General features: G+C 42.9%; 4 protein-coding genes and 2 long non-coding RNA genes across 7 annotated transcripts in view; 1 reads left to right on the top strand and 5 right to left on the bottom strand.

Moving 5' to 3' along the window:
• Positions 1 to 56,531, bottom strand: part of hmcn2 (hemicentin 2) — a 61,124-nt gene extending 4,593 nt beyond the window's left edge. Inside the window, exons 1-71 of the mRNA XM_036979721.1 lie at positions 55,877 to 56,531; positions 52,019 to 52,089; positions 51,516 to 51,674; positions 51,303 to 51,425; positions 47,056 to 47,227; positions 46,812 to 46,918; positions 46,572 to 46,692; positions 46,226 to 46,489; positions 45,982 to 46,126; positions 44,747 to 44,868; positions 44,220 to 44,492; positions 43,610 to 43,751; positions 43,148 to 43,275; positions 42,247 to 42,360; positions 41,978 to 42,136; positions 41,569 to 41,763; positions 40,448 to 40,543; positions 40,142 to 40,269; positions 39,903 to 40,047; positions 39,161 to 39,273; positions 38,413 to 38,572; positions 38,123 to 38,282; positions 36,108 to 36,235; positions 35,719 to 35,970; positions 32,566 to 32,649; positions 28,868 to 29,059; positions 28,626 to 28,756; positions 28,261 to 28,408; positions 27,136 to 27,262; positions 26,525 to 26,682; positions 26,059 to 26,337; positions 25,792 to 25,934; positions 25,530 to 25,680; positions 25,180 to 25,416; positions 24,935 to 25,048; positions 24,599 to 24,786; positions 24,314 to 24,410; positions 24,006 to 24,167; positions 23,626 to 23,739; positions 23,330 to 23,526; positions 23,094 to 23,175; positions 22,844 to 22,975; positions 22,557 to 22,700; positions 20,714 to 20,873; positions 16,994 to 17,118; positions 16,697 to 16,880; positions 16,453 to 16,550; positions 16,063 to 16,341; positions 15,765 to 15,955; positions 15,582 to 15,663; positions 15,336 to 15,472; positions 15,088 to 15,229; positions 14,849 to 14,993; positions 14,568 to 14,695; positions 14,222 to 14,378; positions 13,995 to 14,116; positions 13,740 to 13,904; positions 13,523 to 13,630; positions 13,244 to 13,378; positions 12,995 to 13,129; positions 12,568 to 12,837; positions 12,254 to 12,444; positions 11,961 to 12,174; positions 11,662 to 11,796; positions 11,365 to 11,555; positions 9,970 to 10,051; positions 9,630 to 9,800; positions 9,292 to 9,444; positions 8,969 to 9,106; positions 420 to 541; positions 75 to 315 (exon numbers count right to left, since the gene is read on the bottom strand). Of these exons, the coding sequence (XP_036835616.1) occupies positions 75 to 315; positions 420 to 541; positions 8,969 to 9,106; positions 9,292 to 9,444; positions 9,630 to 9,800; positions 9,970 to 10,051; positions 11,365 to 11,555; positions 11,662 to 11,796; positions 11,961 to 12,174; positions 12,254 to 12,444; positions 12,568 to 12,837; positions 12,995 to 13,129; positions 13,244 to 13,378; positions 13,523 to 13,630; positions 13,740 to 13,904; positions 13,995 to 14,116; positions 14,222 to 14,378; positions 14,568 to 14,695; positions 14,849 to 14,993; positions 15,088 to 15,229; positions 15,336 to 15,472; positions 15,582 to 15,663; positions 15,765 to 15,955; positions 16,063 to 16,341; positions 16,453 to 16,550; positions 16,697 to 16,880; positions 16,994 to 17,118; positions 20,714 to 20,873; positions 22,557 to 22,700; positions 22,844 to 22,975; positions 23,094 to 23,175; positions 23,330 to 23,526; positions 23,626 to 23,739; positions 24,006 to 24,167; positions 24,314 to 24,410; positions 24,599 to 24,786; positions 24,935 to 25,048; positions 25,180 to 25,416; positions 25,530 to 25,680; positions 25,792 to 25,934; positions 26,059 to 26,337; positions 26,525 to 26,682; positions 27,136 to 27,262; positions 28,261 to 28,408; positions 28,626 to 28,756; positions 28,868 to 29,059; positions 32,566 to 32,649; positions 35,719 to 35,970; positions 36,108 to 36,235; positions 38,123 to 38,282; positions 38,413 to 38,572; positions 39,161 to 39,273; positions 39,903 to 40,047; positions 40,142 to 40,269; positions 40,448 to 40,543; positions 41,569 to 41,763; positions 41,978 to 42,136; positions 42,247 to 42,360; positions 43,148 to 43,275; positions 43,610 to 43,751; positions 44,220 to 44,492; positions 44,747 to 44,868; positions 45,982 to 46,126; positions 46,226 to 46,489; positions 46,572 to 46,692; positions 46,812 to 46,918; positions 47,056 to 47,227; positions 51,303 to 51,425; positions 51,516 to 51,674; positions 52,019 to 52,089; positions 55,877 to 56,150 (11,032 nt within the window). The 5' untranslated portion in view covers positions 56,151 to 56,531. The remainder of the gene's footprint in view (positions 1 to 74; positions 316 to 419; positions 542 to 8,968; positions 9,107 to 9,291; positions 9,445 to 9,629; positions 9,801 to 9,969; positions 10,052 to 11,364; positions 11,556 to 11,661; positions 11,797 to 11,960; positions 12,175 to 12,253; positions 12,445 to 12,567; positions 12,838 to 12,994; positions 13,130 to 13,243; positions 13,379 to 13,522; positions 13,631 to 13,739; positions 13,905 to 13,994; positions 14,117 to 14,221; positions 14,379 to 14,567; positions 14,696 to 14,848; positions 14,994 to 15,087; positions 15,230 to 15,335; positions 15,473 to 15,581; positions 15,664 to 15,764; positions 15,956 to 16,062; positions 16,342 to 16,452; positions 16,551 to 16,696; positions 16,881 to 16,993; positions 17,119 to 20,713; positions 20,874 to 22,556; positions 22,701 to 22,843; positions 22,976 to 23,093; positions 23,176 to 23,329; positions 23,527 to 23,625; positions 23,740 to 24,005; positions 24,168 to 24,313; positions 24,411 to 24,598; positions 24,787 to 24,934; positions 25,049 to 25,179; positions 25,417 to 25,529; positions 25,681 to 25,791; positions 25,935 to 26,058; positions 26,338 to 26,524; positions 26,683 to 27,135; positions 27,263 to 28,260; positions 28,409 to 28,625; positions 28,757 to 28,867; positions 29,060 to 32,565; positions 32,650 to 35,718; positions 35,971 to 36,107; positions 36,236 to 38,122; positions 38,283 to 38,412; positions 38,573 to 39,160; positions 39,274 to 39,902; positions 40,048 to 40,141; positions 40,270 to 40,447; positions 40,544 to 41,568; positions 41,764 to 41,977; positions 42,137 to 42,246; positions 42,361 to 43,147; positions 43,276 to 43,609; positions 43,752 to 44,219; positions 44,493 to 44,746; positions 44,869 to 45,981; positions 46,127 to 46,225; positions 46,490 to 46,571; positions 46,693 to 46,811; positions 46,919 to 47,055; positions 47,228 to 51,302; positions 51,426 to 51,515; positions 51,675 to 52,018; positions 52,090 to 55,876) is intronic.
• Positions 56,532 to 60,810: 4,279 nt separating this feature from the next.
• On the bottom strand, positions 60,811 to 92,029 carry LOC110525598 (neuronal calcium sensor 1). Of its 2 annotated transcripts, none has more exons than XM_021605849.2 (9): positions 91,901 to 92,029; positions 89,058 to 90,309; positions 79,835 to 79,859; positions 69,846 to 69,984; positions 66,495 to 66,573; positions 65,961 to 66,049; positions 65,583 to 65,660; positions 64,030 to 64,143; positions 60,811 to 61,132 (listed from the first exon to the last, which is right to left on the bottom strand). In XM_021605849.2, the coding sequence occupies exons 2-8, from the start codon at positions 89,119 to 89,121 to the stop codon at positions 64,045 to 64,047; spliced, it is 573 nt and encodes a 190-aa protein (XP_021461524.1). In that variant the 5' UTR covers positions 89,122 to 90,309; positions 91,901 to 92,029; the 3' UTR covers positions 60,811 to 61,132; positions 64,030 to 64,044. The 2 variants fall into 2 exon arrangements, with proteins under 2 accessions (XP_021461524.1, XP_021461523.1); XM_021605848.2 differs by having other exon boundaries at positions 91,670 to 92,027.
• A 10,133-nt stretch (positions 92,030 to 102,162) lies between these two features.
• LOC110525597 lies at positions 102,163 to 104,356 on the top strand. Its single transcript, XR_002473781.2, has 3 exons — positions 102,163 to 102,367; positions 103,179 to 103,344; positions 103,460 to 104,356. It is a non-coding gene; the product is annotated as an uncharacterized LOC110525597 (long non-coding RNA).
• Positions 104,004 to 113,594, bottom strand: LOC110525595 (carnitine O-acetyltransferase). Its single transcript, XM_021605844.2, has 14 exons — positions 113,056 to 113,594; positions 111,839 to 112,117; positions 111,560 to 111,678; positions 110,364 to 110,417; positions 109,592 to 109,757; positions 109,270 to 109,444; positions 108,876 to 109,054; positions 108,659 to 108,759; positions 106,051 to 106,170; positions 105,835 to 105,957; positions 105,587 to 105,722; positions 105,426 to 105,488; positions 105,162 to 105,299; positions 104,004 to 104,957 (listed from the first exon to the last, which is right to left on the bottom strand). The coding sequence occupies exons 1-14, from the start codon at positions 113,080 to 113,082 to the stop codon at positions 104,742 to 104,744; spliced, it is 1,896 nt and encodes a 631-aa protein (XP_021461519.2). The 5' UTR covers positions 113,083 to 113,594; the 3' UTR covers positions 104,004 to 104,741.
• A 692-nt stretch (positions 113,595 to 114,286) lies between these two features.
• On the bottom strand, positions 114,287 to 115,879 carry LOC110525596 (immediate early response gene 5-like protein). The gene has a single exon (XM_021605846.2). The coding sequence runs from the start codon at positions 115,687 to 115,689 to the stop codon at positions 114,793 to 114,795; it is 897 nt and encodes a 298-aa protein (XP_021461521.1). The 5' UTR covers positions 115,690 to 115,879; the 3' UTR covers positions 114,287 to 114,792.
• Positions 115,880 to 118,687: 2,808 nt separating this feature from the next.
• LOC110525594 lies at positions 118,688 to 127,081 on the bottom strand. Its single transcript, XR_002473780.2, has 2 exons — positions 126,155 to 127,081; positions 118,688 to 119,861 (listed from the first exon to the last, which is right to left on the bottom strand). It is a non-coding gene; the product is annotated as an uncharacterized LOC110525594 (long non-coding RNA).
• Between the last annotated feature and the right edge of the window lie 17,098 nt (positions 127,082 to 144,179).

The raw sequence follows: 144,179 nt of genomic DNA, 5'->3' as shown, positions 1-144,179 counted from the left end.
GTGTTTGTCTGTCTTGTGTTTGTCTGTCTAGTGTTTGTCTGTCTTGTGTTTGTCTGTCTTGTGTTTGCACTGACCTGGTAGGAGTAGTGAGGCTGTCATCTGGAAGTCCAGGCTGAGAGTGAATATGCTGTAGATGCCACTCATCTGGGACACCTTAAGCAGCTGTAACAGGGGCCCCTGGCGCTCCTCTCGGCCCTCGTAGATGATGGAGTGGTTACAGCGCAGCACCATGGGACCGCCTGCTCTCTGATGGGCCTGGGACGACCACGAGTACAGCTGTCCTGGTCCCGTCTGCACGTATGACTCATCAAACTCCTCCAGGACACAAAGCAATCATCATATTAGAGATAGAGTGTCATGGTTAGTCACGGTCAGGGACTTGAGCTGGCTTTAGGATGAGAGTGTTAGTCATTACACACCTGCAGATTGAGATGGGAGGTTGATAATGTTGGAGGGACAAAGCCATTGATAACGATGTCCATTAGGAGAACCCCCTCTGAGTCCAGACCTCTGGCTACATGTGTTACCCGAAGGCTCTCTCCTGGTTACACACACACACAAACAGAACGTTCAGATACAGCATGGAATAATACAAAATAAAAAGAAACTTGTTTTGAACATGAACTTTCCACACCCAAAATATTAACTTCCCATTATTTACACCCACTTCCTGGAGCACTCACAGAAAAGACATGCCTCTTAGTCAAAGTCCAGAGTAGAAAATGCAGTCAAGCGTTTTGATACCATCAGAGTACACAGTATCCCGTAAAACAGAAATGTATATTAGCAATCACACCCTCTCCGCTCTCAGACTCATTTACCCAACTAAGAGAATATCATCAATATGACCAATGGGCAGAGCATTATCAATTATAGGGAGTACTATCAATTAATTTACCCAAAATATGTTATACCGTATTCGGTAATACTTTACTTGACACCCAGTGTCATAACACGTTACCACACGATCATAACTATGTCATGTGTCATAACAGCTGACATAACATGGCCATAACTGTCATGACCCATATATTTACATCTGTTGTGATATATATTGCATTATTTTATGGCTGGTTATGACACCTACATTAGTGTCAAAACCCACATTTATTCAAATGAGAATTTTCCCTGCCAAGAAGATAACTTTCATTTGAAAATCTCTCTTAAATCCTTTGTTTTGATGTAATGAATGCTTTACAGTCATGTTGTTTTCATCATATTTTAAATAACTTGCAGAAAATACACTTTATGTCATGAAGCATTATAACATCCTGTGTCACTTTACTTGGACTAAGAAAGTACACTTTGACACTGTCAGGAAGCATTATGACCATCATAATCATACAATCCAGATAGGCCTATCACGTACACGCCCTTATATCAGTCATCAGTCAAAAAGAGGGTGTCTTGTCCTGCTCCTGAAATCTGTTCCTGCATTCATCTCAGTCATCAGCAACAGAGCATTGGGGTAAGCTGCATGGCTGACATCAATGTGTGCACAATTACAATAATAGCAGGTAAAAATATTTATATAGAAGTTTTGACACTTATGTAGATGCCATAACATTGTATATAGACTTATTTTTCTACTGTATTATTGACTGTATGTTTGTTATGCTCCATGTGTAACTCTGTGTTGTTGTATGTGTCGAACTGCTTTGCTTTATCTTGGCCAGGTCGCAATTGTAAATGAGAACTTGTTCTCAACCTGCCTACCTGGTTAAATAAAGGTAAAAAAAAAACATTAAATAATGCAATTGTGTCACGTTATGACAAGTTTTGTCAGCTGTTATGACATGATTATGACCGTGTCATAATGTATTATGACGCTGGGTGTCAAGTAAAGCGTTACCTAGTATACCATATAGCCTATGTTTTATACAATTCCTTTTTGCAATACAACCCAATGAGAATGAAAGTAAAAAACAACATAAGGTTGCAAATAATTATATTTGTGATGAACTGGACAGTATTAAAGTGTTACTGAATATACGGTGTTTGGCTCCGTCCCACAGCACTTCATGCTTTTGGTTCAGCCTTTTCCACAGTGCTAAATGTTTCATTTACGTATGAAAGCGTAGAAAACAAATGTCAGCACACAAACCATACACATCCCAATGACAAAAATACAACCAAATTGTGCGTATGGGAAACGCGTGAGGGTGAACGACGAGAAAACATTTTTACCTTATAAACTTCTTCGGATCCAAACACTCTAATCCAAAATAAATGAAATACTAAATACTTCAAATTCATTCCCATACATGAAAGTCTGTCTTAGGAAATAAGGAGGATTCTTAGAGGGTTCAAAGGACGGAGGAAACCATTGCTTTACTAAGGCTTGTTTAACTGGGGCTACATGGAAAATATTTTAGCTGTTGTGAAGACGGTGTACTCTTATGCACATCGAATTTCCTCAGATCATTTCTGTGGAATACTAGACAGAGGCATACAGCATCACTTACAGACTTTTCACATAGGAATGGGAATGACTAACGCTGTAACACACTGTGACTTTGTTGTAGTAAATTAAGCACAGACCAAATACATACAAATATTGAAACATTGCTGTTTCCAGTCAATTTTATCTGTGGGAAACAGCTACTCTCTCTGTGTGCATTTCTCTTTGAAAAATCCTCCTCCACATCTACTACATTTGACCTGTAACTAGTATACACTCAGGCTCTTATAAGACACCCACTGTGAATTTGTCATCCTGTCTGCTTTTCACCTTGCTCTGACTTCCCGCTCCTGATTATTAGTCTATACTTCTACCCACTTGATAAACTTTAAGTGTGCCTTGTCCTACAAAATGGTCCACCCACACAGACAGTGTGGTGAAGAAGGCGCAACAGCGCCTCTTCAACCTCAGGAGGCTGAAGAAAATTAGGCTTAGCACCTAAAACCTTCAAACTTTTACAGATGCACAATTGAGAGTATCCTGTCGGGCTGTATCACCACTTGGTACGGCAACTGCACCGCCCACAACCGCAGGGCTCTTCAGAGGGTGGTGCGGTCTGCACAACGGATCACGGGGGGCTAACTACCTGCCGTCCATGACACCTACAGCGCCCGATGTCACAGGAAGGCCAAAAAGATCAAGGACAACAACCACCCAAGCCACTGCCTGTTCACCCTGCTACCATCCAGAAGGCGAGGTCAGTACAGGTGCATCAAAGCTGGGACCGAGACTGAAAAACAGCTTCTATCTCAAGGCCATCAGACTGTTAAACCGCCATCACTAGCACAGAGAGGTTACTGCCTACATACAGACTTGAAATCATTGGCCACTTTAATACATGGAACACTAGTCACTTTAATAATGTTTACATATCTTGCATTACTCATCTCATGTATATACTGTATTCTATATTATCTATTGCATCTTAGCCTATGCCGCTCTGACATTGCCAATCCATATTTTTATATAATCTTAATCCATTCCTTTACTTAGATCTGTGTGTATTAGGTATTTGTTGTGGAATTGTTAGATATTACTTGTTAGATATTGCTGCACTGTCGGAACTAGAAGCAAAAACATTTAGCTACACTCGTAATAACATCTGCTAAACATGTGTACGTGACCAATTACATTTGATTTGGACAAGCTTATAGCTTTTTACAAGCTTATCACCTTTTTGTACCATGAAAACCATTGATTCTTACAACTAATTCATGACTTTCGGATTACTCAGTGAGACTTATCTTCTGTACTGTCTGCCAATTGACTTGCTAGCTCGGATACACGTCTGTCTAACTGAACAGAGACTGGTAAGGACAGCCTTGTAATGGCATCAGGATAATTAAGGTACAATGAATGTAATACCTGTGAATTGCAATATGATGAGCTATTTGCAGCATTTACACAATGATTTAGCACTTTGTGTAGGCCACTATAGTCTGCCCTGCAAGCTCCACATTCTAGTCCAGTAAATAAATTATACAAATAATACTTTATGATATGGAAGGAGCTCCACCCAGATAATACATGACATATTTTACAATAAGCAATTTGTTAAAAAGTAAATTATACTGTATAGGTTCAGCTTGAATACTTTCCCCGTTGTTCTGTGTAACTCCAGCGATCAATTCTATTGATCGGATTAACGAGATTAATTAAGCACTTGCTATATACAATTTCATTTGTCTAAACTCACACAATCTATTCCATTGTACCACCAGAATGTCAAATAAGCAGGAAGAAGCAAAATCCCAGATGCCAGGGGGTCTTGTAGTCACAAAAAAAAGACAGTAGCTGTCATTACAATTTCACAGATCACAGAGAGATATGTACTGTATAAACTGAAATAAGAGCAAATCACAACATTGTTCAGTGGAAGCTGCTGTAACGGAGTAAATGGAATGGCATCAAACACATGGAAACCATCCCCTTTGTGTCCAGAGTCTGGGGCACTTCTCTCCAGCCTCCTGTGCTGTATGACCCAGGACTGCTCCACCGCTCTGTGCCGGGCCTCCTCCAGCACATGTTCCTTCTCCTCCTCTGTGACACCGTAGTGGATGTTGAAGTGAGTCCTGTTTTGCATCTGGATGTCAGCGAAGCTCCCACCACAGTCATCATCTGGGACAAGGTCATGTTGGCGCCGTTGTCCAGAACGCAACCCACTACGGTGTGGCCGACCACTCCTAGGTCCCCCTCCAGCAGGTCAGGCTTGATGAAGTAGTGAGTATCCAGAACACCCACCATGAAGTGCAGGCCTGACAGGTAGACTGCGTGGTTTAGGACTGCTGCCACACGAAGGCTGTCCTCGCTAGCAACCCCAATCTAGCAACCTCGCTAGGTCCCAGTCTTGTGTCTTGGTTTGAGTCCTAATCATTGCGTAGGTTTGCTCCATGCTCTCCATCTCCGGCTTGGGATAACCAGGGACAACATTGTGGAGCTGAAACCCAAACAGTTGCAACCAACCGCTAATATCTGTAGCGTAGCTGTTGTTGAAGGAGTAGAGGTTGAAAGGCTTGGGTTGATGCTGAGCTCCATCCACAGGTTATGGTTGGGAGTGGTCCACCTCCCAGCCACCACATCATACATAGTCCCTCCTCCCCAGGTGCAACAGATTGGTTAGCGGGTCATAGAGACCGCCCTGGAACCCGATGATCAGCTAAAAGGAGAGTTTGAGTCTTGGTAATTGTCTCTGTAAGTGGTGTAGAGCATCTCCTTGACAATGTGTCCTTGGCTACTGAAGATGGCCAGTGGCGTGCCAGAGTTATCACAGGCTACGTAGTATTCCTCCCCACTGCTTAGCTCTATGGCGATGAGGTGGTGTCCCTGCAGGTCAAAGTAGAGGGAAGTGATCTCAGAGCGGTGGAGTGGTTGAACATGTCGGTCACCCTGGTAGGTTTGGTCAGGCCAGCATAGAAGAACTGAAGCTGCGGGCCGTCACGGGTCGTGCCTAGGCCGTTATAGCGGTAGTGAACACTCCTCTCCGACACTGTCAGTTGGAGCTGTAATCAGACATGACATTGTCCCGCAGGCGAAGGAAGCCATCTTCATCCATTTCGTACTGAATATCTCAAAGTCTTGTCATGCGGTCTTGTAAGTCATAGCGCAACGGCATTAGTCTGGCACTGTTGCCATGAATCAGTCAATTACTGTTGCCGTTGAGGTCGTAACTATAAGCTGACTATTAGCATCATACTTGTATGAGTAGCGTGTGATGTTATCCACACCGGTCCTGATCAGCGGAGGCTGGTGGGATGAGCTATTGGAGGACGTGCTTATTGTAGTGGCTGAAATGGAATAAATGGAACAGAGTCAAACGTGGTTTCCATATGTTTGATACCGTTCCATTTAAACCATTACAATGAGCCCATCCTCCTATAGCTCCTCCCCCAAGCCTCCACTGATCCTGATCTCACAGATAATGATGAGACCCCTTTTGTCATACTGCACTAGACTTCAGGATCTCATACTGGACCTCCATCACTTGTCTGTTGGCATTAAATATCTTACTGTGCTTCATGATGTGAATCAGGTAAGTTCATGAAGTTCATGAAACTGAATTTCTCAAACTGTTCAATCCTTCCAGACACGTCAACATAATGGTAAAGGTCAATGGGAAGAGAAGTTTCATTGATCATGGCCTGCATGCTAGTGACCCGGTAGTTATTATTGCTGTAGTCAAATCTGCCAATCACCAGACCCTCCACACTAAACCTATAGATCTGTCTCCCAACCAGAGGACCTGTCCATCTGTAGAGGATGGTGCACATGAAGCCCTGGTTCATGAGGTTGTGGTCTTCACCCCCATCCTTACGACTTTTTCCACATTTTGCTAGGTTACAGCCTGAATTTAAAATGGATTCAATTGAGATTTTTGGGGGGTCACTGGCCTACACAAAATACCCCATAAGGTCAAAGAGAAATAATGTTTTTTTGTTTACAAATTAATGAAAAATGAAAAGCTGAATGTCTTGAATCAATAACTATTCAACCCCTTTGTTATGGCAAGGCTTAATAAGTTCAGAAGTACAACTTTCCTTAACAAGTCACATAATAAGTTGCATGGACTCACTCTGTGTGCAATAATAGTGTTTAACATTATTTTTGAATGATTACCTCATCTCTATACCCCACATATACAGATAATTGTAATGTCCCTCAATTGAGCGGTGCATTTCAAACACAGATTCAACGACAAAGACGAGGGTTTTCCAATGCCTCTCAAAGGGCACCTATTGTGGATGGGTAAAAATAAAATAAAAACAGACATTGAACATCCCTTTACGCATTGTGAAGTTATTCATTACACTCTGGATGGTGTATCAATGCACCCAGTCACTGCTGTAAAGATACAGGTGTCCTTCCTAACTCAGTTGCCGGAGAGGAAGGAAACCAGTTAAAACCAGTTACAGAGTTTAATAGCTGTGATAGGAGAAAACTGAGGATGGATCAACAACATTGTAGTTACTCCACAAGACTAACCTAATTGACAGAGTGAAAAGAAGGAAGCATGTACAGAATAAAAATATTCCAAAACATGCATCCTGTTTGCAACATGGCACTAAAGTAATACTGAAAAAAATGCGGCAAAGCAATTCACTTTTTATCCTTAACACAAAGTGTTATGTTTGAGGCAAATCCAATACGACACATTACTAATTACCACTCTCTATATGTTCAAGCATAGTGGTGACTGCATCATGTTATGGATATGCTTGTAATAGTTAAGGACTGGGGAGTTTTTCAGGATAAAAAATAAATGGAATGGAGCTAAGCAGAGGCAGAATCCTAGAGGAAAACCTGGTTCAGTCTCCTATCCACCAGACACTGGGAGATTAATTCACCTTTCAGCAGGACAATAGCCTAAAACACAAGATCAAATCTACACTGGAGTTGCTTACTATGAAGACAGTGAATGTTCCTGAGTGGCCGAGTTACAGTTTTGACTTAAATATACTTGAAAATCTATGGCAAGACCTGAAAATAGTTGTCCAGCAATGATCAACAACCAATTTGACTGAGCTTGAAGAATTTTTTAAAGAATAATGGGCAAATGTTGCACAATCCAGCTCTTAGAGACTTACTGCTGTAATCACTTCCAAAGGTGCTTCTACAAAGTATTGACTCGGGGGTGTGAATACTTATGGAAATGAGATATTTCTGTATTTCATTTTCAATAACTTTGCATGCATTTCTAAAAACATGTTGTCACTTTGTCATTATGGGGTATTGTGTGTAGATTGGTGAGAGAAAAAAGTAATTTAATCAATTTTGAATTCAGGCTGTAACAACTAAATGTGGAATAAGTCGAGGGGTATGAATACTTTCTGAAGGCACTATGTTTTTGTCAGAAGCTGCTGTTGTGTTTCACTGTTCTTGTGTATTATTGCGACAAATTTGGGGACAATAAAGGACTAGGAATCTGAATTCTCAAGTGAACAAAAATGAACTGCAGTCATGGAGAAATATGCCCTCTGCTGGTTCTCTTACAACGTACATACGTAGGATCTTAGTTAGACCACTTTATCATTTCAGGAAAATAATCCTGCAGCAAGAGGAAATGTGAATTATTTATTCATTAAATGGACATTTGTTTAGGTGTTGATACATTTTTTTGCTAGGGCAAATTAAATCGGACAAGTTTCTAAGCCCTGTCTAAGCTGGGGCGGGGGGGTTCCACTAAACTATATGGAATTGTTTTAAGATGGTCATACCAGGGATCATTTTGCTATTTGATTTGGTGTTTTAAGACACCTCGAAGTATCACAAAAAAATATATATTTTATTTTTTATTTGATGAAACATTATTTTTGGCCTTACTGCTATTTGGCCATAGAATTGCATTGAATAACAGATTCACTACATGAAACAGCGATATAAGAAAGATTAGGAAACATTTGTTATTTCTTTCTTACGTGTATTTAACCCCTTATTTTTGGCACTAAACGCTACAGACAGAAGATGGTAGATCGGCTGTATCGACTTCAGATGAGTCCCAAGACGCTCGTGAGAGTCTCATCTTTCCATAGAGGGGCCAAACAGACGCTACAGTCGATTTTGTGAGAAGACCGATCTTCGGGATGTCTCATGGGCTGACAGACACCGCTCTAGCTCTGTCACCACAGATGCTGAAGTGCGACATGGGCAGACGCAGTGGATTGAGACGCATCCAATATCTATCTTAAACTGACTGATTTTTATGGGGATTGTTTTTATTATGCTAATTCAATATCCAGGGGGGTACGGACATCGACCTTGGGGGGGTTAAAGTGGAAATTATAAATTTGAGAAGCCTGTTTAACCTTGCAATACACTACAAGTTTGTATTTCCTGCTATAAAGAACATTTCTTGCAACAACAGGGTGATCCAATTAAGATCTTACACTTGTACAGATTTAAAGGGAAAATTCACTTCAATAGAGACAAACACTGTTGTAGGACTACATTTAAAGTAGAGTAAAACAATTCAGGTTATTTTGCAGAATGTAACTGTATCTGTTCTTCACTGACCTGTGTCAAACTCCAGTTGGGACTCCTGTCTGAACAGGCCCTGGGTCAGTGAGTAGCCGTTCCTGGCTGCTCCAGTCTGCAGCACTGTGGTCCAGTAGATGGGAGCAAACACAGACACGAGCGCCCGCAGCAATGGACCTGCAAAACATCCGTAGTAAGACCACAGCTTATATGGAAACATCTCTAAGAGTATGATAGGTCAGGGTACAGACATGCTCAATGACAGTGACTGTGGGATATATACACAACGTCTTCACAACTTGATTAAGTTACTGACTTGATTGGTATTTCTAAACAGAATCCTCTCCCACTCCCATACTCACCCACACTAGGGGGGATGTTGTCCAGGTGGGCCTGCAGGGTGCTGGTTCCCTCCTCTAGGTCCTCTGTGATGTTAACCTCCAGGAACGACACCCCAAACTCCCTATCATTCACCATCCCTATCAGGCTGCCCCTGGCCTTACGAGGGGCCTCCCCTTCAGTCACCAAACATAGAGAAAGATGGAGGGGGGGAGAGAGAGAGAGAGAGAGAGAGAGAGCGAGAGAGAGAGAGGGGGGGGGGGGTTATGGTACTAATCTTTTTATTTACATTATATAAGTCCATTGTTAAATTCATCTGCATCTGTTTGGAGTGACAGGAGATCAGTTCAATCAGCCGTACCTGGACAGAGTCCAGTCTGACAACTTCTGGAGTCCAAACTGGGACCGTCGCATGATCGCCCCCCATTGACTGGCTCTGGATTGTTGCATAACCTGATTCGCTCCTGAACCCCTCGTCCACAGGTGGTGCTGCATGGGCCCCACTCCTCCCAATTAGAGTAACCTCCCTTAACTGTGGCAAGAGAGAGAGAGAGAGAGAGAGAGAGAGAGAGAGAGAGAGAGAATACATTTAGAGAATGAAATAAAAAATGTGTGTAATTTTAAGAATACTCCTTTTTCATATTTTCACAACAGTATTTGGATGTTGGTGTGACTGTGTTTATTGTCCACACATCACTTACTCTGTATTTTGAGAGAGACGGTTCTCTCCGCGACTCCAGCCTCACTCTCAGCCACACACTGGTACTCCCCTGCATCTCCTCTCTGACAACGACAGATAGATAGATGTTATGGCATAAACACATTTAACACAAGCACATTATTATTGTTCCTCTGAAATATGAGGATTGATATTGCTGGTGGGGACCCTCATCCTTACACTCTTCCAAATAACATCATAGAATGTAGTGACATTACCCCAGTGGTTCAGCTAAATGTGAGTGTGTAGTGTGTGTGTGTGAAGATTGTGAATGTGTGAGTGTGTAGGCTTCTACTAGAAGCTGTAATTGTCATATTCATATACAGGTACTAACAATAACCTGCATCAATTGGCCAATTATTAACTACGACATTTATAAATCAAGCTGATTATGTCTTAAAACATCTTTGTTTAATCCTCTGTATCAACTTTGTGTACGTCTAAGATAATAGAAAATAGGGGATCTTGACTTCCAAACTGATCATCATGACCTGTCAGCATTATATCCTTCAGTGAAGTAACAATCTGGTATGACGACCAAGGGATGAGTCTTTTAGGTCCTGCCCTGTTTCAAAGTTTCTAAAAGGGTGTGTTAGCTTACTGACTGGTCAGAAATATGTTTCCATATGCTGAAGTATGGTGTACTGTTGCTGCTGAATAAAGTCTTGCCGTCCTAAGAAGTCCCGTTTGAGTTTCTTTGAGTGCGTCAGTCAACTCTACGATAAACATTGTGTTCCACTGGCTGTTTTCATTTTTTTTCTGTTGAAAAAGACTGATGCATATTTCAGATTTGTTTATGGAACTTCTATCCCTCATTGACGCATTTAAAAGCTGACATTTTCTAAAAAGGAAAGTTTATGGTTTTTCCATTAGCTCGTTCGGCAATAACTCAGTATGACAACAGAGTATCACAGAGCTCTCTGTGAGAAGAACTATTTGTATTTGAGAGTGTCAGCTGCAGGGTGTACTATTCCAGCATTAGCTATAGAGGTAACAAAGTTAACAACGTTACAGCCGGCAGAACAGGGAGAGAGCCTGGGAACATCCATATCTGAGCTCCCTCCTTCCCTCTCTAGCTAATACTGTTAGCCTCTGACTGAACTCACGCCAATCTGATTACGGCCAGACTCGGACACTGCAGTTACTGTAGGTCACACAATGTTCCATGACCCAGGATTGCAGATGGAGTGCAGATTGACTGCAGTCAGTGGTCCATCCTCTCACTCTTAAGCTGACTTCAAAATTGTCCATCATTTCTTGTGTAAGCCTACTCTCTTTTTGTTTGTACAGACATTTTTTAACTCAAGATATGAACTCTCAAATTCAAACACTGGATAAAAATATTTCTGAGAGACAGATGGGACACGTGAGGTGTTACCGTGATGCTGTAGATGGCCAGGGAGCCATTATGGAGGGGTTGCAGGCGAAGGGAGCGGAGAAGGGGACTGCCGTCACGGAGCCAGCGGAGGACAGGACTGGGGTTTCCCTGGACAGGACAGTCCAGCATGGCTGTGCCACCCTGGGCCACAGTCTGAGAGATGTGGGCCTCTCCCTTCAAAACTGGAGGTTCTAAGGATACATGATACATCCCTTACATACAGTGTACCCCTATCAACAAATAGAACAACACAAATATAAACAGTCTAAACTCTGGTCATGTCTTGAAAGTGCTCACCTCTAATGCGGACAAATGAGAGTGCTCTAATGGTGCCCACACTGTTCTCTGCTAGGCACACATAGGTTCCCGCATCACTCATGGTCACATTCTCTATGACCAAGGAGCTTCTGCCTGCCTCATCCACACTGGAACCTGAGATAGATAGAGTTAGAGAGAGAAATAGATAGATAGATAGATAGATAGATATATAGATAGATAGATAGATATAGATCTAGAGAGAGAGACTATTGCAGCAATAAAGATCATTATATCGATCCTTAAATCAATCATAACAGAATATGTAGCCAGTGGAGTACCTGGATAGGGGCTGTTGTTAGCGGTCCAGGAGATGACAGGGGTAGGGGTGCCCTGGCCATGGCAAGACAAGCTTAGACTTTGGCCTTTGTTTAGGGTCACGTCACCAGGTAACTCCTTGAAGGCGGGCCTCATGTTGACGGACAGGCGGGTGTCCTGTCTCGCTGTGCCTGCTGTGTTGGTGGCCACACAGGTGAACACACCACCATCACCTGGCTACAAGGGACAAAAAGTTGATCAGAATCTTCACCTAAATCACCTTGATTATACACTGTAAAGTAGAAACGTCTCTGACCTCTGCCCTCTCAATGATCAGCTCTCCTGATCGCAGAACAGTAAATTTGCCAGGCAGGTTGGGCACGGTGTTATCGTCCTTCTCCCATGACACCCTGGGCTCTGGCAAACCCTGAGCCGCACACGGCAACAAGGCCTGGAAGCCCTGGACAACAGACAGCTCTGGCTGACCAGCAGGAATCATAGGCGGGACTAGAAGAGAGAGAAAGACTCAGTTTATTACTGGCAAATCAGTTACGCCATTCACTGTTAATCCTAATGTTAGGTTAAATTCCGGTTAAATCTGTCTCATGCCCTCAGTTCCTATCCACTCACTCATTATGACAAGCCTCATGTCATGGCTGGCCCTGCCAACAAGGTTTTTTGCAGAGCAGGTGTACATGCCAGCATCACTACGTTGTGAGGCCGCGATCCTCAGGGTGCCGTTGGCAAAGAGCTGTATGTGTGCCCCCTCTGTGACGGGCCTGCGTTCCCTGTGCCAGGACACCTCCGGCTGGGGTTGCCCATCTGCCACACACTCCAGGCTCACTGGCTGGCCCAGCACGGCCGTGTACTCCACACGAGGAACACTCAGTACTGGGGGAACTGGAGCAACACCATCACACATAGTTGAACCTTTCACTATTGAGATATGCATTATTTACATTTCTCTGAGGCCCACAAGCATTCAACTAATTACCAACAAGTGCCTCCATACCTTTCAGACAAAATGTCTATGCTCTGTAGAGGTGTAGTGTGTTACCTTGCAGCACGAGCCGTGTCCTTCCCATTGCTGTGCCAGCTTCATTCTGTGCCAGGCACTGGTAAGTGCCCGCATCACCCAGTGTGACCCGAGAGAACTTCAGAGCTCCATTTGAGAGGAGAGCCAGTCTGTGACCTGTAGAGCCATAGAAAGAAGACATCACTATTCAGAAGCAGCAGAGTATAACTGACCAATGTGTTATATAATGGCTTGATTTCTGATCAAGTGTTTAAAATTGGACATTCTCACCAGTTAATATGGGAACACCCTCTCGTTGCCAGGTGATGGAGGGTCGAGGGAAACCTTTCACCTCGCAGGGCAGAACCGTCCCATGATGCAACACTACTTGTACTTCCTCTGTCATGGGCCTGATCTCAGGGGGCTCTGAGTGGGAGAGGGCAAATCCCTTGTCGTTGTTTATCATATACAGACTAACCATTGTTAAATGGTAAAATGAAGACAGAGTTACAAAGCAAAAACATTAACCATTACTGTATAACCTTAACAACAATCCACCCGAGGACCCACCTTGCACTGTGAGAGTGATGTGTTTGTGGGCCACCCCTGCAGGGTTCCGGGCAGAGCAGGTGTACCTCCCTGCATGACTGGGGGTAGCAGCTGTAATCTCCAGCACCCCTGGATCCAAACAGTACAGTACCACCTCAATGAAGACCAAAGTACTAACATGACAGAATCACTGATGGCCATTGTACCATGTTACACTCTGAGCAGCAGTTGGACCTACCTGTGGGCAGGACCCGATAACTCCCTCCTCGGGAGCCCAGCTTGGCTCCACTCTTGGTCCAGCTGACACTGGGCTCTGGGCGGCCCTGGGCATGGCAAGGCAGCACCACAGGGGCCATTTTGATAGCAATGACTGTTGTGATGTCATCTTCAATGGTGGGGGGGGCTAAAGGGAAAGAGAGAAGAAATCTCAGTCTTTATCTTAGATTAAATGGCTCTCTACCAATGTTGGATTAGGACCTAAAAGCAACAATACCTTGTAGGATAACCTCAATGACACTGCGCTCCTCTCCAACCTCATTGGCTGCTGTGCATTCAAAGTATCCCTCATCCTGATTGGATGGAGAGAAAAGGACCAGAGATCCAGAGGAGAGTAACCTTGAAACAAAACAAAGTCACACACAATAATTCAAAATGAATCCTTTGTATGTATGTCCATTGTTTTATAATTCACAGGAGGACAGGCCATTCTGCTCCACGTACCTGTATGTGCCAGACTGCTGGTTGAGGTCTATGGGAGTCCCATTCCTCTTCCAAGTGACTTTAGGTGCAGGTATACCTGTGGCCTCACAGCTCAGCACGGCTCTCACCCCTGTGGTCACCGTCACGTTGAAGGGACCAGGGTTGATCGAGGGACCAACTACAGGGACCCAAGTCATAAAAAAAATACGTATGTATGGCATACAAACCAATCTGACTGTAAGGTGCTGACTGTAATGCAGTGGCTGAAAACCTGAATAAGAGTGTCTGATCCAAAATGTTCATGTAAAAAGGTAAATCTACGGTATTATGGTGTGATTCTGTTTTTCTTTGAGTTGTATTTATTTACCAAACACGCGTAAGTCCATCCCATGGTGATCTGATCCAGCCTGATTGGACACGGTGCAGTAGTAGCGTCCAGCATCACTCAGCTGAACAGCCTTTACACGCAGAGAGCCTTCAGACAGTGTGGTGTACCTGGGACACAGGACACACACAATCAGTCAGCTCCCCTGACAATCTACACATCCACAGTCATACAGAAGATGACATTCTGCTTTATGTGTAAAGACAGTATCCCAATAACCTCCATTAGCTAAGTCAGTGGAACAAAAAGTAAGAAGCCCTTACTTGTTGTCGTCAGGACCAATAGGGATGCCATCTTTCCTCCACAGGATTGTAGGTGAGGCCTCCCCCTCTACTTCACAGGGCAAGACTGCATCCTGACTGACATGTGCAGTGACCACAGAGCTGCTCTCTTTGATGACTGGTGGCACTGGGGGGAAAGAGACATGAAAATACACATTATATAATTGATTGAGGTTTATACTGCAGATTTATTCCATATCATCATCATGTTATCAACTCACTGAGGATCTCCACAGTGAAGAAGAGGTTGGTGCTTCCAGCCATGTTGGTGACCACACAGCTGTACTGGCCACTGTCCTGAGGCCTGACGTCCTGGATCTCCAGGTACTGACCCCCGGCCAGCCTCTGGATACGACCCCCCAGCTGGGACCAGGGGAGAAAGAGGGAGACAGAAAAAGAGAGAGTCAATAACGTTTTGTACTATATTGTGTGATTCCTGCCACCCTGTTTCCATGACGTCCAGTCGGACCTGTAATTTCACGTCGTCCTTGTACCACTCTATGTCTGGTGGAGGGTCACTGTCAGCCTGGCACTCCAGAGTCAGGTGTCCTTTGGCTGGGACTGACAACGTTCTGACATCATCAGAACCAAGAAGAGTTGGGGGAACTGGAGCAGGGAAACAAGCGTTGATGATTAGGATCAGGATTTGATTTATAAGTACCTTGCTATCTATTGGCAGGGTTGACAATATACGGCTAGGAAACACATGTATCACCTTGAACACGGACCCAGTGGTTACTTCCATCCTCGCCTGCTGGGCTGCTAGCCAGACAGGTGTATAGACCTGCATCCTCCACCTAACAACAGAGATGTCACTGGTATGATCTGGTGTTTACCATTATACAGCAGTGAGGTCTGAATGTCAACTAAATGCTGTGTCATTACGTTTATGACTTACTTGCACTTTGGTAATCCTGAGGAAGTGTCCGTCCTCCTCTACTATCTCACTATCTCCCTGTAGAGGGCGCCCATCCTTGAGCCAGCTAAGGGTAGGAGAGGGGACGCCCTCTGCAGTACACTCCAGCTCCAGAGCAGTGTTCACGGCCACCATCAACTCCTCTGGAGAGCTGATGGAGATCTTTGGAGGCTCTGTGCAAGAATAGAAAACATTCATATTGCTTCAGCAGAGCTTCAACTTTTCATCTGTGCGTAGGTGCTGTTTGGGTGAATGGAGAATGTTTGTTCTGCCTGCTCACCCAACACAGTGAGGTTGAAGCTCTTGGTGCTGCTGCCAGCCTGGTTGCTGGCCACACAGCTGTAGAGGCCTCTGTCAGAGAGCCCCACGTCAGGCAGCTGCAGCCGCGTCTCCTGGCCGTCAAGCAGCAGGTTGCGATGCAGGGACAGAGGCTGGCCGTCCTTTAGCCATTTCAAGGAGGGAGGGGGGACACCCTGCGCCTCACAGGTCAGCGTCACCAGGGACCCCCGCACCACTGTGACCGGCTTTACAGGCTCCACATGGTCCACACCTGGAGGAACTGAGACATAGACAGGCAGGCAGGCAGACAGACAGACATCCGTTTACAGGTATAGCACTTACAGCTCAGTGGTGTATTCATCAAAAGGAGGTGGGGAGTATAAGTTAGTACCTTGGACCTGTACATCAAAGTTAAGCTCAGCGAGGCCAGCGCGACTACGTGCCACACATGTATAGACCCCAGAGTCTGACAGCTGCACTGGAGAGATCCTACACACACAGAGGGCATACACATTCACTTTCACCTCACCTGAAACTCAGGCATACTTACAAAAACATTTCCTGTTTATTCCTTCATTAAGGACGTTTTGTGCGAGAGCTACCAAACTAGACATTTGCCATGTATAGAATCTTACCTGAGTACAGTGTCTGCGGAGAGGAGGCGGATACGTGGAGAGAGGAGCAGGGGGCGTCCATTCCTGAGCCAGCTGATCTGGGGTGGAGGGTTACCCGCTGCCTGGCACTCCAGGGTCACCACACTGTCCTGGGTGGTCTGCACCTCTCTGGGGGCACTGGTCTCACCCGAGATAGAGGGGGGCACTGTGCGGAATTACATCATCATTATTACCAAGAATCCAGATTGTTTCTAGGAAGCTCAGTACTAATTTAGTTAGGAAATATTTTCTTTAACACGTAGATAAAAGACAACTGACCCAGTACAAGGAGGGTAAAGATCTTGCTCTCCTGTCCAGCAGGGCTGACAGCCAGACAGGTGTAAGTCCCAGAGTCCTCAGGCCTCAGCCTTAGCAGGGTTAGAGTACTCCCATCAGGGGATATGCTGTAACACAGAACACACACACGTCAGTGATTACGAAGCAGGGCTGGACATTCAGGTAAATTTGCCAGTGTCACACAGGTCAAGTGCCAACTGAAGGCTACTGGCCCCTCCAAGAAATAAAAAATATATAAACCATTTTATTATCACATAAACCACATAGGTGAAGTGAAATGTGTTGTTTTTCAGGGTTGGCCATAGTAGTACAGAGCCCCTGAAACAAATTAGAATGATTAACCCTGCTCAAGGTCACATCGACAGATTTTTCACTTTGTCGCCTTGGGTATACGGTCTGCAACCTTTCGTTTACTGGCCCAACGCGCTAACCACAAGGATACCTACAGCCATATCAACATCTGACAGGAAAGCAAATGATGTAGCATTATTTCAATAGCAGGTGATTTTTCTCTTTCATTGGCGAGCTAAGCAAGTAGCCTATACAAGGTTAATACAGTCATTGGCAAGTCAAATTCAAGGTCTTTCAATTAGTTTTTTGAGCACTTAATTGTAATTTTCAAGAACCAACATTTTATATTTCACTGTTGTAATAGCCTACCACTAAGCCACTAAGCATAATGCATTTTTACATTCTAAAATATGTCAGAATAATGTGGGCATTGCCTGACTAAATAGACATCATGCTCCCGACACAAACTCACTAATTAAGTCTGTCCATGTGGTCACTAGTCAGTCTCGCCATTTGAGATGCTGAAGAGTTATTGAGGGGTTACTGTATCATGTTTAACTCTTAAGGATCTTTTTTTAAATGTTTGTCCAAAATAACATACCCAAATCTAACTGCCTGTAGCTCAGACCCTGAAGCAAGGATATGCATATTCTTGGTACCATTTGAAAGGAAACACTTTGAAGTTTGTGGAAATGTGAAAGGAATGTAGGAGAATATAACATATTAGATCTGGTAAAAGATAATACAAATAAAAAATAAAAACATTTTTTTTGTACCATTTGTATCATTTTGGCCACTAGATGGCAGCAGTGTATATGCAACATTTCAGACTGATCCAATGGACCATTGTATTTCTGTCTAAAATTTTGTATCAAGACTGCCCAAATGTGCCTAATTTGTTTATTAATAATTTTTCATGTTCAAAACTGTGCACTCTCCTCAAACAATAGCATGGTATTCTTTCACTCTAATAGCTACTGTAAATTGGACAGTGCAGTTAGATGAACTAGAATTTAAGCTTTCTGCCAATATCAGATATGTCTATGTCCTGGGAAATGTTCTTGTTACTTACAACCTCATGCTAATCGCATTAGCCTACGTTATCTCAACTGTCCCGCAGGGGACCCACCAATCCTGAAGAAGTTTTAAAAACTAGAAGGTGAACAAAAATCGGTTTCCATTTGAAATGAAACACTTTGCATGGAAAACAATCCAACATTCAATGTTGTCTTGCTCATAATAACTCCACAACACCCTTCCATTTAAACAGCGGGAAACATACGAACGTGTCTACATCTCTCATGAAAACTGATCAGAAATGAAATCACAGAATAATTATATTGGAGCAGTAGAACCTCTAAAGTACAAATAAAGAAAACCATTGAATGAGTAGGTGTGTCCAAACTTTTGACTGGTACTGTATGTTTTTTTTAAAGGCAGTAAATTATACTGAATGAACTGTTTCGCTGCCAGACAAGGCTCCGCTGATAGCCAAGTGTAGGTGTTTGGACTGCTGTTGGGACAGCTTTATGTAGGCCCTAACAGTTTGTGGGCACCGTTATAGTGCAATTATAGTGCAATTAATGTATTGTTTAGTGTTGTGTTGTGTAGTGACTTGCAGGCATGCATCTAAAATACTTTGTTGGAGCTTGCCCCACCAAGATTTACATGATAAAATCACCACTGGTGATAAATAATTTACATAAGGAACAGACAGCTAAGGGATTTCATCTGCTTGTTTGTCTTTAATCAGTTAAATAGCCTAGTTTAAAAATAGCCTTATTACAATATTTCCTTCACTGGCCCAAGCGGGGCACTGATGAGGATGCTCGACTGAGCTTTTTCAAAACCTCCCCGGGCCAGCAGGCAGCCCTGTATGTCGAACCCTGTTAAGAGAATAACACTGATACACATACAGTTGAAGTCGGATGTTTACATACACTTAGGTTGGAGTCAATAAAACTCGTTTTTGAACCACTCCTCAAATTTCTTGTAAACATACTATAGTTTCGGCAATTTTTCCAACAATTGTTTACAGATAGATTATTTCACTTCTAATTCACTGTATCACAATTCCAGCGGGTCAGAAGTTTACATACATTAAGTTGAATGTGCCTTTAAACAGCTTGGAAAATTCCAGAAAATTATGTCATGGCTTTAGAAGATTCTGATAGGCTAATTGACATCATTTGAGTCAATTGGAGGTGTACCTGTGGATGTATATTAAGCCCTACCTTCAAACTCAGTGCCTCTTTGCTTGACATTATGGGAAAATCAAAATAAATCAGCCAAGACCTCAGGAAAAAATTGTAGACCTCCACAAGTCTGGTTCATCCTTGGGAGAAATGTCCAATCTGTACAAAAAATAGTATGCACGTATAAACACCATGGGACCACGCAGCCGTCATACCACTCAGGAAGGAGACGCATTCTGTCTCCTAGAGTTGAACGTCCTTTGGTGTGAAGTGCAAATAAATCCCAGAACAACAGCAAAGGACCTTGTGAAGATGCTGGAGGAAACAGGTACAAAAGTATCTATATCCACAGTAACACGAGTCCTATGTCGACATAACCTGAAAGGCTGCTAAGCAAGGAAGAAGTCACTGCTCCAAAACCATCATAGAAAAGTCAGACTACGGTTTGCAACTGCACATGGGGACAAAGATCGTACTTTTTGGAGAAATGTCCTCTAGTATGATGAAACAAAAATAGAACGTTTTGGCCATAATGACCATCGTTATGTTTGGAGGAAAAAGGAGGACGCTTGCAAGCCGAAGAACACCATCCCAACCGTGAAGCACGGGGGTGGCAGCATCATGTTGTGAGGGTGCTTTGCTGCAGGAGGGAATGGTGCACTTCACAAAATAGATGGCATCATGAGGAGGTAAAAATATGTGGATAATTTGAATAAACATCTCAAGACAACAGTCAGGAAGTTAAAGCTTGGTGGCAAATGGGTCTTCCAAATGGACAATGACCCCAAGCATACTTCCAAAGTTGTGGCAAATGGCTTAAGGACAACAAAGTCAAGGTATTGGAGTGGCCATCACAAAGCCCTGACCTCAATCCCGTGGACAATTTGTGGGCAGAACTGAAAAAGCATGTGCGAGCAAGGAGGCCTACAAACCTGACTCAGTTACACCAGCTCTGTCAGGAGGAATGGGACAAAATTCACCCAACTTATTGTGGGAAGCTTGTGGAAGGGTACCCGAAACAATTGACCCAAGTTAAACAATTTAAAGGCAATGCTACCAAATACTAACTGAGTCTATGTAAACTTCTGACCCACTGGGAATGTGATGAAAGAAATAAAAGCTGAAATAAGTTATTCTCTCGCTAGAGGCTAAGGTGTATGTAAACTTCCGACTTCAACTGTACTTAGGCTGGCAATTGTAAGTGAAAGGGACTCACTCTATCTCTTGGGTGTCTGAGCCCTCCAGAGTCACTCCATTCTTCAGCCAGCTGAGGCGGGGTGTGGGTGTCCCTTTCACTTTGCACTCCAGAGTCAGCTCATCGCCCACTGGGGCACTCAGGTCAGATGGATGGCCAGAGTCCAGGATTGTGGGCGACACTGAAACAAAAGATCAGCACTATGACTCACAACACTGACATGCAAAAGGTCTTTGATTCTCCTCACAACATGTGATTGATTATCTTGGGTGTAATCTAATTTACAATGTGTAGGGACAATGGAGGTCAAACATTAAAAAAGTTATCCTTTTTAGATAAAACTACACTAAATATATTCTAATTTCACCAAATAATTTATTAAACCACAATGTCTTGCAATATAGCTTTAACAGCACTCTGTAGGGTAGCACCATGGTGTCACCAGAAAACAGCTAGCTTCCGCCCTCCTCTGGGTACATTGACTTCAATACAAAACCTAAGAGGATCATGGTTCTCACCCGCTTCCATAGACTTACACAGTAATTATGACAACTTCCTGAAGACATGCTCCAACCTATCAGAGCTCTTGCAGCATGAACTGACATGTTGTCCACCCAATCAAGGATCAGATAATGAATATTGTACTGAAAGCATAAGCTACAGCTAGCTAGCACTGCAGTGCATAAAATGTGGTGAGTAGTTGACTCAAAGAGAGAAAGACAATAGTTGAACAGTTTTGAACAAATTAAGTTCTTTTAAAATATGGAGGAGCGAGAGAGAGAGAGTGAGAGAGAGAGCTAGCTATATTTCCCCCCCAAAAATGTCACTTTCACTTTAATTTACTTAGGTAGCTAGTGCAGCTGTCACGACTTCCCTGTTCGGGCGGTGTTCGGCGGTCGACGTGGCCAGCTTTCTAGCCATCGCCGCTCCATTTTTCATGTATCCATTTGTTTTGTCTTGTTCCCTGCACACCTAGTTTTAATTTCCCAATCAATTAATATGTATTTATTCCTCTGTTCCCCATCATGTCTTGTGTAGGATTGTTTGTGTTACGTGTATTTTGATATTGTGGATATGGTTACACGCATTACTTTTTATCTATGTTCCGTGTTTTGGGCACATTTTATGTTATTTTGTGCTGTCAGTGTGACCGGAATAAAAAGTGCGCCTGTTCACTACACTCTACTCTCCTGCACCTGACTTCGCCTCCAATACACACTCCTAACAGCAGCTAGCTAGGTTAGCCTACTCAAACACCCGGCTCAAATAGAGAGGCATGCTATGTTAGCTAGTATGTCTATCCAACACTGGAACTCTTCCAAGTCAAGGTAAGCTTTGCGCGTAGATGCGAGAAGTAATACAACAAGTTGTTTTGTATCTGGCTATGAAAATGAACTGTTTGCGTGTGATCAGGGGTGTATTCAAACGGAAGCAAACGAAACACGGATAAACATACCTGAATTTGTCCAACAGGAACTCTAGTTTGCAACTGTTGGACTAATGATTACCCCCTAGATCAGCTAGATGCAGGCAAGAGTGTGCAGGCGATATTGAATGTGTTACTGTCTGTCAATGTGTCACTGTTTCCTTAAATCTTTCTTTCGACCTGTGTGCACTTACGTTGTAAACTTTCATTCATAGGCATTGTTATAGCGAACTCATGATGGGTATAGGGAAACTTTGAGTATCATGTAGTAGTCTAAATCTATCGATGTTACATTGAACTGGGTGAATGTAATATGAATGACAGTCATCTAATATGCTGTAATAGAAATAAAGCCATGCTTCTAAAAATAAAAAAAATCATCCTCCCTCATCTTGAACATCACCGACTGCCACTGTTGTGGGGGAGTCTGTAGCCTACCTTGCACTGTGAGAGCAAAGTCCTTCTGAGTCTGTCCCTCCCTGTTCTTGGCCACACAGGTGTAGGTTCCAGCGTGAGAGAGGGTCAGAGGACCCAACTCCAGCCTGTTGCCTCGTACCGACCACTGCCACTGCAGACTGCTCTCTGGGAAAGAAATAACCACACAGGTCAGGCTAAACCAGCAGCTGGAGGTCTCATTCATTCAAATGCATTAATACACGTGTCAAAATGTGATCTTGTCAAAACTGAATTTGTCACAGTTAATTTATAAAACTTCAGCTTCTTACCAATAGGGATGCCATCCTTCAGCCAGGTTATACTGGGTACTGGGACCCCTGTAGGCTCACACAGCAAGGTGACATGGGAGCCCAGGTTTTGAGTGAGGGACTCATGAAGAGGCCCATCCAGGACAGGGGGTACTAAGGAGGAGAACAGAATAGAAACAATGAGATTCATTATACTGTGACATCTGATATGCCAGTATTACCATATGTAAGAAACAGATCTAATGGAGGTTACATGGGAGGCAAGTCTCACCATGAACAGTCAAGCGGAAGGTCCTGTCCACTTGTCCAGCCACATTGGACACCTTGCAGATGTACATTCCACCATCAGCCACCTATGGACCATGAACCATAGTCAGCATGAAACAGAACAACAGTGTTTCACTTTGATGCTTAAAACAGGGTTAATCTCATGCCCTTAGTTATCAGTGCTAACTCGTCTAAAGCAGTTAGGACAGCACCAACTGAAGGTGATGACAGTGTGTTTACCTGCACTCCCATGATCTCCAGCTGATGCTGCTCCACTTTCAGTCCAGTCCTAGCTGCCAGCTGCAGCCCGTTCCTGTACCATGTGACCTCAGGCGTCGGAATGCCCCGAGCTTCACAACGCAGAGTGACAGATGACCCCACCTGAGGGGTCAGGACCTCTGACTCAGAGTCAAGGCGGGGCTTCAGCGTGGGCAGGACTGTAAACCCATAGGAATAAAATAGACAATATTTAAGTGCTAATTAAGATATTGTAGCAAGTGAAGTGTGACACTGATGAACGCAGCACAGTTTCTCACCATAGACACTGAGCAGGATGCTCTTCTGGTCCTGGCCTGCTGAGTTGGTGGCAGTGCACACGTACTGTCCCGCATCCTCTAGTCTGGCCCGGGGCAGCTGCAACATCTGACCTCCTACAGTACAGACAACAATACGTAGTTCAGAAGGCATAGTTTATGATCAGTGAATTAATCAGAATGACAGTACAGTAAACTAGATAGCAGGTATCAGAGGAAGTCAGCAGAGAACAGCAGAAAGACAGTGTACAGTAGACAAATCACAGATAAAATGCATTTTGAATTGCTATGCGTTTATTGTGTATGGTTGGCCGATTGAGTACACAATGAGTTATGGAATGTGTTATGGGCTCTGGGCAGTGTGTTGAGGAGCCAGCTCTGACCTGGCAGGATATGGATGCCCGTGCTGAACTGGAGGACCTGTCCATCTCTGGTCCATGTGATCTCTGGAGGAGGGTACGCCTGGACGTCACACATCATGGACACCATGTGACCCTTTATCACACTCACCTCCTCCTCCCTGCCAGCTACCATCCTTGGGGGAACTGGAGAGGAACAGGAATACATCAGCTCACACTCAGCTAACACGTAAACACATTCACAGGATATCTCTGTCCTTCCTGTGTGAATTGTAGAAATCAGCTTGATGTGGCATTTGAAGAGATGTCTGTACTTGTGGGCTCCATCTCACCTTGCACAGTCAGACTGAAGAGTTTTTCCACTGCTCCAACCTTGTTCTCAGCCACACAAAGGTAGCTGGCCATGTCTGACACCTGCACACTGAGGATCTGAAAGACAGAATAATTAATAACATAATATTATAGACCTGCCCCCTGAGACAGATGAAATAAGAGAGGGCTGTATATTTAATTAAATCAAATTAGTGACACCAGCGCAGGACGGGGGCCATTCTATTCCAAGGGAAGTCCTTATACTGTACTAAGCAGTGCAGTGCTTTGGTATACGGGATTCTGACCTGTAGTTGTCTCCCGTCCTCACTGATGCTGTGGTGTTGTCCGGAGGGCAGCGGTGTGCCGTCCCTCAGCCAGGAGATGGCTGGTTCTGGGTGACCCGTCACGTCACAGTGGAGAGCCACGGTACTGTTCACCACTGCTCCTATCTCCTCCATGAACTCATCCAACTGACCCGTTATCACTGGGGGGACTGGGAAAACAGGACGCCAAAAGAGAAAAACATTCAGAAATGGCACATCCATTTTGCAGGTTTAGGCATTAAGGCTTTTGACTGTACGAGGACCATGATTGAATAATAAGTTGACAGAATAACAGGGATAGTAACAAAGCGTGCCTACCCAGAACCTCCAGGTCAAAGTGCATGCGGTCCTCCCCTGCCTCGTTCACCGCCTGACACGTATATTTCCCAGCATCCTCCTGCTGGACCCGTGGAATCTGGAGTACCTGCCCACCTAAAGGACAACAACATAACAGAGCATCTTATTGGATCACAGTGGAGCTGATGCTGCAGTAGTGCCATACTGGTCGTTGTACCAGTTTGATATCGTAGAACTAGACCTAGAGGGCATGGTCCCCCTCTCACCTGGCAGCAGTACCACTCCGTCAGCGGTGGAGAGCTTGCGTCCCTCTCTGTACCAGCTGAGATGGGGCGGAGGGATGGCGTTACTCTCGCAGGACAGGCTGATGGGATGCCCCAGGACCACCTCCCTTCTCTCTGTCATCTCATCATCTCTAACCCCTCCCTCCTCCTCCTCCTCCTCCTCTCCTCCCAGACCCCAGGCTGCTGCGCCGTTACTCCCCCGATGGAAGATGGGAGGAACTGGAGAGAGAGAGAGAACAAATGTTCAGTTAGTTTCACAAGGGTGCAGTGAGATTAGGTTGCATAGTGTGAATTAACGGCAGACAGTTTAAATTCCATACGTGGACACTCACCCTGAATAGTGACGTGGAAGTCTCTCTTGTCCTCTCCTGCAGTGTTGGTGACCATGCAGGTGTATTGTCCCTCATGGGAGAGCATGGCATTGTCTATGTGAAGAAGGTGACCACTCTCACGGATACCAGTGTGGGAGTTCCTAGTCAACAACTAGAAACAGCAAAAATAAATCCAAAATGTTTCAAATAAGCAGAAATAGACATCTGTTGCGTTAAATGAACTTGTGTGAAATGCAGTAGCTAGACAGAAACACAAACCAACCTGTCCATCTTTGAACCACTGGGTCTTGGGTTCAGGGAAGCCTTTAGCCAGACAGGACAGGGTTAATGAGCCGTTGATCCGGACTTTCTCATCTCGGCTACCGAAACTCAGAGATGTAGAGTCCCCTTCAATCTGGGGTGGAACTGATCAAATCAAACAGGCAGTCAAATACCTCTCCGTTATTTACGTACATTGAATTGTAATGATGTTAGACTACTGTTCAGTACATAGACCAGAATCAACCCTCTCCTTGTCTGGTTACCTTACCCAGCACACTGAGTGAGTAGTGTTTAAGAGTGGTGCCTGCTGGGTTTGAGGCTCGGCAGGTGTAGAGACCGGCACTGTCGCCCTGTGCTGCCCCCAACCTCAGTGCCTGCCCACCCCGGGTGTAGGTGAGCTGGGCACTGGACACGATGGGCTGGTTGTCCTTCAGCCAGGTGATACTGGGCATGGGAGAACCTTCGACATCACAGGGCAGAACCGTGGGGAAACCCAACACCACAGACACCTCTGAGGTCTCACTGGGGCCCATGATGGTGGGGGGAGCTGGAAAAACAGGAGGAGAGAGGAGGAGCGTGAGAAGAGAGAAAGGTGACTTTCTCAAGGTATACTGTAGTATAGAAAGTGAATCTGCTTCAGCGATAAACATTGTAATTATTTCTGAGATGCAGAAGGAAGTTTGTGTTGTTGGTATGAGGTCATTGAGAAGGAAACATGAGAGAGGGAACAGTACCTTGCACAGTGAGTCTGAACTGGCGCATCTGTGTCCCAGCGCTGTTACTGGCCAGACACTGGTACAAGCCCTGGTCCCTCAGTCTGACTGCCTTCACCTTCATCACCTGGCCCTGCTCATGGAACTCCACATGGGGGTCCCCGTCCTTGGACAGCACCCTGGAGTAGGAGGGAGTGGGGTCAATACTCCAAAGCCTGACAGTGTATTGGCTAGGCTAATCCACACACAAAAAGTGATATCTGACACATGATGTATGTACAAATGTAGGATATTAATTTGAGCGACTTTGCTACAGCAGGAAAATAATCCTGCAGCAACAGGAAATGTGAATTATTATGTGGATTATAATTCATGGACATTTTTTGGGGGTCTGATACATTTTTCATTTGGACAAATCAAGTCTGAAATTTCAAAGTGGAAATTACAAACTTTAGAATCCTTTTTAAAACTAAAATACACTACAAGTTTGTATTTCCTGCCGTGCAGGAAAATTCTCAGCAACATAAGAGTAATCAAATTACGATCCTACATTTGTATATGAGTGTGAATAAACAATTTAATGTGATGGGTAGTAGCTATATGCACAAGTGTCAATGTCAAGAAAGACTCACTCTCCATCCCGGCTCCATTCAACTTTGGGGGCTGGGCGCCCACTGACCCGACACTGGAACTCTACCTCCTGTCCTGACACCACTGACAGGTCCTGTACCCTGGACATCCCCGAGATCACTGGTGGGGCTAACTCACACATACACACACACACACACACATACACACACACACACAGAGAGAAGTTAGGCCATGGTAGGATGCAATTCAAACTTAGACCTGGAATTGCTAAAATATACTTAAGAATAAAAAGTAAAAGTATAAATCATTTCAAATTAGTGACACCAGCGCAGGATGGGGACCATTTTCTTGTATTTTAAATTTACGGATAGCCAGAGGCACACTCCAACCCCCAGACATAATTTCCAAATGAAGCATGGGTATTTAGTGAGTCCGCTAGGCAATGGCGGATTTAGATATAGGCGACACGGGCAACTGCCCCGGGCAGCATCTTGCAGGGGGCGGTATGGTGACATTTGTACGATTGGTTTGCTATCGCTCATTTGCACATCACGTCATCATGTCACCGTGTGGGACTGTGGGTCAATTAACCTTGTCGGAGTGGGTGCCCTGATTCTAGTTTGTGAAGGTCTCCCACTCAGAAGTACAAGACGGGGAGGAAGGTGGGGTTAGCTTAACCTCAGGTCTCCCCACTGAAAGCCCGAGGTAGGGGGAGTGGGGGAATCTATCAAATAGCGCACCTCTAACTTTGTACAGTACTAATGCAATTAGTGGAGGGAGATTCGCCTAGGGAGCCATACAAGCTAGAACCGCTACTGCCGCCAGGTCAGAGGCAGTAGGGATGACCAGGGATGTTCTCTTGATAAGTGCGTGAATTTGACATTTTACAATTTTCCTATCCTGCTAAGCATTCAAAATGTAACGAGTACTTTTGGGTATCAGAGAAAATGTATGGAGTAAAAAGTACATTATTTTCTTTAGGAATGAGTGAAGTAAAAGTTTTCAAAAATATACATAGTGAAGTTGAGTACAGATATCCCAAAAAAATGACTTAAGTAGTACTTTAAAATATTTATTTTACACAACTGACTTTGCTTAAACTTTAAATGTAAAATCAATGGGAGAGGTAGGACACCAACTTGATTTTAAGCACTATGAAGGCTCACCTTGTACAACAATGTTGTAGTCCCTTCGGGCCTGCCCAGCTGTGTTACTAGCTATGCAGCTGAACTGGCCACCGTGCTCTGTCTGGACCCGATAGATTCTCAGAAGTCTCTTTCCATTCTGTAGATACACTCCAGGGGAGTCCACCACCTATACACAGCCAGACATACATTGTAAGTGCTTGTTACTGTAAGATCAATATTGGACTGTGATAAACTAAATGACCGCTTGGTGTCACTGTGTTGCTAGATACAAATAACATTGTTGTCATCGAAGTCAGTAGAAGTATGGTCACCTTTACAACCTATACGTTTAAAAAAAAACGTGTTTTTAAGAAGTGTATTTGAATGCCTGGTAGGTGACTCACATTCTGCCCGTCTTTAGTCCAGGTGATTGTGGGGGAGGGGATACCAATGACATCACAGCCCAGAGTGAGTGGCTGCTTCAGGGTGACTGTCAGGTTCAGGGGCTGTCCATCATCCTGGATCTCAGGGGGAACTAGAGGAGTACGAGAGACAGACATCATCTAGAAGTCCCTTTGTTAAGATATTTTATTGTTATCTGAACTCACATCAGTTTTGAATAAAGATGGAATTGATAAGATCTCACCATGCACTTTCAACCGGGTCTTCCGCTCCACAGAGCCTGCATCATTGCTGGCTACACATGTGAAGTCCCCACTGTGACTGGCAGATGCTGAACCAATCACAAGAGAGCCGTCCTGTGCCACAGAGAGCTCTGATTGGTCAGGGTGTATCTCAAGACCGTTCTTGAACCAGCGTACCTTGGGAGGGGGTGAGCCTGCGGGTGTAAAGATAGCAGAGAGGGTGGTGAGAGGATTCTTTATCGATTATAGCTGACAGAAACAAAAGTGCCTTCTGTCTGCGCCCCCACCTACAGGAAGGGCTGAATGGGAAAGTGTCCCAGACTGGAAAAAGCAGGCCCTACATTTACAGTGGGGCAAAAAAGTATTTAATCAGCCACCAATTGTGCAAGTTCTCCCACTTAAAAAGATGTGAGAAGCCTGTAATTTTCATCTTAGGTACACTTCAACTATGACAGACAAAATGAGAAGAAAAAAAATCCAGAAAATCACATTGTAGGATTTTTAATTAATTGATTTGTAAATCATGGTGGAAAATAAGTATTTGGTCACCTACAAACCAGCAAGATTTCTGGCTCTCACAGACCTGTAACTTCTTCTTTAAGAGGCTCCTCTGTCCTCCACTCGTTACCTGTATTAATGGCACCTGTTTGAACTTGTTATCAGTATAAAAGACATCTGTCCACAACCTCAAACAGTCACACTCCAAACTCCACTATGGCCAAGACCAAAGAGCTGTCAAAGGACACCAGAAACAAAATTGTAGACCTGCACCAGGCTGGGAAGACTGAATCTGCAATAGGTAAGCAGCTTGGTTTGAAGAAATCAACTGAGGGAGCAATTATTAGGAAATGGAAGACATACAAGACCACTGATAATCTTCCTCGATCTGGGGCTCCACGCAAGATCTCACCCCGTGGGGTCAAAACGATCACAAGATCGGTGAGCAAAAATCCCAGAACCACACGGGGGGACCTAGTGAATGACCTGCAGAGAGCTGGGACCAAAGTAACAAAGCCTACCATCAGTAACACACTACGCCACCAGGGACTCAAATCCTGCAGTGACAGACGTGTCCCCCTGCTTAAGCCAGTACATGTCCAGGCCCGTCTGAAGTTTGCTAGAGAGCATTTGGATGATCCAGAAGAAGATTGGGAGAATGTCATATGGTCAGATGAAACCAAAATATAACTTTTTGGTAAAAACTCAACTCGTCGTGTTTGGAGGACATAGAATGCTGAGTTGCATCCAAAGAACACCATACCTACTGTGAAGCATGGGGGTGGAAACATCATGCTTTGGGGCTGTTTTTCTGCAAAGGGACCAGGACAACTGATCCGTGTAAAGGAAAGAATGAATGGGGCCATGTATCGTGACATTTTGAGTGAAAACCTCCTTCCATCAGCAAGGGCACTGAAGATGAAATGTGGCTGGGTCTTTCAGCATGACAATGATCCCAAACACATCGCCTGGGCAACGAAGGAGTGGCTTCGTAAGAAGCATTTCAAGGTCCTGGAGTGGCCTAGCCAGTCTCCAGATCTCAAGCCCATAGAAAATCTTTGGAGGGAGTTGAAAGTCTGTGTTGCCCAGCAACAGCCCCAAAACATTACTGCTCTAGAGGAGATCTACATGGAGGAATGGGCCAAAATACCAGCAACAGTGTGTGAAAACCTTGTGAAGACTTACAGAAAACGTTTGACCTCTGTCATTACCAAAAAAGGGTATATAACAAAGTATTGAGATCAACTTTTGTTATTGACCAAATACTTATTTTCCACCATAATTTGCAAATAAATTCATAAAAAATCCTACAATATGATTTTCTGGATTTTCTTTTGTGTACCTATGATGAAAAATTACAGGCCTCTCTCATCTTTTTAAGTGGGAGAACTTGCACAATTGGTGGCTGACTAAATACTTTTTTGCCCCACAGTATCTGTTGGACAGCAGGACAGATAGAGACTGAGAGCCCTATCGGTGGGCTGGGATACTTCAAGGTTAGAAAGTAGCACATTAACGCCAAACACAATATGTTGGTAGATGCCTGATTTAAAGTGTTAGTGTCGTGATTTACTACCAGAATCATAGCTTGAGGACCCTGGACAGTAAGAATAGTGGTTGGGCCAGAAGTTCTAAGCCTTGATGTGATGTATAGGCACCTGAAACAGATGTGTTTGGAGCTTTACAATGGGGAAAAGGGCCGGGAGCAGTGGCAGGAGTCTGGGATGGAAATAGAGGTGGAGCACGGGACGGAACGGGGTTAGGAGGGCGCACCTGTACCCGATATACCCCAGTCTGAGGTCTCTCTTACATAAATAGGACTGGACATACATAGCTGTGCAGACATCCAGTCCAGCTTTTTGCATTAAGAGCAAAGAAGGAAGTAAATCCCTGTCCCATCTCTATTTACAGAACATATCCAAACACAAGAGAGAGAGAAGGCTGTACGGGAAACTAAACACATATTTCATCCCCCGTCCAAAAATACTGAGGGGACAGAGAGGAACCACAGAGAGGAACCACAGAGAGGAACCACAGAGAGGAACCAAAGGTAATGTTATCACCCGGTCCCACGCGGAGCACATGTTTACACTTTACAGCAATGACTCAAATGTATAATCTCATTGCTGGCAGGAAATACAGATGTTCTGTTTAGATTAAAATAATTAAAACCTGTTTCTTGTATTTATCTGCTTGAGTTCACTACGCTTCCTTCCATTATCTCTTTCATTTTCTTTTTTAAACAAGTACTTCCATTATTATGGGGCATTAAGTGTTCCTGTTGGTAAAACATAATATTTTCCTGATGGCAGAATCTCCTTTCATCTTGCCATCCAACATTCACACAGACAGACACATTTCTATGATACAATGGGGGATGAAAAAGCTATTGTCTCCTAGTTTCCTGAGCCAGACACCTAGAGCTTCCTGCCTGGAGCTGTGGCTGCCTGCGAGCTTCGCTGTGAGGGCCCTGTAACAATACTGGTAACAGTGTGGGCTCTACAGGGAGGGGCAGTGGACCCAGCTCCTCAGCAGAGGAGCACCACAAACATCTCTGTCCATTATCTGGCAGCAGCAGCCTGTAATTAGGATTCCTCTCCCAGCAGGTCCCCTCGCAGAGCGAAGAGGAAAGCAGATGTGGCCCGCTGAGGGAAAAGGCAGAATGATGTTCCAGCTGTTGATGTGTCCACATTAGCCTACTCCTCACCTTCTCAAACATGCCCCGTTACCATGGCACGGCTCCATACAAACAACACCTATTTAAGTGCCCTGTCAACAAGAAGCTCAATGGGCCCACGCATAAGAAATAATGCACATACACACACCCTTTCTCAAGATGCTAAGATGCTAAAATAGAGAAAGAAACAGTATACAAATTAATGAAAGCACACCATTAGGATAGCAGGGGTATTGAAACACGCAATTGTTTCCACAGACTAATGAAAGCCTCTGGAGATAGCAGAGCAATGCTTTGAAGGTACAGTAGCTAGATAAGTCCACACCTTTGTCCTACATTTCATATGGAGCCAAAACGGTTTCATCCAAACATACCTGGAAAAAGATTCTCTAGATCTGTTCACTTTGGTCAGCCTGTGTAAATTGTGTGTTTTGTCTGACACCAGACTTGCACTGTATGTTTCCTTCTAGCGTGTATCTGTTTCCCGTAAAACGGACATACAGTACATCATAAATCTTATCCTACCTTCAGCAGGGCAGGGAATGGTGACCTTGCTGTTAGACACTTTCTCCATGATGGCATCTCCAGCCTCTGCGAAGGACGGGGCCTCTGTGGAACCGATAAAGGACAGAGCATTATGACAACACAGGGAATAAGCTACACTGTATGACCAAAAGTATGTGGACACCTGCTCGTCAAACATCTCATTCCAAAATCATGGGCATTAATTTGGCGTTGGCCCCGCCTTTGCTGCTATAACAGCCTCCACTCTTCTGGGGAGGCTTTCCACTAGATGTTAGAACATTGCTGCAGGGACTTGTTTCCATTCACCCACAAGAGCATTAGTGAGGTTGGGCACTGATGTTGGGCGATTAGCACTGGCTCGCAGTCAGGGTTCAATTCATCCCAAAGGTGTTCAATGGGGTTGAGGTCAGGGCTCTGTGCAGGCCAGTCAAGTTCTTCCACACCAATCTCAACAAACCATTTCTGTTTGGACCTTTGTGCACAAGCGCATTCACTGGAACTAAGGGGCTTAGCCCAAACCATGAGAAACAGCCCCAGACCATTATTCCTCCTCCACCAGATTTGTCACTATGCATTTGGACAGGTAGCGTTCTCCTGGTATCCTCCAAACACAGATTTGTTGTCGGACTGCCAGATACTGAAGTATGATTCATCACTCCAGAAAACACATTTCCACTGCTCCAGAATCCAATAGCGGAGAGCTTTACACCACTCCAGCCAACGCTTGGCATTGCACATGGTGATCTTAGGCTTGTGTGCAGCTGCTCATCCATGAAAACCCAGAAGAACAGTTATTGTGCTGACGTTGCTTCCAGAGGCAGTTTGGAGCTCGCGCTTCAGCACTCGGCGGCACTACCCCTTCGCAGATGAGCCATTGTTGCTCCTAGCCATTTCCACTTCACAATAACAGCTCTAGCAGGGCAGAAATGTGAAAAACTGACTTATTGGAAAGGAAAGTCACCGAGTTCTTCAGTAAGGCCATTCCACTGCCAATGTTTGTCTATGGAGATTGCATGGCTGTGTGCTAGATTTTATACACCTGTCAGCAACAGGTGTGGCTGAAATAGCCGAATCCACTAATTTGAAGGGGTGTCCACATACTTTTGTATGTATAATGTAAAGGGTTTATTCAGCATCATGAGTTATATAAATCCAGGGCTACTCTAATCATAAGTGTAAAAGTTAGGTTGAAAATTTTACAAGATATGGTCTTCATTTTTGTTTGAAGGTTCTGGTAGAGGAGCATTAGGGTAAGACAGTGTGAGGGTTAATCCTAGGGGTAGGGTGAAGATGTGCTTCTGGCCTGTGACAATGTGAGTCATGTCTCCTATACCCCATACTCACTCGTTAACCTGCAGCTCTGGCTTCCTCTAATCCTTCCCTCAGCTAAAGCTGACCTCTAAGGTCAAAGTGCACCTCAATCAACCCCCTAACATTAACAGACTGATCCATGCACTGGTCAAATAGAATGGGGTTTATAGGGCTGCTTGCACTCTGACTATGGTGCTGTGTTTCCAGAGAAAGCACCTCTAAAGACTACTGTCCTTGTCTATTCTGGACACATTTTTCTCTCATGTAGTGCTGAGCGATTAGTGCTTTTTGAGATGGCTTCGGTTTTGGCCCCATTATTTTTTTAAATATCACAGTTTCACATTTAGATGTTTATTTTTTTTACATAAAGTAGTATGCATTACGTGGGTTGAATGCCGGAACAACACAGAACAAAACAATGAATAAAAGTCCCATGATGATAGTGACCGCTTACCACTTAGGCCTATTAACCACCAAATGTTCACATTACATGACTTTACTTTATTTCAATGATGTATGTTCCATTTGTTTTTATTTGATGACTTTATTATTTCATTCAAAGTCCTCATCTCTCTATAGAGCTGCTGCCTAAATCACCATTTTAGTAGTTCTTCAAATAAAATAAGTCCAATTATCCATCCCTTAGATCATGTATTTCCAGGTAGAAATACCTCGCAAGAAACTGCTCTCTATCTCTCTCGGTCGTGCATTCTACTGTCTCCTTTATGTAGCAGCCGTAAAAGAAACAGAGGTGACAAGTAGGTGCACAATGGATTATGGTCACTTGAATCATGTTTACATCATGTTTACACAATGTTTCATGTTTACATACTTGCTTTACTCATCTCATATGTATATACTGTATTCTATTCTGCTGTATTTTAGTCGTCCTAATATTGATATATTTCTTAATTCCATTATTTTACTTTTAGATTTGTGTATTGTTGCGAATTGTTAGATACTACTGCACTGTTGGAGTTAGGAACACAAGCATTTCGCTACACTCGCAATAACATCTCCTAAATATATTTAGGTGATCAATAACATCTGCTAAATATGTTTAGGTGACCAATAACATCTGATAAATATGTTTAGGTGACCAATAACATCTGATAAATATGTTTAGGTGACCAATAACATCTGCTAAATATGTTTAGGTGACCAATAACATCTGATAAATATGTTTAGGTGACCAATAACATCTGATAAATATGTTTAGGTGACCAATAACATCTGCTAAATATGTTTAGGTGACCAATAACATCTGATAAATATGTTTAGGTGATCAATAACATCTGCTAAATATGTTTAGGTGACCAATAACATCTGCTAAATATGTTTAGGTGACCAATAACATCTGCTAAATATGTTTAGGTGACCAATAACATCTGATAAATATGTTTAGGTGACCAATAACATTTGATTTGATTGTAGTTAATTACCACATTTTCTGCACTAAATTATCTAGAATATTGGCCTGTTGGAAACTACAACTCCCTACTACATCGCACAGTTCGGGCTTTATTTGATTTATCTCTAGAGAAACTGCAATGTGTGCACTGACCTCACAGAAGTTTTTTAAATGTTTTGTTTTTGTTTAAATGTTGGTTAATCGCTCAGCACCACTCTCATGTAAACCTGGAGGTATCTGCTCTACTTATAATATTACCGTTCTTGCTGTGTGAACTTCTTTTAACAAGTTAATGGTTTGGCTCAGTTAGTTTTCAGTGCTGATGGCAAGGGGTGTTATCAGCTGACAAAAGGATACATGGGTGTACAGTATTAGGAAAGAGAAAAGCTGCATCACATTGATCAATCAGATCCCTCAAGTTAGAGACCCACCTAGCACCTCCAGTTTGACCTCCATGGTGTCCTGTCCAGCAGTGTTCTTGGCCACACAGCTGTAGATGCCCTGGTCAGTGAGGCTGGCCCTGTGGATCTTGAGGGCTGCAGTGTCCTTGGCCCAGACAGGACTTCCGTCGTGGAACCAGCTGATCTCAGGGCTGGGCTCCCCCTGAACCACACATGGCAGAACCACTGTCTGGCCTATCAGAGCCTTCAGCAGGGATGGAGCTGCCTGGATCTTGGGTTTAGCTGGGAAACAAACAAACAAGGTTTGTTTCTCATGATATCTATCTGTCTGTTTAGCATTTTGGGTCTTAGATGCACGACAGCATCTTGAACCGTGAAGCGAAACAGGCTCTACAAAGTGACTATCCATAAGGAGGTACCTTGTATGTGTAAATTGTAGTTGATAGACACGTTGCCTGCTGGGTTTTTTGCTGAGCAAGTGTAAAGTTTACTATCAACCAGTCGGACATCAGTGATCTTCAGAGAGCCGGAAGGCAGCACGGTGAACCTGGACATGGAAAGAGGTCAGAGGTCAAGCTGGGATAACACTGTCAGGAGTCACACTGAATATGTGCAACCCTGTAGGTGTTTCTGTGAATATATGTGTGTATGTGTGTATACATGTGACCGTGCATGCCTGTGTAGTTCTGGCTGTTGTAATACCATTCATATTGCACAATAGTAACTAAACTTCTCAACTGAACTGAAATCCCCAGCAGAATGTCATAACTATTTGCTTTAGTACCTACCCAGCTGCAGAAATGCACAAATGTAAACAGTGCTCTGAGATTTATTTGTCATAAGTGTATCTGCTAAGCAACTCAAATGTAGTTTGCTTAAGTGAAAACGATCTAGAACCACAAAGACTCCTCTTCAACACTGCACATGTTGCCGTACCACTCTGCTCCCCTACTGCTTCAAACCCAACCTGTAGCATACATCATTGAAACAGAATGACTGGCTCAGCAATCAGTGTCTAAGTCACCTTAGCAGAGAGCAGGGAGCCGAGCACACATTGGAGACATGGACCCAACACACAGTCCCAACCATCTCCCCACATCACTCCCCACTGTGGTTTACACTCATCTGTGTACACAGGCTGACTGGGACAAATTGAGCTAGAGGGGTCTGAGTGCAGCTCCATAGCCTCCCTAACTGACACAGTGTGGGCTAGTGCTCCTCTCCTCTCCAGCTGTGCTAGCTCTCTCTGTATACAGCACTAGTGCTCCTCTCCTCTCCAGCTGTGCTAGCTCTCTCTGTATACAGCACTACTGCTCCTCTCCTCTCCAGCTGTGCTAGCTCTGTCTGTATACAGCACTACTGCTCCTCTCCTCTCCAGCTGTGCTAGCTCTCTCTGTATACAGCACTAGTGCTCCTCTCCTCTCCAGCTGTGCTAGCTCTCTCTGTATACAGCACTAGTGCTCCTCTCCTCTCCAGCTGTGCTAGCTCTCTCTGTATACAGCACTAGTGCTCCTCTCCTCTCCAGCTGTGCTAGCTCTCTCTGTATACAGCACTAGTGCTCCTCTCCTCTCCAGCTGTGCTAGCTCTCTCTGTATACAGCACTAGTGCTCCTCTCCTCTCCAGCTGTGCTAGCTCTCTCTGTATACAGCACTGGGGCTTGTGATGGAGGAGGTGGAAGAGAACAGGGCTACGGCAGCAGACACTCAGAACACCCACTGACTGAGTTATTCCAACAATCAGCTCCCCCTGCTCACACCGGCTGGGCCAGGGGATGGGGGTAAATAGACTCCCGGATGGAGAGAATGCATCTGTCCTCTCCTGTGGCTGAGGGCTAAGAGGGTTGTTGGTGGATGTGTGTTATTCTCATCAGACAGCCAGGGCTGGTAGAGAGTCAACATGCTCTTTTATGGCAAGAGATCCACAGGGGAGCCAAACGTCAAACAGGCTTTACTTCTGTCTCTTCTTCCATCAGTGTTCCTCCCTTCTTCCTGTCAGCACACCCCTCCTCTCCTCCCTCTCTCCTTCCTGGCCCCACATGAATCATCCTCATTCTACCACAACCATAGCTTTCAACACTGTTGCTCAGTTCCTCCAGGGACAGGTCATGGCCAGTAAGTCTCTAATTTGTGCCCTACAGACAGACACCACCAGACAGTGAAGTCTGTACCGAGCGACCACAGACCCAGGCATGAGAGAGTCATGTGTGGAACCAGATGTTATTCCTCAGAGAAGTTGTTATTCCTCAACCGTTAATGGCTGCTTTGGATAGCAGCCGGCTTCAATCAACATCCCTTGTAAAAGGAGTTGGTTAGTTAAGTCAGGGGTAAGGTAAATCACCTTGGTATGGTGAGAAACTTGCCCTTTATTGCCTATTTACCATTTTCACTGCTACACTCTTATGTGACCAGTACTGGGAGATGGGACTTCCTCTTACCAGGCAGTGACTGGAGGGATGGGCTGGCCATTCCTGCTCCATGTGACCAGGGGAGAGGGACTGCCCTGGACCTCACAGGGGAGGATGACCTCAGAGCCCACCTCGGCAGCCATCTTAACTGTGTTCTCCTGACTGCTCACACCTACGATCTTAGGCTTGGCTGGGGGAAAAGAAAACATGATATATTTTACACCGTACCGGTACCTCTATCAATGAAACACTTTGAAGAGAGGCCATTGACATTGCAGGCACTGGACAGCCTTTGCAGTAAGTACATTTGCAGCGCTTACTGTTGACACTAAGCTGGATCTCACGGCTGGCGTAGCCCACTGCACTGGTGGCTGTGCAGATGTATATGCCTGCATCCTCTGCAGTGGGGTTGAGGATGTGGAGGTAACCATCGTTGTCTGACTGGGCAGAGGACATGTCCCTGGGCAGGGGCTCCCTTCCCTGGGGGCAGAGTAGGCAGAATGAGGCCCAGGCCCAGATACACAATCTCACCTGCACTGGGACACATATCTAGGCCAAAGGTTCAAAACCCAACTTCACTTCTGATGCCTGCTATAATTACAGAGCCGAGCTCCCTTCCCAAATTAAACTAAATAGATGCTCTCTCTCTCTCTCTCTCTCTCTCTCTCTCTCTCTCTCTCTCTCTCTCTCACTCACACACACACACACTTCCATTTTGAACACAATATGGCTTTTGCAGACTCACTTTCATCTGACAAGAATATATATTTAGTTCGCTCTAGTGCACTAATCTGAGAATGTATGGAACAAGGCTATGAAAAAACGTTCCTTAACACAGGCAGCCGTATAATATATAAACAAGTGTTACATTAGTTTAAAGGTTATTAACATGATGTTAGTTGCCATTCATTTTAAGACAGATGGGCTGTGATTATAATCCCCTCTAGATTCCCTTGTGCTAAATTACACGATTTGTCACGGGCCATTTGTCATATGTGTTTCGAGAGATGGAGCCAAAACCATCATTAGAGAAAGAATAGCTTCCGAGCAGAAAGCATAACATCCTACCTTGGACCAGACAATAGTTGGCTTGGGAACTCCACTGGACTCACATGACAGGGTGATGACCACACCCTCATTGGCTATGTAGTGGTATGGACCCGCGCTGATCTCTGGGGGCACTGGAAAAGTAGGTCACAAGTACAGCTGTCGACTGAGCATGGACAACCATGGAGGCAGAATTATCACTGGATTTAGCTCACAGCATCAGCCTTCAAGGCATTTCTTCATTACAACTTGTTGATGAACCCTAATCTGTGTGTGTGTCTGTCATTATTGTCTATGGACAAAGTGACTGTTCATCAATGTATGCAGTCTTAACTATAACACTGCAGGGTGCTCAAGTTACTCAGAGGTTGTTTTCCCATACTAATTGTCAGCAGGTTCTTAAGATCATTAAATGACCCCATGACTATAGCAGGTGGGCATTTATTGGGATGACTCATGTACTGAGGCAGCTATGCAGAGTGGTCACTAGCTGGCACAGCCACAAAGTCGTGCATTCTGATTTTAAACCTAACCCTAACCCTAACCTTAACCAAACTGCTAACCCTAATGCTTAACCCTAACCTTAAATTAAGACCAAAAATCTACTTATTGTTTTCATGCATTTTTACGATGCAGACAATTTTGACCTTGCAGCTAGCTCATCTAGTTCCTCAGTTCCCCTCAATAAACGTCAACCTGCATGACACTAGAGAATCTGCTATAGCCCTGTATTGACCATACTGTAAATCGTTTATCCTCTCACCATGGACTTCCAGGCTGACAGATATGTTGACTGACCCCGCTATGTTCACCGCAGTGCAAACATACGTCCCAGCATCCTCTGGGAGTGCCCTCTCTATGTACAGGCTGCCATCACTCCTCAGGAATGTCCTGCCACTCAGCCGCAGCTAGGGAACAGCAATGGATTAAAAAAGACAATGATAAACACACATTGCAAGAGGTAGTAAGATTGTAAGATTATTTGGGACAGGTCATCCTCACTTCATTTCCATTGTGGGTCCAGTGTCTCTCTGGCAGGGGTATTCCATCCAATAGCATGCAGGGAATGCTCAGAGACTGACCAATCCCAGTGGTGATGACTGGTGCACCATGTGCCAAAAAAGGGGGCTCTGTTGGACAAAGCAGGGGGGATATCGTTACATGAGCAGACAGACAGAGATACAAAGCAGCAGTAGAAAAAAATAATGTAGGATCAAACTGAAACTATTATGGGGAGAGGAAGCAATGGATACTAGTGTTATCTATCAGCAGAGAAAGGTAAGACTGAACACAAACACTAGCTCATACCCAGTCCACTGACACTGACTCTGGCCTCAGTCCTGATGGTTCCAAACTGGTTCTTGGCCTCACAGACATACACGCCTTCATCATCCAACCAGACACCTGTGGACCAACGTATAGCAGGGGGAGAATACTGTTATCATGACCAAATATATATACGGATTGCACTCTATAGGATGGAAATATATCTCCATGCAAACCTCAGTATGAGAAAGGTAACATGTGGAAGTAATGTATTTAGAGTTGACAAGTGCATGCTAACAAGACATAGTTTTCATCAACTTTGTTTCAACCGTCTACTGGCATTATCTTGGATTAATTATAATGTCATTAGGGTTAATTGAAAACGGATGAATACAATGAGGTGCAAAGTAGTACAGCTGCCCATACAACATGTCTTACACAGTATATTCGACTTAGAACACATGATGACAGATGGAAACATGATTAAATTGCCAGTGTCTACATGGCTGATGTCAACCCATGTGAAGAGTCAACAGTGAAAGTGGTGTGGTTCATGCATGTACAATATTTAGCCTACATGCAGAATCTGACACATTAATTAATATGGATGGAAGTCCACTTCACCATGCAAATACTACTGTTTCTCCCTCGCCAATAAAAAATAACCCAGCCTATAAATATTGAGGATCTATGCTGTGGATATATCAATCTCTCTCTCTCTCTCTCTCTCTCTCTCCACCCCCCTCCGCCCCTCCCTCACTGGCCAAGGCTAAAGTCATGGTCCAAACGATATTATATCCACATCATACAGTTCCAACTCAACTCAACCCTGATTTAACATGGAAATCTCTGTCAGATCTCTAAGGCCCTCAAAGTGCTTGAGTTTGCTTCACTGCAGGAGAAAGGGGAGACGCTCTATTTATTCAGCAGTGCCAGCTGTATCCTGTTACGCTCACTCTCTTAAGAAAACGTTTACTGAATCTGATCTGAGGGGCTCCACCTCTTCAATATTTATGAACCCAAAGAACGTCAGCCGTGCCAGTCACACACTTGGCGCCAATGGAGGTTCTGGTCTCTTTGGAGCCTGCTGCTTTGGTATGGAATGCAATAGCGGGATAGTGAAATATTGTAAAGAATAGTGGGAAAGGGACATAAAGACTCACTCTGGATCAGGAGATGCCCTTTTTCTAGTTGCACATGGCTGCCGCTGCTGTCTACGTTAGTGAGAATCGGTCTCCCATCATCTCGACGCCAGGTAACCTTGGGCAATGGGAAACCATGGGCGACACAGGGCAGGGTGACATTCTCCCCCACATCTGCCATCATGTCAACGGGGGTTTCTGAGAACAGGGGGGCCGCTGTGGGAGAAAGAGTGGGGAGATCAGCGTGAAGCTCTCCATACACAAATAGTGTAAAAAAAAGTGTAATACAGACTGTTTATGTATTTTAAGTAGAGTAGTTATACGTCCTTTTTAAATATGTCCTTTTTATATACTATTTATATAAAGGGTGAAATGCCTTGCCATTATTACTGGTTATCTGAAAGTAGCATTAATTCAGTAAGGCCCTCACCTCCAACCTCCAGAATAACGGTAGCAGAGGAGGTTCCAGCCGGGTTTCTGGCCACACAGCTGTACTCCCCGGCATCCTTCTCCTGCACCCCTCGGATCTGCAGCGTCCCACGATGCACGTCCTGTTCAGCAAAAGGAACTGAGCCTACTTGCAGATCACCTGAGAAAAAACAAGAAAATTACACACAGACACAGTGACTTATTAATGAATTCAAATATCAACCTAACAGTTATCACATCACAACGAATCACTCAGTGATCAGTATTTACCTTTGGACCATTTGACCAGAGGAGGGGGGACACCTGTTGCTTGGCATGCCAGAGTGGCATCACCTCCAACTGCTACCATCACAACCTGTTTCACCACCCAGATACTGGGTTCCTCTGTCGGGAGGGAAACCAAGATAGAGTTTAAATAATAAACATGACCCAAACATGTGAATTATCTACCAAATCGGCAGACATGTTCACAATGCGATACCTGATCAGAATAGCAAAGTAATGTGAAATTAATTTTGTAAATTTACTTGGCAGCGGCCCAGGCAGGAGGTAAAAATAGAAGTATCGCTGTCTGACATTTCACACGCCTTGTACGTCAGTGGAGACGTGACAGAGGCAGATGCTACAGTAGTCAAGAGAGAGAGACAGCTGAACGGATAAGACGATGCATCCAGCCCGAGCCGGCATGATGGTGTCTTGACAGACCGGTGTTGTTCAAAATGACACTCCCAGACAAAAGTGACTATAATACAAGCACACCCCAGGGAAAAGCTGCCATGGTCCATCAGTGCTGTGCCCTCTGTCAAGCACTCACTGACAGCAAGGCTAAAAATACATCCTGACGACTGTCAACCCTGCCCACACAGGGAAGTTTCAACCCACTGAGCAAGACAGAAGGAAATATGCCACTGTCAATCTGAGCTCTACTCACAGCTAGACAACATAGCCCAAACACCATGGATCAGAGAGAAATTCATTCAAACAGCACTCAACAAAGTTTTCTAACACATAAACCATACAATAGTGACCCTACTCTGAAAATGTATGCCCGGGGAAACAGTGGAAGATAATCTTGAGTTGAACTAGTCTAGAGAGAACCTGTCATAGCCTTTATAGAGCTGTCTCGCTTGACCTACGGTAGGACTAGGGCTGTAACGACATCTCTACCTACCTGCATAATTGAGAGACACAGTCTGTTTAGCAGTTCCAGCCTCATTGGTTGCAAGGCATGTGTAGTTCCCAGCATCCTCAGGGAGGGCATCTCTGATTGTAAGGCCACCATGTTTGGATATAGCCATCCTGTATCATGTAAGACAGACATCAGTCACGGGAATTAATGTTTGTTGATTTAGACCATCACAAATGCAGATGTCTCAGTGAAATTCATCACTAGCTGTCCTAGGAACTGTTTGGATTGCTTAAGGCATTTCTCTTTTGAAAATGTATTTATTGGCAGCCATATGTAAATGTACAAAAAATCTGGAATAATATAGTTTTGTGGTTAGATGTAACTATAAAATGAAGCAAACAAGATGTGACATTTGTATATTCATAGTAGGCATTTAAAAAGGAATCCAACAAGTCTCTGCAGCTGCTGTGGTGTAGGTGTTGAGTGGGCTGAGAGTTGCTTTACCTTGGCTGATTAGTGAGGAAGATGTTTCCATGACTCCAGAAGAGCTGCGGAGTGGGGGAGCCGGACACTGTGCAGATGAAGTGGACCTCAGACCCCCTGGAGAAGGCTTGGCTCTGGGGGCTGACTACCACAGAAGGGGCCTCTACAGAGATAGAGAAGATCCATAGTAAAGGGCTGATGACTCAAGTCCCAGTAATGGCTTTATGATAAGTAATTTATTACAGGCAGGGGTGATCATGGCTAAACTGTGGTGAACCTCTGCTAGTCTGGGGGCAGATCAGGATTAACAGGGAGGGCCTGACGTCATGATCCCAGCAGATCACAGTCAGAGACATGTTTCAAATTTGTTTGGAGGTTTTCAAACGCATTTTCAAGCATCTGATGCCATGCCCATGATAGACCCTGCAATTTTCAACTTGCATCAATTGGGCTGATTTGAAACATGTTCTGACTGGGAGCGTTTCTGGAGAAGTGGATAAGTCCTTCTACTAAGGCAGTAATGAAAAGCAGATGCCAGAGGCCTGGAGGAGGTATGGAGGAGGCCCTGGTGTGTTTAGTGTTTAAGCAGATAACCGGTACGGTGCGGTTGGGGTGCGGTGAGCTACAGTACCTGGGACGAGCAGCCACACTGTGACTCGGCTGTCTCCATGGGCGTTGGTGGCCACACACTGGTACTGGCCGGCGTCCTGGGGCCGCAACCCACTGATCTCCAGGAAGGAGTTGGGCAAGACCCTTACCCTCCCGGAGCGGGTCAGGATATTGAGTCCTGCCCGCTGCCAGGTCAGGTTGTGGCGCATGGAGCCCTCCACCTGGCAGGCCAGCACAGCCACGGCCCCCACAGTAGAGCTCACGTTCACTGGGGCCTTCAGCACCGGAGGAGGCTCTGTCTCATGAGAAACACAGTCAACACAGTCAACACAGTGAGACAAACAACACACTATCAGCAGGGACTAAAAAGTACAGACATAGTTTACTGTCAATGTAAACATTTGGAATGACATGTTTTATATCAGTGGACTTTATATCAGCAATATATAAATAAGATAAGTATTTTGAAATGCTATTCATATATTTGAAGTGGTATGTGTGTGTGTGTGTGTGTGTGTGTGTGTGTGTGTGTGTGTTCTGCTGACATACCTCTCACAGTCAGCTGTGTGAGGGCTCGTCCCAGTCCCGCACTGCTCTGAGCGATGCACTCGTACGGACCCTCATCCTCACCTGAGGCATGCGGAATTTCCCATGATGCTTTGCCAGAGAACCTGAGACATATGAACAGTTAGCTGGCAGGTGAATGATGATGGGAACAGGATACTGTCTTACAGCACTGACAAATTAGCCTCTCTGGCACAGAGACACAGTGAATTCCTCTCGCCAGAGGTCGGCATTATTTAATGTACACTACCATTCAAAGGTTTGGGGTCACTTAGAAATGTCCTTGTTTTTGAAAGAAAAGCACATTTTTTATCCATTAAAATAACATCAAATTGATCAGAAATACATTGTAGACATTGTTAATGTTGTAAATGACTATTGTAGATGGAAATGGCATATTTTTTATGGAATATCTACATTGGTGTACAGGCCCAATATCAGCAACCATCACTCCTGTGTTCCAATGGCACGTTATGTTAGGTAATCCAAGTTAATAATTTTAAACCGCTAATTTATCATTAGAAAACCCTTTTGCAATTATGTTAGCACAGCTGGAAACTGTTTTTCCGATTAAAGAAGCAATAAAACTGGCCTTCTTTAGACTAGTTGAGTATCTGGAGCATCAGTATTTGTGGGTTCGATTACAGGCTCAAAATGGCCTGAAACAAAGACCTTTCTTCTGAAACTCGTCAGTCTATTCTTGTTCTGAGAAGTGAAGGCTATTCCATGCGAGAAATTGCCAAGAAACTGAAGATCTCGTACAACGCTGTGTACTACTCCCTTCACAGAACAGCACAAACTGGCTCTAACCAGAATAGAAAGAGGAGTGGGAGGCCCGGGTGCACAACTGAGCAAGCGGACAAGTACATTAGAGTGTCTAGTTTGAGAAACAGACAAGTCCTCAACTGGCAGCTTCATTAAATAGTACCTGCAAAACATCAGTCTCAACGTCAACAGTGAAGAGGCGACTCAGGGATACTAGCCTTCTAGGCAGAGTTCCTCTGTCCAGTGTCTGTGTTCTTTTGGCCACCTTAATCTTTTCTTTTTATTGGCCAGTCTGAGATAAGGCTTTTTCTTTGCAACTCTGCCTAGAAGGCCAGCATCCGGGAGTCACCTCTTCACTGTTGACGTTGAGACTGGTGTTTTGCGGGTACTATTTAATGAAGCTGCCAAGTCTAGTGTCTTAGTGTGTTCAACGAACAGAAGAGACAGATACTCACTGGAACAACTTATCCTCTCCAAGAGACACTCCACTCCGGGTGAACCTCAGCCTATAGGGAACATCGCTCTCTACCGAACAGCCAATCATAGCGGGCTGCATATAAAAGCTGTTCACCACAAGGGGCATGCTCACCGCTGGGGGATCTGTTTCAAGACAAAAAGGAGAGGAGGGAAGAGGTCACACACCGGACTAGGGCTGTCTGTGAGACAGTAGGGTGGAGACTGAGGAGAAGGGTCTCTTACCTGGGATGATGTTTGTGTAGGAGACACTGGACAACCTCTGGAAGCGGTAACCTTCCACATCCTTCCCTGTCACCTTGAGGAAGAAACTTTGGGAAGGAGTGCGAAATTCTGGGACACTCCAGAGTCCTCGGCTGCCCCTGTCAGAGGGCAGAGGCACAGGGAGGGTGCGTAGGGAGCGTCCTGACCCTGACACTAACTCCATATGACTCAGCTGACCTGGTGGCTTCAGTCCTGTACACTTCAGTAACACATGGGCTGGAACTCCTATAAAAGGGGAGGAAAGCCAAATGTTATTCAATGCAATCACATATACATACAAAGATGTAAAAGTACATGTACACATTACCTTTGATGGGTCTCTCCCTGGTATAGTTGAACTCAGACACTGGTATACTGGAGAACCCAGCCCGGAAGTCCAGATTGCTGACCCCTGTAACTCTCAAAGTGTGGCGGCCACCACAGCCCACCTGGTCATAGAAAGGGGTCATTCAGTTGTTGTTTTGTACATCAGAGGTGACTAAATCAGTTATCTCATTCTCAATACAGGAAGATCACAACCCTGTCAGGAGGTGCTACGGTACAGTACCTTCAGAGTCCAGGATCCAGGTCGGGGGAACTTCAGGTTGACAACACGGGCTGAGTTTGGGATATTCAGTAGCTCTGTGAGGCCCTGCTCCACTCCAACAATGCGACCTAAGCAATTGAAACACATAACAATGTAATTTCAAAATGTGAAATAGCATTTGATGTTCAGCTAAATGGATATATATTATTATTCTCAAGTAGTGACAATCTTTTCAGTGAGAATACATAATGAAAGCATAATGTACCAAGGGGATCCCTGAGCTCGATCTGAGGGGCTGGCCCACTAAGTGACACAGTGAACTCCTTCAGGCTGGGGTCAAAGGGCACCTCCCACTGGTTCTCCTGAGCACTGTCATGGTTGGAGGAGAGCAGGTGGACCTTCAGGCCCTGTACTGTCTCTTCCACCCACTTCAAGACCTGGCAGGAAAGAAGACATCATCTCAGCAAGACAACAGCACACCTCACACCCCACACAGCTAGAGGACAAACTAGACAGGGGTGGTCTGGAACCTGTCACACTAGACTAGACTATATAGACATTCTGGCAAAGACCTCTACTGGAAACCAAATCAGAGTGAAAGGACAGGAAGGATGTGCATGTGACCTCATGACCCATCTCTGATTCTGAAACTGTCTGCTTCAACACTGCAAGCTGGTCTTTGTCTTTAATAATTATTCAGCTGAGACACAGCGGATGAGGACCATTCTTCCATCGCCAAAGTATGTCTCAAAGGGATCTTCCATAAACAAAAGGAAAGTGAAACAGCTCAACTGTCAAAAAGATAACATACAGTTTTCTGCACTCTTAAGCATGAATTCCCCAGAGGAGTTTATCTCACAGTGGAAGGCAGCACACTGTCCTGCAAACCACCTTTAATGAATCATGGGATTGGTTCTCCTGTCCTGGCTTTACAAGAGCCTAGGAGAGATCTATTCCAGATTATAAACAGGTCCAACTGTGCAGGATAAATGCAGACTATCAATGGATCAACTGTTTTACTCTGTATTATCTGAAAAATTGGGTGGGCTTTAAATAGCAGATGTGGCCTGAGAGGACTGGTCTTGTCTGGAGTTGATGGGATTGTGGCGGCTTCACTGAAATGAGGCTCATTATCTTGTTCTCAGAGGAAAGTTGACCCAATGCCTGGCTTCTGCTGAGACTGAAATAACCCTGGGTGGCTTGATTGCATTCAATTCCAGTAGTAAACATCACTGAGTATACTTTTCCCCCATGACTATTACAGTAGAATATTTGAACGGTAGAATTTTTATCTTTGAGTTTTCAACCCTGTAGGTGAAATCATGCTGGTGGTTATGAATCAGAAGAAAAACAACCTGTGTCCTTTCTCCTTTACAGGAAAAAGAAGAGCATAACCCGCTGTGTAACTGTGTCTTATTCATTTCACTGGCTGGACCATCCTTTTTTCCATCTTTCAAGTGCTTTACAAGCAACTGTGGTCTTGTATTTGATTTGACCCCATAATCGTGAGGGCAGACATTATGGTTGCATTGTGTCTATAATAAAACAAACTGAAAATGGCCCCTCTGAAAAAAGGGGCTTATTCAACACATCTTCATATATTTAGGAATAATGAAGATTGGAGTGAGCAAAGCCTTTGATAATTTAATTAGCAGGCCTCCCCTCTCTGTGTACCGGCCCACTGGCTCCTCTCAGCAGCTGGTTCCTCTCAGAGTTTACAACTGGAAACAGCTGTAAGGTCTGCCACATGTGCAGCCGTCCCCAGTGGAGCAGGAAACTGCTGTAGAGTGAGCTACATCTTCCACAAACCGGTGTCTATTTCATCTCCAGCACCCAGGGAGGACACAGAGCAGACATTCATCTCCCCACAGCCTTAGACAAAGGGACATGGAGACACCGAGACATTCATCTCCCCACAGCCTTAGACAAAGGGACATGGAGACTGTCTGGTCTGACCAAGGTGTGTCTCAAGGAACATGCTGTGTTCTGATGCTGCTGCTACAGCCACTCCCTGCCTGAGCCATGGGGAATCCAGAGAATCTACGGGTTTTTGAAACCTCATCCGCTGTGTCTCAGCTGAACTGGCACATGCCGGGATGTCAGGAAGAAGCATGCACTGTTCTTTACTTCCTCCAGCTTGGTGGTTGTCTACAGGGATTCCTCTTCCTCATGCCCCTTTGAACCCCTCCAGTAGACCGCCTGACTGATGGTTTCTCTCATCGTGGTTGGGGAACCTACAGACTACAGCCCTCCTTGCAGACAGGGGTCACCAAGCTCCTGCTCTGAGGTTAAGACGCCACCACCATCGCGGTGAGAGAAGAGACGGGGTGCCAGGAACCAGGCTATTAGGCCAGATCAGTTCCAGATGGATCTCCGTTCTCCTATTGGACGGGAATGTCAAAACACCTGCCTTGCCTTTCCCCCAGACAACAGACAAGAGTCTACCACATCTGTCTTCCTGTCTCTGGCCTAGACCACAGAGAATGGCTTTGTTCACTAACCTCAGGAACACGACAGAGGATACAGGTTAACTGGATTTCATTTATATTTTCACAAACACTCCTGTCGCTTTAACTCACTACTGGGCCCACCTGAAATCATTTGGCCAATGTTATCAGTGGTTATTTTATGGAAGGAAGTCCAGCTATTTCAGAGAGGAGTGCATGTGGATCACAGGAGGATGGTGGCACCTTAATTGGGGAGGATGGGCTCGTGGTAATGGCGGGAGTGGAATAGGTGGAATGGTATGAAATGCATCAAACACATGGGAGCCATGTTATGGATGCCATTCCATTAGCTCCGTTCCAGCCGTTATTATGAGCCGTCCTCCCCTCAGCAGTCTCCACAGGTGTGGATTTGAAACACAAGAGACACGAACATGCATTGGCCAGGATACTGCCATGGTGATCATAAACAGTCTACAGTATATTATAGATGGGAGGGCAATAACTCATGAGCTCATGGCCTGTCCTGTCTCTTTCTCACCCTTATTGAGTCTAAGCTGAGGCAACAGAACAGACATCCACAATATGCATGGATTCGTGCATGGATGAAACCTCCCAGAGCCCAGAACGATTTCTCTTGGCCAGGTTCTCAGTCCTCTTTACATCCTTCACACACTGAGAACTGAGGATAGCCTCTGTGATCATTAGGACCATTAGTGTTAGTGTTCTTGTTCTACCCGAGCTCGGGATTGTTGGGCTATTTGCTCCAGTGATAACAACAAGTTAAGTCTTAAGAGTTGAAGGAGTGTCACACACAAGGTTTCACAATGAGCTGTTGTGTGTGGACTTGGAGCCAGCTCCAGTGGGCAGCTGTGTTGGAAAGGGAAGCCATGACAGATCATATCCTGGGATTAGACAGTAAAATAAGCAGTCTGTTTTCTCTCCACCTCTCCCCCCGGGACCACAAAACACTATGTATATTTGATTTGGCAACAGTTTATTAAACTCATATTAAGGGGGAAGATGTTAGTTAGACGTGAGGTATTCGTGCGGTTTCTAAGGATTAAAGGATTTACATTCATTTAGTAATAACATGCCACCTAGGAGTTACAATCCCACTGGTTGTAAATGCAACTGAAATACGGTAGTAGTTCTCCATGTGGCTCCATACTAAATGAGCAGAGAGAATAGCATGACATTTTAATAATGGGTCACATTAAAACATAAAGGCACTCCTGCCACTATCTACACTCGGGCCCAGGTTGAGAGGACTGGTTTCTATTGGGGGGGGGGGGGGGGGGACAAGATAGCTCCTCACTATTAACCATCATAACGCAGCACAGCACTGTCCTGCAATGTGGACATGACATTCAGACACTCCTCAATGAACTGTGGAGGCTAGGAAGTGTTCATAGAACCAAATCCCACAAACATACACACATGCAACATACATACTTGTATACATAAAGACCTGCATGAGTTGAAAGAAAGCAGACACACATAAAAACACACATTGAGAACTGGGTTCAGGGGTTCAGTGGGCCACCTCCCCCAGTGAACAGTCATACTTGGCTCCAGTGTAGAGCTGCCCTCTCCTCAGCCCAGCCATCTCATGTGATGATATTCAGGATACCAGTGTCTCTCCCAAAGGAAACCGGCTTCTTTTATGTTTGATTGGGAGTTATTGAGCCTCGTTGAATTTGGCTTCCAATATTTGGGGTTCAGTTACATGATAAGATAAAGGAATCACTCACCCCTACTATGTAGTTCCTGGTGAGTTTAATATTAACTTCGAAAATATTTGATGTGTGTCTATGAACTATACAATGATTACATGTTCGGGTGATATGGGATTCATATCGCTAGTCTTTCAACTGCTTTCACATATCAAATATTCTCCATAAACCATTTGTTCACTTGAACCCACCTGCATTTTATTTAACCCATGTCCTGAAGAGACAATAAACCTTTGCTTCTTACAGAAAAATCACACTATGGTTGACCATTGACTCAGCACACCCTCGTCAGTATGCTTGAAAATAATATCAATTTGTTTGATGACTCTCACCTCATTGACTTGCTGCTTGTTCAGATGAAAGATCTGTCCAGAGCTGGTGGCAGCGATCTCCTCATAGGCTCTGTACCCAGGCTGAGAGCGGTCTCCGCAGTCCCCAGTCAAAACAAACACAACCTGGGTGCACACAGAGGACAGCAGTGGAAGGTTATTATTACTGAATTTATACTGAGATTATTGTAATCATACATTGCAATCAATCATTACCTGTGACTGTCGGAGCTGCACCAGTTGCAGCACGTCCCTTTTGAGGTGGTAGTCCTTGGCCCTGGCGTCAGTGAACACGTAGATAAAGGAGCCTGGTAGAGACACCTCCAGGGCCTTCTTTATGGCTCCTACACTCATCTCTGGACAGTCTCCACCTCCCTGAGAGAAGACAACACACAGACCATTGATCCAACGCCATCACTGAGGGCCTCAATAGGAACAAGCAATACATCACTATGCATAGACCTGTGCTATGCTGTGTAGCCTAACCATAGTCTTATTGAGGTTAGAAAACAATAGTATACTGTATTGACTATAGAGTCTATGGGCTTTATATTCTAAATAGTCTGCATTTCTATTGTACAGATCCTGCATAGCCTACCTCTTTCCTGGTCTACAGATTGATATCAAGCATGTACAGCCTATCCTATGGAGTCTGTCAGATGTTCTGGCAGAGGTGGTATAGCTCTAACGTTGTAACAGGCTTTGGTTATGGTACACACCTGGACAAACAGCTCCTGCAGATCCTGCTGGAACTTCTTTGGGTCAGTGGTGATGGACACAGGGCCAATGTCTAGGAGAACACATCATGTGGACGCTATTAACATTATACATGACGAATGGCTGGATAATCAAAGGACAATCAATAAAGGACGAATATGTAAGATAAAACGATAGGTCAGTTGCACTGGATAATTCTAGGGTTCTGGATGATAGTCCATGGTTAAATGGTAGTCCATGCTGCTCCCTCAAAAATATTGCTTGCAATACCCTAATTCATTAGTGGTGGACAATTAAGTATCACATACATGCTAGATGATATAATAATATAGCATGTCTGTGGGGGTATTGTGCCATCTCTGGGTCAAAAAGCCCATGATGACTGAGTAATCATTAGTTGTGTTTAGTGCTGAAGTTAAAGCGCCAGTGCAGTCAAACAGCAAACCACCTTGCATCCCACTGCTGGCTTGCCACTGAAGCTAAGCAGGGTTGGTCCTGAATGGGAGACCAGTGTTGGAGTGTTGGAGGGCCAGTAGGAGGCACTATTTCCTCTTGTCATTTAAAAAAAAAAGATTCCAATGCCCCAGGGAAGTGATTGGAGACATTGTCCTGTGTAGGGTGTTAACCCCGGTGTCCTGGCTAAATGATTGTGGACTACAGCAAAAGGAGGACTGAGCATGCCCCCATTCTATAGGGGCTGTAGTGAGAAGGTTGAGAGATTCAAGTTCCTTGGTGTCCACATCAACAACAAACTATTATGGTCCAAACACACCAAGACAGTCGTGAAGGGGGCATGACAAAGCCTATTCCCCCTAAGATGATTGTCATGGGTCCTCAGATCCTCAAAAAGTTCTACAGCTGCACCATCAAGAGCATCCTGACTGTTTGCATCACTGCCTGGTATGGCAACTGCTCGGCCTCTGACCGCAAGGCACTACAGAGGGTCGTGAGTACAGCCCTATACATCACTGGGGCCAAGCTTCCTGCCATCCAGGACCTCTACACCAGGCGGTGTCAGAGGAAGTCCCTAAACATTGTTAAAGACTCCAGCCACGCCAGTCATAGACTGTTCTCTCAGCTGCCGCACGGCAAGCAGTACCGGAGTGCTAAGTCTAGGTCCAAAATACTTCTTAACAGCTTCTACCCGAAAGCCATAAGACTCCTGAACAGCTAATGGCTACCCAGACAATTTGCATTGCCTCCCCCCCTCTCTCTTTTACGCTGCTGCTACTCTCTGTTTATTATCTATGCATAGTCACTTTAACTCTACCTACATGTACATATTACCTCAATTACATAGACTAACCAGTGACCCCGCACATTGACTCTGTACCGGTACCCTCTGTATATAGGCTCGCTATTGTTATTTTACTGCTGCTCTTTAATTATTTGTTACTTTTATTTTAAATGTTTTACTATTTTTTACTTAACACTTATTTTTCTTAAAACTGCATTGTTGATTAAGGGCTTGTAAGTAAGCATTTCACTGTAAGGTTTTACACCTGTTGGTTTTGAAATTCACAATCTGGCCCTCAAACCATCATGGCCACCTAATCATCCCAAGCTTTCAATTGGCCCATTCCTCTCCTCTGTAACTATTCCTCAGGTGGTTGGTGTAGATGAGCACGTGTTCTCAATCAACTTACCTGGAAAAATAAGGGATAAATGAAAGTCAAAAAGGTTGAAATAATACTTTTTTTTAAACCATTTGAATTTAAAACAATCACAGTAATGATTTGATTTTGGGATAACAAATGCCTGCATTGGACCTCTTCCCTCTCATACTGCAGTGTATCCCAGCATGACAAATAACAGCCTGCTAAGATCTGACACTTATTTGGACTCCTTCAAGGGATGATTGATGTAGCAGTAAACATTACCCGACAAACAGAGAATATATTGTTTGTGATAGAGAATAGCTTAGCATAAAGAACAGTATTTCACTCAAGTGTAAGGGATGGGCCCGGTAGGTTGGGGTGGGGCCAACGTATGTGTGTTTTTGTGTGTGTGTTTGTGTGTGTACGTGTGGCGGGTGTGCTTCAAGCTTTGCCATCAAATTGCAAGCCTTGCTTACTAAATATAACTATTACAATAGACATTGATCATTTGTGGGCATGTCAGACTGTCAGTCTGCCTGGTGATTATTTCTTGATCGCTCTCTCTCGCTCTCCCACCGTCTTTTTCTTGTCAGGCTTTTTAAATATTTGTCCCCACTTCACTCATAAAAGCCCATAAAACATGGATACTGTCACGCCTCTTTGTCAATCACCCAGTTTCTTTGCAATCTCAGGAGTTTTACAAGGTCCCCAAAGACAGAATGTGTGGAGTTAGTGTAGCTAGCCGAGCACAACATCCCCCTCCCAACTTCCAGCTCTTAGACCCAGGCTTGGTTACTGGGGCTGGTAGGCTTTCCGGAGGGGTGGATGGGGGGTGATTGGGGTAATTACACACAAGCAGGCAGCATATGCTTCTCATCAGGGCTCAAACACCCTCCCCCCAATAGGGCACTCTCTATTTTCAAACTCCAGCTTTCCCATAGAGGGAGATTGGAAGAGGGACGCTTGGGGAAGAAGCTTACCTGTTGCCATCCCCTTTAGCCCAGTTATCCTGTTCCTCTGCGTGAGTCATGTTAAGCACACTAACTGTAGCCTCAAATGTAGCTGGGTTGTTCCACCAAGTCGGGCCTTTTGAGATGTGTAACTTAAAGATTTTCTGTTGTTGTTGATATCACCTCATTTTAACATTCTGTCATAAGGAGCACATGTTCAACGTAATACAACACCTGCTTTACCATCTCAAGAGGTTTATAAAAGTGCCAAATAAAGTGACAGGGTTGACCATAACAGGGTTGACTTTAATCAGCCATAAATCCCCTTGTGACAGGGGAAATGGAAGCTTGTTGGGTGCAACAGAGAGGGGCAATTGAATGCAAGCTTCACAACAAACAAAAAAAAATTGTTAAAATACTTCTAGGTTGTCTATCTATGGGTAACAGGGTTGAAGTGTTACAGTATGCTAGACTCACTCGGTTTTCCACCAGAAAATGGGCAAAAACAGTAGAGCCAGCCAGCTCGCTTGCTTTTATATTATGATTTGACTATTAGATAGATGTTCAATGCTTCTTATATTTATATATTTTAAAAGGAATAGTTTCAACATATTAAAACAAGAGTTCAGTTCACATAACAGGGTTGACCTTAAAATGAGAGACAGGTTGTTTTTTGTTAAAATGTATCACTACTCACATGAAATAAATACTAATTTCCAGAAATGACTTTGCCAAAGCAACAAAATAACTAGGACAATGATGGCGAAAACTTGGTTAAGTTCATTAAAATCTTCCTGGAATTTTGGCACATTGGCAAGTCTTTATTCATATACAAATCTGATTCATTTAATTCTCCATGTGGTCTATATTAAAGGGCACTTCATTGAATACAACAGGCTTTTAAAATGTTATTCAACATTGGTGCACAACTTCTAATTAAAATATCAAAGGGATGTAAAAGGTACTCATTTCGTGGAAAGACCCAATTAGTGTCTTATTTTTCGAATTTGTTTATCTTGAAACAGAGCCATAAACATCTGTAATTTGTAGTTTGCTTCCAGTTAAAAACCTCAGATTAGCCAATGGATAATAATTTGCATAATATAAATCAGATAAGGTTATACTGTATAGGCTACAGTTGATTTGGCTAGTAAATATTATGAGTGAATGCAGGAGACTGAAATCAATTGTTCATGTCAATTGTTTAATGTAAATAATGTAGGCCTATTGTCATTTAAAAAAAATGCTAAATCTCTTACTCTTGTAAGAAATAATTAAGAGTTCTGCAACTTTTCATCTTTTATTGTTTTACCTGGATCATGAAACGGGACGAGGACAAAGTTTTTGATGGGTCTGGTCCTCCGGTTGAGGGTCTTTTCCAGGATCCGAGAAGCGCCCTCTATCACCTGTTTGAGGTCGTCGTACATTGAGCCGGTAACGTCGAACACAAAGGCCAGGGTTGAAGCGCTGTCACTGTCCATGGAATCAAAGTCCTTCTGGACCCCCTCAACTCGCAGGTCAGCCAGTACTTTGGACCCGCAAATAAAGAGCGCCAAGACAAGGCACTTCAACATAATACCGGTCATTATCAATTCACTGCATCTGTTTTTGTTTTCAGAAATGTAACAAACCAGTTAAAACACAAAATTTTGGGCGAATAAAAAAAATCACCTATAGAAATACAGTTATTGCCAAAAACAACTCAAATCCAAAAATCATTGGAAATGTTGCCTCAATTGAAATGCACACCGATCTAGAGTAGATGATGTAGCACGTTATTTCCTCCGAGTTACATCCATGTACAAACGTTTGGAGGGACTGGAACGAGCTTCTCCCCTGGAGAAATGGAACGCTGAGCGCTCAGAACGGGGGCGGAGATGGGTGTTAAACGGGTCCTGAGTAGGAACAAGCAGATTTTTTTTGTGTGTGTAACTTGACCCGGCTATGACTTCCAGCCCCAACCCCATATCCTACATTCTCCTGGCTGGGTACACTTTATCTAGCAGCATTGGATCCGGCCAACCTAGTCTGGTGCAAAGCAATTGTGCACAACTTTTACAGTGGATAATATTTGTGGTCATGACTGAAGAGCATTGTCCAAATGGCTTGGGTTTTATAAATAGCAGCGTTTATATTCAGCTGGCATCTAATTTTGTACATGCTACTCTCTGGTAGTAGCCTGTCATAACAGTATACTATCCCTCTGGTGCATGAATGGAATCAGTGGCCTGACAAGATACAGAGAAATACTGTACCAGATGTGTTTTCAGAGGAAAGGTTTAGGAAGCCAAACGTCTCTTTCTCTTCAGATTACACATTCTGATAAGAGCGGATACTTACTTCGATTGCATCACATGCTGAAGCATTCGCTCTCAGTGATCTATTGTCTGTATTTTTTTCATTCGATTTATTTGAGCCCAAATAAATATGTAACTGTCACGCCATGCAAGCCGTGAGACCGAGGTAGCATATCCGTACATTTGGCGAGGAGATAAGGCAACCTACATGAGGAAGGAAAGGGGATGTCTAGATTGTGGACAATTCAGAGACCCAAAAAATAACCATTGGTGTCTGACAGGAAATAACAGGAAATCGACAGAGATTTAGAGTCACACTTCTGTGACTAAAGGAATTATCATTTCAGTCTCCTATTCCACATTTCTTCTTACACAAGAAAAGCATATAAAAGATAAACAATACCTTTTATAGGATGCTGCTGCAAAACAAGAACTTAAAGCTGCTTGCTACAATGATAGACATGTTCTCTTTCTGAACCAACCAGGTCATAATTCAGACAAACAGCTCATTTGGAAAGTATTCAGACCCCTTGACTTTTTCCACATTTTGTTATGTTACAGCCAAATTCTAAAATGTCTTTTCCCTCCTCATCAATCTACACACAGTAACCCATCATGACGAAGCAAAAAACGTTTTTTAGACATTTTTGCAAATGGATTACAAATAAAAAATTGAAATATCACATTTACATAAGTATTCAGACCCTTTACTCAGTACTTTGTTGAAGCACCTTCGGCAGCGATTACAGCCTTGAGTCTTCTTGGGTAGACTTGTATTTGGGGAGTTTCTCCCATTCTTCTTTGCAGATCCTCTCAAGCTCTGACAGGTTGGATGGGGAGCGCCACTGCTCAGCTATTTTCAGGTCTCTCCAGAGATGTTTGATCAGGTTCAAGTCTGGGCTCTGGCTGGGCCACTCAAGGACAATCAGAGACTTTTCCCGATGCCACTCCTGCGTTGTCTTGGCTGTGTGCTTAGGGTCAATGTCCTGTTGAAAGGTGAACCTTCGACCCAGTCTACGATTCTGAGCGATCTGGAGCAGGTTTTCATCAAGGATCTCTCTGTACATTGCTCCATTCATATTTCCCTCGATCCTGACTAGTCACCCAGTCCCTGCCGCTGAAAAACATCCCCAGCATGATGCTACCACCACCATGCTTCATTGTAGGGATGGTGCCAGGTTTCCTCCAAACGTGAAACTTGGAATTCAGGCCAGAGTTCACTCTTGGTTTCAGCAGCCCAGATTATCTTGTTTCTCATGGTCTGAGAGTTCTTTAGGTGCCTTTTGGCAATCTCCAAGCTGGCTATCATGTGCCTTTTACTGAGGAGTGGCTTCCACTCTACCATAAAGCCCTGATTGGTGGAGTACTGCAGAGATGGTTGTCCTTCTGGAAGGTTCTTCCATCTCCACAGAGGAACTCTGGTGCTCTGTCAGAGTGACCATCGGTTTCTTGGTCACCTCCCTGACCAAGGCCCTTCTTCCCCGATTGCTCAGTTTGGCCGGGCGGACAGCTCTAGGAAGAATCTTGGTGGTTCGAAACTTCTTCCATTTAAGAATGATAGAGGCCACTGTGTTCTTGGGGACCTTCAATGGGGACCTTCCCCAGATCTGGGCCTTGACACAATCCTGTCTTGGAGCTTTACAGACAATTCCTTCTACCTCATGGCTTGGTTTTTGCTGACATGCACTGTCATCTGTGGGACCTTATATAGACAGGTGTGTGCCTTTCCAAATCATGTCCAATCAATTGAATTTACCACAGGTGGACTCCAATCAAGTTGTAGAAACATCTTAAGGATGATCAATGAAAACAGAATGCACCTCAGCTTAATTTTGAGTCTCATAGCAAAAGGTCTGAATACTTATGTCTGTTTTACATTTTTTATACATTTGCTAAGGTTTCTGAAAACCTGTTTTCGCTTTGTCATTATGGGGCGTTGTGTGTAAGTTGATGATCATTTTTTTTATTGAATACATGTTAGAATAAGGCTGTAATGTAACAACATTTGGAAAACATGAAGAGGTCTGAATACTTTCCGAATGCACTGTATGAGCATGGCACGCTTTCGTCCTCCTTTTGCACCACGTAGTAACTCCAATTCTAATGGCTCGAAGATCTCCTGCACTCAACCAGATGGATAAGAATGAACAGACAGTGTTTAACTTGCTGAGAACCTGCCTAGCCTGTACCCAGCCACTATAAACCCAATCACTATGACTTTCACCCACACAGTGATGGCACATCAAGAACATCACTACTTCTTAATGGACTATTTGAAGTGAGGCAGTCTGCTGTAGGAATACTTAAAGTTAGGGCATAAAAGCTTACACTGTGAGCCTATGATGTTAGACTAGAGTATGGGTTTGAAATGGAAAGCACTCTTTACTCATATCTATGAACTGTCATACAGCTCTGTTTAATGAACAAGTTAGTCTTTGTTTCACCAAGTGAGACCACCAGGCTATGATGGATAAATCCCTAATTAATGATAACAGGGTCATTTATGTTTCAATTGTACAAAAGCCAGAATCTCCATTAAAAAAATGCTTCAACCACTTTTTGTCTGAGTTCTGTTCCTGTATCCCATTTCGAATAAAGGGTATTTGAGGGAACCGAGCCATGATTTAGGAAACAAATTCAATTACACAAATGTAAAGGCAGCCACTTTTAAAATGATTTTTATTCTGTGCTCTGTGTTCTTAAATGTAAATGACAGCATAGGGGGAAATTATCTTTCTCACTTGAGTAAGGCTAAATCAATGAAGCTGACAAATACCTAATGTTCAGACTGAAATAACCGAGACTGGAGGGGAAAAAGCTTCATCGCATGCTGGGATCTGTGATTTCTGTTGAACACACAGGACAGACACAAAGACGACAGGCTCAAACACACAGCCCGCAAACAGCTTTACAACGAGAATGTATGCCTGTTTGTTCTCAATAGCCGAAGCCTTGTGTATACACAAGGTGGAGTAAGATGCGCTCAAAGGAAATAATGAGCCTCAATTGGGGTATGTCAACTGTGAAGAATTACACTGTGTTGCTTGGTCATGCCATTCAAGAAGTGGCTTTAAACATTACAGTGCCTTGATGGTAGTGCTGATGGGAAAGGGAACAGACATCTAACACAATAGGAGGCACATACCACAAACATAATAAATGAATCTTTACAAAAGCCACTCCCTGCCCACTTTCCCCTCAAATAAAAATATAAAAGAAAGGAAGCAGTTTGTTTTTGAAGGAGGATGAAAAAAAGGCATTCCATTTAAAAAAAAGTCTTAGGCTTCATTTCATGTGAATAACCAGCACTCCAACAAATGCAGCAAAGCAACAACTATTAAATGTTACACACCTATTTACACTGAGTGCACAAAACATTAGGAACACCCGCTCTTTCCATGACATAGACTGACCAGGTGAATTCAGGTAAAAGCTATGACCCCTTATTGATGTCACTTGTTAAATCCATTTCAATCAGTGTAGATGAAGGGGAGGAGATAGGTTAAAGAAGGATTTTAAAGCCTTGAGACAATTGAGACATTCATTCTAATTGCCTTTGAACAGGATATGGTAGTAGGTGCCAGACACACCAGTTTGAGTGTGTCAAGAACTGCAACACTGCTGGGTTTTTCACACTCAATAGAACTGAGGCTGTTCTGGGGGCAAAAGGGGGTGCAACGCAATATTAGGAAAGTGTTCCTCATGTTTTGTACACTCAGTGTATACTATATCATATGTACATGGATTTATAAACAAGTTGATCTCTCTCCACACTCTCAAATCAGTGCCTGTTGATGTCTCCCGCTGTAGTCTTTCAGGTAGCCATGTCACACCACTATGGCTCTGTTGAGCGCCGTTCACAGTTCACACACACCTCAAGGGGTATCCTCCAGTGTAGACCACAGGGAAAAACAACCTTTAGACTCTCTCTAAAGCTGGTCTTCAGTGCTGTCCATCCCTTGTTTGAGTTCTTGAATGAAGTCCACAGACATATACCATCAACAAATTCCTTCCTCGCATGTTACGTTCAGTGTCTCTTACCCTCTTGCCCTTGTTTTATTTTACATGTTGTAATATCAGAGGGCTCCGAGTTGTTTTCAATGCTTAGTGGAGATGAATATGTGCAATTGAGGACAGTATTACACAAGTCTGTGCCCGCCTCCTCACCCTCCCACGTCTCCTTCTGGATGGTGCATGGAGGGATGTTGATGTTTGTAGATGCTTCTTCTCATAGCAGGTGTGATGGCACTGTGTTAGATTCACTTGGGAATCTGTAATAATAATCACCATTGAGTTCAATGTGGCAATGAAATCAGACATGGAAACAAACAGTGCAAGATCCTATTGACAATAAGGGACCCTGAACTCTATAAGAAGTAAATGCAAGGCTACTTTAAACCCAAGCGGCCCCATGTATCTGTCTATATTGAGCTCAAAAACTCTGTCACATGTTGAGCCGAACATCAGCTACAATTGGCAATAATGGGCAGTTGAATACATTAGACAGAGGGAGGAGACCAGCTAACTGTCCTCTCTGCAACTGTAGTCTGACAATGGTTGCTCTGCATTGTTTTTAGACCATGCGAGTCTCTGCCCACTGTAATATAATGTCATCCTCAACAGATCAATTGACCACACAATTCATAGTTTCTCTAATTATAGCAACAACAACAAAAATGAGATTGTATGATATGTAGAACCATGTGACATTGCCATCACTGGGATGCTGCATGATTAAGATAAAGAGATGAAGATCACTTTATTGGTCAATTACACACAAGGTCCAACCAAACTGTTACTTCAGCTTTTAACCCGACCCCTCCGAAAGACACATACATACATACATACATACATACATGTACAGGTTTTTACATATACATACATACATACATGTACAGGTTTTTACATATACATACATACATGTACAGGTTTTTACACATACATACATATACAGGTTTTTACACATACATATACAGGTTTTTACATATACATACATACATATACAGGTTTTTACACATACATGTACAGATTTTACACATACATGTACAGGTTTTTACATATACATACATACATATACAGGTTTTTACACATACATGTACAGATTTTACACATACATATACAGGTTTTTACACATACATATACAGGTTTTTACACATACATGTACAGGTTTTTACACATACATATACAGGTTTTTACACATACATATACAGGTTTTTACACATACATATACAGGTTTTTACACATACATGTACAGGTTTTTACACATACATGTACAGGTTTTTACACATACATGTACAGGTTTTTACACATACATATACAGGTTTTTACACATACATATACAGGTTTTTACACATACATGTACAGGTTTTTACACATACATGTACAGGTTTTTACACATACATATACAGGTTTTTACACATACATATACAGGTTTTTACACATACATATACAGGTTTTTACACATACATGCAGTTGAAGTCGGAAGTTTACATACAATTAAGTTGGAGTCATAAAACTTATTTTTCAACCACTCCACAAATTTCTTGTTAACAAACTATAGTTCTGGCAAATCGGTTAGGACATCTACCGTGTGCAAGACACAATAAATTTTCCCAACAATTGTTAACAGACTAATTTATAATTCACTGTATCACAATTCCAGTTAGTCAGACGTTTACATACACTAATTTGACTGTGCCTTTAAACAGCTTGGAAAATTCCAGAAAATGATGTCATGGCTTTAGAAGCTTCTGATAGGCTAATTGACATCATTTGAGTCAATTGGAGGTGTACCTGTGTATGTGTTTCAAGGCCTACCTTCAAACTCAGTGCATCTTTGCTTGAAATCATGGAAAATCAAAGGAAATCAGCAAAGAACTCTGATTTTTTTTTGAGACCTCCACAAGTCTGGTTCATCCTTGGGAGAAATTTCCATACGCCTGAAGGTACCACGCTCATCTGCACAAACAATAGTACGCAAGTATAAACACCAAGGGACCACGCAGCCGTCATACCGCTCAGGGAGGAGACTCGTTCTGTCTCCCAGAGTTGAGCGTATTTTGGTGCAAAACGGACCAAAATCCTATATATATCCACAGTAAAAAGACTCCTATATCGACATAACCTGAAAAGCTGCTCAGCAAGGAAGAAGACCCTTCTCCAAAACCGCCATAAAAAAGCCAGATTACGGTTTGCAACTGCACAAGGGGACAAAGATCATACTTTGGAGAAATGTCTTCTGGTCTGATGAAACAAAAATAGAACTGTTTGGCCATAATGACCATAGTTATGTTTGGAGGGAAAAGGGGGTGGCTTGCAAGCCGAAGAACACCATCCCAACCATGAAGCATGGGGATGGCAGCATCATGTTGTGTGGGTGCTTTGCTGCAGGGGGGACTGGTGCACTTCACAAAATATATGGCATCATGAGGCAGGAAGAGTATGTGGCTATATTGAAGCAACATCTCAAGACATCAGTCAGGAAGTTAAAGCTTGGTGGCAAATAGGTCTTCCAAATGGACAATGGCCCCAGGCATACTTCCAAAGTTGTGGCAAAATGGCTTAAGGAAAACAAAGTCATGGAGTGGCCATAACAAAGCCCTGACCTCAATCCTATGGAAAATTTGATGGCAGAACTGAAAAAGCATGTGCGAGCAAGGAGGCCAACAAACCTGACTCAGTTACACCAGCTCTGTCAGGAGGAATGGGACAAAATTCACCCAACTTATTGTGGGAAGCTTGTGGAAGGTAACCCAAACGTTTGACCCAAGTTAAACAATTTAAAGGCAATGCTACCAAATACTAACTGAGTGTATGCAAACTTCTGACCCACTGGGAATGTGATGAGAGAAATAAAAGCTGAAATAAATCTTTCTCTCTACTATTATTCTGACATTTCTCATTCTTAAAATAAAGTGGTGATCCTAACTGACCAAATACAGGGAATTTTTACTAGGATTAAATGTCAGAAATTGTGAAAAACGGAGTTGAAATGTATTTGGCTAAGGTGTATGTAAACTTCAGACTTCAACTGAACATATGCAGGTTTTTACAAATACATACATATACAGGTTTTAATATATACATACATATACAGGTTTTAATATATACATACATATACAGGTTTTAATACATACATACATATACAAGTTTTCACTGCTTTACTCACCTAACACTTCATGCCTTATACCAGCCCATCGTACAGTGACAGTGCCTGCACAATGGAGGGGTCTGCCTTGGAACCCTCCTGAAACTCCTGCAGGGTCAACTTGCCATCAGCATTCTGGAATAGGAATACAGGAGAAGAGAATGCAATGGAACTGCAGCTGTATCACAGATCAGGCTACATTTACTCTATCTTACCAGCAGGGGGCAAAAGTGTTTCTCAAACAAATCCTGAGTAAAGTACCAGAGCCTGTTCAACACGGCTTGGCTGATCTAGTTCAGTGCACTTGGATGGTCAGCTCTCTTCCCTCTGCCCATATAATTGACTGAGTGCTGTTGCTGCGCTCTGAAGCCAATCCTATTGGCTGATTCTGGCACCGGGTATTGAACTGACAAACACCCAAGCTGGCTCTATCTCATCTCTCACTAAGCCGAGGACGAGGAGGTCCTGAGTGAGCTGACTGGGCATTAGCACTGGGCTGTGGTGGTGAGGATAAATCTGTGGTGTTTATACACCGCAGGCAGTGTTGGTGACGCTGGAATGGCTATGGCTAAGAGGTTAAACTACACTCCCCGCCTCACTGCACTACAGCACAGGGACAACAGTAAGAACAAATCCACATTGTCTTTTCTGTTGATTTTGCTAGTTAGTTCATTACAATAGTACTGCCACTTACTTGAACAACAGAGTGATCTATAAGTTGTACAACAAAGTGCAAAATAGCTACCAACATACCAAAGATCAACACGTAGTTACATAATTATATCATATCATAAACCTCCCTTGGGTTGTGCCGTGGCGGAGATCTTTATGGGCTATACTCGGCCTTGTCTCAGGATGGTAAGTTGGTGGTTGAAGATATCCCTCTCGTGGTGCGGGGGCTGTGCTTTGGAAAAGTGGGTGGGGTTATATCCATCCTGTTTGGCCCTGTCCGGGGGTATTATCGGATGGGGCCACAGTGTCTCCTGACCCCTCCTGTCTCAGCCTCCAGTATTTATGCTGCAGTAGTTTATGTGTCGGGGGGCTAGGGTCAGTTTGTTATATCTGGAGTACTTCTCCTGTCTTATCCGGTGTCCTATGTGAATTTAAGTATGCTCTCTCTAATTCTCTCTTTCTTTCTCTCTCTCGGAGGACCTGAGCCCCAGGACCATGCCTCAGGACTACCTGGCATGATGACTCCTTGCTGTCCCCAGTCCACCTGGCCGTGCTGCTACTCCAGTTTCAACTGTTCTGCCTGTGATTATTAATATTTGACAATGCTGGTAATTTATGAACATTTGAAAATCTTGGCCATGTTCTGTTATAATCTCCACCTGGCACAGCCACTCCTCATAGCCTGGTTCCTCTGTAGGTTTCTTCCTAGGTTTAGGCCTTTCTAGGGAGTTTTTCCTAGCCACTGTGCTTCTACGCCTGCATTGCTTGCTGTTTGGGGTTTTGGGCTGGGTTTCTGTACAGCACTTTGAGATATCAGCTGATGTAAGAAGGGCTATATAAATAAATTTGATAACCCACGGTGGTGGTTTTGGGTTACTACAGTGTTTTATATAGCGATATACCTTGTCCATCATGGCAAAAATACGGTCCACTCTCTTCTCAGGTGTATTCTCTTCTTCTGGTAACTCTACAGTGTTCCCCTGGAGTACAGAGGCAAATATACTGTCAATATACTTGTCAATGTATTTTGTGGGGGTGGCAAGTAGCCTAGTGGTTAAAGTGTTGGGCCAGTAACCGAAAGGTTGCTAGATCGAATCCCTAAGCTGACAAGTTTTTTTTTTAATCTGTTGTTCTACACAAGGCAGTTAACCCAATGTTTCTAGGCCATCATTGTAAGTAAGAATTTGTTCTTAACTGACTTGTCTAGTTACATGTAAAACACTATGTGCATGCTACCATTTCTCTTTGACATTGGAACATTTTAGCATTGTATAACTTACCACCATCAGATATATGGCATCTACGATGTTTAACATCTCGTCTCGTGTGATGTAGCCATCGTTATCAAGATCATACAATTTGAAAGCCCCTGTAAAGACAGCAAAAAAAATGGTGAATGCCCAGTACTGACTGTAAATAAAGTTGTTTTGAGATTGTGCAGATGGGGATCGGTGAGTGTATGTAGCCTTTATTTTGTACTAATGTATTGTATGCTTGCCAATCAGATTGAAAATGAGTGGCTGTGTGTGGGGGAGTGGAGTAGGATGAGGGTTTTGAAATGGAATGAACCCCTGCATAGTCAGAACCATTTCCCCCAAATATCCAAACCCAGGGCTCACACAGTAGGCAACATAATTTAGCTTAATGCGTTACCATGTCTAACTATCTCTTATTTGTTGTCTTCTGTGAGCCTGTTAAGCTCTTTGTTTTGTTCATGCATAACAATAGGATCACAAAGAGCCAGGTCCTGTCACTGAAGTGTCAAAGTGCATCTGGGGGTCACTGCATAATGTGAAGGGGTCATCTCTCCTTACATCTGAGCTTCTCGTCCAGCGTCCCCCGAGAGGTCACCGACAGGGCCTGGATGAACTCAGAGAACTCTATGCGTCCATCCTATTCAATGACAGAAAGAACAAGAGAGAGAGAGAGAGAACGAGGGATAGGGGAGTCAGACAGGCAGAGTGAGAGAGCGAGAGAGGGGGGAATAGTCAGGCAGCAAGAGAAAGAGAGAGTGCGAGGGGGGATAATAGAGAGAGAGGCAGAGGGAGAGACAATGAATATCTTCTTTCACACTAACACCCCAATACACTTTGTTTGGTCTATTGCTGAAAATGGGACAGACTTGTGCTCCGTGTCCGCTGCTATTTCTGCACTGCACCTGGCTCTCCCCCGAGGCTAAAGCATGTCATCGCTGGTCATTAGCGAGATGGATGCGTGCTGTACGATATTTTGAAAGTTATTACACACTCATAGAAACATTGTATATTAAAGCCAAATAAGTTTCACAGCTTTCACATCGATTATACATCTGAAATGGACATCACAGGTTTCTCCCTCTGTCCTACAGGGTAAAGCATTCTCCAGGCAGTTTTATTTCGCTCCAGCTTTCTTGGATTCCCTCACAGCATCCTGTCACAGCACTCAGAAGAATTTCCAATTACCTTCCAAAAATTGGGGGCAAATCGGTGGCCTGCAGCTTACTGCTGCAAGGGTTCAATTTGTGCAGTACATGGAAATGTCTGCCAATAAGAGATAGTGGTCAAGTATAAAATGGAGTCATAAAGCAGCACTAACAAAGACAGACTGGCTGGTCAGACTGGCTGCAAATTCAGCTCTCTTGAAGCTGTACCAGACTTGCACTAATGTATTCTTTAATAGTGCAGAGTATTTTGCTATTCATGCTCTAAAGCAGCATATCTGTGACAGTAGCTGCTCCTAGTAAAGCCTGAGAATTGACACCTTGGATAGGATAGTAGTTCCCCACTGCTCATATTCAGATAGTCTGACCCCACTATTAAGACCAATGTGTTCTCTAACTACAGGGTGCTTAGCACAAATGAAGCACATAAATAAAGAGCAGAACCAGTGTGTGTGTGATCTCCATGGCACAAAACCCATTACCCACAGGCTATGGCCGCCAGGGGTCATCGGCCAGCCTGGAAGGGCTGTTCTTAACAACACATAGTCCATTTCCCTTTCATTTTCAGGCACCTCTAACCTGTGCTTTGTCAACCCGTCTCACCTCTGATTGGCCCCACAGAAGGGACTCCTTTCTGTGCTCGGATTCCACCTCTGATTAGAGACCATTACACTGCACAACCAGTACCATGACTAGACACTACCAGCACCATGACCAGGAACTACCAGTAACATGACTAGACACTACCATTACCATGACTAGACACTACCAGTACCATGAGCAGACACTACCAGTAACATGACTAGACACTACCATTACCATGACTAGACACTACCAGTACCATGACCAGACACTACCAGTACCATGACCAGACACTACCAGTACCATGACTAAACATTACAAGTACCATGACCAGGCACTATCAGTACTAGACACTACCAGTACCATGACCAGACACTACCAGTACCATGACCAGACACTACCAGTACCATGACCAGACACTACCAGTACCATGACCAGACACTACCAGTACCAGACACTACCAGTACCATGACCAGACACTACCAGTACCAGACATTACCAGTACCATGACCAGACACTACCAGTACCATGACCAGACACTACCAGTACCATGACCAGACACTACCAGCACAATAACCAAACACTACCAGTACCATGACTAGACACTACCAGTAACATGACCAGACACTACCAGTACCATGACCAGACACTACCAGCACAATAACCAAACACTACCAGTACCATGACTAGACACTACCAGTAACATGACTAGACACTACAAGTACCATGACCAGACACTACCAGTACCATGACCAGACACTACCAGTACCATGACTAGACACTACCAGTACCATGAATCGACACTACCAGTAACATGACTAGACATTACCAGTACCATGACCAGGCACTACCAGTACCATGACTAGACACTACCAGTACCATGACCAGACACTACCAGTACCATGACCAGACACTACCAGTACCATGACCAGACACTACCAGTACTATGACCAGGCACTACCAGTACCATGACCAGACACTACCAGTACCATGACTAGACACTACCAGTACCATGATTAGACACTACCAGTACCAGACACTATCAGTAACATGACTAGACACTACCAGTACCAGACACTACCAGAACCATGACCAGACACAACCAGTAACATGAACAGACACTACAAGTACCATGACTAAACACTACAAGTACCATGACTAAACACTACAAGTACCATGACCAGACACTACCAGTACCATGACCAGACACTACCAGTACCATACACTCCCAGTACCATGACCAAACACTACCAGTAACATGAATAGCCACTACCAGTAACATGAATAGCCACTACCAGTACCATGACTAGAAACTACCAGTACCATGATCAGACACTACCAGTACCAGACACTATCAGTACCATGACTAGACACTACCAGTAACATGACCAGACACTACCAGTACCATGACTAGACACTACCAGTACCATGATTAGACACTACCAGTACCAGACACTATCAGTACCATGACCAGACACTACCAGTACCATGACCAGACACTACCAGTAACATCAATAGACACTCTTAGTAACATGACTAGACACTACCAGTACCAGACACTACCAGTACCATGACCAGACACTACCAGTAACATGACCAGACACTACCAGTACCATGACTAGACACTACCAGTAACATGACTAGACACTACCAGTACCAGACACTACCAGTACCATGACCAGACACTACCAGTACCATGACCAGACACTACCAGTAACATGAATAGACACTACCAGTACCATGACTAGCCATACCAGTACCATGACCAGACACTACCAGTAATATGACTAGACACTACCAGTACCATGACTAGACACTACCAGTACCATGACCAGACACTACCAGTACTAGACACTACCAGTACCATGATCAGACACTACCAGTACCATGACCAGACACTACCAGTAACATGACTAGACACTACCAGTACCATGACCAGACACTACCAGTACCATGACCAGACACTACCAGTACCATGACCAGACACTACCAGTAACATGACTAGACACTACCAGTACCAACCAGAGACAGCACCCTCAACCTTTGTACTATATGTTACTGTTTGTTTACTAAGATTGCAGTGACTTTGAAATTGTAATTAAAATCCACATAAAAAGCACATGTACTTGTGGAGGAACAAATGAAGGAATCAACAATCAAGAACCTTGTTTTCATCAAAGACGTTGAAGACAAAAGAAGCAAACTTGGTGGGGTCACCAAAAGGGAAGAACTGCTTGTAGATGTTCTGAAAGCCCACCGCATCCAGCTGACCACTTGGACAGTCCTTTATAAAGCCTTTGTACCTGCAGGACATGATGATGATGAGAGGGGAAGGCAAAGAGAACACAAGAGAAGGTTAACAGGATAAGGATACAATTATGCCTATTGAATATAATATGAAAATGTGTTCAATGCTTCAGATACAGCTATTCACATGCAATCAGCATTTATCTAGTATAAAACAGCATGCTGTATCAAAATGTTCAACTCAAAGCTATTTGTCTTGATAGCAGATAAGACAATGTCTCTAAACCGATGAAGAGGCAGAGGGAGTTTAATTCAAATTACTTTCTTGTCTCCTTCTGCTAATGTGCATAAATGATAGATCAATCTGTGAGCTTCTAGCCTCTGGAGATGATACATCCAGAAAGACATAACATCATAGTTAAATACAGAACCATGTTTCATATGTAATTTCCCAGTCAATCAAACATAGACAGTCTCATTGTACAACTCAATAAAGAAACAGTGTTATCAGTGGAATAACAAGCCTTTAATGGGTATGTACAGAGGCAGGGAGGGAAAAGGAGAGGACAGATCCTGGGCTTCATTCAGTCCTTCCTTTGGCTCCTTACTCTGAAACTCATACTTTTAATCTGCCCAACAGACAAAACACACTCTTCCATGGCCTAGAATAGGACAGACAGACACAGGGAATATCTTAAAATATGCTGAGAAAAGTTTGAAGAGAAGACCATAAACCTCCCATTTGCATATCCAGATGTGGAGATATGCAGAGAAATGAAAACCCAGCGAAGAACAATGAGGAATCAAGTCTAATTGCCGTTCAGTGTGCAGGCAATACAAAGCACATCATAATCCCAAAATGACCCATTTCAAGTGCGATAGATTTCGTCTGACTCATTTGTGAATTTCCCATTGTCTCCGTAAAAACTTAATCTTTTCAGTAGATTCATTGGGGAATTTATGCAAAAAAACTGTTCATGCAAGCTCTCTAGATTTTATCAGTTGGTTAGCAGCCATTGACTACTAATTGGACATTAAGCAAGATGATCCCTATCTAACTAAACTAAATGTGAAGCAGCTCTTTCTAGTTTGAAGTAGCTCTGGCTAACTCAGTAGCATATGTGGAGTTGTGCATGGACACATATAGTCTAGCCTAGTGTAACGGATGCCCTGCTGCATGCTCAGCGAGTACCGCTTCCTCCTGATTCGGCGTATACCGAGGCTTGAACCCAGTACCTCTGCTTTGCTTCTTACCAGTCGGCACAGCCGAAAAGCTAGCTATTCAGCGACGCAAGTGGGGACACTTCAGGCTCAGGAGTGAGCTTCACACATCCCCATGTGATAGATTCATCCCCTAAACTTAATCCACAACGACCCCAGCGTTGTTCTGAGTGCAACATCAGATCCAAATCACAGCACCATGTGTAACGGATGTCACGTTGCCAGTTTAGCGAGTACTGCTTCCTCCAGATTCGGTTCATACCGAGGTTCCAACCCATGGGATCTCTGCCTTGCTAGCAGACGTGACCACCCTCCCGGAGATTCTTACCAGTCGACGCCACCAAAAAGTTAGCTATTCGGCGGTGCAAGTGGGGACATTTCAGGCTGAGGAGTGAGCTTCACACATCCCCATGTGGTACACTAGGTCCCAGGCCATTCAGGATAATTGTATTTATTCACATAGAGATAGCCAGTGCGATTATGTCCCAATTAGCGAGCCAACATGACTGACAGTGTTGTGGACTGCTCATAACCATCCACCATGATATTTAGCCATTTTCCCTTGTTGTTGTCCAGTTGACAGGGATACTTGGCTCTGTCCCTCTGTTATTGATTGCAGGTGAGCACTAAGCATACTAACATTTCCCCCTGAATATATTAGCATATAATCAATACGGAGGAGACTTTTAATGTACAGCACCGGCATTTATCTAACCCCGCTAATTCTTCCATGTCTGTCGGTGGCTCCTCCACTAATTACACACCATCTGGCATTTCCCCTGTTTAAACTCTCTCATCCTTCACACTCAAACATGATGATTGCGGCTGATCTTCAAGTGGGGAGTCATGCAAAGTTTCCGTGAAATAATGTATGGGAGGGCCACTCAGCTGGCTGCAGTGCCCAGCCAAGGGGTTATTCTGCCCCAGTGTATCCAGGCAGCCCCTGAGACTGGTCAGCTCTATAGCGCCGTGCTAGGGAAGCCCGCCAAGCATTGTCTTTATTCTGCTGCTGGGTGTGGATGTGCCCTTGCTCACTGGCCCTATCAGAGAGGGCCAAGTGCATCAATACACTGACTGGCTGGCACACGAGGCACTGACTCCTCTCCCTATAGTACAGTCAGGATCAGGTTTTGACACAAAGCCAAGGCCGAACAGGGAAAGGCAGCATTGGCACGTGATATGGGTTACTGTAAATCCTAATTTATTGTTTAGGCTAGATCTAGCCTGGGGTAAGATGTATTCAACTCTTTTCCACCACTCATTTACTACAAGAGTAAAAACAGAAGCATTTGCAGTGTGGAATAAGGATCCAGTAGGCTCAGCCAGCTACATCATCATTTTGCTTTGAGATTAGTTGGTTGTGTTTTATTGCGTTACATGGCAGAGGACATGACCCAATTCCCTGTGTGCTACAAATGGTAAAAAAATACAAATAAAATAAAAACTGTGAGGGGGAAAGCCATGCATGCAAAGACAAAGAGTACCTATAAATACTCACATCCTCTACAATAGCACCAATCCTTGACTGTAGGAAAAAGTCATTCTATTTTCAGAACTCATCTGTCTCCAAGACAATGTGTGAAAAAATAACTTTAGCCTCAAATGCAGTAGCACTACAAAATCTATTAGCGATGGAAGGGGAAACCGATACATTGACATATATCGCAATACTACAGTTGGATGATTTTATACCGATATTTGACCCCAAGTACTGATTGAAAAAATACATGAAATATATATTTTTTGCTACTGTTGTAGCGTTAGCTGGTACTAGTCAGCTGTACCTGCGCCAAAACGCAGGTATTTTTTAATCCTATAGGTTGTTCTCCATTTTATTTTAAATAGTAAGCCAACATGTTTCCCTGACTGATCAAAACTTGTTTTCTCATGCGATCTCTTGTCTCTCTGCAGCAGACATATGGTGAGCAATATGTTTGGAAAATCGACTCGCAATACATATAGAATCATGAGAATCGCAATACATATTGTATCGGCACCCAAGTATCGTGATTAGGGTTGCAAAGTTACTGGTAATTTACCAAAGTAAACCTTTGCAATTTTTGTAATTAACAGGTCATCTATGGCAATATATGGTAACTTTGGTCATTTATACTTGAATAACTTTTAAAAAATGTATTATTTTTCTTATATCTGTGTCCATATTGTCCACGATTTTCTTGTGGATAGCCCATATGGTTCAAGAGAAAATACCCAAATTAATGAAAACATTATCTAATCAACAATGGCATTATTTTCAATTAACTATTGACTTTTTTCACAACTGCCAGCAGTTTGGCGCAAAAACATTTAAAACAAAGACATATTCACATAGTAAAATAAATGAATGCGTGTAAAAAACATATAATATTGAAACCCTCCTATTAAACAATGGCATGAAATAACATTAAGGACCTGGCATGTGAGATCGATAGGGAAAGGCAGCATAGGCACGTGATATAAACTCAGCAAAAAAAGAAACGTCCTGTTACTGTCAACTGCATTTATTTTCAGCAAACTTAACATGTGTAAATATTTGTATGAACATAACAAGATTCAACAATCTGCATGTAAGCTGCATCTCCTCCTCATGGACTGCACCAGATTTGCCAGTTCTTGCTGTGAGATGTTACCCCCACTCTTCCACCAAGGCACCTGTAAGTTCCCAGATATTTCTGAGGGGAATGGCCCTAGCCCTCACCCCCCGATCCAACAGGTCCCAGATGTGCTCAATGGGATTGAGATCCGGGCTCTTCGCTGGCCATGGCAGAACACCGACCCAGACCATGACGGACCCTCCACATCCAAATCGATCCCGCTCCAGAGTACAGGCCTCGGTGTAACGCTCATTCCTTTGACGATAAACGTGAATCTAACCATCACCCCTGGTGAGACAAAACCACGACTCGTCAGTGAAGAGCACTTTTTGCCAGTCCTGTCTGGTCCAGCAACGGTGGGTTTGTGCCCATAGGCGACGTTGTTGCCGGTGATGTCTGGTGAGGACCTGCCTTACAACAAGCCTACAAGCCCTCAGTCCAGCCTCTCTCAGCCTATTGCGAACAGTCTGAACACTGATGGAGGGATTGTGCGTTCCTGGTGTAACTCGGGCAGTTGTTGTTACCATCCTGTACCTGTCCTGCAGGTGTGATGTTCGGATGTACCGATCCTGTGCAGGTGTTGTTACACATCATTGTCTGCCACTGTGAGGACAATCAAATGTCAATCCTGTCTCCCTGTAGCGCTGTCTTAGGCGTCTCACAGTACGGATGTTCCAATTTATTGCCCTGGCCACATCTGCAGTCCTCATGCCTCCTTGCAGCATGCCTAAGGCACGTTCACGCAGAAGAGCAGGGACCCTGGGCATCTTTCTTTTGGTGTTTTTCCAGAGTCAGTAGAAAGGCCTCTTTAGTGTCCTAAGTTTTCATAACTGTGACCTGAATTGCCTACCATCTGTAAGCTGTTAGTGTCTTAACGATCATTCCACAGGTGCATGTTCATTAATTGTTTAAGGTTCATTGAACAAGCATGGGAAACAGTGTTTAAACCCTTTACAATGAAGATCTGTGAAGTTATTTGGATTTTTAGGAATTATCTTTGAAAGACAGGGTCCTGAAAATGGGATGTTTCTTTTTTTTTTACTGAGTTTATGTTACTGTAAATCCTAATTTATTGTTTAGGCTAGATCTAGCCTGGGGTGAGATGTATTCAACTCTTTTCCACCACTCATTTACTACAAGAATAAAAACAGAAGCATTTGCAGTGTTGAATAAGGACCCAGTAGGGTGCGTAAATTACCTGTAACTTTGCAACCCTAATCACAATACTTAGGTGCCGATAAGATATGTATTGCGATTCTCACGATTCTATATGAATTGCGATTTGATGTTCCAAACATATTGTTCACCATATGTTTGCTGCAGAGAGACAAGAGAGAGCATGAGAAAACAAGTTCTGATCAGTCATGGAAATATGTCACATGCTTCAAGATGGCCACCATTTTGTCCTGTACCCAAGAAGGCAAAGATAACTGAACTAAATGACTACCGCCCCATAGCACTCACTTCTGCCATCATGAAGTGCTTTGAGAGACTAGTCAAGGATCATAACACCTCCACCATACCGGCCACCCTAGACCCAATTCAGTTTGCCTATCGCCCCAACAGGTCCACAGACGATGCAATCAACATCACACTGCACACTGCCCTATCCCAACTGGACAAGAGGAATACTTATGTAAGAATGCTGTTCATTGACTACAGCTCAGCATTCAACACCATAGTACACTCCAAGCTCATCATCAAGCTGGAGGCCCTGGGTCTCAACCCCTCCGTGTGCAATTGGGTCCAGGACTTTGACGGGCCGCCCCCAGGTGGTGAAGGTAGGAAACAACATCTCCACGTCGCTGACCCTCAACACTGGGGCCCCACAAGGGTGCGTGCTTAGCCCCCTCCTGTTCACCCACGACTGCATGGTCATGCACGCCTCCAACACAATCATCAAGTTTGCAGACGACACAACAGTAGTGGGCTTGATTACCAACAACGACGAGACAGCCTACATGGAGGAGGTGAGGGCACTCGGAGTGTGGTGTCAGGAAAACAACCTCTCACTGACCATCAACTAAACAAAGGAGATCATCGTGGACTTCAGGAAACAGCAGAGGGAGCACCCCCCTATCCACATTGACAGGACAGCAGTGGAGAAGGTGGAAAGTTAAGCTCCTCCTCCTACACATCACAGACAAACTGAAATGGTCCACCCACACAGACAGTGTGGTGAAGAAGGCGCAACCTCAGGAGGCTGAAGAAATTTGGCTTGTCACTAGGGCTGGCGATATGGCCAAAATATTAAATCACGGTATTTAGACCGTATTTTTGTTTTTGAATAATAAAAGTTCTACATTTGCTTTTTGATTAATGAGTGATCCTAGGGTGGCAACACATACATTCTAAGTGATTTCAGTGAGTCTTCCTAAATTCTGAATATTTTATACTGTTCAATTCAATTTCAACCAAAACACATTTCAGCACTTATCAATTCTGCTTTTCCTGCACTCAATTGCAGAGGTGGAAAAAGTACCAAATGATCATACTTGAGTAAAAGTAAAGATACGTTAATAGAACATTTCTCAAGTAAAAGTGAAAGTCACCCAGTAAAATACTACTTGAGTAAAAGTCTAAAAGTATTTGGTTTCAAATATACTTAAGTATCAAAAGTATATGTAACTGATCAAATGTACTTAAGTATCAAAAGTAAAAGTACAAATAATTTCAAATTCCTTATATTAAGCAAACCTTTTTATTTACGGATAGCCAGGGGCACACTCCAACACTTAGACATAATTTACAAACAAAGCATTTCTGTTCAGTGAGTCCTCCAGATCAGAGGCAGTAGATGACCAGGGATGTTCTCTTGACAAGTGCGTGAATTGAACCATTTTCCTGTCCTGCTAAGTATTCAAAATGTACCGAGTACTTTTAGGTGTCAGGGAAAATGTATGGAGTAAAAAGTACAGCATTTTCTTTAAGAATGTAGTGAAGTAAAATGTGTAAAAAATAAAAATAGTAAAGTATAAAGACCAAAAAACAACTTAAGTAGTACTTGGAAGTATTATTACACCACTGCTCAATTGAGATAATTTCCACACTGCCACATAAGGCTGCACAATATGGAAAAATAATCTAGGATTAATGGAACTATTTGTACTGAGAGTCAGGAAGCATGTCCAGGGGTGAGTGTTTTAATAACATAAACAGAACATAATATAAAACAAGAAACACTACCAGCACACAGACATGAAACAAAAGCAATGACACCTGAGGAAGGAACCAAAGAGAGTGACATATAGGGCAGGTAATCAAGGAGGTGATGGAGTCCAGGTGAGTGTCATAATGTGTCATAATGTGCTGATGCGCATAACGATGGTGACAGGTGTGCGCCATAAGGAGCAGCCTGGTGACCTAGAGGCTGGAGAGGGAGCACACGTGACAACTTATTTTTAACCAAATGTTGCAATTGTGATTTGACTTGCGAATTAGAGAAAAACTGTTGGAATCATGGAATAGAATGGCTATTCTAATGTTATAGTTAGAATATAAAGTGGGCACTTTGAATAATGTGTTGTTTGAGATGAAAACAAATTAAAATGCCAGGGAGTTGTTATTGTGACATGGAAGGAACTAAAGTGAACTATGTGTTTCCTAGGGGACCCTATTAGCTTTGACTACATTGCTTGTTTTCTCTTGGCTACTTCATGTAGGTTACATATTCCTCTTTGATTTAGAAGATACTGTTGCAAAAACAACATGCTGATTTAGGTCTACACCTTCGCTGCTATTATCAGGTTGTTTTAGCTAGCTATGTTTGCTCTTACTCAGTACATTTATTAGTGGCTAACAATTAGCATCTCAAGATTTAGGACAACTTGCTAAGAAAATACAAACAGCTGTTTGCTAATGTAAGAAACACAAACTAATAGTGTCATTATAGAACGCTAGTGGATTTATATTAATAAGCATAGTGAAAACAGCATTGTTGTCATCAACATTATTGCATGTGCTGCATTGACCATGCAGACTGAATGCAAATGTCTCGTGGTTGAGGAACATCAAATGTGCTCCTTGAGTGACGGGGCGTGTCTAGGTCTGTGTGGAAAGTGGCACGGTGAGAGAGATGACTCGATTAGTGAAGTAAACTATACAAATTTACATTACACATGGCGTATCACTTTTAACAAACCAAACATTCAAATACTGGTATAGAAGGTAATGTAAAAACCCAAACCGGTCCCTATATCAATTCCGATATATAATAAAATACGGTATACTGCCCAGCCCTACTTTTCACCTAAAACCCTGACAAACTTTTATAGATGCACAATCGAGAGCATCCTGTCGGGCTGTATCACAGCCTGGTACGGCAACTGCACTGCCCTTAACCACAAGGCTTTCCAGAGGGTGGTGCGGTCTGCACAACGCATCACCGGGAGCAAACTACCAGCCCTCCATGACACCTACAGCACCCGATGTCACAGGAAGGCCAAAAAGATAATCACGGACAATAACCACCCGAGCCACTGCCTGTTCACACTGCTACCATCCAGAAGGCGAGGTCAGTACAGGTGCATCAAAGCTGGGACCGAGAGACTGAAAAACGGCTTCTATCTCAAGGCCATCAGACTGCTAAACAGCAATCACTAACTCAGAGAGGCTGCTGCCTACATTGAAACCCAATCACTGGCCACTTTAATAAAAGGATCACTAGTCACTTTAAACAATGCCACTTTCGGCCATTGCTCATCCATATATTTACATGTACATATTCTCATTCACACCTTTAGATTTCTGTCGGAACTAGAAGCACACGCATTTCTCTACACTCACATTAACATCTGCAAAGGATGTGTATGTGACCAATAAAATTTGATTTGATTATTCACTAAATTGAGGGTTTATATTTAGGACAATGTTTTACAGCTTCGTCATTATATATATATATATATATATATATATATATTATATGTATATATACAGTACCAGTCAAGAGTTTGGGCACACCTACTCACTCAAGGGTTTTTCTTTATTTTTACCATTTAGTGAGTATTAGCGAAAACATCAAAACTATGAAATAACACATATGGCATCATACAGTAACCACAAAAGTGTTAAAACAAATCCAAATATACTTTATATTTGAGATTCTTCAAAGTAGCCACCCTTTGCCTTGAAGGCAGCTTTTTTCCGGTAACTTTGGTAAATTGAAATGCATTCCAGGTGACAACCCCATGAAGCTGGTTGAGAGAATGCCAAGAGTGGGAAAAGCTGTCATCAAGGCAAAGTGTGGCTACTTATTTTATTATTTTATATACTGTATTTTGCATGAGGGCCATAGATAATTACAGAAACCTGTGATAATCCAAAGTACCCATAAGGGCCACTAGATGTTTTGTGATAAATTACATAAAATCCTTGAAAGTTACTACAATTGTGGTCGTTTACTGGTAAACTTCTAAAGTTTCCAGTAATATACCCTCCCTTTGCAAACCAAATCGTGATCATATCGTAGCCTGAGGTCCCTGGCAATTCCCAGCCCTACAATTTAGCCTACTTAAATACTTCATCTATGGATTTCACTTTAGAAGCAATATCCGTGCGCCAGGGAACTATCAAGTTGAGGATTTAATCAAGGGGCTATATAAAGTTAGGCATGCTCTCGGCACTCTGTAGAAAGGCCTTAATAACCAGAGCAGAGTTGGAGCATCAGTCAGACATGAGTAAACAACTCTTGACACAGTCTGGCTGCTGCTCAGGAAGCTCCAGCCCAGCCAGCTCACCTCCCAGTCACTGGGCTCAGCCCACGGAGCAGCAGACCTGCATTCCAGAGTCAGACCAGTCAGACTGAGCCTGCAGGCTTCAGCCAGCCTTTAGATGGGACCCATTCAGCAAGGCATATGGCCCCTGGAGTACCTGACATTAACACCAGAACACACCTGCCAAATTTAGTAAACAGCACATGTTGCTGGTGAATCTGTCACTCACCCACATTGACAGGTACAGTTCTGAGAGTCTAATTGAGGACTAGGCCCAATGCAGACTAGAAGAATTTGAGTTTTTGGAAGAAGAGAGGGGTAGAAAAGGGTAGAGCAGAAAAGGTAGATTTGGAGGGTCATTGAAAATCACATGTACTTACCACTGTTGCACCTCTTTCTCTGTAACTGGAAGAAAAAAGGAGAGTTTTTAGCAAGAGGGAATAAAGTTATGTACCATGTCTCAGACCATTTAGATGACTTGGACAAATCCACTGTCAGTTGAAAATCACAGATTCCCATGACTGCATAGGACTGGGCTGTAACAAAAATAATCAAATTATGATTGCACTGAGCACTTTTGGGTTTCTTATCAATTTGCAACCACCCTGAGGAATAATGTGTAATTATTTTTGTTGTTTAATGTATAATTGAATTCAGTACTTTGGTGTTTAATGTGTAATTCAATTCAGTACTTTTGTTGTTTAATGTGTAATGGAATTCAGTACTTGTACTGTTTACAAACTGAATGATTCATCACACCTGAAGCTATGGAATTCACTCATCTGCTACATTGCTCCCAAGGACTTCCACGTTATTATAATTCAAAGGTCAACTTAGCAGATTCATGGACATAGGAAGAGAGGGAGAGAGAGAGACAAAGGGAGAGAGAGAGACAAAGAGAGAGACAGAGACAGAGAGAAGTTAGCAGGAGGAAAGTGAGTGGCTTGGGGAGCAAGACGTGTTATCATGCCCGCAAACAGCGTTAGTATCAACCACTCCCTCGTGGTTCTCCATCCAGCCTCCAAAGTAACCAAAGCAATTTTCACCATCTGAGCAATGAGACATACTTTCGGAAAAATCTATGGCTGTGCAGGTAACCTGGTAGACCTGTGAGGGCGTTTTGAACGCACACTGCTCATAGCCTCAGGACAGACATGGGGTATTCTCTAAACCGACAGGATGCTTCTTAATAAGGCTCCACAAACAACATAATGAACTAGATGTTCATGGGCTAGATTTGGCTGTTCTCACTGCCACAGGTCATACTGACACATGGATATGGTGGTGTGGTACTGTTGCCTCGGTAATGAGTGTTCTAATGTTGTAGTCCCCATAACCTTAGTTAGATAAAAAAAAAAAGCTAATATATAGAATCTTTCAGTCTTTGGAGGGAATAATTCATGGTTTTGAATAGTCACAACTATTGTATTACCTGAACCTTACACAGTTTTTTTATTTAACTAGGCAAGTCAGTTAAAGAACAAATTCTTACTTTCAATGACGGCCTAGGAGCAGTGGGCAGAACGACAGATTTGTTTGTACCTTGTCAGCTCGGGGGTTTGAACTTGCAACCTTCCGGTTACTAGTCCAACTCTCTAACCACTAGGCTACCCTGCCGCCCCACAGTGAGGGCTCTATTTTAACAAAACTAATGCAATGGTAAATCTAAGCACTGGCGATAGTGCTATTGGTCGGGGGGTGGATGAGACATATTTTTCTATTTTCACAGCCTTCATTATCAGCGCAATAGCTGGCGGTAGTGCAAAATGGTTGGGTTTTGAGAGGCAGGTTCTCAATAAGCAAAATATACACTACATAACCAAAAGTATGTGGACACCTGCTAGTTAAACATCTCATTCCAAAATCATTGGCATTAATATGGAGTTGGTCCCCCCTTTGCTGTTATAACAGCCTCCACTCTTCTGGGAAGGCTTCCCAAAAGATGTTGGAACGTTGCTGTGGGGACTTACTTTCATTCAACCACGACAGCGTTATTGAGGTTGGGCACTGAAGTTTGGAGATTAGGCGTTCCAATTCATCTCAAAGCCCGAACCATGAAAAACAGCCCTAGACCATTATTCCTCCTCCATCAAACTTTACAGATGGCACTATGCATTCGGGCAGGTAGAGTTTGGCGTACGCCAAACCCAGATTCTTCCGTCGTACTGCCAGATGGTGAAGAGTGATTCATCACTCCAGAGAAAGCATTTCCACTGCTCCATGGTGATCTTAGGCTTGTGTGAGGCTGATTGGCAATGGAAACCCATTTCATAAAGCTCCTGATGAACAGTTCTTGTGCTGATGTTGCTGCCAGAGGCAGTTTGGAACTCGGTTGTGAGTGTTACAATCGAGAACAGACGATTTCTACATGCTACGCGCTTCAGCACTCGGCAGTCCTGTTCTGTGAGCTTGTGTGGCCTATCACTTCGCGGCTGAGCCCTTGTTGCTCTTAGACGTTTCCACTTCACAATAACAGCCCTTACAGTTGACCGGGGCAGCTCTAGCAGGGCAGAGATTTGATGAACTGACTTGATGGACAGGTGGCATCCTATCACGGTGCCACGTTGAAAGTCACTGAGCTCTTCAGTAAGGCCATTCTACTGCCAATGTTTGTCTATGGCGATTGCATGGCTGTGTGCTCGATTTTATACACCTGTCAGCAATGGGAGTGGCTGAAATAGCCAAATCCAATCATTTTAAGGGGTGTCCACTTACTTTTGTCCATGTAGTGTATGTAATGTATAAAGACGAAGCTGTAAAACTTTGTCCTAAAAATAAACCATCAATTTAGTGAATACCATTGTTTAATATGAGGGTTTCAACATTATATTTATTTTACACACGTTTATTTATTTTACTATGTGAATATGTATTTGTTGTGAAGCGCCAAACTTCTGGCAGTTGTGAAAAAAGTCAATAGAACAGTTGCAGAGCTAATTTAAAAAAAAATGTTTAACCTTTATTTAACTAGGCAAGTCAGTTAAGAACAAATTCCTATTTTCAATGACGGCCTAGGAACAGTGGGTTAACTGCCTGTTCAGGGGCAGAACGACAGATTTGTACCTTGTCAGCTCGGGGGTTTAAACGTGCAACCTTCCAGTTACTGGTCCAACGCTCTAACCACTAGGCTACCCTGCCACCCCAATTGAAAATAATGCCATTGTTGATTAGATGCGGTTTAAATTAATTATGCTATTTTCTCTTGAACCACATGGTCTATCCACTGGAAACACATGGACAATATGGACACAGATATAAACAATGAAACTATATATGAATACATTTTTTCAAAGTTATTCATGTATAACTTATACATTTTGTATATATAGTGTAGCCTAGGCCTGATGTTGATACTGAATTGCAGGACTGAATAATTGAAATACGTTTGGAGGAGAGCGTCTTTGGTAACCAAATGAGAGGCGCTCTTTGGGAATGGGGATGGATACAAGCCGCATGGAGTATGCACTGCAGGTATGCCTATGTGAATTGTGAGTACTGCATGAGTAGATGACCATTTAGAAAGCTTTTATGGATCTAAGCTACTTGGTGAATGCATGGCCAGTATAAGAAAGACCCCAGATGCATTGCTGTTGAACCCGCTTTCCTTAAAGTAAGGTGAGGGTAGCTTACTAAGGACTTGTATTTTAATGAAACGAAACGGAAAACAAGCAAATGTTACAGGAAAATAACTGAAATGTTTCCAAATACAAGTGTAACCCGATTTATCTCATGTCTCGTTCCATGATGGGCATATAGCCTACAGTACATTACGTTTTTTTTTACGCTAATCCAAGATAATAACAGGCGCTGGATAAAATAATGTAAAGCCATAGATAAAATGGGGATGTCCCCTCACTGTTTTGCTCTTGATCTTTTAATAAAGTTCTGGTGATTTTTTTTCAAAGAGGTCTAGAGACAAATCTTTTATCAATATTTTTGACCACTTGGCGAATGCATTGGGCAGGACTTAAAAACAGCCTTCATTGAGAGGAGGGGATATGCTTGGTTTTTAATCAAATTAAATTAAATATGAGGTTTACGGGCACAAAAAGCACATCTCTCTATTTCCATGTGCATATGGGCACTGTGTGACACGGCTGGATAGGCTGTGCTTCCTTTGTCAGAATCCATGTCATAACCAACCACCTTAACGCTAAGACCAGCTTTCGGTTGGTCTTCAATTTTGGCACTTTGGCGCACGTTTTTAAGGACACAGCTCAGATATTGCTACCCCTCCAACCTCAGTGCATGCAAAGGTCATGTCCAGGAATACCTGTATTCAAGTATTTAGCCCATGTCAGTGACTGCCTGAATGTGAGTTCCCAGTGGAAAGGGAGAGGGATGATGAAATAAACAAGAGTAGGTGTCAGCCTTTCCTCCTACACGCTCAATCAAATATCCTTTGGGAAAAGAATGCCTCATTTTAAAGGCCAAAATATAAACTCTTTATTTACCTCTTTCATTAACAGCAACCTAGACCGTGCCATTTCAATGCTAAGCAGTTCAAATAAAACACTTTATTAGCATCTCGCTGTATGTGCAGCAAATGGTAGGCTATTTATACAGTGCCTGGTGCAGTGTTGTTTTCAATGGCTCTTTCCTTGTTAGCAAGGTACTTTATTTAGGTAGATTAGTGACTTTGACAATGTTACAGACATTCCTGACTGTAATACTATGTTAAAGCCTACGTCAGTGAAGCTGGGGCTATATCCTAGGCCTGTGTGTGCCAGGCTTTCAGAAATAAGTGTGTATCCAGTGTAAAAGAACAGGAAATGAGTCTCAGCAGAGTCCAGAGATTAGGAAAGCATTTCTTTTGGGAGGAATTTGGAGAGCCTTCAACCAGCATGAGAGAAAAATCATCATTAATTCTAACATCCAGACACTGTCTATGAGTCAGAGCTGCGTCATTGTGTCCATTACAGAAAGAATGGCCGCATCCTGATAATGGTGAGATACAAGATATACCATAGATTGAAGACTATATATTTAGTACAAGACAAAACCTAGGTCTAGACCTTGTTCAGTGCTCTATATTTTGTAGTAGCTGGTGCGTTCTCAAAAAAAGAGATTAAAGGTTAGTATTTAGTATTAATTTAATTAATGTGTATTATATAGTATATTTGAGATGCATTATTGACGTGTGAGTATGTTCCAGGAGCGCACACGCGAACGCACCTGTCGCTCGTCTCCCTAAACAAGTTCACAATAAAGAAGCACACCTTCAGAGGAGACGCTGATGACACAGACGAAAGCTTAGGCCAAAATGTTTGTCTATCTACCGTGAAATAAATACTAAAAAGAAACCTTGAATCTTTTTTTTTGGAGTGTGGACCAGCTATGTAACCTTAATAGGATTCTGGAATTCTATTACATTTTGGTCAACGCACCTGTTCTGAGAGCAGTGGTCACTAGATCTTCCATATTATGTAGTGACAGCTTACAGGCATATTGCAAGCAAGGGAAAAAAAATGTAACTGTTATTATGGTCGCAGCCATAAGCCAGGCTATTAATTATCTCCAACAGACTGGTTACAATATTGGTGTTATTTAATCACGTACTGTATGGTGACTGACTGGTGCAGTTAGAATAAGTGCAGTATAGAGACATGTTCATCCCTGCTTCACTTTGCTTTGCTCAGCGATTCACAGGGAATCCTCATGTGACACATTCAGAAATGACAGAGTCAATCTTATGACTGTCAGGCCAGCCAAGCTACCATTAAAATGGCCTCAAAAGTCAATGGCGTCAAATAATTGAGGCAATTCACCATGCCTGCGATTCAATCAAGTTTTATTATGGAAGTCAGTCAAAGACAATGGGCAGTAATATAATCAGCCTATAAGGAGGGAGGAAAGCAGTGAGGCCAGGGCTAGCAGCTCAGCTCCCTGTGCCCTGCAGGGCCTGCTCACACACATCCAGCTTGCACTCTGTCAGTATCAACCCCTGAGCTGACGGCTAACAAAAACACCTATTACATCCTCAAGTCATTTGACAGGGCTTGCTCTTTCCACATAATATCAGACCAGTCATTTGACAGGGCTTGCTCTTTCCACATGATATCAGACCAGTCATTTGACAGGGCTTGCTCTTTCCACATAATATCAGACCAGTCATTTGACTGGGCTTGCTCTTTCCACATGATATCAGACCAGTCATTTGGAAAACCATTTAGGCGTGTTCAGTTTTAGGTACAGTAGGCTAAACTGTGGCCCCCTATATTAAAAGATGGGTATACTATGCCTTTAGGCATAACATGATATAGAAAATGCTTGTTACAGTGGCAAATTGCAATAGCTAATACTGACAGAAGCCAAGCACAGGAGGCCTCTCTGCTTTCTGTCCTGCACAACCAAACCTGTAAGACTGGTATCATTATAGATAGGCCTCCAAACGAGCTTCAACGCCATACAACACTCGTTCTGTGGCCTCCAACGGCTTTTAAATGCTAGTAAAACTAAATGCATGCGCTTCAACCGATTGCTGCCCGCACCCTCCTGCCCGACTAGCATCACTACTGGACGGTTCTGACTTAGAATATGTGGACAACTACAAATCCTTAGGTGTCTGGTTAGACTGTAAACTCTCCTTCCAGACTAACATTAAGCATCTCCATTCCAAAATTAAATCTAGAATCTGCTTCCTATTTCACAACAAAGCCTCCTTCACTCATGCTGCCAAACATACCCTCGTAAAACTGACTATCCTACCGATCCTTGACGTCAACGATGTCATTTACAAAATAGCCTCCAACACTCTACTCAGCAAACTGGATGTAGTCTATCACAGTGCCATCCGTTTTGTCACCAAAGCCCCATATACTAACCACCACTGCGACCTGTATGCTCTCGTTGGCTAGCCCTCACTACATATTTGCCGCCAAATCCACTGGCTCAAGGTCATCTATAAGTCTTTGCTAGGTAAAGCCCCGCCTTATCTCAGCTCACTGGTCACCATAGCAATATCCACACGTAGCACGCGCTACAGCAGGTATATTTCACTGGTCATCCCCAAAGCCAACACTTCCTTTGGCTGCCTTTCCTCCAGTTCTCTGCTGCCAATGACTGGAACGAATTGCAAACATCTCTGAAGCTGGAGTCTTATATCTCCTTCTCTAACGTTAAGCATCAGCTGTCAGAGCAGCTTACCGATCACTGTACCTGTACACAGCCAATCTGTAAATAGCACGCCCAACTACCTCATCCCCATATTATTACTTACCCTCTTGCTCCTTTGCACCCCAGTATCTCTACTTGCACATCATCATCTGCACATCCATCACTCCAGTGTTAATGCTAAATTGTAATTATTTTCACCTCCATGGCCTATTTATTGCCTTACCTCCCTACTCTTCCACATTTGCACACACTGTACATAGATTTGTCTATTGTTTTATTGACTGTATGTTTGTTTATGTGTAACTCTGTGTTGTTGTTGTTGTCGCACTGCTTTGTTTTATCTTGGCCAAGTCGCAGTTGTAAATGAGAACTTGTTCTCAACTGGCCTACCTGGCTAAATAAAGCTGAAATAAAATCAAATCAAAATTACTTTGAAGTATCAAAAGAGAATGTCTCAAATTTGGCATTGGATCAAACTGAGGTTGGCAATAAGAGTAAAAAAGTTGCTCATGAGATTTACTTGACTGGCTGTCAAAATACTTTGGATGCAACATTTTTAAAAAATCTACAGAACTGCATCCCTAAATTTAGCTAATGCACAGACGGTGCTCCTCCTCTAAGTTGGGTGTGTGCCTTGGACAGGATAGGAGGGTAAGCCAGCTTCTTTTAATATTTTATTATGGCACTGAAAGCAGGCCTACAACATCCTGAGCTCAAAATGTATCACTGAAAACATCTTCCTATGGGAAAGGAAGAAAGTCCCTGCCCATTTTCTGAAAACATCTGAAACCCTACCTCTTCAAAGAGTATCTTAAATAATCCCACTGCACTTCCCCCCGCATCACCCCCCCCCCCCCCCCAAAAAAAAAATAGAAGAATTTTGTGAACCAACATTCACACTTGATTTTTTTCCCCCTTCCTAGCTCTGACATTGCTGATAGCTATTTATTGAAGAAAAATGTACTTACTATGACTGTGATATGTGGTTGACCCACCTAGCTATCTTAAGACGAATGCACTAACTGTAAGTCGCTCTGGATAAGAGTGTCTGCGAAATGACTCAAATGTATGTAAATGCTATAAGTCAGAGGAAGGATATTTAAGCTTCTCAACAGGATAGGGAGAAGAGGATCCAGAAAGAGGAGGGAAGGAGACATAATGAGGAGAGAAATGATAAGGGGTCTAAGTTAGACAAGAGCAGGGTAAGGGAGTGGGAGTGGGAGTGGGCATGCTGGGAGAAAAGACTGGTGCCCCTCTGAGCAAAGCTAAGCAGATAAGATCCTAATTATACTAGTTCATTCCTTGCTCAAAGAGGGCAATCAGGGGATGTAGAGTGAGAGAGAGAGAGAGAGAGAGAGAGAGAGAGAGAGAGAGAGAGAGAGAGAGAGAGAGAGAGAGAGAGAGAAAAAAAAAAAAAACACAGGAAGGAGAGCTGACTAAAGGACAGCAGCAAATAGCCCATCCCAGCACGAAGCCCAATCTTCCTCACCCCTGCAATTTCCTGTCACAGCAGCCTTCCCTGGTTGTGGTGCGGTGAAGTCCACCGCGTGAAAAACACTGTCATTAGGCAGCCATAGGCTGTCAACTCCCACCCAACACCTGGCATGCTATGCTACAGGCTAGCCATCCATTAGACTAGATACAGTGAGGGCAACACATTTGAATAGTCTGTTAAGTACTAAAGCAACAAAATATAATTGTTTTTATGCGCAATGGATGGCTTGGCTTATATGGATTCTGTGATTAGAGAGTTTAGGCCTAAATAACATAATTTTGATTATCTTGTTATTTCTGCAAATGCCTCTAGTCTACTTTGCTTTCACAGGTTAAGTGATGTATTGCCAACAATGAAAATATTGGTATTTCGCCTGCTACTTAAAGACCTTTTAAAACACTTTGCCTAAATGTGCATACTTATGGAAATGTATGAAGGCTCCAGCAAGCCCATATTTGCTATCTTTGGCAAAACACCAGTGTGATTGCTGATCCAAAGTCTTAACCCCCATCAGCATTTTCAAAGACCTCTCCTTCCCAGTGGAGTGTTTCAAAAGATGCTGATTAGAACCACTTCCAGACCTAAACTAATCACAATTTGTGACGCCATATGAGTATTTATGCAAAAATATGAAGGCTATATCCACCGTGGAGCTGACATTTAATTTGTGCTGTTGATTCTGAGGATTAAGAGAAACAGAGGCGAAGATGTCTTACACAGGCTACACGCAAACCAGTTCATATGAGGCACACATTTAGTACTATTTCTATTCACTGTTGCTCATCTTAAAATGATAACGATTATACTTCGTCTTGGGTCACTGCGATTATAGTGCTGTTATGGGTATTAGCCTAAATAGGATTAGTTAGTTACTGCATGTTACAATGATTTTGTGATCCCCACAAATACAAACATATTAGCATTTTTTACAATCCATGTCTGATCAGTCCCGTTGAAAAGAGAGAACAGAAAAAAGCAAGAAGGCTACTCACAGTAGGTCTTCCTGGTCAGTTCCTCCACCACCTCCTGCTTGAGCTTGCTGTTTGATTTGCCCATGGTCTGTACCTTTCTCCTTACTGCCTTGAGTTACTCCTCCACGCCTCCTCCTGCTCCACCTTGACACCCACTAACTGAACAACCCTCTCAGTCCAGACCTCGCTGGTCAAACAGATGCAAATATGGGCCAGTAGAGGAAAGAAATACAATTATACCACTGAAACAGTCAACTCTGAAAGAGGATCGAACTCAATCCACCCACATCAGGCTTGTGTTCCGTGCAGTCCACTCTGGATGTGTCAAGACTTCAGCCCTCCAGGGCAGCCACTCCAACCCCAGGGGCTCAGGACTGAATAATGGGAGACTGCTGACTATCTGAGTCTGAGTGTTCGCTTCTCCTTTCTTTAGAATGTCCAGTGGGCGAGAGTGGCGTTGTGATGCGTTGCTACCTTCGTCCTTGGTTACAGGAGTCACCCAGTGTCTGGGTTTTGTGTACGCTCTCTACCTCACACTCTGCTCACTGTTCCTCTCACCCCTCCTTTTCCTCCTTTCACTCTATCCCACCCTTTTTCCCCACCACTGTCTCTGTGGTTTCGGGTAACTTATAAGAGAATCGTCCCTCTTCACAGCTGAGATAAGGGGGTGGGTAAACTAAAATACAATGAACATGGCTTGGCCTCAAAAGCATTCCGTTTTCAATTACACCCCCAGCTTGAACTCCGATCCCAGTAGGGCATCCTTCAGACACAGCAGCAGAAAAGTCCAAAGGGCTCTGTGACTTAAACTGTCATTTAAAATGCAAAATGCTGAAATGAGAGAGAAAATAGAAATGTCCCAATTCTTTGAATGAACAACTAAGGCGGTTTTCCCAGTATGTTTCCAGGCTGAGGGATTTACAGGGTGACAGTTCACTTTTCTCCGTCATTCTTACTCATCATTTTCCCTACTGCCTGGCCTCACGGCGGCACAGGGAAATCTAATGATTTCAGCCTCTCACAGACGACAGGAGATGGATCATGGAATTTCTCTGTATCAAAGGCCTGAGGTGGCATTCATTGATGCTTAACCTCAGCAGCTGACTGAGCCTCAGGACAGGACACTACGGCACCTTATCTCAGTAAGCATTAGGATCTATGCCTATGGGTTTGTTCCGTTCCTGGCCTGGACTGTCTTCTCCATGCATGTAACTGTGGTGGTGGTAATCATCCTTGTGTTTGCTCAGCACTGTTTTCCCAGGTAACTCAGACACTGTGAAAACAAACAGTAGTTGCAAGGTCAAGCCAGACTACTGTGAACGCCCTTCTGTGAACATCAGCTATCTTTAATCCCTGGCATCTCACCCACTCCACACCAATGAAAGGAGCACTCATCTGTGTCAAATGGTGAGCACTTGTTCTCCTCAAACACTCACTATTGCCGAGTTTCCACTGTGGATTTACCCTGGTGTTTTACCCAAAAGACTCAAGACTTTTCTGTTTCCATCTACGTGGACCGGCACCCGCGTCTCACTGTGCCATGGCCCCGGCGGACCTGCCCTGATTTGGGGCCAAGCCCAGGTTATGGTGCGGCAGGGTAGCCTAGTGGTTAGAGCGTTGGACTAGTAACTGAAAGGTTGCAAGATCAAATCCCTGAGCTGACAAAGTCAAAATATGTCATTCTGCCCCTGAACAAGGCAGTTAACCCACTGTTCCTAGGCTGTCATTGAAAATCAAACTTGCCTAGTAAAAGAAAAATGGGTACTTAAGCCAGCATTTACATAATAGAAAACGGTGAACTTTAACACCTTCTCACAAAGCAACTGTTTTGAATGATGCAGAGGTTGTTGATTCTGCTCACCCCATGTCTTAAAGTACTTCTCCAGCCTGCTTTTCACCTAATGTATCTCCTAATTTACTTAACAAAAGGCATATCTCAAAAGGTGGTCCAGGTCTCTTTTGTCCTCTAATGCTCCTCTATTGTTCCTGCAAGCCAGGCATGTTGACATCACATCAGACCAACTCCTTGAATGGCCTAATCCTTGTAGTTGGGAGTTATGTCTAAAAAAACAAACTATTTTGTGTAATACTATATTTTTTACCCTTAAGTACAGTAACGTATTTATAATTGGAATATTGTATTTCAACAGGATAAGTAAAAAAATAACTGATGTGTGTCTTCAACAAATTACACTACAGCCTACATTAACATAAAATACAGGTGACCCACTGGTGTGTGGGTAAGTTTCAACAGGAAAAGCAGATACAGCCAAAGAGCACTGGGGTGAAAGACATGCCCTGCTCCTATGCAGCCCTCACAATACAGGGCTGCTCTTGCCAATACTACATAAATTGGATCAATAATACCCCACTGTGGGTCATTCAATGTAGCATATATGTTATCCAAAAACAATAAATTATGCAAGGTGCACTGAAAATAAAATCTAAATTAGATATAATTTTGCTCCTCATTGAACAAACCTCATGCATTTTGCTTTGAGTTCGCTACAATATTTCCACTATACCCAGACTGGGTGATGTTCCTTGCAACAAAATAACTTAATAACAAATCAATAAGGAAAGAGTAGGCTAAAATCTGTGAAACTTTTATTGGGCTCTGTGCATTAACCTACCTTTCCAGGTGGTGCAAAAGGACCAGAAGAAGAGACGGTTCCAAGCACTATTGCTTAGCAACACTAACAGTTTACAGATACGGCCACCGTGAGGGAAATCTAATATAAGCCACTGTGAGCTCTTCGCTTTGTAGCTGTCATTCGGTTACTTCTCAAACGACTATCACTGTCCAAGCTATGACAAATATGACCCTTGTAACAGACATAACAGCTTTCTTTTGAAACATTCACCTTAATTCATTTTCAGACTGGCATCCGGAATTGACTACTGTAAATGGACGAATTATGTTCATTCCCGCGAGGCATCTGTACAAGAGCGCGTATTTCCTGCCGCTCTCTACCACTGTCATCTGCTCGATTCAGAACATCGCAGTCCGAACCACTGGACACAATTTGCTGTTAACCCTTTATTTCCTGTGCTATTTTCGAAAGCCTTGAACTGTAAATCAGAGGTATTGTGAAATTATTTAAAATGAACAACAACTGAGAAACAATAGGAAAGCAAACCTAATTAGTTTTCCTGCATGTGTAATTGAATAGTGTACTTTATTTTCCATTTGGTTAGAAACGGAAATTCGTCCTCTGCCTTTCCTAACCCCGCAGACGCACACCAACGTGGCACCGGGTAAACAGTGGTGCAGTGCCTTTGGAGCAATTTTGGGGTTAAGTGCCTTGTTCAAGGGCACAACGGCAGTGGAGCTGGGATCACTTATAAATCGCATCGCCCTGAGAGAACCGTCTCGAGTAATGCTGTAGTGTTCTGGATGAGGGTTTACTTTGTCATTGCAGTGGAATTTGAAGAACATAAGAACAGTTAGAGAGATTACTTTCTAGCTGTTGGGTTTGTTGTTTTTCCAGCATTTTACAGAAAAGCGATGTAAAACGGTTCATCCTGGGCCAGAGAACTGCACCCCTGGTCAGATAAAATCCCCAAACACATGCACAGCGCAGACTTCCCCATCAGTTTCAATTTCTGTCTCTGTCAACGGGCTACAGGCAAAATGTTTATTTCAAATGAATTGTTTGGGTTTAAGTGAACTGGGGCTGGTTTGAGTAAAGGTTAGAAGCTGGAGGCACATTTTGTGATCATACGCACATCCTTAAAAACATAGTTGCTGGGCTAATAAAGAATACTGTTAAAGCTCCCAATTCACTGCTATATTGACAACGTTTCGATCCGAAATGGATATTCGTTAAGTCTAACAAACTGAGTGCTCACAAATACACATTTCACCTCACGTGACCATTGCGGACATGACGCATGGTGGGTGCAAAAACATTTTGTGTAGCTCTAATAATTTAATAACAATGAGGTGGGGTTAAATATATATAACATTTATTTAACTAGACAAGTAAGTTAAGAACAAATTATTTTTTGCAATGACGGCCTACCCCGGGTAAACCCAGACGATGCTGGGTCAATTGTGCACCGCCCAATGGGACTCCCAATCACGGCCAGATGTGATGCAGCCTGGATTCGAACCATACACTGCCTCTTGCACTGAGATGCAGTGCCTTAGACCACTGCGCCACGCGGGAAACCATGTACCATGTACATTAAGTAGTTTCAGAAAATAATATATATTTACTAAATGACCAAGTGAGTGACCTGGAAGGCAAGACAAATCAAAGTGGCTTATTCATGTAACAAATGGTCTGATATCAAACTCTTGGTTCAGACCTCTAGGAGACATGGTACACAAACAGTGAATCCAATCCATCAGTTTCAATTTCTACATCTGTCAACCAGCTACAGGCTAAATTGTTTGGGATTAAGTGAACTGGGACTGGGTTGACTAAAGGTTAGAAGCTGGAGGCAGTCAGCACATCCTCTTCACATTCACAGCAGAGAGGAACACACTGCATCTGACAGGGGCTCTGGCCAGACTTTTAGTATTCACAACAGAGTCCTGCAGTCCCTTACATTGCACCAATATCATATACTCTCAGAGTAATAGATTAAGATAGACTGCCACACAACATCACCTATGTGTGTCTCAGTATTTATTTATTTTATTGAACCTTTAACTAGGCAAGTCAGTTAAGAACAAATTCTTATTTACAATGACGGTCTACCAAAAGGCAAAAGGCCTCCTGTGGGGACAGGGACTGGGATTAAAAATACAAATAAATTCAATAAAAATATAGGACAAAAGACACATCACGACAAAACACACATCACGACAAAACACACATCACGACAAGAGAGACAACACTACATAAAGAGAGGCCTAAGACAACATGGTAGCAACAACATGCTAGCAACATAACATGGAAGAATTCTTCCAATTGCCACATTAGCTCATTATTTAAAATGATTCATGACCATATTAGTAATAATACAAATATGCTGTGTGTTTTATTGCAATGAGAAAGAACAAAAAGTGGCAAATGCTTGCCTACAACAATGTAAAGCTTATACTACTACTACATTTTGCTTGTATCTTCAAGGTTTACCAACACACATTGCCTACAAATGATTGGTGAGGATGATGCAGGGTTGGGAGGAGGGGGACCTTGGCCAGTGCTGAGAGACACAGACTGCACTGTCCTGGTTAAAAAACACCCAGCGCACAAACTGGCAAAGCTATATGTTTGCCAAGTGTTGGGCACAGTCAGGAACCAGGAACACACATTTGCCAATCTGTCACCAAACACCTTATACCATACTGCCCCGTGCACAAGCACACATGACCTGAGCTGTGACAAAATAATATCCACACCTTATGTTATTGTGAATAACTTAAAACAATCCAACAATAATATAATATCCAGCCCAGTCAGCTGGATGTGTTATGGAAGCAGTATACAGCTAAACCTGTCTAATAGTTACTGACTTGAATTTCCATGCCTGGCACAGCATGGGGATGCAAAAAAACTTCATCAGTAGAGGGAAAGAGAGCCATGTATTAATTTCTAAATACATGACCCTGGAGGGAAATATTGCACAGATTTCCTGTGTGTAGCCAGATCTTACAGATCGTTTATTACATTTCAACTGTGAAAATACAGCCACCCTCCTGCATAAACAACACCCCAAACAATTAAAGGAAACATCCATATATTTGAATAAAGGTTATGAGGCTATTTGTGATATTTTTTATGTGCTGCTGTACTATTTGCTCAGCACCAGATCAATCATTATTGCACTTTCATAAATAGAGAAGGACATAACGTTTCAAATGAATGCACATTTGATGAATCACAGTGACAGATATACTCTATAAAAACACAGCAAGAAAGCAAATACTGAAACAAAAACACCAGGACAAACCCAATCTTGTATGTTAGACTGAACTTCGCAAGTAAACACTCTGCTGACTTACTGCGGCAGGACACAATTTATTAACTTGGTGAGTTGACAATCACAATTATTTTGTAATTTCAAAGGGCAATACATAAAGAGTAGAGTATACACCCTCAAAAAAATAAAAAAATAAAAAGAGTTCCAAAAGTGTTTTTCGGCGGTCCCCATAGGATAAGCCTTTTTGGTTCATGTGTGGAAACTGTTCTACATGGAAGATAAAGGGTTTCCTATCGTGACAGCCAAAGAACCCTTTTAGGTTTGAGATAGTAACTTTTTCCCCTAAGAGTGTAGGAATGGATATTTTAGATTAGAATAGCATGGAAGTTTACAGTAAGGACACCTGATGAAGATAATGTACTATGGGGTAGGAACATAAGTAGGCACTTATGGGCACTTGCTGGAAGCCACACATTTCAGGGCCAATGTGACAGATGGAATGGGTGAATAAGGACAACCAATAAACAAGTCTCTCATGGTGGTTCTGTATCAAGGCCATATCCACTCTGCATCATTTTGGAGAGCCAATCTTAAGAGGGAATCCATGCACATTGGGAGACACTACTTTTAACCAAAACATATGAATCTAGATGTGTCTATCCTTTTACATTGTCTGGTCTACAGGTTCGCTACAACAGCACAATGTTCCAAACCATCAGGACAATGCCTCAGCAGGTGTCATTGAGGACAAAATGCATAAAAGCACAAAAGAAGGAACTCCCAGTCAGGGCCACCGAGGCTAGTGCTGCTCTCTTTTCTTGTGACAGCTTCAGAATGTGGTGGTCAGTGCTAGTCATGACAAAATATACGAGGCAGTGGACTAATTTCTGATGGCCCTGCCGTACAGAACACACAGAGCACTCCGAAAGACATCCGTTCACTGAGGTATACGTTTCAACCCCCTTCTGTCTGACTTCCCATGCTATATAAAAAACTGCTTAGAAGCATTCGCAGAGCGGAAATTGCTGTTGTACCAACCTGGGGAAATAGATAGATCTATGTTAAATTTAGTGCTTCATAAAAACTGAATCCCCTCTCTCCTCTTTGAGACTAGACTCCCCACTAGTACATTTATCTGAGTTGTGCTGCTATTCCAGGGGGGCAGCAGGGTTTAGTAAAGCAGCTCTGTTGGTATAATGCCTAATACCCAGCTGTTAATTCAGACTGACAACAGGAAGACATCTAGCCGACTAATGGCAGATGGGACTGGAATCCCAGCTTTATAGAGATAAACTATGCTCACTGTGTGAGAGAGAGATTCCTGCCTTGACAACAGAGTTCCATGCCTTGACAACAGTTCCAATTTGTCAAACACCATATTAGTGCATAATATCTAAAACACCAGATTCTTACAGTTTGATAACATTTGGTATGTGCTACTGCATAGCATGTGTTGATTCAGAGAGAAAAATAATCATGTCTTTATTAACAGTAAGTGAATTACACATACTCATTTCTCTTTTCCTGTCAGTTAACATTTCTGGTTAATTAGAACATTGTCTGGGAACTTTGATCTCAACAGGGGCAATTATTTTCCCTCCATAATCATGCTGCAGAGTAGGCTGGCTTGAGCACTGTCAGGGTAAAATAAGTATATTTAGAATTAAATACTCACTGCTAATATACCAATACCAGGAAAAACATAGAAATAAACCCTAGAGGGTGTTTTTACCCATTTCATTTAATCAAATGCCTTTAATACAACACAATACCCACTTTGCACAAACATCAGGTCAATGTCTATAGTTTATTTAAATTTGGTTGAGTTGTCAACTGACGTGAATTCAAAGTGAAATCAACAAAAAAATAACATATTATTGGATTTAGGTTAACACGTTAGGTGAAAAAAAGAGATGAAATGCCCTCATGTTTATTTATTTTATTTTTTTTAGAAGCGAATCAGTTTCCCACGTTGATTCAACATCACATTGATTTTTGGGGTTTGAATGGATGTGGAAACATTGATTCAACATCACATTGATTTTTGGGGTTTGAATGGATGTGGAAACGTTGATTCAACCAGTTTGTGCCCAGTGAATAAATCAAAAATGAATTCATAAAACGTCACTTTGAACTAAACAATTCTGTCTCCATGACTAAGCAAGTAAGCATTTTGTTGGACAGTGTATACCATGTGTATCCTGTACATACTAATACAACTTGAACTTAAGTGAAATAGACATCATACTAGATGAAGTGAAAGAAGAAAGTTCACAAAAGTAGACAATCTGACACAATTTAAGAGCAAACTGACATGATTGAGTATGGCAGCAAAAAAAGCATGTCAAATTTGTTCCTGGATTTAATGGCATTGTTTGGTCTGACCACTTGCCGGCCTAAAATACTTATTAAAATAACTTCTCCACTCATGTATGTTTTATGAAAGTATGGCATGGAGTAAGATACAGTAGTCTAATGGGTTAACAAATCACCCTATATATACAGTGCATACTCTGTCAGATGTGAGATGTAGCAGGTTTCACCTTGAAAGTTCACCAGCCTGGCAACCAGTTTGTTCTCCTCCTCAGGGCCAACTGGAGTTGCTGGCTGCCCAGTCTGATCTCCCTTCATCCAACACAAGGACAGCAGCAGAATATCATATTAGATTTGTCTCAAGTACTTTCTAAACTGCCAAAACCTTCAACGAATTTTAAAGGTTTGTCACTTCTAGAAGGGTTTGGCACCAATCAACACCTACAAACAGAGATTAGGGTATATCTTCACCAGTCAACATAATTGGTAATCTAAGATTGGATTGTATGCCTAGACTGCAATATTCTCGTAGAGAAAGTACAGACAACTACAGAATATATAAGTAGAAATAAAATCTATTACATTTTTTTTTTTTTAAAGAACTGTCTTATTCAGAGGCCTTCGCATATATTTTTCATGATTTCATTCTATTAAGTGACAGTCCAATAACATCAAAGGAATATTGGAAAGGGAATTTAATAGCGTGACCTAGATTAATGGAAACTATTTCTAATTGAAGTGCATCAAATGATTGTCTTTCAAGTACATTACTGAGGTGCAAGAATTTCATTTTCCACCAATTATACACACAGCTAAATTATATGGTCCAAGGGCTACTTGTTAATAACGCATCAAAAGCACACAAAATTGATAGAAGAGTGAGAAGCTCAGTATGCTTCACAGCAAACTACTTCCTAAAGCAGTGACACTTCCAGAAGTAAACCAAAAGGCCAGAGTTGAACTGAATAGATTTCTATTGGAAACAATCATGGAAAAGTAATTGATCCACCACCAACAGAATCCCAACTGAACCCTATAGACCAGTGGAGGCTGCTGAGGGGAGGACGGCTCATAATGGACAGAATGGAGAAAATGGAATGGTATCAAACACATTCATGAGTTTGATCATTCATGTGTTTGATACCATTCACTCCATTCCAGCCCTTAGTAGCCACCACTGCTGTAGAAATCCCACCTAACACGGAACCCAGACCGGCTGCGCGCGTGCGCCATCGTGCGCTATCGTCCATAAACGTATTTTGTCCCCCTACACCAAACGCGATCACGACACCCAGTTAAAATATCAAAACAAATGGCATTAATTTGGGGACAGGTCGAAAAACATTAAACATGTAGATGCCAATCACCATATAAGTTCAAAGATGAAAAAGCCTTGAAGGAGGAGAGATGACTAGAAACGATTCGGTTGGCCGTTTTATGTGTGGATTAATTGGTGGAGCTTGTGCGTTTCAAGTAAAATAACAACTCAATGTTTATATCCCAGGACAAATTAGCTAGCAACAGCAAGCTAGCTAAATAGGACACATTAGCTAGCAACTGCAAGCTAAATTTCCATACATGTTTAATGCTTTTCGACCTGTCCCCAAATTAATGTCATTGGTTCAGTTTGTTTTGCTATTTTAACCTGCATGTCGTCATCACGTTTGGTGTAGGGGGCCACAATAAATGTATGCACGATAGCGCACGCGCACAGCCGGTTTGGGTTCCATGTTAGGAGCATTCAGTCCTGCAATACACCTGCAATGTGACAATAGGCCTTGTCTTCCCTCTAGTGGTACCATATTAAACTTATAAAGAATGCACTCTAACCCACAGAATTTATGATTCCACTTGTGTGAATTTGTAAGGTCAGTTTATAGTTTCTGTGAAAATGATAAGGCCAAATTAACATCCTGTTATTTTTGTTGATTTACACACCTATTATGCTCCCTTTGAAAGGCATTGGTCTGTCAACAAGTCTTATTCAAAAGCTTCATTATAAATATTGCACACACTGAGAATACAAAACATTAAGAACACCTGCTCTTTCCATGACAGACTGACCAGGTGAAAGCTATAATCCCTTATTGATGTCACTTGTTAAATCCACTTCAATCAATGTAAATGAAGGGGAGGAGACAGTTTAAATAAGGATTTTTAAGTCTTGAGACATGGATTTTCTATGTCAAATCAAAATCAAATCAAATGTGTGTCACATACACATGGTTAGCAGATGTTAATGCGAGTGTAGCGAAATGCTTGTGCTTCTAGTTCCGATGTAGTAATGCAGTAATAACCAACGAGTAATCTAACCTAACAATTCCAAAACTACTACCTTACACACACAAGTGTAAAGGGATAAATAATATGTACATAAAGATATATGAATGAGTGATGGTACAGAACGGCATAGGCAAGATGCAGTAGATGGTATCGAGTACAGTATATACATATGAGATGAGTAATGTAGGGTATGTAAACAAAGTGGCATAGTTTAAAGTGGCTAGTGCTACATGTTTTACATAAAGATGCAGTAGATGATAGAGTACAGTATATACATATACATATGAGATGAGTAATGTAGGGTATGTAAACATTATATTAAGTAGCATTGTTTAAAGTGGCTAGTGATATATTTTACATCAATTTCCATCAATTCCCATTATTAAAGTGGCTGGAGTTGAGTCAGTGTGTTGGCAGCAGCCACTCAATGTTAGTGGTGGCTGTCTAACAGTCTGATGGCCTTGAGATAGAAGCTGTTTTTCAGTCTCTCGGTCCCTGCTTTGATGCACCTGTACTCACCTCGCCTTCTGGATGATAGCGGGGTGACCAGGCAGAGGCTCGGGTGGTTGTTGTCCTTGATCTTTATGGCCTTCCTGTGACATCGGGTGGTGTAGGTGTCCTGGAGGGCAGGTAGTTTGCCCCCGGTGATGCGTTGTGCAGACCTCACTACCCTCTGGAGAGGCTTACGGTTGTGGGCAGAGCAGTTGCCGTACCAGGCGGTGATACAGCCCGCCAGGATGCTCTCGATTGTGCATCTGTAGAAGTTTGTGAGAGCTTTTGGCGACAAGCCAAATTTCTTCAGCCTCCTGAGGTTGAAGAGGCGCTGCTGCGCCTTCTTCATTACGCTGTCTGTGTGGGTGGACGAATTCAGTTTGTCCTTGATGTGTACGCCAAGGAACTTAAAACTTACTACCCTCTCCACTACTGTCCCATTGATGTGGATAGGGGGGTGCTCCCTCTGCTGTTTCCTGAAGTCCACAATCATCTCCTTTGTTTTGTTGACATTGAGTGTGAGGTTATTTTCCTGACACCACACTCTGAGGGCCCTCACCTCCTCCCTGTAGGCCGTCTCGTCGTTGTTGGTAATCAAGCCTACCACTGTAGTGCCATTCAGAGGGTGAATGGGCAAGACAAAATATTGAAGTGCCTTTGAACGGGTTATGGTAGTAGGTGCCAGGCGCACCGGCTTGTGTCAAGAACTGCAACGCTGATGGGTTTTTCACTCAACAGTTTCCCATGTGCATCAATAGTCAGTCGGTGGTGGACCAAAATGCATCCAGCCAACTTGACACAATTGTGGGAAGCTTTAGTCAACATGGGCCAGCATCCCAGTGGAACGCTTTCAACACCTTGTAGAGTCCATCCCCCGACAGACAAATTGAGGGGTGCAACTCAATATTAGGAAGGTGTTCCTAAGTGTATAATGGCATTTCCATGTGCCAACTCTCATGGGATTTAATGGAATTTTCCATCCTACACTACTACCACGTCACAACAGAATACTATACATGAAACAAGCATGGAGTAGGTTTGTGGAAAAATGTACTGTTCTGCACTGTAGATTACATCCTTTAGTGACCAATAGAATAAACATCAGTGTTCACCAACCAGCTGGGCTTGCTCTTTTTAACTCAGCCCACATGAAAATCAATAAATGAGGTCTGTCACTTAACTACGGTCCCTGATATTTTTGTAAACGTGTGTGACACTTCTCCACTTGGCTGGATCCCATCAGACTCAGTCCAATTGATTGTCAAACAGATGTCATCTGAAATTAAGGGTATAAACTTAACAAGCAATGTTCTACATTCCTCCCTCACACTATGCTGTCTGAGTAGCATCTTTGAGAGGACCCAGCTGGCCTTCATGGCAGAGCAGTGCTCCAGCCCCTGTGCCTGTCCCTCAACACTGTAGGATGTCACAGTTGGGCCAAGACACCTCATCAATCGGAATGGTGGGGTGGAGGGACAATAAAACTATTATAGTTTGACATTCTCCCTCCACCCACTATATCCCTCTGATTGTTCCTCATTGCCAGGGGATGAACATTGCAGGTAAATGTGGATAGAGGGAGAAACATCATTGTAAGCCCTTGGGTCTCAGTTTGTGGATGGGGTTCGGTGTGAAACAGACAGTCCAGCTCCCTTGGGTGCCACCACAGCTTGTCAAGGAAGGGATGTGCCAGGTAAACGCCTGCTTGGGTTTCTCCACCGTAGAACTTTCTAAGAGACAATTTGAAATATTATTAGACCTGACATGTCCTAAGCTAATGGGCCATAATTTCTACCGGTCTTCCACCAGCTGTTTGGCTGTGATGGAGTGTTGTAGTCTGGGAAGTTGGAGGAGATGGCTCCTCCTGCAGTCTCACCTCTCAGTCTTACAGTGGTGGTCAGGCCAGAGGTCAAGACACACATCACACCTCTTCTCAGTCTGGAGAATGACCATATCTATCTTCGCCCAGTTCCATAAACTCTCCTTCCCAGTTTATTTGATTCTCAAAGTACCTCACATTCCTGACCTTTCCAGTGAATGCCACCCAGGTTCACATTGCCAACAGGGCACCTGTCTTCACTCACCTGGGTGAGTATCTGGGGTGACCGTGGGTGGTTTTAAATGCCCCCCCCCCCCCCCCCCCCCCCCAAAAAAAGGACAGTAAGCTAGGTGTCAGGTCTTTTTATCCATAGCGGTGTTGGTTGGGGATCAGTATGTTGTGCCTGGAAGTGGCAGCATGTCATTAAACATCACTCACCCCTCTCCTCTAGAGGACAGTCATCTGGTTCACCATCTGTACCTGACCTCCTGCCTCTCATGGAGGAGCTGCTGCTGCCTGGACCTGTTTCCAAAGGAGACACATACAGGTCAGCAGGGAAAGAGACATTCACAGACATGACAAGACACTCAAAACACAATTTACATTTAATTTAGCAGACGCTCTTATCCAGAGCAACTTACAAGAACAATTAGGGTTAAGTGACTTGCTCAAGGGCACATCGACATATTTTGGCTCAGGGATTCAAACCAGCAACCTTTCGATTACTTCCCCAATGCTCTTAACCGCTAGGCTCCCTGTTGCCCATCACATACAGTGCAAGCTGCACAACTGTGAGAGACACCCAAAAAGAGAAGTTTACTGAATCCTCAAAATAGAAATGAAAATAAAGACGATACCTCCTTCTGCAGGTCTATCTGAAATATGGAGAAGCATATGGAGAGCAAACCAGTCTAAACATCACATACCAATTCTATACACCCATTAGTAATAATGCATTTATGAAAAGAGATACCCAGGGGAAGGTGGACCGTTGTTACAACATCCTTCTCTGTCACCTGTGGCTAGGGTAAGTTGGACTAGTAACTGAAAGGTTGCAAGATCAAATCCCCGAGCTGACAAGGTAACAACATCTGTCGTTCTGCCCCTGAACAAGGCAGTTAACCCACTGTTCCTGAGCAGTCATTGAAAATAAGAATTTGTTCTTAACTGACTTGCCTAGTTAAATAAAAAGGTAAAATAAAAAAATAAGTCACTTTGGATAAAGTTTCATAGTGCTGTGCTGCCTTTGATCTACAAATTATTTTTGACATAAGAGTTGTAATGTCAAACGTTAAACGTACAATTAAACAATCATTTTTTGTTTGTTGTGGTAATAGATCATTTTTCCAAAATAATAGGAGGACACTGAACTGACCTCCAAGACCAACATCCTGCTGGACTCTCCGGTCTCCTGGAAACAGTCTTGCTCACTTACAGCAGTCAGAAGACCTCCAAGAAGAGTAATCACTCATCACCGTACCATCACGTATGACGGTACGGAGCGGCTATGGGCTGAAACAGAAGGTATATTTCAATCATGCTATTTTTCAGTGATAGAAGAAAAGATTTGGTAGAATGACATGCGAAATTTCAAATAACATGATTTGGTTCATTTAAGACATACCCATATGCCTCTCAGTGTTGCTCCCACAGACTGATGTCCAGCTGTTTGATCCCAGCGGAGTCATTGAGAATCCAACGATGACCTCAGCTTTGGGCCGTCTCACCTTGCAAGTGCTCATCAATGCCCCTCCCTCAGTAAAGATCAGGATCCAGGCTCTGCACATGGGCCCCATGGACAACAGCACAGCAGCCCAGTCCACCTTCATTATGGTGAGGGAAGAGGGAGACCGTTCTGTTTTGATTCTTCAGTATTTCAATGCAAACTATCTAGTTGAGTGTACATTAAACAATGAACCTTCATCTTGACATGTATGCCATTGTAAAAAACATTATGTCTCCAATACCATCTGCATTACATACGAGATGTAGATGTCTTGAAGACCAACATGTTCAAGGGCCAACAGCTCTTTCACTAGCGCTCAGCTGGAAACATGGCGGAGATAGAATTCCATGGCAAGTACCTGCATAGCAAGGCTTCCGAGCAAAATACTCATTTGTGGAGCCTTGATCTGTGGCTCGTCTTTCTATTATACAGTATTTAATGACATTTAGGCCGTTACTGGAGGACAGTTTTTCCTTAGTTTAATCAATATTGTCAGGTTTTGCAACATTAAAATAAATACTCAAAGTGTAAATGATTATCATTACAGCAGTCTTTGGATTCGTTTTTTTAGTTGTATAGAAAACATTTACCAATGTGAATCACAGCAGAACCACTCAGCAAGTCATTATTATGGCTCATCTGGTATAGTATGGCACACAATTTCATTACTTAAATAACTTAACTGTTGAACTGATTATTTTTAAAATATGAAATAACAAGTATGTAGGTAAACAAACGGAATAAATGCATGTAAAAACCACCAGAATAATATTTAAGACAGCACCAACATGTGTAGACTTTAAAAAAAAATATATATATATATTTTTCAAAAACATTATATAGTGACCATGATCTGGTGTGGATCTTTCTTTAACATAAGGTGCCAACTATCTGGAAATGGACAAACCCATATCATTAAACATGAAATGTATTGCTTTCCATCAGTCATACTCACTTTTCACTGACGTACAGATATAGTCTCCTGGGTATAACAGGACTTTCCTTCCCACACATATCAAGTCTACCTGAAAGGCCCAAAAGCTTTCCAAGGCCCACCTAAATCAGTGCAAAGTGCTTCTCCTCTCTCCATGTTACAGCACTAGATATACCAAGGTGGCTTTAGTTTCTCCCACTACATCCAGCACAGGTTCAGTCCCACACAGCCCTACAGAGGAGCCATGTCCCCTGTGGGGTTTCACTGCTTAGCATTAGCTGTTTCCTCCAGCAGAGACCTCATGTCTCTCAGAGCCTTCTTCACACCCCGGCCAAAGTTGGCAGCATGTGTCTCTTCACAGCTGTTGAAGGCTGTAATGGCAATGTTGATGTGGTCAGCCATGGGGTTGTAACACACTCCATAGCCATCAGGCACCATCGGACCGAAGCACATCACACAGTCCGTCTTAGCACCAGCCTGAAGGAGTGAAAAATTACATTTTAGACATTAGCATTTACAAATGCGGTCCAAACTAATAAACTAAAATTAGTACCAAACCTTACAAAGTACTTGTATTTACAATGTTTTTAGTCATGTTACCACTGGCTACAGGTCTGCAACTTGTCCTCTTATTTGTTGCCTTTTGGGATGCTTAATATCTCACATAAACAGCTTGCATACCTGGCTGGTGGAGAGATTGAAATGTTCAGCCACAGCATAGGCTGTATCCATGAATATCTCTGGCATGGAAGTCAGTTCTTCAATCGCCTGCAACTTTAGGCCAAGGAGATGTCTGTCTATGGCCTGGCCATGAATTGCCTACTCAGTAACAGACATACATAAAAGCACAAAATAAATGTACATTGCAGTGGGTGGGGACAAGCATGTGTTATTACAGTAACTGTAGATTTCCATCAAAAACTGATCCAGAGTTCCAGTCCTCACCATATGAGTATATTCTCTGTGGGCTTGGCATGCTTTGTCCAATAGAAAAACCTTCTCTGCATTCTGTCAACATATAGTAAAACTTACATTATTGCAGTACAGTAACAGTCAGTGGTTAGTGTCTATTTACTGTCAACATCCAGGTTTCAGAGTTGACTCACCGGTTTAGCTGGGTCCTCCATCGCCTGGACAAAGTTGAGCGACTCGTTGGAGCAGGAGCGGATGGTGTCTGTTCGACCAAGTGCAAACATACGCAAGGACGCACTCTCATAAGTAGAACAGCACATCTTATACATTCTGAAACATGAAAGATCAGTAAGTCTCAAATGTGGCAAAGTGATAGGTTAAGGTAACCCAACTGCTGTTTCAGATGCTGTTTTTTTTATAGTAGAAATGTAATGAAACCCACCTGAAGTAGGCAAGCTGTAGAGCCATTTGTATAAAGGCATCTGGACTCAACTTGTGCGCCCGTGGAACATTTCTCCCATAGTCAGAAAAGAACACCACGTTCACATCCAAGTCATGTGACATTCTGGGGTTAAAAAAAAGTCAGCCAAAGGGTGAGAAACACTTCAGACATGTTTGAATAGAAACTGCTAGGAAAACCGAAACAGAATCTACTTACATGTTCATATTCTGCTTGGCCGACTCAATATCCTTCTTCACCTCAGGTGTGATGTTGAAACGCAGTTTGGGAGGCATGGGCAGAGGGGTCATGGGAGTGCGTACCACCTCCATCCTCCTCCTGTTTAAACACAAAACAAAGGGCCAATCAGTTGTTGAAACAATAACAAAGCCCCGCCACTGTTTCAGTAATAAGCTGAGGGATTGGGCTAGAGAAATGTAATCACTCAAATTCATGGAAAGAGCTATGGATGCAAGGGCTGACCATCCATGATAAAAAAAAAAATCATAGTTTTGACCAAGTTGAGGCTATACAGTGTGTTTCCCTATACTTTGTTTACAAACATTGGAGCAAAACAAGCTTAAATTACGACAGTTGAACTAGGCTCATGAGGAATTTACAAGTTATATTCTCCAAGAATAAATATACAGTGGGGCAAAAAAGTATTTAGTCAACCACCAATTGTGCAAGTTCTCCCACTTAAAAAGATGGGAGAGCCCTGTAATTTTCATCATAGGTACACTTCAACTATGACAGACAAAATCAGAAGAAAAAAATCCAGAAAATCACATTGTAGGATTTTTAATGAATGTATTTGCAAATTATGGTGGAAAATAAGTATTTGGTCACCTACAAACAAGCAAGATTTCTGTCTCTCACAGACCTGTAACTTCTTCTTTAAGAGGCTCCTCTGTCCTCCACTCGTTACCTGTATTAATGGCACCTGTTTGAACTTGTTATCAGTATAAAAGACACCTGTCCACAAGCTCAAACAGTCACACTCCAAACTCCACTATGGCCAAGACCAAAGAGCTGTCAAAGGACACCAGAAACAAAATTGTAGACCTGCACCACTGCAATAGGTAAGCAGCTTGGTTTGAAGAAATCAACTGTGGGAGCAATTATTAGGAAATGGAAGACATACAAGACCACTGATAATCTCCCTCGATCTGGGGCTCCACGCAAGATCTCACCCCGTGGGGTCAAAATGATCACAAGAACGGTGAGCAAAGATCCCAGAACCACACGGGGGGACCTAGTGAATGGGACCAAAGTAACAAAGCCTACCCTCAGTAACACACTACGCCGCCAGGGACTCAAATCCTGCAGTGCCAGACGTGTCCCCCTGCTTAAGCCAGTACATGTCCAGGCCCATCTGAAGTTTGCTAGAGTGCATTTGGATGATCCAGAAGAAGATTGGGAGAATGTCATATGGTCAGATGAAACCAAAATATAACTTTTTGGTAAAAACTCAACTCGTCGTGTTTGGAGGACAAAGAATGCTGAGTTGCAGCCAAAGAACACCATACCTACTGTGAAGCATGGGGGTGGAAACATCATGCTTTGGGGCTGTTTTTCTGTAAAGGGACCAGGACGACTGATCCGTGTAAAGGAAAGAATGAATGGGGCCATGTATCGTGAGATTTTGAGGGAAAACCTCCTTCCATCAGCAAGGGCATTGAAGATGAAACGTGGCTGGGTCTTTCAGCATGACAATGATCCCAAACACACCGCCCAGCCAACAAAGGAGTGGCTTCGTAAGAAGCATTTCAATGTCCTGGAGTGGCCTAGCCAGTCTCCAGATCTCAACCCCATAGAAAATCTTTGGAGGGAGATGAAAGTCCGTGTTGCCCAGCAACAGCCCAAAAACATCACTGCTCTAGAGGAGATCTGCATGGAGGAATGGGCCAAAATACCAGCAACAGTGTGTGAAAACCTTGTGAAGACTTACAGAAAACGTTTGACCTCTGTCATTGTCAACAAAGGGTATATAACAAAGTATTGAGATAAACTTTTGTTATTGACCAAATACTTATTTTCCACCATAATTTGCAAATAAATTCATAAAAACTCCTACAATGTGATTTTCTGGATTTTTTAAAATCATTGTTTGTCATAGTTGAAGTGTACCTATGATGAAAATTACAGGCCTCTCATCTTTTTAAGTGGGAGAACTTGCACAATTGGTGGCTGACTAAATACTTTTTTGCCCCACTGTACATATCATTCATTTGTAAGTCCAAAAATGGATGTAGCAACTGCTGTGGTCATGGTCAGTAGGCCAGGGTCATGGTCAGTAGGCCAGGGTCATGGTCAGTAGGCCAGGGTCATGGTCACAGTCTGGTCATGGTCAGTAGGCCAGGGTCATGGTCACAGCCTGGTCATGGTCAGTAGGCCAGGGTCATGGTCAGTAGGCCAGGGTCATGGTCAGTAGGCCAGGGTCATGGTCACAGTCTGGTCATGGTCAGTAGGCCAGGGTCATGGTCACAGCCTGGTCATGGTCAGTAGGCCAGGGTCAGTAGGGCAGGGTCATGGTCACAGCCTGGTCATGGTCAGTAGGTCAGGGTCACGGTCACAGCCTGGTCATGGTCAGTAGGCTTCAAAAGGTAGTTAAGAGTTTTTAAAAGGATGAGGCACAATCTGAACATGACACACTGGAAATCTTCAAAATGCTTGCTATGCTCAGGCACAATGCACCTGATCCGGTTGGAAAAATAGCCATTGCAGCCAGCAATCTGTGCCAAAGTTCTTCTCTAAATTACACAGTACCCACAGAAATACTGTGTACCATTTATTAATTAATTAAATATATTCTGTAATGCCTTACATGTACTCAACCACATGGTCCACCAAGAACACAATGGGTGGGCCTTCAGCTGGGGCATGCTCATACACCAGACCACATGTACCATCTTCACCCACAATAAACTGGGGATTAAATAACAAACATTATAAAAATGGCAAGAGACTTGTGAATTAAAATATGAAGCACAATATCTAGGAGGATGCAACCTTTGTTCTATAGTTCTAATCTCAGAGCTCACCTGTAACGTCTTATCAAACCAGCGGTTGCCACTGTTCCAGCGACTCCCTCCACCATGTAGCATCTGGGCAGCGACCCGACTCTGGTACCGCTGCTCAGACATCTGTGGCATGGGGGCGTCTAGACACACCGTGAATATGCTCTTCTGGATAGCACGGACAGACTCCTTATTTGTCTTGTCTAGGGGGAAAAAAACGACACAATAAGCAACCCAGCAAGGACCTAGAGGAAATCATTGACCAATAGCTCTAAAACAGTTTGTCCAAAGTGATAGGTTGCTTCCAGTTACTCTTACGTTATGGCTCAAGAATGGCTTTTGTATATTTGGTGAGTCACCCAATATGCTCCTCTGAGCCCTCACTGTCAAAGTGATGTCCCCCCCTCCATTGCCATACCTTTGATGAGGTTGTTGTAGGCTTTGCCCCAGGTGTTGCGGTGCTGGGAGGTCAGGATGCCGATAGGCTCCTTGTTGCTCTGCAGGGACGAGTTCCAGACCTTCTCCAGTTGCATGTAGATCTGGTCCACCGTCAGTGGGGAGCCATCACTGTTATACACATCCAGGACAAAGAACTAAGGCCAGAGGGAGAAGGCCAATCAGCATTTGAGATTTGGTTAAGTGGGTTACAGCCAAGAAACTAACAATACAACAACGTGATTGATCTCCTCTGTGTTGTAGCAACATAAAGCAGCAGCAAAGAGAGCAAAGCTCTAGTTTACCTGGAAGTTATGGACCACAGTGATGTGAGTAGGGGCCACTTTCCCGACAGCGTGGTTGACCACAGTATCTCTCTTTGGTCCAGGGATACGACAGGAGGACAGGATCTGGTAGTACTGGTCCATACACAGAGGCTTCCCACCCAAATACTCAATAGGCAACGTCTCACTAAGACACAGAGTTAGAGTCAGCCGGGGTGACGAACACGTTAGATGTACAGGTTACTGCCAAAATAAAGGTAACACCAACATAAGGTGTCTTATAAGGCCATTGGGCCACTACAAGCCAGAAAAGCTTCAATGCACCTTGGCATAGATTCTACAAGTGTCTGGAACTCTATTGGAGGGATGCGACAATTCTTCCAGAAGAAATTTGATAATTTGGTGTTTTGCTGATGGTAGTGGAAAACGCTGTCTCAGGCACCACTCCAGAAGTGTTCAAGTGTTCAATTGGGAGATCTGGTGACTGAGACGGCCATGGCAAATTACTTAGATCGTTTTCATGCTCATCCAACCATTCAGTGACCACTCGTCCCATGTGGGTGGCGGCATTGTCATCCTATGGGGGCGTAGCCATGGGTAGCTAAAATAATTGTCTGCCCTGCATTTTTATACATGATCCCAAGCATAATAGGATGTTAATTGCTTAATTAACTCAGGAAACATCGGTGTGGAAGGACCTGCTTTCAATATACTTTGTATCCCTCATTTACTCAAGAGTTTCCATTATTTTGGCAGTTACCTGTATATCATTAAAATAGATAATATTACTAACCTGTCAATCATTTTTTTGAAGTCCAAAACCCCTGCAATCAATTTTGCAGCAAACCTGAGCAGAAAACATTGTTGAATTAATAATGAAACCATATATGGTATTTCTTCATCCAACTGACATTCAGTCTTTCACCGCTCCCCATCTCATGTTCTATTCACATAATCTACTCCGATACACTTTAGTGCACTATTTTGTTTTCCATGGCCTCATATCTAGTCTAGCGGTTAAGAGCGTTGGGCCAGTATACGAAAGGTCGCTGGTTTGAAAACCCGAGGCGACTAGGTGAAAAATCTGTCTATGTGCCCTTAAGCAAGGCATTTAACCATAATATGCTTCAGGGGCGCCATGCTGCTATGGCTGACTTTGTAAACAACACATTTCACTGCATCTATCCAGTGTATGTGACAATAACAATGTATTATTTATTTTATTATATTATTTTATCTCCAACCAGACTTGCTTATGTCAGACTCAGGACCACGATTATTATAAGAAACATCTGTCTATTTTGATTCTATAGCTCCATATTTCGTGAACTGTCTGTGTCACTCTAGTCTAGTGGCTAAGATGGTGTACAGTACAGTATATTGTTGAATAATTGGCTTTTCATATGAGCATTGGAGTCTGCTCTAGTATCCTCTTCTAGCCTACTGTATAAGTTTGGCACTGTCCGTAATATCGAAGCAGTACCACATAGCGGCAAATATTTTGCACGAATGGTCCAGCTGAAGCGAACTCAATGGCAGCACACTCTTACACCCATGTGTGCATGCTCTCGCTATAGTACATTCACTGACGCGTTTTGCTCAACAAAAAGCCACGCAAGACCACAATGTTGACTGCGTACCTTATGGATCACGGTGGTCCAAAAAAGCTGAGCAATGCTTTGAACAGTGAATGTGCCTAAAATAGCCAGCACGGAGGGGAAGTCTGTCTAAAGGTCATTATGAAACTCAAGCCTATTCTCAAGTTCACAAGAGCTATGGTGTATACAACACTAAAGTCAATCACTTTCTACTAACTTGCTTTTTAAGAAGCAGTAGGCCTATAAAACTTGCTTTTCATTGATGTGTAGGACAGCCATAAAGACCTTTCAGTGATGGAGGGCTAATGAAGGGAAGGCATCTAAACTGTCTTGTCACAATGGCTGGTTTTAGTACAGTGGTCTCAGACACGCATGGTTCCTTGTTGCTCACCTCATTTGTCCTTGGCGATCTTGGAAGGTCATGCGGGGCAGGGCCACCCCTGGGCTGGAATAGACTGCCACAGGCATCCGGGAATCCAGATAGGCTGACTGCATCCACCACTCTGTGAGCTATATAAACAGCAATGACAATGCTATAGTCCAGCAAGTATCAGATAATTTTCTCTCTAAGGACTTATTGTATTCTTCTTTCAACCACATAAACCCCTGCACTACCACATAAACCCCTTCTTTATGTGACCTTCTCTGTTCAACTACAGTATGTACCAACCCAGTTTCCTTTGTTGCTGGCTCTGCGCTCCAGGCTTCTCTGCAACCTGTCTCCCACCCCACCAGGAATGAGGAACTCCTTGACCAGCTTGCGTGTGTGATCCAGCTCCTCCTCACTGAGCAGGGGCTCCAGCATCAACAGGTAGCGCTCAAATGTCTGCCTCAGTGGAGGCACTGGCAGCTTAGGCAAATTGTCCTGGTGGTGCGAAGACCTCTCTGGGAGGATAGTCACTGCCACTGGCTTGACCAGGTGATATGGCTTCACCAAGCCTGACCTTAGCTAAAAAATAAAATAAAAATCTGTCTTTGCATTTCTAATAAATAATTTGTTCTGCATTCAATATGACATAATCCAATACCATACATATCTAGGATGATATGTTGTGTCTTAAAGTATCTAAAATATTAATATCCACAGTTGATAATCCCATTGGCATATTAAATATATCAACAATGTTGGTTGACAACCACAGAGTTTATTTATAGGCCTATATTTGCCAGCAACTGTCAACACCATGACACAGAGTGCCATTGCAACAGAAACCATGACATAATAAAAACAGACAAATCTATGATTAACAAAGTGATTAACATTTATTTACATTCGTTTCAATGTAAAACGGTGTGATCAAAATAATCCTATTTCATGAATCCAAAAACCTTTTGAAATAATAGATTGTTAGAACACTGTACGATCTAATTTTATGACAGAAACTTGAGACCAAAACAAGATCTATCAAGTTTAGTATGTTGTTAGGACTATTTGTTTGGACTGTGCTTGGCTGTCAAGTTTCCTGATAGCTTTTTAAAGTTAGAATATAAATAGCCAGTTCTGCTACAGTGCGTGAACACTTGCAATGAACATGCACCACATCTAAAAAGCAATCTGTTGGCTATTTAAAATGGTATGATAGTTTAACCCACTGTTTTATCTTAATCTGATATAGACAACCATTAAACCTTGAAACTGACGGCTATCCATGTTGTAACCTAATATAGAGACTCGAGTGGTAGCTACAATGGGGTAAATGCTAATTTGATATGATTTTCGTGGAGATATTCGGAGTGGCCTGACTTCACATTTTAGGCTACAATTATAACAGTTGCCTAACCTGGTGCCCCACCCTCATTTACAACAGTAATAGTGAACGCGCTGCTCTTACTTATGGGCGCACAACTGCGCACTCATGAATTAGGCTATAAAAACGTTTGACTCACCACTGCTCTCACAAGAAGACACAGCATTTTTTCATAGAAATGGCCCCGCAAAAAGGCTTTGCTTGTTGTTAATTAAAAAAAACACATCGAACTGTCATTTCATTCCTCAAGGACGTAGCATGGCGTTTGTTACTCAAAAATATCGGTGTTCTCCGCAGCCCTCCGCCCTTAACCCGAACCCATGGCTAGAGCTGGGTTGTAGTCATTACTCCAATTCTGTTGCAAAACGTTTCGTCTGGTTTTGCAACAGAAACAGTCTACTCCAAAACGAAAGCGTAAACGATCGTTTCTATTGGGCAAATTCAAGTAGGTCCCTCCCCGTTTCCGTTGTTAAACGGCAAAAGGTTTCCTTAAATGAATTACATCCTTGTAGAGGGCTAAAATTGTTGCCTTTTTCAATCGGCCTTCGCTATCTGGAATCCTTGGGAGGTCTGTACCCCTCATTAAAGGAGAAGGCACAGATAAATGTGAAGCATCCGGCTGGCGTTTTCCACTCACTACCAAATATGGTGATGAGAGGAAGCCAAGTGGCTGGCAGTGGGAGAAGATGAAGCGAGGTGGATTTGGCCGACGTTCTGCACATTTTCTCCATACAGTTTGTTACCAAAAGTCAAATGTATTTAAAAAAAAAAAATAAAAAAAAAAAAACAGGATAGACTGCTTTTTGTAGACTTTACCCTTTGCCAACGTTTCTAAAAATGGCGTTGTTTAGAAAGAGCGCAAAGTCGAAACGAGTTATTGCACACGCGCACTAAACAGAGTAGGCGTTCCTTAACGGAAATATGCAAATAAATGTATTCTTTAGTTACAAAAAATATATAGTCCCTTGCTTTGTAGAGTGCCATAATTAAATATGATGGCACAGAAATAGTGTAAGACATCATTACACAAAAATGTACTTGGTCTACAGACCTAATTAAAACAGCCTATACTGGTCTATGAAATGCATAACACACCTGCTAATTTTCTTATAATTTCACGGGAGTTATCAAAATGCATTTGGCAATAAATTGGTGTAGTTATTTTCCATCATCGCATGGTGGAGCTGGTTCTGCATCACACGTTTGAGCAAGGCATGCAAGGCACATGAAGGCAACAACTTGGTGCAGGAGAAAACACTATATCCAATGAATTACATATACACACTAGAAAACGTTTTGGATGCGCTGTGTTGAAGCCACTGTACCTCCATCTTGGCACTCCCCCACCAGTGTAAAGAAAAACATTTTGGAAGCTATATAAAATGCATTTATTGCCCACATTCGTTTGCTACATGTATTTTATTACAGACACCTTAATGTAAGATACACATTCAACATTTTAAAAATATGTAAAAAAAAAAAAAACTTAAAGTATATTTTTCGGGACATTACTAATGTTACTGTCCCCAATAAAACGACAAATACTTACATACATTTAATTGTTCCCTTGAAACATTTAAATTAAATGCTGTGAAATTCCATTCATTGCTACCGAGGACTACACGTACTGGGGAATGCCAATATGGCCGTCCCGTGGCTTCATAGCCTCTAAATGGCCAATAGGCATACATAGCATCAGCAATCCATGGTTAACATAGGTCATCGCACATATTGCGCGAGCCCTCTCCCCAAAGTACAATTTAAATTGAGTTCAACAAATTTTCAATTGAAAAAGAGCAGAACAGTGTTAAGTATATCAATTATGTATTTTATTTGAGACCACCAATGGTTTGTAGAAAAATGTAAAGTGTGTCAATCAAAAAGCCTCAATTGCTCTAGTCCATGCACCGCTGCCCGCCAGTGCTTGTTTACAACAGTTTGTTTGTCCGTTTACTACCTGTTCCACGTCCGTTTGCCAGTTCAACAGCTCAGTAAACCCCGAGCCTAACACTGACATGAGGTTGGAGATGTTCGGTGTGTCCAGTTGTTCAGAATTACAACAAGAAACGCCATCAGACCTAATGCGTTTGCATGACATGGGCACAAAGTCTGACAGATAATCGGAATCAGAAGCATCACTTGAATCCATTTTTCGTTTCTTATGAGAACTTTGCGGGCCCTGACCATGTTGTTTTAATGACACGCAGTAGTCTGGGGGGAGATATCCATTCTCGACAGTAGTCACCACATGTGTGTCCAAGTCCAATACAGTCTTTTGGTTGTGTGTGTTTGAGACAGGAATGTCCCGGTTGGCTGTGTAAGGTTCCGCATAACAGTCCCAGCAGACCCCGGAGGACTTGAGGTTAGGGTCACATTGATAGACAGGAGCCATGAAACAGGCAGGTGCCGTTTGGATGTGCGCATCGGGGACCATTGCTGGGTGGCAAGCCGATTGTGGCGCTGCGCAGTGGTAAGTGTCCAACACATCCCCTGTGTAGTTGCAGCAAAACTCACCAGCTAGATCCTCACAGTTCCCGGTCATTTCAAAAGAGTCCTGCTTTTCATCACAGACAGTCCTCATCTCCCCGTTCTGCTGTAGGCAGCTATACATTTCTGCAAACTCCATGCTCATGTAAAAATCTCTAGCGTTTTTCAGGACATATGTGACCAGCAAGTTCTTGTGGAGCTTGATACCTCCTCTCTGCGTTCTGGAGTTATGCATTTTCCGCAAAGAAATAGAGATCAAATTCTGTGCGTCAACTGCACACGCCATGATAATAAATGTACACTTCTATTTGTTACCTACTCTAGTGAATAAAATAGACTGTCTTCTGGACGTAAAAAAATAAGTAATTTGCCTATTATATAAGTAAATTCGTGGAGAAAATCTGAACATGCTTTCTCATGCTTTCTGGGTAGGGGCATGGATTTACGCCCATTTTTGCTGTGAACAATTTAAAGACATCTCACATAGGTTCCTCCCAATCACGGGTTCCACCAACGAAACCCCGGCGTTGTCCTTTTTTCCTCGGCTTATAGTTTGTACTGGCCAATAAGGGAGAGGCGGTTCTTCGCTACCATTCAAATATATGTGTGCCAAAAGCGTACCAAGATGCACAATTGCGCATTACGTATAAGTAGGCCTTCATTTCTCCCCAATGATAAAACGTGGAAACTGGTTGTACTTCTGGTATTGCTATTTATTTAGTACATCTTCAAAAATTTAAATTAATTAAATGACTTACCATTTCAACTCATCACACACACACACACACACACACACACACACACACACAGAGAGAGACAGGTTGGGGATGAATCAGTTAATCTGCACCTGGAGGTGATGTCATAAAGTCCCAGTGATTCACGGAAACCTCTCTGTCACTAAGCATTTATGTCTGGTTGGGAATGCTCCCTGTTGATAGACTAATCAGTCAACTGAACTGCACATCTGCTGGTAGTAGACAGATGGCTGACATCATACAGCACACCTGCACATGGCGTTCATGTTCTGCCAAATAGGTGACAGTAATAGAGGTAGGCCTAACCACTCAGGTAAAAATAGTAAAGAACCATCTTTAAGGCTATTATGGCCTGATAATACTGTTTGTAAACTTGGTAGCCATGGGCACATTTGTGATGATATGTCTGTCAGTGTAGCATTGTTGTCAGTGTTAGGGAGTGTATTTTTTAGTGCGTCCAGAATGAGGTACCCAAATGAGTGTGACTCATTATTGCTTTCTTTGAAGTTTGACACAAGTGATTTCCCCAACCCACAAGTTGATCACTCAAATATCTTTAAAATATAACACACTGGCAAAGAAGGAGGCATCGTGAGAACCATACAGCATACTGCCATTATACTAAAGTCAGTGTTGTTTGAGTTTTAAATGTAGTAAAAGATAGGAATGAAAGAAAATACCCAATAAGAACACTTGAATGCACCTGTGCAATGACTGAAAGTGCTCAATCTCATCCACTGCCATTTATTTCCTTTTTTTTGACACTGGCATTGCAAATGTCAAGTCAGGGCACATACACTATGACAGCCGCACACAGTTAACATCACTGTCAGAGTGGGGCATATAACCGCACCAATCACTACCAGGATGAAGGTCAAATGTTTAACACCATGTCACCATCTCTGGCAGAAAGAGAGACATCTACAGTGGTGCTAATGCGCATATGTGGCCTGCAGCGATACGCCCGTTTTTTGTGTGCCATCCTTGTCTAACTCTAAAATAATTTAAATATTATCATTTAAAGGATGCATAAGCACTCAGATTGTATTTTACACTTAAGCAGCAGTATAAAAATGTCCATATTATAACATGTTCATTAATTTACTTGCTCTTAGCACAATTGATAATAACTCCATTACTTTTTCAAACAGCTCAATGGTCAAACCAAGGAGAAACAATGCAAGGAAGTAGACAAGTAGCCTCCATTTACTCAGTGAGAAAGAATGGGCTTCAGAAATTAGTGATCAGTAAGACGGAGAAACGGCAGCTAGTGACAATGCAGTGCTTCTGTCTGTTTTAACAGAGAAAATAGTCTCAGAGTGTACTAGTGGGGTTTTGGTGACACCTTGTGTATCACAAGGGATATAGATTCATAAGTGTGACAAAACACTATTCTCTTCAAGGCTGTTAAAAGACAATGGGAACGGTAAAGGTATACTAATTAATGTTGGATCTTTGAATTTCATAAATTATATCATTCAACAAAATACATTTCCCCAAGCAGATGCTCATTGCTCTAATGTAACTCTATAAACTTGTAAAACGCAAGCAGACCATTTCTATTCCCTGCAATGCAGTCTGCAAACTAATTTCGGTGTATTAGGGAAGAGGGAAGGTGCTGAAAGGGGAAAAAAGGAATGAGGCTGTAGGCCAGTAAAGATGCATACAATTGTCTCCACCCAGCAAGCGTGGTACATTTACATATGCAAATGCAAGGTTACTGTGAGGGTGGAACAACAAGCGGAGAGAGAGCGATGTAGGGGGAAGATCAGGATAGAGATGAGGGTGGAACAACAAGGGGAGAGAGAGCGATGTAGGGGGAAGAGCAGGATAGAGATGAGGGTGGAACAACAAGGGGAGATAGAGCGATGTAGGGGAAAGAGCAGGATAGAGATGAGGGTGGAACAACAAGGGGAGATAGAGCGATGTAGGGGAAAGAGCAGGATAGAGATGAGGGTGGAACAACAAGGGGAGATAGAGCGATGTAGGGGGAAGAACAGGATAGAGATGAGGGTGGAACAACAAGGGGAGATAGAGCGATGTAGGGGGAAGAGCAGGATAGAGATGAGGGTGGAGGCAGAGAAATTGTGTTTTATTAATATTTTACCACTCCAGGTCCAGGTAGCATCCTTATGATAGACAGCAGAAGAGACTACCTGCAACCTTCTCAAGAAAAAGTAAGGTATAGAATACTTCTTGCAAATTGAATAGCCAGTTTTAAACCTGATAATGTATATTGCCAGAATTCCACTTTGTTAATGCTACACTCCCATTTGAAAACTCTAACAAAGAAAGCAAATGTTAACCTGTCAGTAACCCATAAGAGATTGCTAGCCATCTTAATATAAAATATGACTAAAATGTATTGCTGTGGGCTCATTATGGAGCCAACACCTCCTTGAACCATAATACATACATACCTACGTTTTACCATCAGTCACTGCTAAATATACAGTATGCAAGGTGTGTTGAAAGTGGCATAGGTTCTATACGACACTGCATCCATTAAACATAAAAAGGAAAACTTAATGAACAGGTTGGATTTAGCTTTAATTACCACATAACGTGGATATACAGTATGATCCAATTCAGATCGTTGTACTATAGAATGTTTTTGATGTTACATGTGGAAAACAGATGTATGTAATTAAATTCATTCACACATGAAAACACATGTTAAATTTAACACGTGCTATGAAAAGGGGGAGAAGTCAGTAAAAAGTCTGGAAATTTAGCTTTTTTTCCACAGAGCTTAAGCTTTAGACAGAATATTTCTGTGTGTTCTGTATGTGCACGGCCCACAGAGAGAACAAGAAAGAAAACACTCCATTCCTAACCACATGCAATGGATTTTTCTGAGGCTACATAAATCAACCTTGTGTTTCAGATCTTTCTCACTATACCCTTTATGTTATTCCCAAGATATCCTGTTACTAGTTTCCTCCACAGTTTTCCATTTCCTGTGCGTAGGATCACCTGTACAGAATGCTCTGGTTCCCTGCCCCATGCTCAGACTGGAAAACAGGAAAAAGGGTTCAAGGGTGTCCAACAAGTAGAATACTACTCCCACACACACAGCAGGGAAAACCCAGCATGGCAGTACTCCCAATTCTTAGACCAGTACATTGTGTTTTAAGAACATTGAGCTTCCTAGCCTGAACACTGCCAGAAACAACACGAACTGAGGTGATTCCATTGCTAAATGAGGTACATTTATATTTTTTCCACACTGCCTGGACAAGCTGTTTTATTTCTCACATATACAGTCACCTTGGCTTAGTCCAGCCAATCAGCATAGCCATCACAATGGTTCACTGTTCTACGGGGCTTCATTCTATGTATTTTGACATTACACTCTGACCAATACCATGGTGCCCTGTAGGGTGTCCTCTTGACCATGTGCATTTCTGACAGTCAGTCACTTCACTGTTCAAGTGGAGCTCTCTCGCTCTCCTGTGGAAGCATGCAGATTTATTCCTTGAGCGATGCTAGCTAGCTCCTGCATATTTGATTTAAGCCTTGTTTGCGTAACCTCTCTTTCGCTCCATCTCCCTCTCCCACTTTCTCCCTCTCCCTCTTTGTATTTTTCTGAGGCATCACTTTAATATGTATGCAAATAGTTGTGCTGCTCCATGCGTTAATTGGTGTGGCCTCCTGCAGTCGATCAGTCACGCAGGCAGGTGGGTGGTCGGTCGGTCGGTCGCTGTGGGGAAAGTGTTTGTATTAGTGAGGCTGCATCAGTCCCTGCCAGCCTAATGTGAGGGAGCGTGACTGGCAGAGAGAGGCTCTGCAGTGCAGCCAGAGTGCAACCTTGCTGCCGCTCTGTGGAAGCCATGCTAGTCACAAACGATAAGTAGAGGTGACAATGTGTATGCCAATGCACAGTCCTACTATTCTTTCCACTTCAATACCTGCCTTAATGAAAATATTACTCCCTGTCATGGTACAAGAACATACAATATATACTGTACCTATAGATTCATTTTGGGGGAATGATTTTTAGATTTATCAAAATTAAACAAGAAGTTTTCAGTGACAAGAAAATATAAAAAATATGCATTGAAATAAAAGTGACGTAATTGCTGCAAAGTTTGTTGCCCAAGAAATTGGTGGCCTGTTGGCAAATCTTATTGGAAGGAAGGATTAGAGTAGAATATAACTCAATTGTGAGCAGAAGACAAGACATGTCAGCAAGTTGTTTGACTGCTTCAATCATCCTGTCTAAACTGAGCCCAGACGCGTCTGTCTGTCATTCAGTGGGTTATTCTCCTGGATTGCCCTTCAAGTTGACAATTTAAGACCTCAGTCTTTGACAGTGATGTGGTTTATCAACTCCCTTCATGTCAGAAACATGCAGATATGAACACATTCATAATTGGACATACAGTGCCTTCAGAAAGAATTCATACCCGTTGACTTATTCTCTCACCCATCTACACAAAATAGCTGACAATGATAAAGTGAAAACATGTTTTTAGAAATGTTAACAAATTTAATGGAAATGAAATAAATAAATATATAATTTACAAAAGCATTAACAACCCTGAGCCAATACTTTGTAGAAACACCTATGGCAGCGATTACAGCTGTGAGTCTTTAGGGGTAAGTCTCACACGGGCTTCCAAGTGGCGCAGCGGTCTAAGGCACTGCATCTCAGTGCTTGAGGTGTCACTATTCCAGGCTGTATCAAAACCGGCCGTGATTGGGAGTCCCATAGGGTGGCACACAATTGGCCCAGTGTTGTTAGAGTTTGGCCTGGGTAGGCAGTCATTGTAAATATGAATTTGTTTTTAAATGAGTTTTCCACACCAGGATTGTGCAACATTCGTCCATTATTTTTCAAGCTCTGTCAAATTTGTTGTTGATCATTGATAGACAACCATTTTCAAGTCTTACTGTATATTTAAGTGAAACATGTAATTCGGCCACTCAGGAAAATTCACTGTCTTCTTGGTAAGCAACTCCAGTGTATATTTGGCCTTGTGTTTTAGGTTATTGTCCTGCTGAAAGGTTAATTCATTTCCCAGTGTCTGGTGGATAGGAGACTGAACCAGGTTTTCCTCTAGGATTTTGCCTGTCTTTAGCTCCATTCCGTTTCTTTTTTTATCTTGAAAAACTCCCCAGTTCTTAACGATTACAAGCGTACCCATATCATGATGTAGCCACCATTATGTTTGAAAATATGAAGAGTGGTACTCAGTAATGTGTTGTATTGGATTTGCCTCAAACATAACACTTTGTATTGCAGTATTACTTCAGTGCCTTGTCGCAAACAGGATGCATATTTTGGAAAATTTGTATTCTGTAATGGCTTCCTTCTTTTCACTGTGTCAATTAGGTTAATATTGTGGAGTATCTACAATGTTGTTGATTCATCCTCAGTTTTCTCCAATAACAGCCATTAAACTCTGTAACTGTTTTAAAGTCACCATTGGTGGCCTTCATGGTGAAATCCCTGAGTGGTTTCCTTCCTCTCTGGCAACTGAGTTAGGAAGGATGCCCGTATCTTTGTAGTGACCGGGTGTATTGATACACCATCCAAAGTGTAATTAATAACTTCACCAAGCTCAAAGGAATATTCATTGTCTGCTTTTTTACCCATCTACCAATAAGTGCCTGTCTTTGCCAGGCATTGGAAAGCCTCTCTGCTCTTTGTGGTTGAATCTGTGTTCACTGCTCGACTAAAGGGACCTTAGAGATAATTGTATGTGTCGGATACAGAGATGAGGTAGTCATTCAAAAATCATTTTAAACAGTATTATTGCACACAGAGTGAGTCCATGGAACTTATTATGTGTGCACATTTTAACTCCTCTCTTAGGCTTGCTATAACAAAGGGGTTGAATACTTATTGACTCAAAACATTTCAGCTATTAATTTTTTATTCGTTTTGTAAACACGTAAAAAATATATCATTCCAATTTGACATTATGGGGTATTGTGTGTAGGCTATTTTAAATTCAGGCTGTAACACAACAAAATGTTGAAATAGTCAAGGGGTGTAAATACTTTCTAAAAGGCACTGTACATACTGTATGTAGGATCTTAATTTGAGCCAGTTTGCTACAGCAGGAAAATAATCCTACAGCAACAGGAAATGTGAATTAGTATGTGGGTTATAATTAATGGACATTTTTTAGGGGTTGATACAGTGGGTTGCAAAAGTATTCACACCCTTGGCATTTTTCCTATTTTGTTGCCTTACAACCTGGAATTCAAATGGATTTTTGAGGGGTTTGTATCATTTGATTTACATAACATGCCTACCACTTTGAAGATGCAAAATATTTTTTTTATTGTGAAACAAACAAGAAATAATACAAAAAAACTGAAAACTTGAGTGTGCATAACTATTCACCCCCCCAAAGTCAATACTTTGTAGAGCCACCTTTTGTAGCAATTACAGCTGCAAGTTTCTTGGGGTATGTCTCTATAAGCTTGGCACATCTAGCCACTGGGATTTTTGCCCATTCTTCAAGGCAAAACTGCTCCAGCTCCTTCAAGTTGTCCGGACCTCTGGCAGTCTCTATGGGTGTGCCACAGGGTTCAATTCTTGGACCGACTCTATTCTCTGTATACATCAATGATGTCGCTCTTGCTGCTGGTGATTCTCTGATCCACCTCTACGCAGACGACACCATTCTGTATACTTCTAGCCCTTCTTTGGACACTGTTAACAACCCTCCAGGCAAGCTTCAATGCCATACAACTCTCCTTCCGTGGCCTCCAATTGCCCTTAAATACAAGTAAAACTAAATGCATGCTCTTCAACCGATCGCTGCCTGCACCTGCCCGCCTGTCCAACATCACTTCTCTGGATGGCTCTGACTTAGAATACGTGGACAACTACAAATACCTAGGTGTCTGATTAGACTGTAAACTCTCCTTCCAGACCCACATCAAACATTTCCAATCCAAAGTTAAATCTAGAATTGGCTTCCTATTTCGCAACAAAGCTCACTCATTCTGCCAAACATACCCTTGTAAAACTGACCTTCCTACCAATCCTCGACTTCGGCGATGTCATTTACAAAATAGCCTCCAATACCCTACTCAACAAATTGGATGCAGTCTATCACAGTGCAATCCGTTTAGTCACCAAAGCCCCATATACTACCCACCATTGCGACCCGGAACGCTCTCGTTGGCTGGCCCTCGCTTCATACTCGTCGCCAAACCCACTGGCTCCATATCATCTACAAGACCCTGCTAGGTAAAGTCCCCCCTTATCTCAGCTCGCTGGTCACCATAGCATCACCCACCTGTAGCACGCGCTCCAGCAGGTATATCTCTCTGGTCACCCCCAAAACCAATTCTTTCTTTGGCCGCCTCTCCTTCCAGTTCTCTGCTGCCAATGACTGGAAAGAACTACAAAAATCTCTGAAACTGGAAACACTTATCTCCCTCACTATCACTATGATAGCACGAGCTATCAGAGCAGCTCACAGATTACTGCACCTGTACATAGCCCACCTAAAATTTAGCCCAAACAACTACCTTACTGTATTTCTTTTATTTATTTATTTTGCTCCTTTGCACCCCATTATTTTTATTTCTACTTTGCACATTTTTCCACTGCAAATCTACCATTCCATTGTTTTACTTGCTATATTGTATTTACTTTGCCACCATGGCCTTTTTTTGCCTTTACCTCCCTTATCTCACCTAATTTGCTCACATCGTATATAGACTTGTTTAAACTGTATTATTGACTGTATGTTTGTTTTACTCCATGTGTAACTCTGTGTCGTTGTATGTGTCGAACTGCTTTGCTTTATCTTGGCCAGGTCGCAACTGTAAATGAGAATTTGTTCTCAACTTGCCTACCTGGTTAAATAAAGGTGAAATAAAATAAATAAATAAAAAAGTTGGATGAGTTCCGCTGGTGCACAGCAATCATACCACAGATTCTCAATTGAATTGAGGTCTGAGCTTGACTAGGCCATTCCAAGACATTTAAATGTTTCCCCTTAAACCACTCAAGTGTTTCTTTAGCAGTATGCTTAAGGTCATTGTCCTGCTGGAAGGTGAACCTCCGTCCCAGTCTCAAATCTCTGGAAGACTGAAACAGGTTTCCCTCAAGAATTTCCCTGTATTTAGCGCCATCCACCGTTCCTTCAATTCTGACCAGTTTCCCAGTCCCTGCCGATGAATAACATCCCCACAGCATGATGCTGCCACCACCATGCTTCACTGTGGGGATGGTGTTCTCGGGTTGATGAGAGGTGTTGGGTTTGCACCAAACACAGCGTTTTCCTTGATGGCCAAAAAGCTACATTTTAGTCTCATCTGACCAGAGTACCTTCTTCCATATTTTTGGGGAGTCTCCCACATGCCTTTTGGTGAACACCAAACATGTTTGCTTATTTTTTGCTGGCCACTCTTCCCTAAAGCCCAGCTCTGTTGAGTGTACAGCTTAAAGTGGTCCTATGGACAGATACCCCAATCTCCGCTGTGAAGCTTCACAGCTCCTTCAGGGTTATCTTTGGTCTCTTTGTTGCCTCTCTGATTAATGCCCTCCTTGCCTGGTCCGTGAGCTTTGGTGGGTAGCACTCTCTTGGCAGTTTGTTGTGGTGCCATATTCTTTCCATTTTTTAATTATGGATTTAATGGTGCTCCGTGGGATGTTCAAAGTTTCAGATATTTTTTTATAACCCAACCCTCATCTGTACTTCTCCACAACTTTGTCCCTGACCTGTTTGGAGAGGTCCTTGGTCTTCATAGTGCCGCTTGCTTGGTGGTGCCCCTTGCTTAGTGGTGTTGCAGACTCTGGGGCCTTTCAGAACAGGTGTATGTACTGAGATCATGTGACAGATTATATGACACTTAGATTGCACACAGGTGGACTTTATTTAACAAATTATGTGACTTCTCAAGGTAATTGGTTGTACCAGATCTTATTTAGGGCTTCATAGCAAAGGGGGTGAATACGCACCACTTTTCCATTTTTTTTACATAAATAAAGTTTTTTTTTTTTTTTTCACTTCACCAATTTGGACTATTTTGTGTATGTCTATTACATGAAATCCACATAAAAATCCATTTAAATTGCAGGTTGTAATGCAACAAAATAGGAAAACCGCCAAGGGGTAGAATGAATAATTATGCAAGGCACTGTACATTTTTCGTAAGGGAAAATCAAGTTGAAATTACAAGAGTGGAAATTACAAACACCAGAAGCATTTTAAAACCTCAAACACAGCAATATAAATGTAAAGTTATCCTGCAACAGGGTGATCAAATTAAGATCCTACATCTGTAGTTAATCTCAAAGATGTCAAGTGTATTAAAACATAATGCTCTTATATAAGCATAGAAAATGAATCGCATCATGTATTGTCATATCAGCCATCTGTTCTTTAATCATTACAAGCAGTCTAACTCTAATACAGCCAGGTAGATCCTGTGTGCATGGTATTGGAAAACTCTGTACAGGCTCATATTTCTATACTGACAGATTTTATAGAATAGATATTTGATCGTGAAGATATTTTAGCATAGTGTTTTTTGAGAACAAAAAGTCCAAAAAACTCCTAGATGAATTAACCAAACCAAGGAGGGGGGGGTGGTTCTGGTCCACCATATTATGTTCCTGTTCCCCTAACCTCAGCTTTTGGCAAGGCTGTGGTTCTTCAGTGATTGGTGTGGGTTAAAAGCAGAGATTATTGATCTGTTGCCTGGGACCACATGGGATAAGGATCACTGTCTGCAGGAGGTGGACTTGACGAGACAAGGTCAGGTCATCCGGCAAAGACGTACCCTTAAACCATCTCATCAGATGCCCACTTTACAAGAAGGTAACAGTCAATAATGTCTTGGTAGCACTGGATGAAGGCGAATGTGCTTACTCAACAAGGCATTTTGAATTGTTATTTAGCAAGAGCTTCCTCTCATCCTTAATATTTGTTAGATCAAACAAATGTTAGAAAGCAAACTGAAAAGCATAGACTGATATTACAATAAATATAGCACTGAAACACAGAATCATATACTTACTGTATGCTTCCATTCCATACTGCCTTCATAGTGCTCTTGAATTGGGTAGTAGGTGAGGCCGATACTGCTGGGAGGACTCTTTACGGATCTTGATCGTATTTGTTGTTGTATCATATCTGAGTGGCAGGCATTGCCATTGCAACATTTCCACGGCTCTTACAGCTTCCATCTTTCACTGACAGCAGTGGGATGGGAGAGAGGAGAAGAACAAGGGAATGGAGAGAGAGTGATGTGTAGAATAGAGAAGCAATGCTTTAAGCAGAGAGATCACAATGATCCAAATAACAATAAAGCCAAACCACACACACACTTCTCATAAATAAAGCATACAGTGTCTCGTTAGGCTTTCTATGAGTCAGACACGACCCCCACATCTCTCTCCCCTGTTTGGCGTTGCAGAAGTGAAAATATTAATTTGAGTGATGGCCGGCTCCTGTCAGCAGAGCTTGTGGGGGTCTTTGGACATCCTTCCACCTGCCTCCAGAGCACTCAGGGAAGAGCATCTATCTCACTACAGCCATCTCTGGAGAACCTAGGCCTCTCATCCATATTCATCCCCAGTCACAGATAACTCTCAGCAGCCACCACCTTCATCCTCCCCATCGCTATGGTGTCTATCACCAGGTCCGTTTCCTGTAATGGCTGCCTGGACACCCCCTCTACTGCTTAAAGAGACAGAACACCACCCGAACATCCTGATGAAGCTTTTTACATGCATATGACCAGCATATGATTGTTCCTTACCCAACAAGCTGTTAAGCAGGAGAACATTTCTAAATGAAGGAATCTAGAGAAACAGTCAGAGACATATGAGTCACACACACATTTACACATTTACATTGGGTTCCAGTACAGATATAATCATGGTCTCCTCTGTTCGAAATAACAGGTAAATGTTATATCATAAATCAAAATGTTCACAATAGACCTACACACATACAATCACACACCATTTGTCTGTCTCATACACAGTTTGGCCCGTAATGTTTAGTTGAGGTGGAGGTGCTTGCTGGGGTTTGGATGGAGGTTGTTTAGAGCAACCTTTCCCCTGGGATTAGAGCAGGGCAGGCTGGGTCTGTTGAAGTGGCTATAACTTTCTGTCATGGCATCCCAGATCCCTGTTGATGAAGCCACACTCCCCAGAGTCAAATATGGCCACAGAGGTGGAGGTTACACCATCCAAGGATAGTGCTGTGGTTGTTATGGCAAACAGTGACACAGAATGTGCTCTGTTGTACTATCTTAATAAAACCATTTACAGTGCATTCTTGCAAGTATTCAGACCCCTTGACTTTTTCCACCTTTTGTTAAGTTTACAGACTTATTCTGAAATATATTAAATTGATAAATTGAAATTGATTCCCCTCAACAAGCCACACGATATACCTCATAACGACAAAACAAAAACAGTTTTGAAATGTTTGATAATTTATTTAAAAAAAATGGAAATATCACATTTACATAAGTATTTCAGACCGTTTACTCAGTACTTTGTTGAAGCACCTTTGGTAGCGATTACAGCTTCGAGTCTTCTTGGGTATGACGCTACAAGCTTAGCACAGCTATATTTGGGGAGTTTCTCCCATTCTTCTCTGCAGATCCTATCAAGCTCTGTCAGGTTGGATGGGGAGTGTCGCTGCACAGCTATTTTCAGGTCTCTCCAGAGATGTTCGATTGGTTTCAAGTCCGGGCTCTGGCTGGGCTACTCAAGGACATTCAGAGACTTGTCCGAAGCCACTTCTGCATTGTCTTGGCTGTGTGGTCAGGGTCATTGCCCTGTTGGAAGTTGAACCTTTGCCTCAGTCTGAGGTCCTGAGCGCTCTGAAGCAGGTTTTCATCAAGGATCTCTCTGTACTTTGCTCCGTTCATCTTTGCCTCAATCCTGACCAGTCTCTCATCCCCACAGCATGATTCTGCCACCACCATGTATCACTGTCCCAAACAGAATGATGGAGGCCACTGTGTTCTTGGGGACATTCAATGCTGCATAAATGTTTTAGTACACTTCCCCAGATCTGTGCCTCGACATAATCCTGTCTCAGAGCTCTAAGGACAATTCCTTCGACCTTATTTGCTCTGACATGCACTGTCAACTGTGGGACCTTATACAGACAGGTGTGTGCCTTTCCAAATCACGTCCAATCAATTGAATTTACCACAGGTGGACTCCAATCAAGTTGTAGAAACATCTCAAGGATGATCAATGGAAACAGGATGCACCTGAGCTCAATTTCGAGTCTCATAGAGAAGGGTCTGAATACTTACGTAAATAAGATATTTCTGTTTAATATTTGTAATACATTTGCAAAAATTTCTAAAAATCTGTTTCCTCTTTGTCATTATGGGGTATTGTGTGTAGAATTCTGAAGATTTTTATTTATCTAATCCATTTTAGAATAAGGCTATAACATAACTAAATGTGGAAAAGTCACAGGGTCTGAATACTTCCTGAAGGCACTGTATATCTAAAGACTATGGTATATACAAATGGCTGAGATGCAAATGACTGAGTCCAACTGATGCTGGTGACAGAGCAGAGATGCATACCTTGGTGGACTGTAGCACAGACAGTAACCATGACCACATGGCAAGAAGAGCGAGAAGCATAAGAATACAGAAAGGGGTTTCTGCTGAGACCTGCACTTGTGGCACTACAGCAATCCCTCTAAAGGGTCCAAGAGAAGAGTGAGATAGGGAGAGGTGTAGACAGACAAGCCCTTATTAAACATACATGCCAACTGTCTCCCTCTGCTCTACCCAATTAGGGTCATTTCCACTAGAGGCGCTGAAGCCAGTGAGGCAGAGCAGTGCATGGCGGCATGGATTAGTTCTGATGAAGGTTGACATTCAGTGGTTGACTTGCACTAGCCCAGTTACACCTTTAATACTTATCAGATGCTATGTTGTTAAGAGAGTGTGATAAGTAAAATGTAGGACGGTGTGCAGGTGTGTAGTGCTGAGGGAGCCCGAGATAGCAGCTCACTTTTCTCAATTTGAGAATACATGGAGCTGGTAAAACTATATCTGGAAAAACAAATTGGATTAAATGTTAAATAAATGATATTTAATTACCACAAAAATTCCATGAAAAACAATAGAATTACAAACCAAATGAACATGTATATCCGCCTAGAGGTAGGTAAATTGTTGTTGTCTTCCCAGTTTTATCTCTGGCGGTGGAGAATGATTTAGAATTATAGGCTAGTTGTGTGCAATACCGAGGCCCATCAGAGGCCAGTTTTATTGCTTCTTTAATCAGAACTACAGTTTTCAGCTTTGCTAACATAATTGCAAAACGGTTTTCTAATGATCAATTAGCCTTTTAAAATGATAAACTGGCAGCTTCATTAAATAGCACCCGCAAAACACCAGTCTCAACATCAACAGTGAAGAGGTCACTCCGGGATGCTGGCCTTCTAGGCACAGTTCCTCTGTCCAGTGCCTGTGTTCTTTTACCCATCTTAATATTTTATTTTTATTGGCCATTCTGAGATATGGCTTTTTCTTTGCAACTCTACCTAGAAGGCCAGCATCCCGGAGTCGCCTCTTCACTGATGACGTTGAGACTGGCGTTTTGCGGGTACTATTTAATGAAGCTGCCAGTTGAGGACTTGTGAGGCATCTGTTTCTTAAACTAGACACTAATGTACTTGTCCTCTTGCTCAGTTGTGCACCGGGGCCTCCCACTCCTCTTTCTATTCTGGTTAAAGCCAGTTTGCGCTGTTCTGTGACGGGAGTAGTACACAGCGTTGTACGAGATTTTCAGTTTCTTGGCAATTTCTCGCATGGAATAGACTTCTTTTCTCAGAACAAGAATAGACTGACGAGTTTCAGAAGAAAGGTCTTTGTTTCTGTCCATTTTAAGCCTGTAATCAAACCCACAAATGCTGATACTCCAGATACTCAACTAGTCTAAAGAAGGCCACTTTTATTGCTTCTTTAATCAGAACAACAGTTTTCAGCTATGCTAACATAATGGCAAAAGGGTTTGTTTTCTAATGATCAATTAGCCGTTTAAAATGATAAACTTGGATTAGCTAACACAACGTGCAACTGGAACACAGGAGTGATGGTTGATAATGGGACTCTGTACGCCTATGTAGAAATACCATTAAAAAAGCTGTTTCCAGCTACAATAGTCATTTACAATGTCTACACTGAATTTCTGATCAATTTGTTGTTATTTTAAATGGACAAAAAACGTGCTTTTCTTTCAAAAACAAGGACATTTCTAAGTGACCCCAAACGTTTGAACGGTAGTGTATACAGTGCCTTGCGAAAGTATTCGGCCCCCTTGAACTTTGCGACCTTTTGCCACATTTCAGGCTTCAAACATAAAGATATAAAACTGTATTTTTTTGTGAAGAATCAACAACAAGTGGGACTCAATCATGAAGTGGAACGACATTTATTGGATATTTCAAACTTTTTTAACAAATCAAAAACTGAAAAATTGGGCGTGCAAAATTATTCAGCCCCCTTAAATTAATACTTTGTAGCGCCACCTTTTGCTGCGATTACAGCTGTAAGTCGCTTGGGGTATGTCTCTATCAGTTTTGCACATCGAGAGACTGACATTTTTTCCCATTCCTCCTTGCAAAACAGCTCAAGCTCATTAAGGTTGGATGGAGAGCATTTGTGAACAGCAGTTTTCAGTTCTTTCCACAGATTCTCGATTGGATTCAGGTCTGGACTTTGACTTGGCCATTCTAACACCTGGAAATGTTTATTTTTGAACCATTCCATTGTAGATTTTGCTTTATGTTTTGGATCATTGTCTTGTTGGAAGACAAATCTCCGTCCCAGTCTCAGGTCTTTTGCAGACTCCATCAGGTTTTCATCTATAATGGTCCTGTATTTGGCTCCATCCATCTTCCCATCAATTTTAATCATCTTCCCTGTCCCTGCTGAAGAAAAGCAGGCCCAAACCATGATGCTGCCACCACCATGTTTGACAGTGGGGATGGTGTGATCAGCTGTGTTCAGCTGTGTTGCTTTTACGCCAAACATAACGTTTTGCATTGTTGCCAAAAAGTTCAATTTTGGTTTCATCTGACCAGAGCACCTTCTTCCACATGTTTGGTGTGTCTCCCAGGTGGCTTGTGGCAAACTTTAAACAACACTTTTTATGGATATCTTTAAGAAATGGCTTTCTTCTTGCCACTCTTCCATAAAGGCCAGATTTGTGCAATATACGACTGATTGTTGTCCTATGGACAGAGTCTCCCACCTCAGCTGTAGATCTCTGCAGTTCATCCAGAGTGATCATGGGCCTCTTGGCTGCATCTCTGATCCGTCTTCTCCTTGTATGAGCTGAAAGTTTAGAGGGACGGCCAGGTCTTGGTAGATTTGCAGTGGTCTAATACTCCTTCCATTTCAATATTATCGCTTGCACAGTGCTCCTTGGGATGTTTAAAGCTTGGGAAATCTTTTTGTATCCAAATCCGGCTTTAAACTTCTTCACAACAGTATCTCGGACCTGCCTGGTGTGTTCCTTGTTCTTCATGATGCTCTCTGCGCTTTTAACGGACCTCTGAGACTATCACAGTGCAGGTGCATTTATACGGAGACTTGATTACACACAGGTGGATTGTATTTATCATCATTAGTCATTTAGGTCAACATTGGATCATTCAGAGATCCTCACTGAACTTCTGGAGAGAGTTTGCTGCACTGAAAGTAAAGGGGCTGAATAATTTTGCACGCCCCATTTTTTCAGTTTTTGATTTGTTAAAAAAGTTTGAAATATCCAATAAATGTCGTTCCACTTCATGATTGTGTCCCACTTGTTGTTGATTCTTCACAAAAAAATACAGTTTTATATCTTTATGTTTGAATCCTGAAATGTGGCAAAAGGTCTCAAAGTTCAAGGGGGCCCGAATACTTTCGCAAGGCACTGTATATATACAGTTGACGTTTGCTTACACTTAGGTTGAAAGTCATTAAAACTTGTTTTGCAACCACTCCACAAATGTCTTGTTAACAAACTATAGTTTTGGCAAGTCGGTTAGGACATCTACTTTGTGCATGACAAAAGTCATTTTTCCAACAATTGTTTACAGACAGATTATTTCAAGTATAATTCATTGTATCACAATTCCAGTGGGTCAGATGTTTACTTACACTAAGACTGTGCCATTAAACAGCTTGGAAAATTCCCGAAAATGATGTCATGGCTTTAGAAGCTTCTGATAGACGAATTGACATAATTTGAGTCAATTGGAGGTGTACCTGTGGATGTATTTCAAGGCCTACCTTCAAACTCAGTGCTTCTTTGCTTAACATTATAGAAAACTGTAACTGCACATGGGGACAAAGACCGTACTTTTTGGAGAAATGTCCTCTGGTCTGATGAAACAAAATAGAACTGTTTGGCCATTATGACCATTGTTATGTTTGGAGGGAAAAGGGGGAGGCTTGTAAGCCGAAGGACACCATCCCAACAGTGAAGCACAGGGGTGGCAGCATCATGTTGTGGGGGTGCTTTGCTGCAGGAGGGACTGGTGCACTTCACAAAATAGATGACATCATGAGGCAGGAAGATAATGTGGATATATTGAAGCAAAGCTTGGTCGCAAATGGGTCTTCCAAATGGACAATGACCCCAAGCATACTTCCAAAGTTGTGGCAAAATGGCTTTAGGACAACAAAGTCAAGGTATTGGAGTGGCCATCACAAAGCCCTGATCTCAATCCTATAGAAAATGTGTGGTCAGAACTGAAAAAGCGTGTGCAAGCAAGGAGGCCTACAAACCTGACACTTTTACACCAGCTCTGTCAGGAGAAATGGGCCAAAATTCACCCAACTTATTGTGGGAAGCTTGTGGAAGGCTACCCAAAATGTTAGACCCAAGTTAAACAATTTAAAGACAATGCAACCAAATACTAATTCAGTGTATGTAAACTTCTGACCCACTGGGAATGTGATGAAAGAAATAAAAGCTGACATAAATCATTCTCTCTACCATAATCCTGACATTTCACATTCTTAAAATAAAGTGGTGATCCTAACTGACCAAAGACAGGGAATTTTTACTAGGATTACATGTCAGGAATTGTGAAAAACTGAGTTTAAATGTATTTGGCTAAGATGTATGTAAACTTCCAACTTCAATTGTGTATATATATATACATACAACTTCCGACTTCCACTGTGTATATATATATATATATATACACAATTGAAGTCGGAAGTTTACATACACCTTAGCCAAATATATATTATACACTGCTCAAAAAAATAAAAGGAACGCTTAAACAACACAATGTAACTCCAAGTCAATCACACTTCTGTGAAATCAAACTGTCCACTTAGGAAGCAACACTGATTGACAATACATTTCACATGCTGTTGTGCAAATGGAATAGACAACAGGTGGAAATTTTAGGCAATTAGCAAGACTCCCCCAATAAAGGAGTGGTTCTGCAGGTGGTGACCACAGACCACTTCTCAGTTCCTATGCTTCCTGGCTGATGTTTTGGTCACTTTTGAATGCTGGCGGTGCTTTCACTCTAGTGGTAGCATGAGACGGAGTCTACAACCCACACAAGTGGCTCAGGTAGTGCAGCTCATCCAGGATGGCACATCAATACGAGCTGTGGCAAGAAGGTTTGCTGTGTCTGTCAGCGTAGTGTCCAGAGCATGGAGGCACTACCAGGAGACAGGCCAGTACATCAGGAGACGTGGAGGAGGCCGTAGGAGGGCAACAACCCAGCAGCAGGACCGCTACCTCCGCCTTTGTGCAAGGAGGAGCAGGAGGAGCACCGCCAGAGCCCTGCAAAATGACCTCCAGCAGGCCACAAATGTGCATGTGTCTGCTCAAACGGTCAGAAACAGACTCCATGAGGGTGGTATGAGGGCCCGACGTCCACAGGTGGGGGTTGTGCTTACAGCCCAACACCGTGCAGGACGTTTGGCATTTGCCAGAGAACACCAAGATTGGCAAATTCGCCACTGGCGCCCTGTGCTCTTCACAGATGAAAGCAGGTTCACACTGAACACGTGACAGACGTGACAGAGTCTGGAGACGCCGTGGAGAACGTTCTGCTGCCTGCAACATCCTCCAGCATGACCGGTTTGGCGGTGGGTCAGTCATGGTGTGGGGTGGCATTTCTTCGGGGGGCCGCACAGCCCTCCATGTGCTCGCCAGAGGTAGCCTGACTGCCATTAGGTACCGAGATGAGATCCTCAGACCCCTTGTGAGACCATATGCTGATGCGGTTGGCCCTGGGTTCCTTCTAATGCAAGACAATGCTAGACCTCATGTGGCTGGACGTGTCAGCAGTTCCTGCAAGAGGAAGGCATTGATGTCATGGACTGGCTCGCCCGTTCCCCAGACCTGAATCCAATTGAGCACATCTGGGACATCATGTCTCACTCCATCCACCAACGCCACGTTGCACCACAGACTGTCCCAGGAGTTGGCAGATTCTTTAGTCCAGGTCTGGGAGGAGATCCCTCAGGAGACCATCCGCCACCTCATCAGGAGCATGCCCAGGCGTTGTAGGGAGGTCATATAGGCACGTGGAGGCCACACACACTACTGAGCCTCATTTTGACTTGTTTTCAGGACATTACATCAAAGTTGGATCAGCCTGTAGTGTGGTTTTCCACTTTAATTTTGAGTGTGACTCCAAATCCAGACCTCCATGGGTTGATACATTTGATTTCCATTGATAATTTCTGTGTGATTTTGTTGTCAGCACATTCAACTATGTAAAGAAAAAAGTATTTAATAAGAATATTTCATTCATTCAGATCTAGGATGTGTTATTTTAGTGTTCTCTTTATTTTTTTGAGCAGTGTATATACAGTTGAACTCAGAAGTTTACATATATATATATATACAATTGAAGTCGGAAGTTTACATACACCTTAGCCAAATACATTTCAACTCAGTTTTTCACAATTATATATATATATATATACAGTGCCTTGCGAAAGTATTCGGCCCCCTTGAACTTTGCGACCTTTTGCCACATTTCAGGCTTCAAACATAAAGATATAAAACTGTATTTTTTTGTGAAGAATCAACAACAAGTGGGACACAATCATGAAGTGGAACGACATTTATTGGATATTTCAAACTTTTTTAACAAATCAAAAACTGAAAAATTGGGCGTGCAAAATTATTCAGCCCCCTTAAGTTAATACCTTTTGCTGCGATTCCAGCTGTAAGTCACTTGGGGTAATGTCTCTATCAGTTTTGCACATCGAGAGACTGAATTTTTTTCCCATTCCTCCTTGCAAAACAGCTCGAGCTCAGTGAGGTCGGATGGAGAGCATTTGTGAACAGCAGTTTTCAGTTCTTTCCACATATTCTCGATTGGATTCAGGTCTGGACTTTGACTTGGCCATTCTAACACCTGGATATGTTTATTTTTGAACCATTCCATTGTAGATTTTGCTTTATGTTTTGGATCATTGTCTTGTTGGAAGACAAATCTCCGTCCCAGTCTCAGGTCTTTTGCAGACTCCATCAGGTTTTCTTCCAGAATGGTCCTGTATTTGGCTCCATCCATCTTCCCATCAATTTTAACCATCTTCCCTGTCCCTGCTGAAGAAAAGCAGGCCCAAACCATGATGCTGCCACCACCATGTTTGACAGTGGGGATGGTGTGTTCAGCTGTGTTCAGCTGTGTTGCTTTTACGCCAAACATAACGTTTTGCATTGTTGCCAAAAAGTTCAATTTTGGTTTCATCTGACCAGAGCACCTTCTTCCACATGTTTGGTGTGTCTCCCAGGTGGCTTGTGGCAAACTTTAAACGACACTTTTTATGGATATCTTTAAGAAATGGCTTTCTTCTTGCCACTCTTCCATAAAGGCCATATTTGTGCAATATACGACTGATTGTTGTCCTATGGACAGAGTCTCCCACCTCAGCTGTAGATCTCTGCAGTTCATCCAGAGTGATCATGGGCCTCTTGGCTGCATCTCTGATCAGTCTTCTCCTTGTATGAGCTGAAAGTTTAGAGGGATGGCCAGGTCTTGGTAGATTTGCAGTGGTCTGATACTCCTTCCATTTCAATATTATCGCTTGCACAGTGCTCCTTGGGATGTTTAAAGCTTGGGAAATATTTTTGTATCCAAATCCGGCTTTAAACTTCTTCACAACAGTATCTCGGACCTGCCTGGTGTGTTCTTTGCTCTTCATGATGCTCTCTGCGCTTTTAACGGACCTCTGAGACTATCACAGTGCAGGTGCATTTATACGGAGACTTGATTGCACACAGGTGGATTGTATTTATCATCATTAGTCATTTAGGTCAACATTGGATCATTCAGAGATCCTCACTGAACTTCTGGAGAGAGTTTGCTGCACTGAAAGTAAAGGGGCTAAATATTTTTGCACACCCAATTTTTCAGTTTTTGATTTGTTAAAAAAGTTTGAAATATCCAATAAATGTCGTTCCACTTCATGATTGTGTCCCACTTGTTGTTGATTCTTCACAAAAAAATACAGTTTTATATCTTTATGTTTGAAGCCTGAAATGTGGCAAAAGGTCGCAAAGTTCAAGGGGGCCGAATACTTTCGCAAGGCATTGTATATATATGAACTAAATGCATATTCCCAACTGACTGAGATCAACCAAATTACATTTAACTGGTAAAACATCAATAATTATCATTCACGATTGATAGTAGTGATGGCTTATTTGAAATTAGGTATTTCTAATGTGGTGTTTCAGGGTATTAAAAAGATTACATTTTCTTGAGACAAAGTGTGTGGGCATAGGCAGACTTTGCAATTGGATAGGCTATTCAATAGTCCACATTTGTCGGCACAAACTTTGATTGATGAACTGATGACTTAACTTTTTTTTGTTGCACTACCCTACCTAAAAAAATAGCACTACACCACTGGTGCCGAAGAAGAGACCCACATATACAGTTTAAACGTAATGAGTTTTGATCCGTGCAACAGTGATGAGAGCAAATCAGTGGATTCTCAGGGCCATTACTTCCATCTCTCTCTCTCTCTCTCTCTCTCTCTCTCTCTCTCTCCCTCTCCCTCCCTCCCTCTCTCCCTCCCTCCCTCTCTCCCTCCCTCCCTCCCTCTCTCCCTCCCTCCCTCCCTCCCTCCCTCCCTCCCTCTCTCCCTCCCTCTCTCCCTCCCTCCCTCCCTCTCTCTCTCCCTCCCTCCCTCCCTCCCTCTCTCTCTCTCCCTCTCTCCCTCCCTCCCTCCCTCCCTCCAGGCCTATTACCCTCGTCTAAGTTTGAAGTACACACACTTTACAAGGGGCTCTCTCTGAAGCCACAATAGTCCGCAAAACTCATGTCTGCATATCTGTTAAACAGCAGTGCTGCTGCAGTACTTCAGCATGGGATATTATGGGGTGAAATTGTACACATTATTTCCAATCATTAGCTAGCTGCATTTTTTAATATTCAGCTGCATGACCTGCATCTATTAATGGTTTGTAAGTGGTTTGTAAGTCTTCCATCAACTCCACTGTAGTAATAGGAAGGAGTAGGTCTACATTCTTCTCAGATGAGGTCACCACATCTGTGGTCCTGGGAGACTGTCTGTGATTATTCACACGCGAGCACACATACGCACAGACATTTAGAGTGTTTACTTAGAAGATCCCTGCTTTGGACGCAGGTTGACGATTATTGTCAGGAATATTGCCCTGGAGGCAGAACTGAGCGACTTCCTTGAAACAAAACATTTGCTTTCTGGTCATACTTTGAGGTGATGGTTAGGCATTAAGGTTAGCCGTATGATTAAGTTTAGTGTTACGGTTAGGCTTAAAATCCAATTGGATGACTTTGTGGCTGTGCCAGCTAGTGACCACTCTGAAGAGCTGCCTCCAGAACAAGGTTAATTATGAAAAACACTAACCTGCATTTTGGACAGAGAGTCTTTGAGACCATAACTAATTGGTCTACAAAATGCTTAAAACGAGTGTTGGGGAAGCTACTCTGAAATCATAATTTATCAAACTACCAATTATTTCACACTAGAAGAAGTTACCTACATTAATGCTACCCTTAAGAAAAATATATATATTTTTTGCAAATTGCAAGAACAGATCACTCTTGAGTCAGATGTTAACCAAGTGAGCAATTTAGACTATTATACACAAAAAATAAAACTATAATAATAAAAACACAAAAACCACGTTTCCACATTGCCTGGAAAATAATGGTAATTCTTGCCTATTTCACCCATATTTTCTTCTCTTTTTGCAAAAAGAGTAGTGTGTAGTTTCAGTAGTTAGCTACACCACTACATGGCAAAAAACAAATTAACTACACTGTAGTTGAATTACTAGTTGAATTACATGTAGTTCATTACTCCACCAACACTGCTTAACACTAGTGTGTTTGTATGCCTATTCTCTCTTAACCGCTATCCAGCATCAACCTCCCAATGCCCTCTGTCCTGTGTTACTCCACATCTCTCCATGTCTTCTCCTAACCATCTTCCTCCTAGGCCATTCTGAGTCCTGACTCTTTCATGGCTTTGGATCTGTATTTGTCTTCACATTGCTGGGTGGAAAACATACACGCAAATTGAGACCGTGTTTGTGCAAGGGACTGTAGTAATCTTAGATTTAGAATTGTGTCAATGTTAACCATAACATATGACAAATCTGTCTCTATATGATGGTGTCATCAACTGCACTAGGCACTCAACAACAGCTTGTGTTTTGTCATTGTGATGACAATGTTATGTTATCCACAACATTGAGAGACATGAGATGCATTTAAAACTAATTTATGCATCAATTCAAATTACATCATGAGTTTATTATCATAATCACTTATTTCCCATGTTACCGATTGTTTCGTCATTCTTTTAATGTTGTTGTTTTTCTGTCTGGATATTTTATGCTTGAACATCTGAAAGGCCACTGTAGGAACACCAACCCTCAAATCTTCTATTCGGCACAACATTTGTATCTTCACTATTATAATAGAATGGGCTCTGCACAAAGCTGATCACAGTTTTTTGGAAATCACTTTTTCAAATAGAGGGGAACTGATACTAAACAGACCATGAAGGATTGACCTACCGAAACAGGTTCATGGAGTATGAATGTCCCACAATTCTCAACAAGCCCCAGTTTCACTTACTGATGTCAACAGTCTTTTGTTTCCACTGAAGCAGAAAGACCAAGGTAGAGGTACTGTAGCAGAATAGGAGAGGAGGGGGAACATTGTCAAGTCAGAGCACAACTTGACTGTATTTATTACTGAATGTAACCCTTTGAGGTTTCTTTCTATCCCATTCCCAAGCAAACACAGCAGAATGGTTTATTTTAGTGGCCAGGTTGTTCCATTTTCTTATTCCCCTTCTTACATTGTTCTCCCAGAATCCCAATTTATTAATCTCTTTTCTTCTTGACAGTTTGTTTGCAATCCAAAGTGTACAGTGTGTGACTGAGACATTTGATTGTGTCCTGGACTGGTCTACTGTCCACTGAGTAACCTGCAGTAGTTGACTATTACATTACACTGATAGGTAGGTAGGCATTGTGTTACCACAGGTTATAACACTGTTACCACAGGTTATAACACTGTTACCACAGGTCATAACACTAATATCTAAGCACTTTGTTCTTCGACAATGCATAATGGAGAATAAACTATCATCTTCTCAGTGTGTTCAGTGGTAATGCTGCTGACAGTTTGAGGTATGTGTGAACATGTGCTTGTAAACGTTTTTATGTCAGAACATAAAAAAACTATTAGAGCTCAGACTCACCAAACAATCCCTGCTGTATATAGGCCTACTCAGAAGCCTCTTCTCCATCTTTACAACCTCCCTGGGACACGGCTACAGCAGCTGAGGTGGAGGGCTGAAAGGATGAGGAAAAGAATGATGGGAGAATAAGCAGATGCAGAGAAACAGGTAACGTTCAATGGGTGCTTGAGAGCAGAGAGAAATAACCGAGTAAGTGACAATAATTAAACAAATTGAAATGTGTACAGAGATGGCTGGTGGAGAACAAAGGAATGGGAAATATTCCTAAGAATAATAAAATAAAATATGATCCACTGTCAGGGAAAGAAAGAAGGTAGAATGAAATAAGGATTCAGGGAGAAGGAGTGAGAGTATGAGCAGATGGGGTTGTACAGACCCTGAGCATGGGGAAGAGAATAGATCAATAACTCATTTCAGTGGTGAGATTCAGTCACATTGTTTCTCAATAAATGATAGGTAGAGAGGCTTGGCTCCTCTCTCTTGGTTTCTTGGTTTTATCACCTTTTGCTGGCAGCATTGGGTCATCATTGGGGAATGCTATGTATCTGCCTCGGCATGATTGTTGGCTGGGGTAAGTTATGCGTTGCCAACTCTCCCTGGTGGCCTTCACAGTCCATGTACACACCACCAAATGATCTCTCCTTCTCAAATCCCACACCTGCTAAAATGTGATGATCCCAACGCAAGGCCAGTGGAAGTCTGGGGTTGGTTTTAGGCCAGGGCTTAGGGAACATGAAACACAAGACAGGAAACAGACTGTGTAAACCAAGTTGATCAAATGTATCTCTACTGTATCAACAAAAAATGCTTTACTGTATGTCCCTTGGTCCCCATCTCTATCTCTGTAATACTGTGTTGGTTTCCTCTATAGTAGGGTGGCTTGGGGTTAAACACCCCCCCCCCCCTGTAATTCTTACAGAAACCCGTCACCACATTTTTGACTCTTTCCCTAGATGTCACTAGTTTTGCTTAACTAAAAATCTCATCCGTCTCATCTCAACATTTTACGTCACCCAACAAAACTAATATAATATTTTGTCATTTAGAAAAAAGTTATATATATATATTATATAAACTAATTAAGTTAGATCTATACATTTAAATATATTTACCAGAAGGGGAACCTAAAGATAAATCATCCACATGGTTAAAAAAAATGTAATCTTTTTTTTTATTGTATTTGTTTAATTACCCCCTTTTTCTCTCCGATCTTGTCTCATCGCTGAAACTCTTCAATGGGCTCGGGAGAGGCGAAGTTCGAGTCATGCGTCCTCTGAAACATGACGCGCCAAGCTGCGCTTCTTAACACCTGCTTGCTTAACACGGAAGCCAGCTGTACCAATGTGTCAGAGGAAACACAATTCAACTGACGACTGAAGTAGCCTGCAGGTGCCCGGCCCGACACAAGGAGTCGCTAGAGCACAATGAGCCAAGTAAAATGCCCAAATAAACATATCAATTTGATTTTAACACACTAATCTCATAAATGTCTTTATTTTATTCTGCATACTTATTTCCCTTCAAAATGTGTTTGCCTAAAGATAGCCGGTATGCACATATCTAAATCTGACCAAACTTGTCTATTTTCAGACAGAAAAAAAGATATTTCCCTTATTGGTGGCATTTCCCCCCCCCAAGTTACCCTACTGTTCTCTCTCAAATCTTTTTTTCCTCTAATCCAAACCTCGACCCCACTACAACCCACCCCACCCCCTCTCCCTGGCGGCTGATGTTGGGGTTTCATCAGAGCGTGTGGAGAGATTCAGACAGACAGGAGAGTGAAGTGCTTGTGGAGCAGTTGCCGCTGTAGCTGCCTTCTCTCTTCAGAGGCTATGACCTAGATAAAGAAGAGGAGTCAATGCGCCAGTCTGCGAGCCAGGCAGTCACCGCAGCCCCAGCCAGCAATGTCAGGAGGGGGTTAGTTGTGTAACACACTGTCCTATTTAGTTTGCTAGTCTCTCTCTCAAACGCATTCATACACACTCCGCTAAAACTGCATTAAAATAATGACTCTCTATAGTAGCATCTGTCCATGCACGGCTTCAACAGTCAGTGGCAGCAGTGTAACTGCATTGGCTTAAGGGTGAATGAACCATACAGAAAAAGACTGAGATGGTGTGTGAATCACACCAGATTTGTTTCAGAATAAACTCTGAATAACCTTTCCACACCAGCAGACAGTCATCACAGCTCCATTGCGTCCCACAGAAAACCACTACTCAACCAAGACTTCTCTATTTACACTACCATCCACAGCAGCTGTTTGTAGAACTGCAATGCATGTGTTGAATACTGCATATCTGTATTCTCAAACCTGACACAAATATTTAGAACAAAATCTGCATTGGCAAGAAATCAATGTATGCATTGTGAAGTACTAAAATGAGTCATGTGTAGAACGTGGGACATTCAAAATGTCTTAAGAAGAAAGTGAGTGTAAAGGATTCCATCTACCACACAACTACTTCCTAAAAAGGCAGTGGATATTGTGGATTTCATAGATGTAGTCAGTAGAACCAAAACAACCACTGGTCTCTCTCCCCCCCATTGTGTAACACTGCCATCATCTGGCTTCTTGGTCACAGTACAAATAGTAGCAATCCCTTTTCAATACATGTGCTCAGAGAACATTTTAAAGGAGGAGTGTGTTCTCACGTGTCAGTTTAGTTCAGTAGTACATTGAGTCTTTAGGGTCAGGGTAAATCAACACAGCAGATACTAAAAGCGCTGCTAATTAGCTACCTAAAACATACACTGCAATCCAAATCTCAGGGTACTCCCTGTTCACCCACGACTGCGTGGCCACGCACGCCTCCAACTCAATCATCAAGTTTGCGGACGACACAACAGTGGTAGGCTTGATTACCAACAACGACGAGACGGCCTACAGGGAGGAGGTGAGGGCCCTCGGAGTGTGGTGTCAGGAAAATAACCTCACACTCAACGTCAACAAAACTAAGGAGATGATTGTGGACTTCAGGAAACAGCAGAGGGAACACCCCCCTATCCACATCGATGGAACAGTAGTGGAGAGGGTAGCAAGTTTTAAGTTCCTCGGCATACACATCACAGACAAACTGAATTGGTCCACTCACACAGACAGCATTGTGAAGAAGACGCAGCAGCGCCTCTTCAACCTCAGGAGGCTGAAGAAATTCGGCTTGTCACCAAAAGCACTCACAAACTTCTACAGATGCACAATCGAGAGCATCCTGGCGGGCTGTATCACCGCCTGGTACGGCAACTGCTCCGCCCTCAACCGTAAGGCTCTCCAGAGGGTAGTGAGGTCTGCACAACGCATCACCGGGGGCAAACTACCTGCCCTCCAGGACACCTACACCACCCGATGTTACAGAAAGGCCATAAAGATCATCAAGGACATTAACCACCCGAGCCACTGCCTGTTCACCCAGCTATCATCCAGAAGGCGAGGTCAGTACAGGTGCATCAAAGCTGGGACCGAGAGACTGAAAAACAGCTTCTATCTCAAGGCCATCAGACTGTTAAACAGCCACCACTAACATTGAGTGGCTGCTGCCAACACACTGACACTGACTCAACTCCAGCCACTTTAATAATGGGAATTGATGGGAAATTATGTAAATATATCACTAGCCACTTTAAACAATGCTACCTTATATAATGCTACTTACCCTACATTATTCATCTCATATGCATACGTATATACTGTACTCTATCCTGTGTGAAAAAAAATCAAACTTTGTCACATGTGCCAAATACAACAAGTGTAGACCTTACCGTGAAATGTTTACTTACAAGCCCTTAACCAACAGAGCAGTTCAAGAAGAGTTAAGAAAATATTTACCAAATAAACTAACGTACAAAATGATAAAGAGTAACACAAAATAACAATAACGAGGCTATATATAGGTGGTACCGGTACCGAGTCTGTGCGCGGGGGTACAGTTAGTTGAGGTCATTTGTACATAGATAAAACATTGAGTAGTAGCAGTGTTCAAAACAAATGGGGGGGTCAATGTAAATAGTGGCCATTTGATTAATTGTTCAGTAGTCTTATGGCTTGGGGGTAGAAACTGTTAAGGAGCCTTTTGGTCCTATACTTGGCGCTCCGGTACCACTTGCCGTGCGGTAGCAGAGAAAACAGTCTATGACTTGAGTGACTGGAGTCTCTGACAATTTTATGGGCTTTCCTCTGACACCGTTTCCTGTAGTCCACGATCAGCTCCTTTGTCTTGCTCACGTTGAGGGAGAGGTTGTTGTCCTGGCACCACACTGGCAGTTCTCGGACCTCCTCCCTATAGGCTGTCTCATCGTTGTCGGTGATCAG

This window comes from Oncorhynchus mykiss, chromosome 6, assembly GCF_013265735.2.
Source record: "Oncorhynchus mykiss isolate Arlee chromosome 6, USDA_OmykA_1.1, whole genome shotgun sequence".
In the NCBI taxonomy this organism is placed as follows: Eukaryota; Metazoa; Chordata; class Actinopteri; order Salmoniformes; family Salmonidae; genus Oncorhynchus; species Oncorhynchus mykiss.
The sequence above is the reverse complement of the archived record's forward strand: the minus strand, read 5'-3'. Positions and strand labels throughout refer to the sequence as shown.

Coding starts and splice junctions, on each gene's coding strand:
- LOC110525598 (XM_021605849.2), bottom strand. CDS start 89,121: ATGGGCAAATCAAACAGCAAGCTCAAGCAGGAGGTGGTGGAGGAACTG. Junction 69,985..79,834: donor GAGAAAGAGGTGCAACAGTG/GTAAGTACATGT, acceptor CATGTCCTGCAG/GTACAAAGGCTTTATAAAGG. Junction 65,661..65,960: donor ATGCCATATATCTGATGGTG/GTAAGTTATACA, acceptor TCTGTACTCCAG/GGGAACACTGTAGAGTTACC.
- LOC110525595 (XM_021605844.2), bottom strand. CDS start 113,082: ATGCTGTGTCTTCTTGTGAGAGCAGTG. Junction 112,118..113,055: donor GTCTTCTTGTGAGAGCAGTG/GTGAGTCAAACG, acceptor TTTATTTTTTAG/CTAAGGTCAGGCTTGGTGAA. Junction 109,055..109,269: donor CTACAACAACCTCATCAAAG/GTATGGCAATGG, acceptor TTTTCCCCCTAG/ACAAGACAAATAAGGAGTCT.
- LOC110525596 (XM_021605846.2), bottom strand. CDS start 115,689: ATGGCGTGTGCAGTTGACGCACAGAATTTGATCTCTATTTCTTTGCGG.